General features: G+C 60.9%; 3 protein-coding genes across 4 annotated transcripts; all 3 read left to right on the top strand.

The window, feature by feature from the left end:
* Nucleotides 1–13394: 13394 nt before the first annotated feature.
* Nucleotides 13395–46321, top strand: SLC6A3 (solute carrier family 6 member 3). Its single transcript, XM_052659175.1, has 14 exons — nucleotides 13395–13778; nucleotides 15011–15142; nucleotides 18823–19048; nucleotides 22837–22975; nucleotides 23572–23706; nucleotides 27338–27441; nucleotides 28788–28912; nucleotides 31397–31509; nucleotides 32584–32712; nucleotides 33763–33862; nucleotides 36360–36460; nucleotides 37568–37735; nucleotides 39144–39215; nucleotides 45926–46321. Exons 1-14 carry the CDS (start codon nucleotides 13493–13495, stop codon nucleotides 45947–45949), a joined length of 1854 nt encoding a protein of 617 aa, XP_052515135.1. The 5' UTR covers nucleotides 13395–13492; the 3' UTR covers nucleotides 45950–46321.
* Nucleotides 46322–65375: 19054 nt separating this feature from the next.
* On the top strand, nucleotides 65376–77881 carry CLPTM1L (CLPTM1 like). Of its 2 annotated transcripts, none has more exons than XM_052659055.1 (17): nucleotides 65376–65582; nucleotides 65908–66008; nucleotides 66965–67154; nucleotides 68360–68508; nucleotides 69748–69826; nucleotides 70652–70769; nucleotides 70960–71054; nucleotides 71518–71602; nucleotides 72511–72614; nucleotides 73412–73477; nucleotides 74279–74329; nucleotides 75002–75084; nucleotides 75562–75596; nucleotides 76042–76097; nucleotides 76176–76220; nucleotides 76880–76995; nucleotides 77398–77881. In XM_052659055.1, exons 1-17 carry the CDS (start codon nucleotides 65421–65423, stop codon nucleotides 77480–77482), a joined length of 1620 nt encoding a protein of 539 aa, XP_052515015.1. In that variant the 5' UTR covers nucleotides 65376–65420; the 3' UTR covers nucleotides 77483–77881. The 2 variants fall into 2 exon arrangements, with proteins under 2 accessions (XP_052515015.1, XP_052515016.1); XM_052659056.1 differs by having other exon boundaries at nucleotides 65377–65582; nucleotides 68363–68508.
* A 19495-nt stretch (nucleotides 77882–97376) lies between these two features.
* Nucleotides 97377–113822, top strand: TERT (telomerase reverse transcriptase). The gene is made up of 16 exons (XM_052659291.1): nucleotides 97377–97595; nucleotides 97700–99026; nucleotides 101067–101262; nucleotides 102319–102499; nucleotides 103968–104147; nucleotides 104715–104870; nucleotides 107439–107534; nucleotides 107920–108005; nucleotides 108709–108822; nucleotides 109356–109427; nucleotides 109834–110022; nucleotides 111113–111239; nucleotides 111859–111920; nucleotides 112405–112529; nucleotides 113202–113339; nucleotides 113719–113822. Exons 1-16 carry the CDS (start codon nucleotides 97377–97379, stop codon nucleotides 113820–113822), a joined length of 3372 nt encoding a protein of 1123 aa, XP_052515251.1.
* The last annotated feature ends 3355 nt before the right edge of the window (nucleotides 113823–117177 follow it).

Genomic DNA, 117177 nt, shown 5'->3' on the forward strand with positions numbered 1-117177 from the left:
TAAAGGCAGCCAGATAAAAAGAAAAAACTGCTGTGGAGAAAGGTAAGAGCGAGATGCACATGGGAACCCGACTGCAGAAAAGTGTTGTTATCTGAAGGGAGACTGAAAACTTAAAAATGTATGGTAAGCCTCCAGAGAAAACAAAAACACAGAGGTAGCGGTTCCCTGGTGGCCCAGTGATTAGGAACCGTCTGCCATTGCAGGGGACATGGGATAAACCCCTGATCGGGGAAGCTCCCACGAGCTGTGGGCAACTACGCCCGCGCACCAGGAATACTGACGCCCGCACCCTAGAGCAGGCTCTGCAACGAGAGAAGCCACTTTAGTAAGAAGCCTGCACACCCCGACCCGAGGGCCGACCCGCTCACCCCGACCCGAGGGCCGACCCGCTCGCCCCGACCCGAGAAAAGCCCGTGTAGCAAGAAGAGACCTAGCACAGCCAAAACTAAATAAACAACAAAAAAATGAATTTTCTAAAACCTAGAGGCCTAACTAACAAGCCTATAGCAGCAATAAAATGGAATGTTTTCTGATAATAATTTCATCCAAACTAAGCAGGACAGCAAAGAAGAGAACAGGGAACAGAGAATACAAATAGAAGACAAACTGCAAATGTGAAATTAAATCCAACCATACTAGCAATTACATCAAACACAGACCCAGAACTCCTAAAGGACAGTTGCTAGGCCAAACGAAAAAACAAACAAAAAATTCTAACTATATGCTGTTTAAACACATACTGAAAGTTAAAAAACAGGAAATATATGTAATATGCAAACATAACTCTGAGACAGTTGATACGGCAGGATTAATACCGCACTAAGTGACCTTTAAGACCAGGAGGATTACGGTGGCAAGGCAAACACTGCAGCTGATACAGGGTTCAGCTCCCTCGAAGGACCCGTCATCCTAAAGGCGTGCGCCCCCAGCAACGAAGCTCGGAATGTGCTAAGCAAACACTGACAGAATGAACAGGGGAAACAAATCAGCAAAGAGAGTTGGAGATTTTTCACACAATTCTCTCAGTAATCGATAGACCCACCAAGGGAAGAAGCGTAATTATGCAGAAAATGTGAGCAACCTTTTTTACCAAAACTGACTTAATTGCCGTTAAAAATGCACACAAAGCAGCTGATGAAACAGACTCGTTCCTGGCTCAGCGTCCCGGCTCCGGGTCCCAGCTCAGGGGTCCCGGCTCCGGGTCCCAGCTCGGGGTCCCGGCTCGGGGTCCCAGCTCGGGGTCCCGGCTCGGGGTCCCGGCTCAGGGCGACTCTCAATAAACCGCCCAACGGTGTCTGTCCTCTCACAGAGCTCACAAGCAAGGCCTGAAAGAATGGCCAAACTCTTTGCAAGGAGCTCACCTGCAGCCCAAAGTTCCAGAATATTCAGAGGGATATACAACTACCCAGCACCCAAAGGGTCAAGTTCACAACGTTCTGCCTCCCATCAGAGGTCATGTAGGTGCAAAACTCCAGGAAAGATGACCACTCATCCACAGAAACAGACCCAGAAGTGACTCGGGTGATGGAATTAGCAGATGAGAGCACTGGCGATCACTATGCAGAATCGCTGGACTCCGTGTTCGAACGCCGGCTGGAAGCAAGGCTGGCCATGAATGGTGGAGATGCAAACGGTGTCTTTTAAAAGACACATGCCTGGACTTCCTGGCAGCTCAGTGGTGAAGACTCCACCTGCCAGTGAGGAAGATACGGGTTCCGTCCCTGGTCCGGGAAGATCCCGGAGGCCACGGAGCGACTGAGCGTCTGCACAGCTATAGAGCCAGCGCTCTAGAGCCCAGGAGCTGCAAGCACCGAAGCCGGAGCCCGCGCTCCAGAACAACAGACGCTCCACGGAGAGAAGCCCGAGCTCCGCGAAGGGGAAAACCCGCGCAGCAACAGGGCCGGCACAGCCCAACATGCGCACAGAAACAAAACCTAAAAAGACGCACGTCTGAACGCTGCAGAGATGAGCCACAGCGCCTGCGGTGCAAGACGCCCCGGCTGGGGTGCAGGGAGACCAACACTACAGAGGAGACGGCGAGGAGCCCGCAGGGCAGCAGCAGGAACCACCCCAGACAACACAGAGACGCGAGGCCAGCGGCTGAGGGCGGGCCTTCACGTCGCCGAGAGACCTGCCGCTGGAGCCCCGGCGGGAGGAGGGCGCACCGAGGAATGTGCGAGGAGGTGCTCTCCCAAGCTGGACACAGACCACGGACCCCCGGGTCCAGGAAGCGCAAGGATTCCAAGCAGGAGTGCCATGAGGAGACACACCAGGAGCAATCAGACGCTTAGACCAGACGAGGGACAGAGGCAGCACAGCAAAGGACGCAGGCCGGCAGGGCGGGCAGAGGGGCCCACGGGGCAGAGGGCAGGGCGGGCAGAGGGGCCCACGGGACAGAGGGCAGGGCGGGCAGAGGGGCCCACGGGGCAGAGGGCAGGGCGGGCAGAGGGGCCCACGGGGCAGAGGGCAGGGCGGGCAGAGGGGCCCACGGGGCAGAGGGCAGGGCGGGCAGAGGGGCCCACGGGGCAGAGGGCAGGGCGGGCAGAGGGGCCCACGGGGCAGAGGGCAGGGTGGGCAGAGGGCAGAGCTGCGCCCCGCGGGGCCCACGGGGCAGAGGGCAGGGCGGGCAGAGGGGCCCACGGGACAGAGGGCAGGGCGGGCAGAGGGGCCCACGGGGCAGAGGGCAGGGCGGGCAGAGGGCAGAGCTGCGCCCCGCGGGGCCCACGGGACAGAGGGCAGGGCGGGCAGAGGGGCCCACGGGGCAGAGGGCAGGGCGGGCAGAGGGCAGAGCTGCGCCCCGCGGGGCCCACGGGACAGAGGGCGCTGCACGCAGCAAAAACACCGCTTTTGCAGCGTGTATTTTCTTTCAATTTTAATTTTTTTTAACACCAAATTAAAAAAAAAAAGAAAACCAAAGAGAAACAAAAGTGTTTCTAAACTCAGAAGCTGAAAGAATTCATCACCAGCCGGCCGGCACACCTCACGGCATGGTGAGAATGCAGGTCCTTCAGCCTGAAGGGGACTCCGCTCTGGACTCGGGCCTGCAGGGGCTCAGCCGGAACCACGTGGGGGAACAGAAACACTGCTCCTCGTTACTCGGATCTCCGATCATCTGAGGCAAAAGCGACGAGGCAGCCTGGGATTCGTGACACACTGGTGACGGCGGTGGCCGGGAGGGGCGACGAGCGGCGGCCCCGGGCCAGTGCAGAGGCGGCGTGCAGCGGTGCGCATCTTGCCGAGGGGACGCCAGAAGAGCACAGCAGAGAGACACGGCCCAGAGTCCAGCAGAGGCGGGTGTGGACTCAGAAACAAGCCCCCCGGCCTACAGGTCAGCAGAAACGCCGCTAAGGGGCGTGGAGGGCACGGCGCGGTGCCTGGGGGACTGAACCCAGGCGTTTCAGCACCACACTGAACGGCCAGCAGAAACCACCAGACAGGACGTAAAAGTGAGACCTGACCACGCGATGCTAGCAAGCACACCAAACACGGATGCCAGCGGGCCAAGGGAGAGGGCGCCAACTCCATCAAGAGAAGGTGGGGAGGACGCCAGTCTCAGAGCCCAGCTGGTCGGCGGGTCTAAGCGAGGTCATGCACGACGGGGATGTTGCTCCCAGGAGGACATGGTGACCCTAAGGCGTGCGGCTGACCAGAGGGCTTCCCCGTGAACGACACATGTTGGCAGGACCACAGGGACACAGGGGCCAGCCCACACGGCTGTGCCCCAGGTTCTCAGCACGTCTCTGCTTGACTCCCAGGACAAGAGAACGAAACCGACCTGCACTTCACACCACGGGAGTATAAAGCGAGTCCTGCACACGAGGCTGCAACCTGAAGCTTAGAACTCGTAGGGAAACTCAGGAGAAAAATGTTTGCGGTCTTGCACGAAGTGAAAGTTTCTGAGACACCGCACTAAAAGCAGGATCCCCTTGAAAAGCGGGTAAGCTGGGCTTCATCAGAAGCGATAGCTTCCGTTCTTCAGAAGACTCAGCCAAGAGGATGAAAACACAACCCTAGATCGCAAAAGACATTGGCAAGTCGTCTATCTGATGAAGGACCTGTATCCAGAACATATGAAGAACTCCCCAAACTCAACAATTGTGTAAGAATCTGACATAATAAGTGGGCGTCCCTGGTGGCTCAGACGGTAAAGAATCTGTCTGCAATGCGGGAGACCGAGGTTCGATCCCTGAGTTGGGAAGATTCCCCCTGGAGAAAGGAATGGCTATCCACTCCAGTATTCCTGTCTGGAGAATCCCATGGACTCAGGAGGAGCCTGGCTGGGTACAGTCCATGAGTCACAAAGAGTCAGACATGACTGAGCAACTAACACTTTCACATAACAAACAACCTGAATGTGCAGAAGATTTAAAGAGCCACTTGACAAGAAGTGATGAGGACGCAACCACACACAGGACTGCAGAACAGTTCAGCCCCTAGAGAAATGCCAATTTAATCCGTCACGAGAATCTACTGCACACTTACCGCAATGGCTAAAACGCAAACGTTTAAACCAAGTGGCCATTCTAAGTGCTGACAAGGACACAGAGCGAGAGAAACGCGCATGCACACTGCCCATGGAAATGCCGAACGGCATCACCGCTTTGCACAACAATCAGGTTTAAAAACCAGTTAAACACACATCAACACAAATGGCCCAGCCACCCCACAGCCAAGCTGTTACTCGAGAGATGGACGCGCGTGTCCACGGAGACTTGTGTGCAAGTGTTGACAGGGGTTTTATTTGTAAGATCCAAACGTCCATCAGCCAGTGAAGGGGTGAACAGGTGATGCTCCATCTATAATGACGGGAACACTAGTCAGCAATGAAAAGGAAGTCACCGACTCGTGCAACAGCACAGATTCACGGCAAATATGCCGGTGGAAGGAAGGGACCCAAAACACAGGCCTATGGTGTGATGCCATTAATGGAAACTTCTAGAAGAAGGCGTCTACAGCTGGCAGACAGTGGCTGCCTGAGTGGGGCGGGTAGAGAGGGATCTGCAGGGGCATGAGGAGGGTCTGAACACAAGGAATGTTATCCTCACGGTGCGCGCGCTCTGTGACCACAGAAACCGCCTAAACTGTGCTCTTCACATCCGTGCAGTTTACGGTTCATCGATTAAACACCAATAAAGCTGTTCGTAAAGCAAGGACACAGATGGCAAGATAATGACAGAAAAGAAGATCAGCTTTACGCGGGTGGTGGGGCTACCAAACGTCCTGCAGTCTCGTTTTTTCCAGGAGTGTTTTGGCTCTCCTGGGTCCCTACACATTTAGGAACCGACTGCTTGAGGTCTTCAAAGAAGCCAGTTAGAATTTCGGTTTGAGAAGAATCGGCGTCTTCATGACACTAAGACTTAAGATCACGGATGAGGTCTCTCCACTTCCTTCAGCCTTTTAGTTCTCCAGCAGTGTTTTCAACATCTGTGTCTTGCACACACGGCAGTTTGTTCTGGGTCCTATTCTAAATGCAATCACTATGAGTTTATTTTGCGGTAGCTTGCTGCTGGCACACAGAAACACAGCTGGCGTCTGCATGTCCAGCGGCCTTCTCACTTCCCCGGTCAATTCCAGCATCTGTCTTGCAGATTCACTCAAGACTGTCTGCATAGGTGATTATGTCATCTGTGGATAAAGCTCTTATCATCAATTCTCAAGTTTCTGTGACATCTGCACGATACACTAGCCAAGTGCAAGAATCACCGAGGCTCAGGGCGCCCTGCGGGGGCGTCGAGGCCCGCACCGCTGACTCTCCCCGCTCCTCAGCTCAGGGTGCCCTGCTGGGGCGTCTGCCCCCAAGAAGATTCCCCTCCCTCTGAGCATAGCTGCCTCGATGGCAGGGCCGGTGCACCGCGGGATCCGCATGCTTCTGCGGTCATATGGTTGTGGGACGTGCCCGTGATGCCCAGGAATGGGCTAAGGGAGTGCCACGGTTGGGGGCGGGGGGCGCGTGCTCCTCAGCTCACAGAGAGTCTCTGTAGGAGCTGGACAGGTGGGCGAACATTGTAACTGACGGGGCTCGGCTCCCCGGGCGACCGGGCTGTGGCTTGGAGCATACTCACCCCAAATGAGAACAAGGGTTTTCTGAAGAATGTTCAGTTATTCTCCAAAACCCCCCAAGGTCTGCACTGAGTCCCTGAAGGGGCTGCCAGAGGCTCCACGCAGCACCCCTGTCTTCCAGAACCTTCCACACCCCATGGGCCCAGCCAGGTCCCTGCTTCTCGGAGTGTGGTCCAGGGACCAGCCGAAGCTCAGCCCCCGGGAAGTTGTTAGGAAGGCAGGCTGCCCCCCAGGCCTCCCCAGTCCTCCCCAGCCCAGCTGAAGGGCTGATGGGTTCTCAGGGTGAGCCCCGGTTCTGCGCTCTAGGTGCGGCTGGGGTTCACGCAGCCCCCTTGGGGCTGCGGGGGTACCGCTCTAGGCCTTGGTGCCCTCTGGGAGAGCCACTGGCTCCGGGCTCCCCTCAACATTCAACCTTGGGAACAACTCGGGCATGCACCTGCCTACCTGCCTCCTGCGCGGTCTCTGCCGCTGCCCGCACGCACTCGGCCAGCTCTCCACTGCAGACTCCGAGCCGGGCCTCCTCGAGCCCTCGGGAAGCGTGGTCCTGAGCTTCCAGCCTCTTGCCGGGGTCGCCCGGGGTGTGGCCGGAGGGGTGCTCCCAAGGATGCGTGTGGGGTGGGGGGGCGCCCGGGGATGTGAGGCGGGGATGGGGACAGGCACCCAGCCATGTGGCAGGAGGGGGGCTCCCGGGGGTGGGGGGGCTCCCGGGAGTGGGGGGGCGCCTGGGGCGGGGCGCCGGTCCTAAGAAACCCGGGGGGGTGGGGGTGGGGGACCCGGCAGCGACTTCTCACTCCGGCAGACCCACGCAGGGCCCCCGGGCTGCGGGGTGGCTCTTCCTTCTTTGCTCACGGCCCTCCGTCCCCACACGAGGGGCAGGCGGGCCAGGGCGTTCAAGAGCCTCCGAGGGCAGAAGGCTGCTGAGCAGAGAACCCTGCGGCACCCTGAGGGTCTGTGCCTGAAGCCGTGGCTCTTTGGGTCCTCTTTGCACCGTGTGAGGGTGGTCGGTGAGCAGGGGGGTGGACAGAGGCCAGGACACTTCATGAAGGCAGTGCGACCCCGTGAACCTGGGGTCGGGCCTCAGGCGGGCACCCCGAGTCCTGCCAGCCCCACGGGCACCGACTCTCAGGGCAAAGGGTCAGGAGGGGGGGGGAGCCGCGCACAGATGACCCAAGGGCTCCGGGCCGCAAGGAAGTGCGGCCACAGGGCCGCTGGCCCCTCACTTCTAAAGCGCGGCTGGAGGGAAGGAGGCCTGAGCCAGGGCCCTCGGGTCCTGCCAGTGCCTTGGGAGGGGGCATCCTCTTCTGCCCTCCACCGGCAGCGCCCCCGAGAGTCCCTTCTTCCCTGAAGACATCGGCTCACCAGAGGCCAGCCCTCTTGCACCGGCTCTGGCTGCCTCCAAGTCTGTATGCCCTGGCCTGAGCTGTGGAACCACACGTGTGTGCACGTGTGTGTGCGTGTGCATGTGTGTGCGCGTGTGTGCATGTGTGTGCGTGTGTGCACGCGCGAGTGCGTGTGCGAGTGTGCTGCATATGTGTGTGTGCATGTGACTGCATGTGTGTGCGTGTGTGTGTGCGTGTGTGAGCATGTGTGTGCCTGTGTGTATGTGCGTGTGAGTGTGCGTGTGTATGAGTGTGTGTGTGTGAGTGCATTGTGTGTGCGTGCGTGTGTGCACGTGCGTGTGTGTGTGCGGGTGCATGCTTAGTCACTCAGTCAAGTCCGATCTTTCCCCGTGTGTGTGTGCGCGTCATAAGTGTGTGTGTGAGTGTGCGTGCGTGATGTGTGCGTGTGTGTGCGTGTGTGTGAGTGCATGTGTGTATGTGTGTGTGTGCCTGTGTATGTGTGTGTGAGTGTGCGTGTGTATGAGTGTGTGTGTGTGAGTGCATGTGTGTGTGTGCGTGCGTGTGTGTGCGTGCATGTGTGTGTGTGCGGGCGCATGCTTAGTCGCTCAGTCAGGTCTGATCTTTCCCCGTGTGACTGTGTGTGCGCGTCAGTGTGCGCGCGCGTGTGTGTACATGTGTGTGCGTGAGTGTGAGTGTGCATGTGCGTGTGCACGTGCGGATGCTTAGTCGCTCAGCCAAGTCCGGTCTTTGCAGCCCCATGGGCCGTCGGAGGCTCTGGCCAGCTCTGAGCTGCTCGCCTGGAGAACGGGCTTGTTGCTGCTGTTCAGTCGCCAAGTCCTGCCTGACTCTTTGCCCCTCCATGGGCGCAGCACGCCAGGGCCTGTTAAGGTTCCCATTTGTTGTGGGTTGAACTGTGCCCCCAAATTCAGATGTCAAAATTCTAAGCCCCAAGACTTCAGAATGTGGCCTTAATTGGAGATGAGTTCTTTACAGGGGTTGCCAAGGTAAAAGGAGGCATTGGGGCAGCCCTGATCCAACATCACACACACACACACACACACACACACACACACACACGAGCACACAGATATATGAACACCCACACAGACACACACACACACACACACACACATTATATCTGTGAGCACACAAGCGGAGAAGGGGTGGTGCTTCTTCAAGCCCGGGATACCAGCAAACCCTCAGGAGCTGCAGGTCTGGACCAGAAACCCCTCAACTCTCAGAAGGACGCAGCCCCTCCGGGACCTTGATCTCAGACTTCTGGCTCCACAGTCAGCCCTGGAGGCCAGAGCTACCCTGCGTGGTGAGTCCTGAGCATTCCAGCTCTTCTACTGAGCTTGAGGACGCACGTGTCCCTCCAGCCAGGCACCTGCTGGCCTGTGTGGATTGGGGACGGACCAGCACATCCCACACTGCTGACCTGCTCTGCTCCATCCCACCCCACTCCGCCTTCCTTCCCTCCAGGCGGCCTTCTGATGTTTAGATAGAATCCTGCATTCACCCACCAGGGCTCCAGCCTCTCGGGAACCTCAAAGGCATGACCCTGATGTCAGCGCGTGGCCTTCATCCTCTTGTGAGTGGGGCGGGGTGCTGAGACAGGGCCACACCCGGCAGCGACCTTCAGTGGGGCAGAGCCGCAGTGGGGACAGCGGCCTGGCCACAGGCTCCCCCGGCCCCCCGCCCCGGGCCCTGCAGCTGCAGCTGGTCCACAGCAGACGCTGAGCGACTGCTTGAGGTTAGCAGGACGGGACTCAGTCACCGTCACCTGTGGAAGCCTCCAAGCCAACAGCAGCCACTCTGAAGATAAACCCTGGGCCGAGTTCCAACCCCGTGAAGCCTGGCTGTTTGATCAGCTCTGAACCCCACAGGTCCTACCTGCACAGGTGCGGGCTGGGGGCCGGGGGGAGCCCCGCTCAGGACGACGCAGGCGCAGCAGGCATCAGGCAGCCAGGCTTCCCAGGCCTCTGCAGCCCGGCCGCGGGCCCAGCTCCCACGGTCACTGCCCTCCAGCACCCCTGGGCCCCTCATCCTGAGACCGGGCAGGCGGCAGCACCCCTGCATGCCCACAACACCCTTCTCCTCGCGCAGGTTAGCGACGCCGCGACAGGCCGCTCCTGTCTGGGTCTGTCTGGCACGGAGGCGGCAGCCCCGTCGGGGTGGGCTTGTGCCACACTGGCCCCCGCGGGGACCGCCCGCCTTCCCAGGCCTAGTGTGTGTGCTTGCAGACACACACGTCTGAGCTGGCTGGTTCCACCCCGTGTTCCTATGACCCTGTCCATCAAGCCCCAACCTAGGATGCCTCTTCTTTCTCGAAACTCAGGACGTGGAGTGTCTGTGGGCAGACAGCCTGCTGGGGTGGCCACTGGTCCTCACGGGTTCGAGGCAGTGCGTCACCATCTCGTGCAATCCCTGTCACCTCCCTGCGTGCACGTTCTCAAATCCATGCTGACGCCCTCACCCCTCCCCTCCACCCCGGGATGGTCCTGGAGGGTGGGTCTGGCAGGTCATGAGGCCCAGGCAGGGGCTGAGCCCTCAGGAATGGGGCCGGTGCTCTTTTAAAGGCGGCTCCGGAGTGATTCTGGGCCCTTCTGTCTTGTGGGCACTCGACTTTGTAAGCCCCCCAGCTGGAGACATCTTTGTTACAGCAGCAGAGAGGCTGGGACATTGAGTGCTGGGCTCTTCCCTGGACCCCAGTCCTGCCTGGGAGGGTGGTTCCCGCCAGACGCCAGGTACCCGCCGCTGGAGGGGAGGCTACAGGAGAGGCAGGGAGACGTGGTCTCTGGAACGAGGCTGGAGCCCTGAGCGCGGTGGCATTGAGGAGCCAGGGTGGGCTGCAGGCCCTGGCAGAGGGACACGGCCAAGCCTGTGGCTCAGAGCGGAGAGAGCGGTGTGTGCGCCCCCCTGCAGGGGACGCAAGGTGGGAAAACCGAAGCTTACACGGAGGGGGAGGGGGAGGGTTGCGATCCGGGACTCGGTCCCGCGGGCTCCTTGTGCGGAGCCAGGGTGCCACCTACCTGTACGCCGTCCTGCACCTGAGGGTCCTGGGCCTGCTTGGTGGCTTGGGAACTGCATTCCTCTGCGTTCCGAATGTACAGTCTTGCGGGGGGTCATCTCTGCAAAGATCCCAGTCCGCCGGGTCAGGGAGCGGGTATTGACCGCTGAGGTTTCCGGCCATCCGGGGAAATCGTTTTCCAATGCGAGTGTGATTCAAGCCCTTTGGTTCCAATCGATTCGCGCTCCAGGTCGGCAAAGCGCCGGGACGCTTCGCTCCTTGCCCGACGCGCGGACCCTGGATCCTGCGCAGGCGTCTCTCGGGCCACAGAAAGACGCGCGTCTCTGCAGCCCGAACCCAGACGAGGATCGGGTACCTCGCTGTCCGGGCGCACAGCCGGAGGAGAGAGGGCGGAGACCGGGCGGGGTCTGAGACTGCCCACCAGGGCGAAGCCGGGGTCGCAGCAGGACCCCCGCTCCCAAGCCGGGGACGACTGGTCAGGGAGATGTCCCCAGAGGGCCAGACAGACCTCGGGAGGGGCGGCTGCCGGGGGAGGAGGCGACGGAACCGACAAGAAAGTTCCAGACTACTGGTCTGGGGAGCGGGGTGGGTACAGCGTCAGGGTGGAGGTCGGTGCAGCGGCGGCGTGGAGGAGAGGAAGCGGAGGGAGGCAAGACCCGCCTCGATCCCCGCCCGCCGCCCACCTCCTTCCCCGTTGCGACTGCCCTTCCCGGGCTTCACTGGGGCGGAGCAGTGGGTGGGCCGAGGGAGCCCCAAGCTCCAAGCAGATGCCGGTGAGCGGGGCAGCTCTGGGGTGCAAGCTGGGGTGGGAAGGCCACGGAAAAGAGCCCTTCCTGGAGAAGGAAATGGCCACCCAGTTCAGTATTTTGGCCTGGAGAATTCCAAGGACTGTATAGTCCGTGGGGTCGCAAAGAGTCGGACACACTGAGCGACTTTCACACTTGGTCTTGCGAGGCCTGGGACCAGAGGCGTCCCGGGTCCCACGCGCCCCAGGCCCCAGGACGCGCCAGGCCGCGGGCACAACGCGCTGCGGGCGGGGGACCGGCGCCGCGGTCCCGACAGGGCGGTGGGTTCCCGGGGCGGGGTGCGGGGGCGCGGGGCGCGGCCACGCTCACCCTCCGCCCACCCGGGGCGGCACCGAGGCGGAGCCAGGGCGGGCGGACGCCCCCGTCGGCCGGCGGGGCGGGTCCCGGCGACAAGATAAGAGCCGTGAGCGCCGCGGGCCCGGAGCTGGAGCTTTCTCGGACGCCGGCTGGCGGGTCTCCAGCGGCGCAGAGGCCGGGCGCGCAGGTGAGTCCGGGCCACCCCCGTGGGCCGCGCCGCGCACTGTCGTCCCCTGAAGTCTGAGGCCGAGGGCGCGGGGCCCGGGCGGGAACCGTCGGGGCGGGGTGCGGGGCAGGCCACAGGTAAAAGTAGCCGACAGTTGGGATGCACAGAGCGCTGCAACAGGGCAACTGGCCATCTGAAAGTGAGGTGGCCGAGAGGTGTGAGCCCGAGAAGGGCGCGGGGCTTTTGTGTGTGCCCCCCCGCCCCCCGCCGTGTCCCCTGCCCCTGCCCCGCCCCAGGCTAGGAGCGGGCACTGGGCAGGGGGCGGCTGGCCCTGGCTTCCCTGCCCGGCTGGCCCTGTGAGGCTGGGGCTGCTTGCTCCCTGTTGAACTAGACCTGGGCCTGGTGGGGGCCGCCCCCAGATCCAACCCCAGGCAACTTTCAGCGTGGCTTCTCCTCGCAGGGCTTAGCCTTTGCAGTCTAAGATGGGGCAGGGATGCCCAGGAAGGTGGGGGTGTGTGCAGGCTCTGGGCATCCAGGCTGGCTGTAGGGGCAGACTGCAGCTCTGCTTCTGTCCTGGGCTCAGAACCACGCTGCCCAAGCAGCACGTTTTGCTTTCTGTACCCAAAGCTGGCCTGTGAGGCTGTGGCTTCAGGCATGAGGAGGGCTCACCCCACATGCCGAGCCGGGGAGTCCCCAGCAGGTGATCTCTGGCTCGACTGTGAGGGCCGCTGTCAGAGCAGTCCGCTGGGGTCTGCTCGAGCCCTGCCTGCTCCCCTGGACCCTGCCGAGGCCAGTTCCTCTGCTCCTCCCCCCAGGTCCCTTCTGTGCCTTTTCATTCGTCTCAGGAATGTGCTGTGATGAGTTGTGTTGTGAGTTTCTGTTCAAACTCGGATGCACAGGAAAGTCACCCCGTTTCCGCTGCCTCCTGCTGCCTTCTTCTTCAGTGTGTGTGTGTGTGTGTGTGTGTGTGCGCGTGCTCGTGCGCACACACACCTGCAAGCGTGTGCAGTTGAAACATCCAGACGCCAGAAGAAGTCATGTTTGAAGCTGCCCACGACCTTGAGGGCCCACCTTGCTCTCCGGCATGACTATGTGACTTCTTCCATCCCCCCTGATTGCGCTACCCAGACAGTCGTGAAGGTGACTGGGAGGTGATTTCCCAAATGAAGCCACTCCATGTAGGAACTAGTCCCGTGAGCTCCCATCCCTGCCTGGGCCGTCCCGGGGCCGCGGTGGATGTGGACATGCAGCCGTTCCTTGATGGAGACTTTTGTAATCGCTACTTTGAAACTTTGACTTCCTGTGGGTGACCCTGGTTTTAAAATTTTGCTTCTGACTTTGATTGCTGAGTGTAAAGACTGTGTGTGCACTGTTGTGAAGAGTGACTATGGAAAACCATTTGAAGATCATCACCTTACGGGGGGAGTGGAGGGAGCGTGGAGGTAGCCTCTTGCGTTATCACTGAAACCACATTAGAGGTGCCGTCACCCTGCCCGTCATGGAATGGGCTGGGGGAGGGGAACGGGGCAGGGGTCTGAGGTCCCCATGGCCTGGCTCCCAGCCCCACGAGGAGTGGAGGTCATCTGCTCATCTCAGCTCTGTCTCCTTAGGTGCTGGGACAGCTTGCGTTCTGCCCCTGAAGAGGCGTCTGGAGCACCACCCCTCCCTGCTCACGCTGCCCGGTGCACCACACTTCGGGCTGCTAAGCCCGTGCATCCCTGTGTGTGTTTCTCTTTCACGCTGGCTGAAGACCGAGAGGGCAGCAGCACAGGGTCCCGGAGTCCAGGAGGCCATGAGTGAGGGCAGGTGCTCCGTGGCCCTGATGTCTTCCGCGTCGGCTCCGGCCAAGGAGGCCAACGCCACGGGCCCAAAGGCGATGGAGCTCGTCCTGGTCAAGGAGCAAAACGGGGTGCAGCTCACGAACTCCACCCTCCTCAACCCCCCGCAGAGCCCCACGGAGGCCCAGGATCGGGAGACCTGGAGCAAGAAGGCCGACTTCCTCCTCTCGGTGATCGGCTTCGCCGTGGACCTGGCCAACGTCTGGCGGTTCCCATACCTGTGCTACAAAAACGGCGGGGGTGAGTCTGTCCACCTGCCTCCTGCCCTCCTGCCTCGGGCCCCGAGGGCGCTGGAGGCCGGGCTCCGGGGGGACGTGGCGGAGTGGGGCGCATGGACCTTGCACGGTAGCGCTCAGAACGGTCTCATCCCCTACCGGTTCTGTCCGTTCGAGGACGCTGAGGCCAGGAAAGCAGGGGCGTGGCTGGCGGCACTGTGACTCTGCCTCCTGTTTCCCAAAGTGGCCTTCACTTTGGAAAAGAAAATTCTCCAAGGCCTGGAGAACGGCCTCTTTGACCGACCCGCCCAGTGCTCACAAAGTGTGCGGCAGCCCTTGAGCTTGGAGCTCCAGGATGCCCAGGGAATGTGTCTCCTCCTCTCCCCGGCCCCACCTCCCCTGCACACCCAGCCCTCGAACTGCTCCATCTGCGTTCAAGGCAGAAAACTAAGAAATGGGCCCGGGTCACCCTCAGAGTCCAAGCTGAGAAGCCGGTTAGATCAGTGCTTATTTCCCGTGAGTCTCCTAGACGCTGCCACCCCATCGGGGTCACTCCACGCCTCGCACTCGGGACTTCAGGAAACTTCCTTGGGGAGGGCCTGCCAGGGCACCCATGAGCAGCTGGGCATTTCTGAGCAGGCACAGAAGTCGACCCGAGACAGGCAGCCCTGTGGGGTCTCCCTGCCTCCCCCGCCCCTCCCCGGAAGAGCTGTGGCAGAACCACTCTCCCGTGGGCAGAGCGAGTCGGCTGAAGACGGCTGAGCCGGTTGGGCCCCAATCTCTGTGCTCAGAGCGCCGTCTCCCAGAGAGACCCCAGCTGGGGGCGGCTCCTGCCAACAGAGAGCGCTGCCACAGCCCCGACTGAGGCAGGCTGGTGTCCTGGGGGCCAGGCTGCGTTGGACCCCAAGGGTCCACGGCTCACGAGGACAGACATCCCCACTGAGGAGAGAGAGGGGACCCAGGGCCGGGCAGGTGGAGAGCGGAGAGCAGTGAGGAGCAGAGCTGCCCCGGGCCTGGCTGGCCCGCTCTGCTCTCGGTTGCTGCGCGTGCCTGGGGGCGGCGGTCCCCAGAGGGATGTGTCAGGGTGCGGTGACAGCGGCAGCCAGGCACAGACGCAGGAGGCCCAGCCTGCAGGGAGCTTCGAAGAAGGCTGACAGCGGTCGTGCCCGGGACGCGCGTGGACGGCGGCGCGCTTGCTGGGGTGACACCGGGCTGGCGCGTCCTCGGTCCAGGCTGAGTGCGCTGTCGCGTCCCCAGGTGCCTTCCTGGTGCCCTACCTGTTCTTCATGGTCGTCGCCGGCGTGCCGCTGTTCTACATGGAGCTGGCCCTCGGGCAGTTCAACAGAGAGGGGGCGGCAGGCGTCTGGAAGATCTGCCCCATCCTGAGAGGTAAGGGCGGAGTGTGGGCCAGGGTGCGCGGTGGGCTGGCGTGCGCCGGGGGCGGGGGGCGGGGGCGTGGGCGTGGGCGTGGGCGTGGGCGGGGCGGGGCGGGGCGGGGCGGGATATGGGGTAGGGGCGTGGCTGGGGGCACGGCGGGGACGCCCCACGTGCCTGGCAGAGTGTGGGCCAGGGTGCGCGGTGGGCTGGCGTGGGCCGGGGGCGGGGTGGGGGGGAGGGGCGGGATATGGGGCAGGGGCGTGGTGTGGGCGTGGCAGGGCGTGGCTGGGGCGCGGCCGGGGCGTGGCTGGGGTGATCGCATAGCGGGTCAGCCACAGCTGTGTGTATTCTGTGCTGCTTTGCTGGGTGTCTAGGCACTTGGACACATCCTTTTAATGACCGAGGGTTTGCGAGCGTGTGTCCTTGCTCCCAGGCGAAGCCAGCCTGCAGTTCCTGGGTGGTGGTGTTTTGTCAAAGTGCTAACACAGTAGAAAAGATAACACAGCCTCCTGTCTGTAGTTCTGTGATCTACTGTCTGTCATCTGTGCTGGTTTGCTGGGGCTGCCATACAGACTGCCACAAACCAAGTGGCTTAAATAACAGACGTTTGTTGTGTCGAAGTTGCAAGGCCTGAACGCAAGGGTGCTGGTTGGTTCCTTCTGCGGCTGGGGAGAGGGGGCCGGGCCTGCTCCCAGCCTCGCTCCTGCGGTCGTGGGGGCCGTCTTCTCCCTGCGTCTTCACGGGTGTCTCTTCGCCCAGGCTTCCCTGTTAATGGGGACATCATTCGCAGTGAACTAGGGCCCACCCTGACTTGATTTTCCTCTGTGAAGACCCTGCCTTCAGTAAGATCACATTCTGAAGTACTGGGGGTTACAAAACTCTTCCACGTTGGAGGCCACAGTCCAACCCGCAGCGCTCTCTGCCTCCCACCTGTGCGCCCGGCCATCACTCTCCGTGGGTCTGCCTCGTCCATCTGTCACGTATCAGCTGTCTATCATCCGCCCGCTTACCTGACTTAGCGTGTCTATCGATCCATCTTCTGTTTCCATATCTGCTGCCCTTCTGCCTCCGGGCAGCTGTGCTGCTGCTGAGGGGCAAAGCGCATGTCCCCGGGGAGCCGCGTCAGCCCCAGGTGCCCTCGTCACTCTGCTGTGACCGTGAGCAACCTGGCCGTCCCAGGGGTTGGCTGTGCACGCAGCCCTGGGGCAGAAGGACCAGAGGCTCAGGCCACTCTCCCTGGGACACGGGGCTGGATCTGCTCTGGCATTTGGTCAAAGGCGGCTCCGAGTCCCCCAGGCCACAAGCGGAGGGTTTGGTGAACAGAGTCGTCACCTTCTGGAGATTTTCAGCAGCCACCGACAGCCAGCTCACGGCCAGGAAGCTTCTGAGAGGCGCTCGGAAGCCGTGTGGCTTCCTGACTCTGCGGCTGCTGGGCGAGTCCACTGTGAGCCAGCTTCTCCCGGGGAGCACAGGGGACAGAAGTGCAGTGAGAAGTTATTCCCCAAGGACGGGGTCCACCCCAGAGGAGGCCTTTGATAGGGACAGCATAGATCTTGTCATCGCTGCTACTGAGCATGTCTCCCGAGAGGGGCCGTGCACCAGGGCCTGTCTGTGCTGTGTGCAAGTCACTCCAGTCGTGTCTGACTCCCTGTGACCCCATGGACTGTATATAGCCCGCCAGGCTCCCCTGTCCGTGGGACTTGCCACTCAAGAGCACCGGAGTGGGCCTCCGTTTCCTTCTCCAGGGCTCTTCCTGAGCCAGGGTCTGAACCCAGCTCTCCTGTTGCTCCTGCACTGCAGGCAGATCCTTCACCGCTGAGCCGCCAGGGGGATCACTCCTGGCACTGGATCTGTTTAATGTCTGCGCATAAGCAAACTGGAGGCACTCTCTTCCTGCTTTCAGGGTAGGAAGAGAGTTTTAATGAAGTGTCCTGAGCAGGAATCTAGCTTCTCCTAAGGGTCAGAAAACCTATGACAAACCAAGACAGCGTATTGAAAAGCAAAGACATCACTTTGCCGAAGAAGTCCCTATAGTCAAAGCTACGGCTTTTCTAGTATTCACGTACGGATGTGAGAATGGGACCATAAAGAAGGCTGAGCACCAAAGAATTGATGCTTGAGAGTCCCTTGGACAGGAAGGAGATCAAACCAGTCCATCCTAAAGGAAATCCGTCCTGAGTATTCATTGGAAGGATTGATGCTAAAGCTGAAGCTCCGGTACTTTGGCCACCTGATGTGAAGAGTGTACTCATTGGAAAAGACCCTGATGCTGGGAAAGATTGAAGGCAGGAGGAGAAAGGTGCAGCAGAGATGGTTGGATGGCATCACCGACTCAGCGGACATGAACCTGAGCAAACTCTGGGAGATGGTGAAGGACAGAGAAGCCTGGCGTGCTCAACCGTGGGGTCTCAGAGAGTCAGACATGACTTAATAATTGAACAACAACAAACAAGGAGGGTTAGACCCACAAGAAACAAGCCAACGTGCTCCCTGCAAAAGTCACTGTGAAGATAATCTCCTCCTGGCCACAGGCAGGCAGGACCGGGCCGTGCCCACGAGGTTCCAGGATACTGATGCCCAAGCCAGTCCCAGCAGCAAAGCCGGGAAAGAATGTGGAAATGAGAGAAGTCTGTGTGGAGCTGGGTAAACTGAACCACAGTAGCGGGACACAGCAGTGCTTGTCCAGCACCGAACAGGACAGAGGTCTTACCGCAGACCAGCTGTCCACCACGGTCAGGATGACATGGCTCCAAAGACTGCTCACCCTTCCATTCTGCTCCAGTGGTCAGGAGCCCCTCAGCGACTCTCCCAAATTCCAGGTCTTGTGACCCTGCGCAGGGCACTCTGACAGGCCCAGGGGGCTCTGCGTGGTCAAGCACGACCCAGGGAGATTCTGGGTGGTCATGCATGGACTTGGGTGATGTTGGGTGGACCCAGATGCCTTTGTCTGCCCTGACTGGCCTGGGGGAGGGATGGTTAGTGAGGTGGCTATGAGTGGCCTTAGGTGGCTGTAGGCAGCCCAGCTGGGTGGGGCTTGTCTTGGAGGCCTGGCTGGTCCTGGATGAGCCCGGGAGGCTGGGGGCAGCCGTGGAGACCCTGGCCATCCTTTCGTGACTGTTAGTGGTCTTGTTTGGCTCTGGGAGACACGGGGTATTCCTGGGCGACCCTGGGGCAGCCTTCAGGGCCCTGTTGGCAGGGTGGCCTGGGATGTCCCTGGGGGACCCTGAGTGGCTTGGGGTGGCCTTCGTGGACTTGGTGTTCTGTATCCTTGGGTCTTCCTCGATGGCCCTGGGTAGCGGTGGATTTTTCTGATGGTTTTATTTGGCTGGTGGCCTTGGATACCCCAGGGTCAGATTGCCCTGGTGACCCAGGGTGGCCCTAGGTGACTTGAGCCTGGGCAACCCTGACTGGCTGTGAGTGGTGGTGGGCAGCCAAGGCGGCCCTTGGCTCCTCCGTGTGTCTGCAGGCGACCTGGCTGTACCGGGGTGTCCCCTTCTGGCCATGCAGGTCTGGTAGGCCTCGGATGGTGCTGGGAGGAGGTGGCCCCTCCTCCGTGCCGACAGCGGGACCCACCCTGGGCCTCGTCTCCCGGCGTGCTTCGAGGCGCCGCCTGGTTTCAGGAAGCCCCCGGGCAGCTGCGTCCCGGGGGTGGGGGTGGGGGCAGGGCGGCGCTGACGGGCCGCTCTCCCCAGGCGTGGGCTACGCGGTCATCCTCATCTCGCTGTACATCGGCTTCTTCTACAACGTCATCATCGCCTGGGCGCTGCACTATCTCTTCTCCTCCTTCACCACCGAGCTGCCCTGGACGCACTGCAACCACACCTGGAACAGCCCGCGCTGCTCGGACGCCCGCGCCCCCAACGCCAGCTCAGGCGCCAACAGCACCTTGAGGACCACGCCCGCTGCCGAGTACTTCGAGTGAGTGGGGTCTCCTCGGGGCCAACGTCCCTGGGAGGGGAGGGCGCCGGCCCGGGGTCACCCGCCGGCCTGTGCTGCCCCCGGGCTCTGGGGAGGCGCCTCCCTGGCCTGTGTCTCGTTCCGCTCCCCGGGGCTCTCGAGGGGCTTCTTTCTGACCCCACCTCCAGCAGCTCAGCTCCGCTCCTGGGGGAAGACCTCGCAGGAAGGGGCACCGGACAGGCTCCCCCCAACCCGGGCCAGCTGCCCTTCCCCACGTCCTGACAGAGGCCACTTCTCCTGAGAAGCACATTTGCAGGGCCTGCCGCAGACTCCTGAAGCTCCTGGTGGCTGCGGTCTTCCTTTGGGACTGAAATCCCGGTTGGGCACAGTCTGCTCGTGTTTCTAGGTGGGAATGAGTCCACAAACAATTCAGAAAAATGAACCTCAGCCCAAAATATAATTCTGGTCTTAATCGCAGGTGGGCACAATTTCAAACCTTGCTTTGAAGTAGGAAACCATGAGCGTAAACACGAGGGCCATCTCACTGTGAAAGTTACAAACTCCGTCCTGGAGGAGGTGATCATACGCCTGGGGGTGTGAGCAGAGCCGCTGCCTGGCCCCGGCTGGCAGAGGGGCTTCAGAGGACCCCTTTAATCAGCAGCCGGCGGCCCGGGGTGGTCCGTGAGGGGCAGGCTCTGTCCCACAGGGCCAGCGGAGCTGGGCGAGACCCCAGGTGTGCAGGGCGGGACCAAGCCCTCGGGAGCCGGGAGTATCTGTCGTGTGGGTGTCAGAACGACCCCGCCCAGGGGACAAGTGAGTCCACAGAACCTGCGGACGTCTAGAGTCTGAGGTTGTGTGTCCAGATAGTCGGAGTCTCGTCCTCAGCTCTGGGGGCCCCACGTGGGGAAGGTATCTCTAGGACCAGCTGCTGCAGAAGGCCACAGTGATGGGCAGGGACACAGTGCCAAGGGTTTGGGTGGGGGGCACTGGGGGGCTGCCAGAGGGGACCAGGGCCTTCCTCAGGAGTTGCCAGGAACAGCGTGGCTAGCACGCAGGTGGTGTGCGGTGAGACCTGTTTAAGTTTTTCGAAAGAGACTGCTTTTGGTGGTTTGGGATTAGAGTGTGGAGGCATCTGGAAGGAGGGGAGGGGTGTCCCTGATGGGGAGGTCAAAGGGCCACTGAACGCCCGCCTGCTTGGAGGAGGGGGCTCCAAAGGTGAGGGCCTGGTCTTGGGAGCTCTCAGCAGCAGCCAGTGGGTTTCAGAGCAGGGCTGGAAATGGGGGTCCACTTGGGGTCAGCCGCATCGGGTCCACCTGAGAGATGCCGGGGCGGGCATCCCCGTGGGAAACGCAGACCCAGTACCCTGTCACCTGAGTGTGGTCAGGACTCAGAGCGACAAGCAAGCAAGAGGCGGTAGATTCATCCAGGAAAGGATGCAGTCGCTCCGCCCTTGAGGAGCTTGCCCCCCCCCGCCGGCTCATTGCCGCGGGTCCCAGACTTAGGAGCTTCCCATCCACAGGGCAAGGCCTGGGCTCCTGTGTGCTCCCCCGCCGTCCCGCTGAGCCCGGACCTGGCCCAGCCTTGACCTCAGTGTTAGCCTGTGATGGGAGAGAAGGGGCCAGAAGGAGAGAGGGAGGGGGCTCTGCGCCAGAAGCGGGAGAGCAGACGTAGCTAAGGGCAAGTGCCTGGGGATGGCCCCGCCCCCCACCCCATCCCACCACTCACAGATGTCTAGAGGGCGCTCTCACTAGAGCTGGGTTTGTCATTTCACCAACGAAACCGCAGCAAAGCTTCCAAGCTGGGTTGTTTTCTACAGTTCTAAGATGGATTTTGGTGCCGTTCAGAACGTTCAGGAAGCTGTCAGAGGTGTGAAATGTGCCAGGTGAGGCCATCTGGGGACACTTAGGAGAAGGGCATGGCTACCCACTCTAGTATTCTTGCTGGAGAACTCTGTGGACAGAGGAGCCCAGCGGGCTGTAGTCCATGGTGTTGCAAAGAGTCGGACACGACTGAGTGACTGACACTTTCTTCACTTTCACGTTTTGTTTGGGAGGTCTGGAAAAAGTTGGTTTATGTAAGTGATTTTCAGATAAGAAAAATAGAGGGGGAAAAAACTGACTAGTCAGTGATTTATTATTAAGAATGCCAAAAGGAAAGAATATATGTGATAAATGGATTTTTTTTAAAAAAGAGCTGACTAGGGCAGTCTGCTTGGAACTCCCGTCTGGAAGAGAAGGGTTGAGATGGAAAGCTGCCCGCCCCTTCCTGGGGAGGGCTGTCAGCAGGAGCAGATGTCCAACCGTAGCTGGAGGTGACCCCGGGACAAAGGTGCGGCCTTTGAAGGTTTACAACGCAGTCAAAGATCGGTAACGACACAATCGATTATTAAACTGCGCCAGGAACACCCCCAGGTGATTCCACTAGCAGTGAAGACTGGGTTTCCCTGAGATAAACTCCAGTGACTGTCAGGTCCGGAAAGGTTTTCTGGAATTTAAACTCACTGTATAAAGCCTGGTGGGCCACCATAGAGGCCAAGATAGCTATTAATACAGTCACAAAGTTGTAAAGCTGCGAGTCCTACAAAGTACAAGCTGACTCCAGAAACCCCAAGGTAACCGCATGTGACTCCAGCTCCATAAACACTTCAATGTAAAACCGCCTTCGCCTGCTTTCCAATATGCACTTGTCGCAGCTCGGCCACTCAGTCATGTCCAGCTCTTTGCAGCCCCATGGACTGCAGCACGCCAGGCCTCCCTGTCCATCACCAGCTCCCAGAGCTGGCTCAAACTCACGTCAGTTGAGTCGGGGATGCCATCCAAACGTCTCATCCTCTGTTGTCCCCTTCTCCTTCTGCCTTCCGTCTTTCCCAGCTTCAGGGTCTTTTCCAGCGAGTCAGCTCTTCACATCAGGTGGCCAAATTATTGGAGCTTCAGCTTCAGCATCGGTCCTTCCTGTGAATATTCAGGACTGATTTCCTTTAGGGTTGACTGGTTGCAAAGCTATATATTTAAAGCTTCAAACTAGCCTCTAAGAGACCACTTTAACTGCCTCCCTCATGTTTGACACTTTATGTTTTCATTTTCACTCGTTTAAAGTATCCCCTTGTCTGCCTTGTGACCTCTTCTTTGACTCATAGGAGATGCTTGGAAGTTTGCTCTTCGATTTTGAAATATTGGGAGGTTTTCTAGATATATTTCTGTTATTGACATCTAACTTAATTCTGACTTGCTGAACTAGTATATTTTAAAGCTTCATTCTTTCTAAATATCCTGAGGTTTGTCTCATTGCCCAGTATATGGTTTATCCCTGTGTGTGCCACGTGCACGTAAAAGGAATGTGTATCCTGCCGTTGATGGGTTGGAGAAGGAAATGGCAACCCACTCCAAGACTCTTGCCTAGAGAATCCCATGGACAGAGGAGCCTAGTGGGCTGCTGTCCATGGGGTCACACAGAGTCGGACATGACTGAAGCAACTTAGCATGCATGCGTGCATGCCGTTGATGAGTGGGCGTGTCAACTAGGTCCTGCCTGCTCCCACGCCCTTACCCTCGCCTTGTTCTGCCCGCCACTGTGGAAGGCGTGCTGAACTCTGAACTGTAGCTGTGGATTTTCCTGTTTCCCTTCACAGAGAGGGTAGGCCTGTGTCTCCACTAGGGCTGGGGCCTGGCCTTTCTGGAGTGGGGGACAGGGGTCCCCAGGCTGTGAGGCCAGGTCCTTGCTGCCGTGCCTAGCGGGGGCAGCAGTCCTCTGGGCCAGCCGGCTCCTGGGTGGAGAGGCAGCCCCCGGGACCGCAGCCCCTCCCTCTGCAGGCGCGGTGTGCTGCACCTCCATGAGAGCCACGGCCTCGACGACCTGGGCCCCCCCCGCTGGCAGCTCACCTCCTGCCTGGTGCTGGTCGTCGCCCTGCTCTACTTCAGCCTGTGGAAGGGGGTGAAGACTTCCGGGAAGGTGAGGGGCGGGGCTCGCCAGCTGGGGAGTGGGCGGGGGGCTGGGGTTGAGGAATGGTTTCAGCACAAGGGGAGTCACAACAAAAGATTTGTGCCGATGAAGATAGTTCAGTCACTGTCTGGGTGCCCAAAGCAACGATGGCCCAAACGCAGCCATCGCCTGGGCCGGCACTCACAGTCATGATCCAGCCCCTGGAAGCCTGCCAGTGGCGCTACCCTCTGCCTCGCCCGTGACCCGGGGTCCATCTTTCACACATGACCCAGGTACACATTTGCACAATCAGCGAGATGCAAATCACTCGAATTTTACGTGTCGGAAATCCCGCCACTCGTGCCTACAGCCGTGGCCCAGATGCAGACAGGAGGCCCCTTCCCTGCCAGGCTGTCTTGTTTCAATCCCTGGGAGAGACAGACAGGAAAGGGGGTACTGGGCAGGCCTGCTCCAGGGGGCATTTGCCGAGCTGGCATCCTGGGACTGTTCGAGACACTGGGCTTACCAATCCAAGGCCCTCTGTCTGAGCACAAGCCAGCAGGGTGCCCTGGGCCCAGCTCTGCCCACAGTGGCTGGTGTGGTTGGACAGCGTGTGCTCTCCCCAGGTCGTGTGGATCACGGCCACCATGCCGTACGTGGTCCTCTTTGCGCTGCTCCTGCGAGGCATCACTCTCCCAGGGGCCGTGGACGGCATCAGAGCGTACCTGAGCGTGGACTTCCATCGGCTCTGCGAGGCCTCGGTGAGTTCACCCTCCGCTCACGGCCCATCCTCCGGGGCTGGCAGGTCGGGCCATTGTTCTCTCTGCGTCTTGGGCAGGAAACGCTTCACGTGGGGTGACCTGCCCTGCCCAGCAGAGTTCACTGTCCAGGTGCGCAGGGACCATGTGGGCACAGCATGGGGCTGAAGGGACCAGGGTAAGAGGATTAGGAGAAGGGGTCACCCCGGCCTCTGCAGGGAGAAGCCAGGGCAGCTGCCTCTTGACCTCCTCACTTGGGCTGTCCACTCCCTGGAGAAGCCCTCCTGGGTCCTCAGACAAGCACCTGGGCGTGGGGGCGCCAGTCTGTGCCCAAGGGTGTGGGCGCCTAGCTGGGCCGAAGCCCGAGCTCTGGCCACAGCATATGCTCAGAGATGGGCTGAGATGCTGGCTTGCATGAACCAGGCCCACCTCGGGGCGCCAGACTTTGTGGTCAGACACCCTGGTGCCCACACAAGGTGGTGATGTGACCATCTCGTGGACAAACGAAGTCCGCTGTCCGGCTGCAGGTTTCCTCAGCAAAGGACGACGTCGTCTGGGTTTAAATACCAGGACTTGGCAGGGCAGCGGAGGAGGGGTGGGCGGGGAGGGAGGGAGGAAGGAGAAGGTGGCAGGGCAGGGGTGGGTGGTCACTGGCGGGAGTAGGGGCCACTGGAAATCCAGGTGGACCATGCTGGAGCAGCTCTCTACACCTGGGGCCCCAACAGCCGCCCGGGGAGGCTGGGTCACTGGGTGGAGCAGTCTTGGCCGGGTGTGGGGGCCCCGACGCTGCCAGCTTGTGAGTCGGGGGCAGCGCTTATGGGGCAGGAGGAGGTCCCACAGTGGGGAGAGGGTGGGCATTGGGAGCAGAAGAAGGGGAAGTTGGCAAGGCTCCGAGCCCCCAGGGGCCCCGGGGGAGGGGGAGTTGCCGAGCAGACACTGAGCAGCAGAGAGAGGAAGGCGCCATGGCCATGGGCCCACAAGCTCACAGGGGAGGGCAGCCGTAGAGCCCGCCAGGCAGCTCACGGAGGACCCGTGAGACTGCGAAAGCCACACACGTGTCTCCACGGAGCCAAGGGAGACGGACACGGACGGCTAGGGGAGCGTGAGGTCAGTGGGGATCCCGGGGCCCCACCACACGGCTGGGCCCCGGGTGCCGGTGGGTCAGCGGAGTGTCATCCTCAGGAAAGCCTGCGGTGGGTGAGGTGTGCTGGTGGGAGGAGGTGGCCGTGGCATCAAAGGCCAGGTGGGGCATGACCCGGAAATCAGAGAAGAGTCAGGCGTCGGGCGGAAGACCGTGCAGAACAGCTATCAGCCGTGTGAACAGCTGCGTCTGTGAAGCAGAAGGGAGTGGAGACCAGAGGTTGGCACAGGTGAGGTTGCTAGGCAGATGGATGAGACAGACAGACAGCAGAGTTCAGGTGGATGGATGACAGGCGGCAGACAGGCAGACAGTGGGCGGTGGATGACAGACATCGGTGGCAGGCAGTGAGGGGTGGGGCTGCCCTGTGTCCCCTCCTCTAACGTCCCATCAGCTTGCGCAGGAAGGGACAAAGTCAGGACAGAGCATGCGCAACCGCTGGGTTCCTGGGAGCCCCTGGGCCCAGAGGCCGGGCCCCTGCATCCCCAGCTCAGAGGGCAGAGCCGTTCCTGTCCCCCCTACAGGGTCCTGGCTGACCTTCGCACCATCACCTCCAGGACAAGGCAGGAGCTGGACTCACCAGCTTGGTGGCCATCCTGGGCTGTCCCCTGAGCACCTCTCCCCAGGCTCAGGGTAGCCTCCCTCAGAGGCTGAGTGGCCCTGGCATCTTCCTGGGGGCTGGGAAGTGTGAGGGTAGGTCCCATTAACTCCCCTGGGATGTGGTTAGGGGCTGGCTCAGATTGGGGTGCAGGCCCCCAGCACCTTCCCAGGCTGTCTGTCCCCTGGGGGTTCACAGGTGGCAGCTCAGTCCAGGGGAGGCCACAGCAGAGAGTCCTTTCTGGACTTTCAGCGTCCTTTCTGGCCCAGACCAGTGGGATTGGAGGTTCCACTGGGGGCCTGCCCAGCAAGCAGTCAGGACAGAAGGACCATCAGCTCTGTCCTTCCTCATGTCCCTGGCACCACAGACCCTGGGCTGCTCTGACGTAGAGACGGACCTCCATCTCCTGGGGGCCATTTGTAGGTCTTCACGGGGACGAGGGGACCCCCTTTGGGGTCAGCATCCCTGCCCTCGGTGGTGTCCAGGCTCTTGGCCATTCATCTGCAGCTCTTGAGCCACCCTGCCGGGCAGGTGAGGTCCGGGCTGGGACAGACACTGTGCTGTCCTGGGATGGGGGCGGGGGGGGGGGGGGTGGCCTCCATCCTAGCAGCGGGGAATGAGGCCAGGAAGTAAAGGGCCAGTCTGGGTCAGCCCCAAGAAGCTGCCCAGTGGGTCCCAGGGTGGGCTGTGGGCAGGACCCAGGCTGGGGCCTGGGGCAGTGGTGAGCAGAGGCCTGGCCAGATGGCCAGGAGGTGCCTCTGGGTGGGTGGGCCACATGTGCAAAGGCTCTGGAGTGACCACTGGCCACTGAGAGGACCTGAGACTGCAAGGGGGCAGGAGCTCCCCCCACCCCTGCGCCCCCAGCCCCTGCCTGCAGAAGCCTGCCCGCCCAGCCACTCCAGGCCTCAGGAAAGCCTGGTCGTGTTGTCCTCGGTGCTGGGCTGACCCAAGGCTCTGGAAGTGCTGCCCAAAGGACTGAGCCCAACAGGGCCTGGTGTAGGGGCTCCGTGTCCAGCCCCCTCACTGGGTCGTGCTCAGGTCAGCCACCTTGTGCCCCCAGCTGGGGGCTCTGGAGTCACAGCTGGGGAACCGGCCCACAGGCCTCATCTCAGGCTGAGGGACTTTGGGAACAGCCCCCAAGACCCTCCCGTCCCCACCTTTCAGGCAGCGGGCCTGGCTGCTCTCCCAGGGCGGGTGTCCTCTGTTCTCCTCATCGCCTCCCTAAGCTGTGCGGGGCCCAGGGGCGCCCACGTCATCATCACCGGCTCGTAGGGTGGTCTCTGCACCACCCTGACCCGAGCAGGTTGTGTCCGACGTCTGAAATAGCGCTTTGGTCCAGTATCGGCCACACGGCCTCATTCGTCACGTGTGCCAGGCGCCCAGGATGTCACCTGTGCCACCTCCAGCGAGTGCAGAGCTTGGAGCCACCGCTGGCTCCGCGGGCCTTTCTGCGCGCGCCGTAGCAGGCCCCCGTGCGTCCTCCGTGTGCTGCTGCAGGAAGGGTGGGAGGCGAGTGCGGACGGAGGTGCCAGCGTCACACTGCTCCGTCAGGAATCCCTGCTCTTCCTGGGGCGTGGACCCAATAAGTAACCCCAGGTCCCGCACCAGGACACAGCCCCCTTCTCCTCAGGCCCTCTCAGGGTTATTCCCTGAGGTGACATTTGCTCACCAACAGTGATGCCAAGTTTAAGTGTGACTCTGTTCCTCAGAGCCTGTGGCACTGAGGGCCCAATCCATGACCCTGCCTCTCCCCAGGCTGGCCGTGCCCCCACAGGGGCCTCTCCCCACGGGGCCGCTCACCCCGCTCTGTCTCCCCACGGGGCCGCTCACCCCACTCTGTCTCCCCTCGGGGACCTCTCCTGGTGGGGGCCACTCACTCTGTCTCTCCGCTCCTGCAGGTCTGGATAGATGCAGCCATCCAGATATGCTTCTCGCTGGGCGTGGGCCTTGGGGTGCTCATCGCCTTCTCCAGTTACAATAAGTTCACCAACAATTGCTACCGGTGAGTCCCACCCCGAGAGAGGCCTGTGGCGTCAGGCGGGCAGGTATGCCCCTGGGTGAGGGGAGGGGACAGGAGCCGTGCTTACAGCCCCTTAACCGCACGTGGAAATGAGATGGGGAAGCCACAGGCCAACACTGATTCCTGCTTAAGGGAGGCTTTGAAGCAGGAAGATGCTGCCCCCTCCCTGGGAGGAGGCCTCTCAGGCACCCCCAGGCCCCTGCTCTGCCCGGCTGGGCCACCCCATCCTCCCAGCATCCGGGGTCAGGCTCCTCACCCCTGTCTCCCATGAGGAAGGGCCTGTGCGTGTCCCCACCTGGCCTTCGCTGAGGGAGCGGGGGCCCCAGGTGCGCCCCAGACCCCGCGGAGCACCCCCCAGACTCAGCACCAGGACAGGCAGGAGCGTGGCCGTGCCACGTGCCCAGAGCCCCAGCAGCCCGCCAGCCGGTGCTGCCCGGCCCAGAAGGACCTGAGCGACCTGCAGCCACCTGCCGGCCCGAACCCGTTCTAAAGACAGAGAAAGGGCTTCCTCCGGGACTGCTTTCCTTGACCTTTGAGCCAGTGTTTGTTTTCTTTCATATCATGAGGATAAAAATGCGGTTAAAAATACAAAGGCGGTGTGTGCAGCAGAAAGGCCAGACTGACCATTACCCAGAGGTCCACACAGGGGTGGCATCTGGATGGCAGGCCAGACAGTGGTTCCCGAGCCCACCCTGTGCCCACCTGAGTCTGTGAGGGTCCTTGCACTCGGGCACTCGGGAGGGCTGGCCCCGCAGCCCCTCCTCCCTGCTCTGAATTCTCGGCCCTCAGAGTGGGGTCCCTGGGCCAGCAGCCCTGACCCCCAGGCACGTAGGGGAAACACAGCATCTGGGCCCCACCAGACCCACCCCGTCAGCACCTGCATCTTAACAAGGTTTCCAGGAGGCATCTCCAAGCCCTGCCTGGCAGCCCTGTGGGTCAAGGTGGGGACCCCGTGGTCACCTGGGCTGCCCACCGGAGCCCAGCTTTGCCTGTGGGATCATCTTGCCATCAGCGCTGAGTCAAGAGTCCCAGGAGCCCCTTGGTCCCCAGGCAAGCGCAGATGGCTGGTCACTGGAGGCCTGACCTGGCCAGGGTGTGGCCAGCGCCCAGAGCTGCTCAGCAGGGGGTGCAGGTGGGCAGCTCACCACTGTCAGGGGGTCCCAGCCTCCCTCCCTCAGGGCAGCCCAGGACAGGGTCACAGGAGGGGCCGGCCTGCCCATCTGGGGAGCGCCCCCAGCCGCCAGCACCAGACACAGCCAATTACGAATAATGACGGGAAATTGCAGAGGCGCCCGGCCGGGCTGGCACAGCGTGTCTTGTTCCTGCAGAGACGCGATCATCACCACCTCCGTCAACTCGCTGACGAGCTTCTCCTCCGGCTTCGTGGTCTTCTCCTTCCTGGGGTACATGGCCCAGAAGCACAGTGTCCCCATCGGGGACGTGGCCAAGGATGGTGAGTGGTGAGATCCCCACTTGCCCGCTCCCAGGCTGCCCAGTTCTCAAAGTGTTACCCTGCAAGCTGAGAGGGAAGCGCACGGGCACCCAGGGCCCCTCCCAGGAGCAGCTGACACGGCGGAGAGCAGGGTACCTGGGCACACTGCGCCCACCACCTCCATGCACTCCCAGCTCCTGCCCCCTCGGGCCCTCCTGCTGGACGCCAAGGCCGGGTCGAGGTTGGCCCTCAGCCCAGGGCTCCTCACGGAAGCCACTCGGGCTGCAGGACGAGGGTCCGGTTCCCCTCACCTGGTGGGGGACATGCAGCTGAGGGCTCAGAGTCGTTCCAAGTGGCACAGATGGCCGGACCTCGGTGTGGTCAGCCAGAAAGAGGCTGGGCTGGCTTGGACGCCAGCAGTTACTCTATTCCGAAGCTTTTCCTCCAGCCCTCCAGGGGCCATGGCACATACACGTGGGAGTGGGGTAATAGCGGAGAAACCCCCGGGGTCTCTGGCACACAGTGGCAACAGAGACCCACGCTCCCAACCTGCTCACCCAGCCGACGCGGACAGGAATGTCTGCAGACAAGGGCTCAGCGGAGGGGAGCGGGCAGCAGAGGAGTGGGCACTGGTGACGTAGGGAAGCAGCCTGGGCCAGCAGGAGAGGACTGGGATTCCCGGCCCAGAGCAGGGTGCTGGGGGGCCCTGATTGCTGCGCCCCTGGGCATTCCGTGCGGGGGGAAGGTCTGCTGGTGCTAGATCCTGGGTGGAAGGCGTGGCTGAGGCAGTCTGGAGCTGGGTCAGTCCAGGACCTGGGCCCCAAATCGCTGCTGGCCCCGCCGGCCTGAGGGTTGTCCTGCGCCTGCACCTGGAGGAGCCCCTTCCTCTGAGACCATCCCGCTTCCCCCCTACAAGCTCCTCTCCTGGGTCTTCTTACTCTTGAGCAGGAGGGTTACCGAGGAGAGCAGAGGGCGGACCCCACCGGCGCCCTGAGCTCTCTGCGGGTCAGCCCGTCCGTCTATCCGTCGAGTGCTGGGAGCCCCACTTGGGAAGCAGGGAACAGAGTCTGGAGCCGGGCAGACGACCCCCTCCACGTCTGGCAGGAAAGCTGGGGACCCAGATGAATCTCCACGTGCTTCCAGTCCACTCTTTCCTCCTGGAAAAAAAATCCAATAAGGGCAGGAAAGGGAACCTGATGCAAATAAGGTCTGAGCAGTGGAATTTACTCACCTTTGCATTTTGCATTTTCACTGGGTTTTGCCCTTTATTATGATAAATAGCAGTAGTTTGCAAGAATCCCCATTAACCCCTGAAAGTTAGCTGACCGTCTTCATGCATTTCCCAGAAAAGCAAAGTAAATGTCATTTATAGCTCTAATTCTCAAGAAAACGGGGAAATAGTAACCCAGGAGCAAAAATGGAAAGTGAGGATACTGGCTTTAGTTCAACCAAGCTGATGGGCATCTTCCAGGCTCCTGGCGCTTAGACTTTAGGGCTTTTCAAACCATCTGCCCCTCCTGCCCACATCAGAAACCGTGCTCCTTCCCGGGGTGTTGGGAGTCCCAGAGCCCAGGTCAACACCAGGGCCCCTGACAGATCTTGGAGGTGGAGCCTGGCTCTGGCCTTTGGCTCTCGAGAAGCATCAGTAAGTGCCCCGTTCCTGTTCCCGTCGGCTGGTGCCTGACCCAGGCCCCGCCGAGGACTGGGAACCAGGAAAGCGGTAAGCTGTACGTCCACGAGCAAGCTCTCGGAGGCTCTTGTGAAACTAACGCTGACAGCGATCAACTGGCAGCTTCCTGTGGGGGTCGTCTTTACTTTGGGGTCACTTGCAGTCAAGTGCCTGAGTCCTGACCACTCCCACCCCTCCCCACCTCCACCCAGATTCCACCTACTGGGGGTGAGGGAGCTGGCGTGGCCCCCTGTGTCCCCACTCCCAGGAGTGTGTCTCGGAGACAGTCAGAGGGGACAGAAACACACCGCGTTGCAGGGAGCACGTGGAGAAGGCGTGCTAAGTTGTGGCGTCTCTGTAACAGCACATGGCTTTTAAAGATCACACTTAAGCTGGCACAGAAAAGCATCTACCGTGTAGGCTGCCTGAAAGCAGCAGCGAGCGTGAGTGTGTGAGTGTGAGTGTGTGTGAGTGTGTGAGCAGCAGGCACAGGAAACCAACCAGGAGGCCCCCAGGGTCTGGAGGGAGGAAGCACAGGGTGCCCCCCCCCGGAAGCCCGTCCCACCCTCTCCGTGCTGGTGTGCCCCCTCCTTTCCTGGGCCCCCTCCTCTGGGGGCACGGGGTGTGGGAACGGTCGAGGGCTGGGGTACGGAGCAGAGCCCTCGCTCCAGAACCTGGCTTCCCTTCTCCCAAGTCCTGGGCCCCGAACTCAAGGAGGGAGGCCTTTGCAAGGAGAGCAGTTTTCGCACTGCCTTAGGGCCGGCTTCGGGGGCGGGGGAGGGCGGGGGAGGGGCCCGGGAAGGTCCGCCCTGGGTGACCGGAGGGCCTGCTTTCAGGGCCGGGGCTGATCTTCATCATCTACCCCGAGGCGCTGGCCACGCTCCCGCTGTCGTCTGTCTGGGCCGTGGTCTTCTTTGTCATGCTGCTGACCCTGGGCATCGACAGCGCCGTGAGTGATCTCTGTGTGCCCTGGGGCCCCACCAGGGACAGCCGGCTCACCTGGTGCCCTCAGGGGCTGGCCAGCCTGGAGAGCCCCAGGGCCTGCACATACCTGTGTCTGTGCAGAGCCCCCGAGTGGGAGGGCAACGGGGCCCCACAGTTCCTGGGGAGGGCTCTTCAGACCAGCTCTGCCCTGCTGCCCCTGGGGGCGTGGCGAGTCCTGGGTGGGCGACGGGGAGTAGCGTACTGCAGGAAATGGGGGCCACACAGCACCCAGCAAGGCTGGGCCTGACTCCAGCTTTCCCCACCCCGCGGCCTTCTGGTGGGAGCGGGTGCCATTTTGGGGGCGGGGGGGGCAAAGGTTCCCGCCTGGCCCACTGGACATCCATCCTGTGGTGGCCCTGTGGGCCCCTGGGGAGGCAGACTTCCTCATGCTCCTCCTCCACGCGGCCTGCTGGGGACCAGCACCTGAGATCTCAGGTCCCGTGTCTGCACCCCCTGAGCCTCCTGGGAGAGGGAGGAGCCCCCAATCCCTCCCCTGTGAAAGCTGGCCACTCCACCTGCTTCTCCCAGTCAGCCTTCCCACCCACCCCCCGGGTGGACCGCACCCGGGTGGATGAGTCCCTCCAGCAGCACTTCCCAGAGGAGATGGTCCCAACTGAGCAGGGCAGAGGCTGCTTGGAGGCCAGGCTTCCTGGGCACACCCCCTCTGGATAGTGCTGAGAGTCAGGAAGGCCACGTCACTGGGGACACGGCCAGTGGCCAGGCCAGGCCTCCTGGGACCAGAGCTCAGCTGTGCAGTGGGGCAGACACTTGCTTAGAGAAGCCGGGCGGAGCTGAGCCTTTGTGGCGCCACATGGGGCAGCGTGACCCTGGCCACACAGCTCCCCAACAGAGGGCAGGACACGCACCCTGGTCCTCCATCTCCAGTGGCTGTGCCGGGGAGCAGCCCTTGCTGGGGGTGCCCTCTGCCCCCCGGGACCCCGTGTGGCTCCCGACTTAGCGTGTGGGTGGAGACGCCACACGTGGGTCCCCGGGGGGGCGCAGAGGGCACCCCGCAGCGCCCCTTCTGTCCCGGCTGCAGATGGGTGGCATGGAGTCCGTGATCACCGGGCTCGCGGACGAGTTCCAGCTGCTGCACCGGCACCGGGAGCTCTTCACGCTGCTCGTCGTCCTGGCCACCTTCCTCCTGTCCCTCTTCTGCGTCACCAACGTGAGTGCCTGCGCTGCCCCGGACGCTGTCTCATGGCAGACGGAGCAGGGGCGCTCCCCCCCAAGCCACCCGTGACCTGTAATGATACACGGGCATCCGTGCTCACACACACGGTGGCCTTGAGTCAGCCAGGGCAGCACCAACCGTCACTCAGCGTCCCCGCAGTCACACGCGGTCCCCGGGCGTCGGAGGGTTTGATCTCCAGCGTTTCAGCACCTGGATAGCTCCCTGTGAGGCGCCTCTGGGTTTCTGGGGCAAGAGGGTTGGGGGGCTTCCCTGGTTGCTCAGCTGGTAAAGAATCCACCTGCAATGCAGGAGACCCCGGTTCGATTCCTGAGTCTGGAAGATCTGCTGGAGAAGGGATAGGCTGCCCACTCCAGTATTCTTGGGCTTCCCTTGGGGCTCAGCTGGTGAAGAATCTGCCTGCAATGCAGGAAACCCCGGTTCAATTCCTGAGTCAGGAAGATACCCTGGAGAAGGGCAAGGCTGCCCACTCTGGTATTCTTGGGCTTCCCCGGGGTCTCAGACAGTAAAATATCCACCTCCAATGTGGGAGACCTGGGTTTGACCCCTGGTTGGGAAGATCCCCTGGAGAAGGGAACATCTACCTATTCCAGTATTCTGGCCTGGAGAATCCATGGACTGTATAGTCCCTGGGGTCGCAAAGAGTCAGACACAACTGAGCGACTCACTTTCACTCAGGTTTGTGGGAGGTCTGTCCGGGGTGGGGGTGGGGGGTACAGGGCTCAGGGCCCCGCCTCACAGAGGTTCTGCCATTATTGGCATCTCCTGGCTTTCATCCCTAACTGTACCAGGAGCCCTGGAAAGGCGGGGAGAGGTTGGTTTTTTGGTAATAGCCAGGTTCCCAAGTGGCTGCTCGTGGACTGAACTTTAGTTTCTTTCCTGAGTGACACTCCATGGAGAGTAAAATAGAAGCTGTCTGTAAGCTGACGCCTCAGGCCAGGCTGATGTTGGGAAGAGCAGTTCCATGGGCAGGCGTGAGAGCCGGACACCCTGAGCTCAGTGGGTGCACCCCTCCTTCCCCCCCAGGGCGGCATCTACGTCTTCACACTGCTGGACCACTTCGCAGCCGGCACGTCCATCCTCTTCGGGGTGCTCATGGAGGTCATCGGGGTGGCCTGGTTCTACGGTAAGAACGAGTCCTCCTTGGGATGGCACGCTCCTACCGGCAGGACAGAGCTGCTGTGTGGCGTCGTGACCGGTCAGCTAGCGTCTGTGGGGCTGGTCACTGAGGCACCCAGTGGCCCTGCGTTGTGGGTACTGTGGCACCACAGAGCGAGGCTTGGCCGCTGCGGCTTGTTTGGATCCATGCAGGCAGTTAGCCTGGACGGCACCCTGAAGTCGCCCCTGTGGTCAGGGCACTCGGTGTGGCCACATGATCCTGGGCTGGGCCTGGAGGAGGAGGGTGGGCTGGCTCTGGGTGCCGCCCTCTGGTGGAGGCGGTCTCTGCGTCCCGCTGAGCAGAGTCCCGGCACCAGGGAGGCAGGGGAGCAGGCCGAGGGGGGCCTCGCTGGGGCCTCAGCTGATGGGAGGGAAGAGACAGGAATGCTCAGTGAGTCTCAGGCCAGAGCTCCCGCCTCCGCACGACGGCCCCACCAGACTCCTGACCCCTCCCGCGGGGCCAGCACTTGGGCGCTAGGACTGGGAGCCCCTCAGCGTGGGGGGCCCGCTGGTCGGCAGGTGGTGTGCCCAGCCTGCAGCCGTGTGCCCCCGCCCCTCCTGCGTGTCCACTGTGTTTCCCGGGATGTCCTGATGCAGGACTGACAGCAACAGAAAGCCGCCCTGCAGAATTCTGCTGTGTCCTTCCCGCCGCCGTACCCACCCATGCTAGCTCTCCGTTTCTCTCCTGGGGCTTAGGTCCTGGTGCTGCTTGGCTCACCTGACCAGGCGTCCTTGACGATGTTCGCTGTAAAGGCCCAAGATAACAGGCACACTTCTTGCACGTGTGTGTGCAAGACCTCCAGCCAAAGCCAGAGGTCTGTGCCGATCGAGAACTGCAATCTCGAGCCAGCCCTGGTGCCACGTGAGGGGTCATGGCCTCTGCTTCAGCCCTGAAGTTATAACCTGAAAAGCACTCTAGCTTTGAGAGGCTTAACCGACAAAGAGCTCGTATTCCAAAAACACTTTTCCAGTTACATTTCCTTTTCTACAGAAAAGGGAAATATCAGCCTCTCTGTACTTTAATTGGCACCTGGAATCAATACCTAGTCTACAGTTTTAGATTGTAATCTCCCCAAATCAACCCTGAATATTCATTGGAAGGACTGATGCTGAAGCTGAAGCTCCAATACTTTGGCCATCTGAAGCAAGGAGCTGACTCACTGGAAAAGACCCTGATGCTGGGAAAGATTGAGGGCAGGAGGAGAAGGGGATGACAGAGGATGAGATGGTTGGATGGCATCACTGACTCAATGGACCTGAGTCTGAGCAAGCTCTGGGAGATGGTGAAGGACAGGGAGCCCTGACGTGCTGCAGACCACGGGGTCACAAAGAGTCAGACACGACTGAGCGACTGAACAACAACATCTGAAAATAAAACCTCAGAGAAAGAGAGAAAGTGCCTCAAGTGTGTCCAGCAGCCAAGAACATTCCAGAGCTGGTGGAGGCCCAGGGGAGCTGGCCTTGCGGCGACCACACGCTCCCCAAAGAGAGACCGCAGAGACCGCGCTTCCTGCAGACAGCAGTTCTCACCAGAGCACGGCCTCTCAGTGCCCTGAGGTCCCTGTGGTCTCCGGATGGGCCAGCGTGGGAGGGGCTGCTTGCCCTGGAGCTGCCCGAGGGGCCCCAGGGGACACCCCGTCTCTGCAGGCCTTTAGGTTCAGCCTCCACCCTGCTTCCTCAGTCCCCCTCCGATCCGAGGTCTGCTGAGAGGGCTGAGTGTGAAGAGGGAATCCTGCGTGGAGTTGTCTCTCTGATGTCCCTGCATGTGACGTAAGACTCAGGAGGCCAGCCGCCACCTGGCCTCGGGGCGGGAGAAATCAGCGCGAGACCTGGAGAAACTGGCTCATCCAGCTTCTAGCAGGAGCTTTCCCTACAATATAACGACTGTATGCGTGTCTCAAAGTGGGACACTCGGACACCTGCTCCCGCCTGAGCCGGAGGACGCTGTGCTCGGGGACACGAGCCAGGCACGGGCAGACAGATCCCGCGGGAGTCCCTCAGGTTCCTGGACGGCAGGGTCACAGAGGCCGCAAGCAGGATGGGGAGGGCCGGGGCCTCCTTTGGGAAGGCGAGGAAGGCCTGGGGAAGATGGCCGGCGCGGCTGCACAGCAGTGCCACTGTGCTTCAAGCCGCCGGCCGTGTGCTCACAGTGGTGAAAATGGAAAGCTTCACGTACTGTGTACTTTACCATGATTTTTGTAAAGGAAAATAATGTTCCTTACAGAGGGGAGGCAGGGGTGGCCGTGGGCCTCGCGGAGGAGGGTGGGAGCCCCACAGGCCCTCCCTTGCAGTCAGTGACGCCAGGGTCACCCTGGGGACATGCACGGGCCTGGTCAGCATGACCCACCCCCGGCGGCCTGGGCAGCACCGTGCGCCCTGGGCTCCAGGGGAGCTGGGGGACCGGGGGTTGGGGGCCGCGTCTCCAGGCGGGCCGCGCTGACACCCTGCCTGGCCCCCTGCTGCAGGTGTCTGGCAGTTCAGCGACGACATCAAGCAGATGACCGGGCGGCGGCCCAGCCTCTACTGGCGGCTGTGCTGGAAGTTCGTCAGCCCCTGCTTCCTCCTGGTGAAGCCTCCGCCCCCCGCCCCGGCCGCCGCGCCCTCCTCCCCTCCCTCCTGCCCCGTCCTTCCCGCTGCCCCCAACTCTGCCCACCATCCCGCCCCGCCCATCCCCCCCGCCCATCCGCCCCGCCCATCCGCCCCGCCCCGCCCCGCCCATCCGCCCTGGGGCCAGAGTGGGGCTCCCGTGCCTGATGCTGGGGGAGAGGCGGGAGTCAGCAGGTCACGGGCTCAGCCGGGATGGCAGGCTGGCCCCCCAAATCCTCGGGTCTCCTGGAAGCATGGCCCCCACTCTGGGCCCACTGAGACAGCCACGTGGGCGGCAGGGTGGTCCTTATCCGACAGCGCCTCTGCCCGGAGGTCGGAGGTCGTCAGCCGCCCTCTGCCTGGAGGCCACGGAGGGAAGTCAGCCTCGGGGTCAGCGGGTGCTCCGCCCGAGGCGGGACGGAAATGGACGAGGTTCACCCGCAGCGCGGGCCGGGGCTCCCCGGCACGTCCAGTGGCTGCTCGTGGTCTGGGCTGGGCTGGGCAAGCTCGGGCCAGTGGGCAAGTACACCTGTGGCCTGTTGCGTTGGAACCCGGCCGTGCGTCCACTCCACAGCTGCAGGGCCGGATGGCCATGCCCGAGTCCCAGTGGCTCAGGACCCCTGACTGTCCCCCCCTACCCAGCGGCCCCGGCTGGCTGTTTGGGGCCATCCAGCTCCGAGTGCAGAGGCCGGGCAGATGCGCCCCAGGAGACCTCAGCACCCGTCCCCGCCCAGCCAGCCCAGCCCCCCGGGTGCGAGTGCGCGCGGGCAGCCCCGACCCACCCACGAGGGGCAGCGGGAGAGGAAGTGGAGCGGGGGTGAGGCTCCCGGCCTAAGCCTGCGCAGGGGCTTCTGGTCGCCCCTCCTGCCTCCGGTCAGCGAGGGGTCCTGCTTCTCCCCACGTAGTAACCCCGGGGGTTTACGGAGGCCAGTGAGAGAGCCCCTCCCATCAGCCCCGAGCCTCGGGGGCATGTGCCCCCACCGCCGGGGCCCGCAGCCTCAGGCAGTCAGGTGGGGGCCCCGCCCCCAGAGTCGCCGCTCGGGAGCCCCTGGCCCCAGCTGCCGCTGACCCTGCCGCTCGGTTCCAGTTTGTAGTCGTGGTCAGCATCGCGACCTTCCGGCCCCCGCACTACGGCGCCTACGTCTTCCCCGAGTGGGCCAACGCGCTGGGCTGGGCCATCGCTGCGTCCTCCATGTCTGTGGTCCCCATCTACGCCGCCTACAAGCTCTGCAGCCTGCCCGGCTCCTCGCGGGAGGTGCGTGCCTGCACGGGGCCCCCCTCCTGCCCTTCTGCCCGATGCGAGGCCACCGCTGGTCTCTCCTCGCAGGAGGTGCGTGCCTGCACAGGGCCCCCTCTCCTGCCCTTCTGCCCGATGCGAGGCCACCAGCGAGGTCAGGTGGGGGTCCCAGGCCTGCTCCCAGCGGCTCCTCTCGGACCAGCAGGAGAGTCTGGAGTGGGCGGTGACTGTGCTGGGGGGCGGGGGAGGCGCTGTGCCTGTGTGCGTGTCTACACGTGTGTCTGGGTGTGTGGTGTGTGTGAGCCTGTGTGTCCTCACGTGGGCACGCACACGCGTGTGCTCGCCAGCAGGGATCTCTGGGTGTGAGCACGCCCGCTCTGCATCACGCGGACAGCCCTGGGCTGAGAGTGGGGGTAGACTCGGGACCAAGCCCCCCCCCCACCCCGCCCCGCCCCCCCCCCCCCCCCCGGGGCTGAGCAGGGGCAGCGGGGCTTCCAGGCAGGACCCCCGTGAGGGCGGAGGTGGCTCCAGGCCTCCGAGTCAGGCCCACTGCTGTGTCCACTGTGAAGCGGGGGGTGGGGAGGGGTGCCCCCGCCTCCCATCGCGGTGCTGGGATTCCTGGAAGAAGAGATGGAGGCCGTAGCCCTCCACGCTCTCCCCGAGCCCTCAGACACTGCTCGATGCCCGATTCCAGTCTCTCGAGAGTGAAGCCCCTGGCTGTACCCCAGCAGGTCCAAGCGTTCCCTGAGGACCACGCGGCATCTCTCTGGCTTGGACGCAAAGGCGGGGGCCCCTCGCAGTCTGGCCCCCAGCCCATCCCTCAGCGTCAAGCAGGGCCAGCCCAGGCCAGGCCCCTGCGGCCCCGGCAGAGCCAGAGGAGGCGCCACTCACTGCCCCCTCGCTGGCCCCTGGCGAGCAGCCCTGCAGACAGCAGGCGACCGCTGGCCCTGGGAGAGACCCCTCTGTGTGGGCTGGGGAAGGGTGTCTGCAGGCCAGTGGGCTGGACCTCCCGCCCCCCAGACTCACTCCCTAGAATCTCAGCAGTGAAATGGGACAGTGACACCCAGGGGGGGACGTCTGGCCCCAGACAGTCCAAGGGCCAGCTGCTGAGAGGTCCAGGGCGGGGAGTTGTCGGGGCGGGGGGGGGAGGCAGTGGGAGGGAACCAGCCTCCCTTCTGGCTGTAAGACATCGGGGCCTCCCGGACCCCTACCCTGCGGGAGCCGCAAGCACTGCAGGAGCATGCAGGCTCCCCTGCCTGCGGGGCCTGCCACCGGGACTCCACACCCAATCCTGCTCCCTCTGGTCGGCCTGGACTTTCTCCAGGGTCTAAGGAGACCTGGCCGTCAGCCCCCGCCCTGCGTGGCGGTCACCCTGGGCCCACCCACCACGCTGGGCGGGCGCCCACGGCGGCCCCTTCTCTTCTAGAAACTGGCCTACGCCATCACGCCGGAGACGGAGCACGAACGGGTGGACAGCGGGGAGGTGCGCCAGTTCACGGTGAGTGCCGTGGGGGGCTCCTCGCGCCAGCAGGGGGACACTGACTCAGACACGAGGCTGCAGGACACGCTGTTGGAGCTTTGCCTCTGTCTCCTTCCTTCCAGCCCTGATGTCTTTATTTTTTCTACTTTCATTGGTTTGCTCTGTCACACCTTAACTACCTTCTTAATTTAGACCCTGGATCGTTAATTAACCCTTTTTTTCTCACATAAGCATTCAAGGCTAAGAATTTCCCACAAAACACCCTGGTGGCTGCATTCCATAGCTTTTAACACAGCTTTTGCTTTTTGTTTATTATTTAGTTTTAAATGTGTTTTAATTTTCGTTGTGACTTCTTCCAGCCACGAGTTGCTTGAAACTCTGTCTGAAATCCCGAAATGCATGAGGATGTTCTATTTTTTGTTATCCGTTTCTAAATTAATGGTATTGTGTTCAGACCCCTTGCTACCCATTCTTTGAAGTCTGTTGACGCTCCTTTGTGGCCAAGAGCCTACCCAGCTTTTATAAGTGTCTCTTGTGTCTTTAGATGAGATGTCTTCTCTAACTGTTGATACACAGTTCTCCTTCTGTCCGTAAGATCACGCTGATAACTATGTTGTTCAAATCTTCTACGACTTTGCCTATTTCAGCTCTGTTCAGCCATCAGTAATACGGAGACATGTACGGAATATGACAAATATGAAAGCATATTTGTCCGTTTTCCCCTGTAGTTGTACTGGATTCCATTTTATCTGACCTGCGCCAGTTTTCTGGGACTGGTACGGGCTCCGGGTGATCAGTCTTCCTCGAAACCCAGCCTGTCTTCTTGCCCTTGAGATGCGTTTGCTCTTAAAGTCCTTTTCGTCTAGAGGACTATAGCTGCACGAGGTTTCTGTAGAGTTTACCCGAAACATCTGTTCTAATCTTTTAACTTCCCACTTTGCAGTCATCCTAAAATTTAGGTGTCTCTTGCAAACCTCGAGTACACTGAAATGTTTTAGTCTGGCAGTTGGGCAGGTCAATCTGTTTTACCTTCGTCGGCATTACTGGTATAGCTGGGCTTGATTCTGCTATCTCTTTAACTCTGTTCCATTTTTTGATGTTCATTTTTCCCTGTCTGTTGTCTTTTATGATTGATTTTGGAGGATTTGTTTTCTTATTCTACTCTTTCTATTTTTTTGGAACTTACGTGCTTTATTGACTTTATATTTGTTTTTAAAATTGTACTGTGTGTATTTCTTTTTTTTTGATGTGGACCATTTTTAAGCATTTTTAAGTTGTTAAATATGTACTTGTCTGTGCGTGGCCTTTAGTTGCTGACACGGCTTCGTCAGTAGTTGTGGCCCCCAGGTCAGTTGCTCCACAGCCTGTGGGATCTTAGTTCCCTGACCAGGGATTGAACCCACGTCCCTTGCTTTACAAGGCAGATTGTTAACCACTGGGTCTCCAGGGAAGTCCCTGTACCAAGCATACAGGGACTTCAAGTATAAAGTTAAGCATTATATGAACCCCCATCCTGAATATCCCAAGGACTTAACTTTTCCTGCTATTGGTTAATGACACTAATAATGATTGTGGTGTTCAGTCGCTCAGTCGTGTCTGACTCTCTGTGGCCCCATGGACTGCAGCACACCAGGCTCCCCTGTCCTTCACCCTCTCCTGGAGCTTGCTCAAACGCAGGTCCATTGAGTCAGTGATGCCATCCAGCCATCTCATCCTCTGCTGCCCTCTTCTCTTTTTGCCTTCAACCTTTCCCAGCACCAGGGTCTTTTCCAGTGAGTCAGCTCTTAAATAATAATGAGCTATTATTAGCCAATGTTGCATTTATGTCTTTTCTAAGCCACAAGTTAGGCACTGTTATTATTGTTGCTCTGGCTGTTTTCTCCAGAAACTCCCCTGGACGAGTGTGCGTGTCCAGTGTCGGTTCCCTGTACTTCTCTCATCTACATCTTTCCTTGAAAGATCACTTTCTTGCCTCTCAAAAAGTATCCCCCAGACATTCCTCTAAGGGGGTGTTTTTTTAATCTGTTTATTTTTAACTGAAGCATAATTGCTTTACAGTATCGTGTTGGTTTCTACCAATGTCGTGTATCTGTGCGTATCTTTACTTTGCCCTCATTTATGACAGTTTCTGCAGGCACGCCGTTCTGGATTGAGTCACCGTCTCTCGGCATTTTGAGGACAGGGCTTCTCCACCTGCCGCCCCACAGTCCTGTTGGGACGGGAGGTCCTGTGGGGCAGGGTCTCCTGCGGGCAGGGTCTCCGCGTCCCCCGGGCAGGGTCTCTGCGTCCCGCGGGGCGGGGTCTCCATGTCCCGTGGGGCGGGGTCTCCTGCGGGCAGGCAGGTCCTGTGGGGCGGGGTCTCCGCCTCACGTGGGGCGGGGTCTCCTGCGGGCGGGGTTTCCGCGTCCCGTGGGGCGGGGTCTTCTGCGGGGCGGGGTCTCCTGGGGGCAGGCAGGTCCTGTGGGGCGGGGTCTCCTGTGGGGCGGGGTCTCCTGCGGGACCGGGTCTCCTGCGGGCAGGCTGGTCCTGCGGGGCGGGGTCTCCTGTGGGGCGGGGTCTCCTGCGGGGCGGGGTCCCTGTGTCCCCGGGCCCATCCAGCTTCCTTTACCTTTGGGGCTGGCTGCAGTCTCCCTGTGATGTGTCTGAGCACAGACTTCTGTCGTTTTATTATGAAACTGTCATAAGTGGTTTTACTTACTTATCTCTCCCAGAATATTTTGTGTGTCCAGGGTCTGTAAATTCTTGTTTTTGGTGAGTTCTGGGAGTTTTGCAGCTGAGCGTTAAACCTCGCCCTTCGCCTCTGCGTGGCCGTCCTGGGCTCTGTGTGTGACCGTCTCCCTGGCCCCTCGGGGTCTCCTCCTCTGTCAGGGGTCTTTTTAGACTCCGTGTCCGGGTTCTCCACTGTGCATTGGCCCACGCGTGGCTGTTTCTCATCTGTCTAACCACATGGCGAAATACAGCCTTGTGAACAACCAGACACGTTCCGCCTTGACAGCAGTTCACCTGCGCCTGCCCGTCCACTTCCCTCCTGCCCCCAGAGTCAGCACCGCCTCGATCTGGCCGGTCGTCTCCTGGGCCTTTTCTGCTGCACAGCTTTGTGGCATCTATGCCGCTGATGCTGCTGCTGAGTCGCGTCAGTCGTGTCCAACCCCATAGATGGCAGCCCACCCTGGGATTCTCCAGGCAAGAACACTGGAGTGGGTTGCCATTTCCTTCTCCAATGCATGAAAATGAAAGGGAAGTCGCTCAGTCGTGTCCAACTCTTAGCCATAGGCTGCAGCCCACCAGCTCCTCCGTCCATGGGATTTCCTAGGCAAGAACACTGGAGTGGGGTGCCATTGCCTTCTCCTGTGGCATCTACCAGTTCAGTTCAGTCACTCAATCGTGTCCGACTCTTTGCGACCCCATGAATCGCAGCACGCCAGGCCTCCCTGTCCATCACCAGCTCCCGGAGTTCACTCAGACTCACGTCCAAGGAGTCAGTGATGTGTGGCATCTATAGGTACCGCTAAATTCCTGAGAAGCGGACTGTTCGGTTTCCGTCGTTTTGAACTTTATGGAAAGGGCTTCACGCTGAGTCCTTGAGCTCGTCTCTCCACTGTGTGTGGTAATGCACCAGGATTCATGCTTCTTATACCCACAGTCCCCTGAGCCTCTTGAAGCTGTGAGTTTACAGTTCAGTTCCCAGTGTGTTTGGAAATGTCTGCCGTCATCCCTCCCGCTTTTTCTGCCTCCTCGCCTTCAGGGGCTCTGGGCACACGGTCCGGGCTCTCTGGGCCCCTCCCCTCTGTGTGTTTCATCCCATGTGCTTTCTGTTGCTTTGCTTAGCCATTAGTTTTTCACCTCGGCAAAGCCTAATCTGCCGACGAGCCCACCCAGCGGACCTGTCCTTGCACACACTGTCGTGTTCACCTCTAGAAGTCCACGCTGGACATTTTATGTCGGTCACACCTCAGCTTACCTGTCTGGTCGTGCGGTGCAGTTACGATCACTGTGCCAGGCCCTCGTCTGCCAGTGTTAACATCTGTGTCTGTTCTGGGTCAGCGTCAGTTGACTTTTTTCATAAGATGTTGGATTTTGCTGATGCCTTGCATGTCTAGTCATTTTTAACTGAATTCTAGGTGGTGTGAGTTTTGCCATGTTAAAGCCTAGATATATTTGTGCTACTTTAAATACTCTGGGGGCTTCCCTTGTGGCTCAGTGGGTAAAGAATCTGCCCGCAATGCAGGAGACTTGGGTTCAATCCCCAGGTCGGGAAGATCCCCTGGAAAAAGAAATGGCAACTCACTCCATTATTCCTGCCTGGAGAATCCCATGGACAGAGGAGCCTGGCGGGCTGCAGTCCACGGGGTCACAAGAGTCAGACACGACTCAGTGACTAAACCACCACCAGATACTCTGGGGCTCTATTCTGGGTCATCATCGAATTACTTGGAGACAGTTTGATCTCTGGGGGACTTGCTTGTGAAGACTTGTTAAGTGGGACCACAGCAGCGTTGGGCGTGGGGCTCCCCGCTCTCCTGATGCTGGAACAAGACCTTGAGGAACACTCTAGTCAGCTCCCGAAACCCAAAAGGTGCTCCTGCCCGGCTGTGGGGCAGCTCCCGAAACCCAAGAGGTGCTCCTGCCCGGCTGTGGGGCAGCTCCCGAGACCCAAGAGGTGCTCCTGCCTGGCTGTGGGGCAGCTCCCGAGACCCAAGAGGTGCTCCTGCCTGGCTGCGGGGCAGCTCCCGAGACCCAAGAGGTGCTCCTGCCTGGCTGTGGGGCAGCCCCCCAAGACCCAAGAGGTGCTCCTGCCTGGCTGTGGGGCAGCTCCCGAGACCCAAGAGGTGCTCCTGCCTGGCTGTGGGGCAGCCTCAGCTCCCAGTGTCTAGGTTTGGGGAATGTTCCTTGAATCCTGCTGGGAGGGTCTTTCTGGACTCGAGTGCCTGGCCGCTCAGCTGGACCCTGGGTCCCCATGTACATGCTCAGAGCTCTGGGTGCTGTGACCCCCTCTGGAACTCCGTCCTGTGAGTTGCCGCGCCCTGGGGCTCTCCCACGCTCACCCCATCTCGTCAGCCCCGGGGTTCACCACCTGCCCTGGGCTCCGTGCCCCGCTGCTGCTGGAAAGTCCCTGGAGGCTGCGAGTGGGGCAGCTGGAGGCCTCATCCTCCTGGTCTCTCTCAGGGTCTCTGTTCTTTGTTGTCCATCGCCTGCTGTCTGAAAATGCGTTGTTATGTACATGTTGTTCATTCTAAGTGGCTTTGCATGGTAGAGCCTCTTAGGTTCCCGTTACTCCATCTGGACCAGAAGTATCATTGTTTTTCTTGCTTTTGGCTGCACTGTGCAGCTTTCAGGATCTTACTTCCCCAACCAGGGATTGAACCCAGGCTCTCAGCAGTGAAAGCCCGGAGTCCTAACCACTGGACCGCCGGGGAGTCCCTGGCCCAGAAATCTCTTTGTCTGTCTCTCTGGCACTGCCCTGCCCATCCCCCCGTACCCCCCCATTATGAAAGCTCCATCACCCACCCCCTTTCTGTGCCCTCTTCACTGACAGGGACCTTGTCCGCTACTTCTCAGGAAGCAGCCTTTGACCTTTGAACTGTGCAGCTCTGTGCCGTGTCCCCTTCTCAGCCAGTTCTTACACAGCTGCCCAGTAACCTGAAGGTCTCCACCCTCTGGCCCAGGGGCCTGGACTGGAGTTTCAGGTTCCTGCTGATCACTGCTGTTTCTGGTTTCCTGGTCGCCGGCTCACGGCTTGAGCTTCCCTTGTGGGACCTCTGAGAGGCCTCTTCTTCCTCCCAAGAAGGTTGCCTTGGGCTCGTCCGTGGCTGGGACAGAGGGCCGCTTCAACCCTGGGCTGGGTCCCAGCTGGGGTCCCCAGTGTGCCCCCCGCCCCAGCCTCAGCACTGGCCTGAAGTCACCACGCAGCCACCACCCCAGCCTCCGGCCCCTGCTGCTCCGTCCCCGCCAGGCCCTGCCCTCCGGCTGCCCTTGGGGGCCGAGGAGTGTGTCCTAGGCAGGTCCCCGGAGGGCGAGGAAGAGCCCTGCGAGGGGACCGCCTTCCCCCGCACCCCCCAACCCCAGGACGGCCATATCAGAAACAAGCCCTGCACGTCTTGGTTTGGAAATGTTTACAAACCCTCGGTTCTTGCCATTTAGTGCGATCGAATGGCTTGTGCTCAGAAACAGGCTGAGCTAACAGCCGGGTAATCACAGGCGATGGCATCTGTGGACAGCTAAATAGGGGCCTGTCCACCTCGCCCGCCCCCCGAGCCGGGAATGGGCTGCACCCGCACCTGCGGGGTCGCACAAAGCAGCCGGCACCACGGGGGCGCGGGGCTGCCCCGGGACGGGATTGGAGGCCCCAGGAGTGAGGCCGCGGGGCTGCCCCGAGACAGGTTCGGAGGCCCCAGGAGTGAGGCCGCCAGGGGCTGGGGGCACCGCGGGTTGCGAGTGGGCTGGCGGCGTGCACTCTGGGACCCTCCCAGGCCTGTGGCGTCCAGTGTCTGCCCAGAGCGGAGGCCACTGGGCCGCATTCTGGCCCCTTGAGGCCGCCGTGCTCTGACTTTGTGAAGCGATGACTTGCCTCCAGGAAGCGACTGGGGCGTCAGGTCTGTGGTGCCCAGGAGCCGCACTGGTCCCCGCCCCCGCCTCCTCCCGGCTACGGCAGGGCCCCCAGCCTGGGAGCTGCCTGTATCCAAGGGGCACCTCACTTCTTGTCTCAGCAAACCCTGTCTCCTCTGCAGCTCCGCCACTGGCTCTTGGTGTAGGCAGATGGAGGAGGAGGAAGAGCTGCTGGCTGCCATCGGTGAAGACCAGGGCGAGGAGGGCACCCCACCCCCGGCCCTGCGCCTCGCCGGACACACACGCGTCTTTCCCTGGACAGGCGTGCCCTCTGTGCCCCGGGAGCCGACCCCACCGTCCATGTGTCGCTGTGTACCTCCCCTAGTCTGTGCTCGTTCCGCAGGTAGAATCGACTGAGCTGTGTTCCGTGCGTTACAGCCGCCGCCTGCCCTCCACCCCCGCCGGCCCACCAGGGCCCCCTGGAGCTCGGGCCGCGCCACTGGTGCGCATGTGGAGGAGAAATAACGATAATTATAGTTCACCGTTCTCTGCCGAGAGCCCCGGCGCCCGCAGTAGCTTCCTACACCCTTTGCTTTGCTCCTATTAAAAAGCCGAGTGTCATGTTTGCCCTTCTTGTGCAGCCGTGAAATGGGAGAAGCCGCACAAAAGGTGAAAAAGCATCCCCATGTCAAGTGGGTCCAGTCCGAGCCCCGAAGGGCCGGGGGCCTGGGTGGGAGACAGAAGTGCTGTTTATCTCCTTGTAGCTGAGGGAAAACTCAGTAAAATCTGTGTGACTGCCACTGGTCTCGCCCGACGCGGCTCCCTGTGAGCTCACGGTCACCTCACCACGGACCCCCAGCCACAGAGAAGGCGAGCTTGCCAGGAGCAGGGGTGCCCCTGCGGCTTAGCCTGGACTCCCCAACCTTAGGAGAATCTCAGTTCTCGGAGGCGCCTAGCTCAGCAGCCGCAGCTCTGCTTTCCTTAGGGAATGGCTTTCAAAGCCGTGTTGACCCGGGAGTCAAACCCGTGCTTAGAAGGCGGGGCCGGTTTCTGAAGCCCGTTGGCCAACGTTGCCAAGGTTGCTAGAGAGGATGTTAGCCTCTGGCGCTGCCATCCGCAGGGCTCGTGGCCATGGTCCGGGGACGCCCTGCTGGCCACGTGCCCAGGGCCACCGGAGGCTGCCGGACAGGCCCGCGGAGCCCTCGCTGGGAGCGGCCCTCAGCCCAGGCCCGCGGAACCGGCTGCTCAGGGGAGCCACGGGTGGACTGGCGCTCGGGAGCGGGTGTGGCCGAGGGGAGTCGGGCCCCCCCCCATCCTTTCCAGGAGCGCTGAGCACTCCTGAAGAATGCCAGTGGTGTCCGCGTCCATCTGTGTTCACAGTGGCCTCTCGTGTGCTTGTCCCCAACAATAAAGAGACCCGCGGGGAGACAGCCAGGGCTGTATGGCCACATTCCTGCCTGACAGCGTCTCGTCCAGGTGGCGCCTTGGGCACCCAGACCCCTTCCTTGAGAACCCCCTTCACTCACCTCCGCCTGCCACGAGCATGCGCAGCTCCGCCTTCCCAGGTCTGCCAGGCTCAGCCTGACCCACCCGTGGCCCCGCGGGTGTACCCCCAAGTCCTCCAGTCTGTCTTTCCTCTCTCTCAAGCCCTCCTCTGCCCAGCCAGCTCCCCTGCAGGCTCCCCGGGGGTCCGGACCCCGGCCAGGCGGGCTGAGCTGACCGCGGCTCCTGCCCAATGCGAGCACCTCTTCTGGAGACACAACAACAGAGTCCTGAGCGGCTCCCTGCCTTTGGTCCCTAAGGATCTCCGGTCCGCTCTGGAGAAAGAGGTCCTTCTAGACGCCCGTCAGCTCTGGCCACAGCCCAGAGAAGAGCCCTGCGCTTTGTCCTTCTGGTTGGATGCCACCTCTGGGAGTCTGCTCTGACCTCTGCTTCTGGGTTCCACCCCTGATCAGTGCTCAGGAACCCCCACTCTCCCCAGCAGGTTCCCATGGAAGGGAGAGTGCCCACTGTCTCCCCAGTTTGAGCAGGAGCTCCCCCGCGAGCAGGGGCTGAGCTCATCTCGTGCATTTCTGCCAGTGTCTTGGAGCTGGTACACAGTGGGCAGTGGCACTCAAGGCACATTTACAGACGAGGGAGCGAACAGGGAGGGGCACTGGTGGGTGAATGGAGGAAGAGGCGAGAAAGACGAAGGGAGAGAGGAAATGAAAGGGTGGGTGGAGGGGTGGGTGGATGGGTGGGTGGGTGGATGGATGGAAGGATGGAAGGATGATGGATGGATGGATGGGTGGATGGGTGAGTGAGTGGATGGGTGGATGGGTGAGTGGATGGACAGGTGGGTGGATGGTGGGCAGGTAATCTGTGTGCACGTGAATGGGTGGACAGGTGGGTGGAGGGGTGGATGGGTAATCGGTGTGCACGTGGGTGGGTGGACAGGTGGGTGGACGGGTGGAAACAGGTAGTGGAAGTTCTCATGTCACGTCTAAAGGCCGTCCTTCTGGTCCAGCCTCACACACCCAAGTGGGGCTAGCCACCTGAATGCTGTGTTTGATGTCTGTTCTCCAAGGGGAGGTTACGCTCTTTAATACAAGTGAATCATGTCAATTTTGAAACACCTGAGTACGTGTTTTCTTCCTGCCCTGACTGGAAACCAGCTCCGGGGGGGGAAGAGGCCGCCTGCGCCCCAGCTCTGTCGATGGGGGCCTCGGAGCCTCCATCCACACTGCGCTTTGCCGTCGGACAGATGCTCTTTGCCCAATGACCTTTAGAAACAGTCTAGGTGTTACAGCCCAGAAAAGCCATGTGATTTTTCCTTTGAGAGGAGCATTTTAATAAAGGCTTGGCAACAGTGAAACAGGTGATTTAAAGAGTAAACGAATTCCTCCGTGTCTGGCTTTCCTTCGTTTTGCTCCACAATGCTCGCTTAATCTCTGTAGACGCGCCTGAGCAGCATCTTTACCCGTCTCCTGGTCACGGACAGCAGGAAAGGTCACCTTTTCTGAGACAGTTAATTAGCAAGCCCCATGCTCCATGGTCCTCCCTGGAAGACACTGCCATGTCCTGACCTTGGGAGACCTGCCTGCTTCCCACCTCCCCCTGTCCCTGAGGACGCCCAGGGCCCCAATACCACCAGCAGAGCCTGAGGCACCGGAACCTCCCTCCTCCATCTCTCCCTGATGCTCCGGGGTCCTGCAAACCAGCCCCTCACTGCGCACGGGTACCAGCTGGCCGCACTGAGGTCCATTCACATCTGGGAAAATGAGCTGACAGTCATTCTGGCCACCGCTCCCCCCTCTGACCTTAGGTGACAGAGAGGGCCAGGCAACTGGGCTGCCCCTGCACAGGGCCGCGGCCATTCCACAGGAAGGGAAAACATCGAACCACTCCAATTTAGTGGGTCTGGCTTGACTGTTTTTTGTTTTTTTTTTTTTCATTTTAACAAAATAGAAAATATCAGAGTCAGTGCCCCTGAGGGGCAAGTCCTGCTTTGTGAAGTGTGTCTCAGGCATGCACTTTATCTCCCTGATGGAGCATCAGAGAGAGATGGGACGCCAGAGACAGAGCTGATGGGACGGGGAGAGAGGTCAGAGCCCAAAGTCGGGGCCCCGCCCTGGGCAGGGGTAGCGAGCCCCGCCGTCACCTGCCCCTCCAGGAGGGCCCTGTGTGCAACCCCCTGGGGCCCCCCTGTGTCCCTCCTCGAGGGCTGGCGGGCAGCTTCCATGTACACAACAGAGCTTAAGAACTGAGTCTGTGTCGACTGGACGCTGAACACTTATCTAGAATTAGAGTAGTTTTACTTATCCCCGGAGCTAAGTTCCTCTTGTATGTGCTAAGGCATTGCAGTCATGCCTAACTCTTTGTGACCCCACAGACTGCAGCCCTCCGGGCTCCGCTGTCCATGGGATTCTCCAGGCAAGAATACTGGATTGGGTTGCCATGCCCTCCTCCAGGGGACCTTCCCGACCCAGGGACCAAACTCCTGCCTCATTGTATCCTGCTTTGGCAGGCGGTTCTTAACCACTAGTGCCACCTGGGAAGCCCAAGTTCCTCTTTGCCTCGAGTCATTTGTTGTGTAGGCGAGAGTTCCATCAGAGCGGACACTTCTCTGGGTTAAAAGACACCTGCTTCTGTATTTACACAGCAGTGCACACGACAGGCTTGATTCTCCTGGATCAAAGGCTAACATCTGGAGCAGTCTTTCAAGAAGCATATTCAGAGATGGTATTACGATTCATCAACTATTAAATGCTCTGATATCCTTTGTTCACAGAGAGACTAAATGTAAAGTTCTAAACCGTTCTATTACTCCAGAGAAACCTCTGAGACGGAGGCCTCCTGCAGGTCCAGCTCCCGCAGAGCCAGCGAAACCCCCAGGAGGGTGACCCTGTTGGCCTGGGTGCTCCAGGCTCCAGCTCCAGGGATGGGGCCAGGGAGCTCACCCTTCACCTCCCAGGCAGGGACCATGGCTGTGTGAGGAGGAAGCTGGAGACGAAGGTGAGGGCAGGGCTGCCCCGGTGAGGCCCTGGCCTCCTAGGCCTCGGTCTGCCGACTTGCTGCAGGGGCTGCCCCTGCCTGGCTGGGCGGCCGCCGAAAGGATTAACGTGGTAGGATAAGGGAGGTGCTGAGAAGCTCGGCCTGAGCCTGGCGGGTGGGCAGCGTTGTTTCCGGCGGCGAGGCAACGCTTTCTGGCTGCTCCCTGGCTGTGGCGGGCAGAGAGAAAGGTGTTTTCCATCCAGTCAGTAGTTCGCTGTTATGGCTGTGTCTGATGTCAGAAATTCTAATGGATCCAGCCCGTATCTGCCGGTTCCCCCCTCTCTTAGCGCCGCATCGCTCCCTGTGGGCGCGTGGGGACGCTGGGCACTCTGGCGGCATCCATGGTGCCCACGTGGATGCAAGGGCTGGGGCCTTGGGGGCAAGGGCATGGCCTCGGCCAGGAGGGCCCTGCCCGTGCGTGGAGCATGCCCAGTGGCTTCCAGGACTGAGGAGGAGGAAGCGGGCAAGGCCAGGCGCTCGCGGGTCCAAGGCACGGCCCCGACTGCCCTGCGCTGAGAACGCGGACACTCAGCGGATCGACCACTCACCGCCTCGCCTCCAAGAGCCCGCCCCTCACCCCGCGACCGGCACTGGGAAAGGCCCAGAGGTGATGCCCGGGGCAGGACGCAGCGAGCCCAGCCCGGGTCTCCAGCCCCAAGGCACCCTGCAGTGCCTCTGGGCCCAGGTCTGAAGTTGGGTTTAAACACCCGCTCTCTGTGCTGAGACTCTTCAGCTGGGAAAAACCTGAGACTTCCTGGTCCTCCGATGAAAGAAAACGTCCCTGTGTCTGAACTCAAGTCAGGAAACCCTTGTTTTAGCAAAACAAGAGACTTTTACGGGGCGGGGGGGGGGTGGGGGGGGTGGGGGGGGAAGGCTTTCAAATTAAAACTGCAGAAAATGAGACTCTTGTGAGAGCACAGCTAGGGAGTCCCAGGGGGCGCTGGGCGGGAGACAAGCTTTACGTTGGAGCCTCGGACGAGACCCCCAGCCCGCACAGACCTCCCACCCAGGCCCAGGAGCACACAGGGTGGGGGGGCCGGAGCTCGGGAACCCCCACCTCCAGAAAGGCCCTGGTTGTCTCCAAGCTGCCGACCACCGTCCAGCCCCTGGGGTCCCTGCATGGCTCCTCCTCACGTCACCAGACCCGACGTGCACCTACCTGGCCTGCCAGGGGCCTCTTCACCGTCCCCCCAGGAAGGCGTGGCTCCCACCGCACCCCCCCACCACCCAGGCTGCCCCACCAAGCCCCCACCCCAGCCCTGCAGAGGTCTTCACCCTCCTAGGCCAGGCGGGCCAGGCCCGGCCCTCCCCACACCGCAGGCCTACTCTGTTCCCAGGGGTCCCGCCACCCCAGGGGGATCCACAGACTTTGACGGTCTGGCTTGTGGAGACGTCCCACCACACAGACGCCCCAGCCAGAGCCGTCCCAGGCAGGGCGGGCGATGGGGACCGCAAGGCCCATGGGCGGGACCCAAACACTGACCCAGCGCTCAGGAGCCTCTCCCAGACAACCCCCAGAGGCAGGGCTGCCCGCCCACCCTCTACCCCGTGGGGTCAGCCGCCCCCAGGTGCTGCCCGACCCCAGGACGGGGGACACATCCCCCACCCACTGGGACCAGCGGGCTGCCCCGGGCTCAAGGTTGAAGGCCAAAGGTCACAATGTGACGTGCTCCCTGCAAGATGCCCACACCTCACCTCCCAGAGTTCATGCCCTTGGGTGACCCCTCTACCCACTGCCCCCATAAAATTGGATGTTGTTTGTTTAGTCGCCAAGTCGTGTCTGACTCTTTTGGGACCCCACGGACTGTAGCCCGCCAGGCTCCTCTGCCCGTGGGATTCTCCAGGCAAGAAGACTTAGTGGGCTGCCATCTCCTCCTCCAGGGGGTCTTCCTGACCCAGGGTTCGAACCCGTGTCTCCTGCATTGGCAGGACACAGCAAAAATGAAGGGACAGACCACTGAGGCCACAATGCCCGTTTTCCTGGAATCTCCTCCACGGTGAGGATGGAGCTGGCCCAGGGTCACAGGCTGTCAGGCAGCCAGCAGCCAGCAACCAGCGAACCGAGTCCTGAGCCCCCTGCTCCGAGGGCAGCCAGGGACTTAGACACGGTCCTTCCGCAGCAGTCCTCTGCCTGAGGCCCTCTCCTGCCCCAGCCCTCAGCCCTCCTGAACAGCAGCGGGCAAGCCACAGACCAGCGGCTGAGCAGGCAGGAGCATGAGGCCCCCGGGCTCTGGGGAGGCCAGCTGGCATGCCCAAGTCCAGCAGGGGAAGGACTCCAGGGCAGGAGGGTCATGCCTTTGCAGGGACCCAAAGGAGGGGCCCGAGATCCTTCCTGCACTTGGGCTCTGGGGCAGGCTGGGTCCTGAGAGCGCGTGAGCTCCCGGCCTGAGGACTCAGCGCGCAGTGGGGTGTATGGAGCTGGGGCTGAAGAAAGACAAGGGGCCTCGTGGAGAGGTGGGGCCTGGACACTGGCTTCCCGGGATTTCCAAGACCCCACCCCCACCTCTAGTCCTCCCGCTGGGGCTGCGCTTGTTCCCCTAAACTCGTCTTGAAGACCGAACCCCCAGCACCCAGGCGTGTGGCTGTTTGGAAACGGGGCGTCTGTGGCTGGACCTGGTGAAGCTGAGGCTGCCCTGCAGGGGCTGGGCCCCCGTCCAGTAGGATGGTGTCCTGTGAAGCCAGACGGCTGGAGACACACTCACAGGGAGATGCCACAGGGAGGGGCTCAGAGAGGGTGACGCTTCCCTGAGTCCAGGCGCCAGCCAACGCCGGCCAAGCTGAGAAGCTGGAGGGGGCCAGGCTGGAGTCCCCCTCAGCCGCAGAAGGAAGCCGCCGCACCAACACTGTGGCCTCGGACTTGCAGCCACTGGGACAGGACAACCACACCCCTCATCCTTCTCTCTAGGGAACATACATGGCCTCCTGCCAGGCGCCGGGCACCCGGGAGGGGCTGCAGAGACGACGGGACCGCGGACAGGCCTGGCCAGGCACCAGGGGCTCAGCAGGAAGACCCTCAGCCCAACAGTCATGGCACGCACTCACGCTGCCGTACAAAGAGGACGGCGGCCTTGGGGGTGGCAGGGGGGTCCAAGGACAGTGGGCGGGCCCAGGACGGGATGCTGGAGTGACCCGCTGAACTGAGAGGCACACCGGGGTGTGGAGGACGCGCGGGCGCCAACGCAGGGCGGGTGTGGCCGGCACAGCCCCTCCTGCCCACCCTGGGAGCCCCGCCGGGAACGCGCAGGCTATGAAGCAGGGGTGGAGGGCCGAGTGTCCCGGCCTGCGGGTATGCCTGTCAGCGGGTGCAGGAACCAACAGGAGGGCAGCGACTCTTTCTTCAGTAAATTAGAAAGAGCCACGTGCGCTCGTGCACGAGGTAAGGTCGTTTCAGGAGACTTCGTCCAGTTACCCACACGCGGGTCCTGTGTGCACCAGGCTGAGAACTAACCTGCTTCCTGGCAGGCGCCGCCAGGCCCTGGCCCTGCCAGGAACGAGGTCAACGTGCCTCAGGCACACATCCGTCCTTCCTGGGACGGAGGCTGCGCCTGGGCCCCAAGACGGTCCCAAAGCCTTCCACAACTGGTGGGGCCAGAGCTCTGGGGCCACACAGCCATCTTCCTCCTGAGCAATGGCGCAGGGCTGGCCTCAGTGTGCAGGGTGTGTGTACACGTATGTGGATGTGTGCTCTCATGTGAGTGAGGGTGCACACATGAGCATGTGCAGGTGTGCAAGGCGTGTGCCTGCACCGCTGTGGTGCTGACTAGGAGTGGGAGGTGCTGGACCTCCTCCCCGTGGACCCCGGAACAGCAGCCAGAGAGGGGCCATGAGGCTGCACAGCAGTCACTGGGCGTGAACTCTGGGGGAAGCAGGGCCGGCCCCTGAGGTCTCAGCACACGGGGCTCCTGGGTGCAGGGTGGGTGCGTGCAGGGGGCCACGTCTGAAGCTCCAAAGTGCTGTCCTCCATTCCCACGCCGTCTCCACAGGGGCCAGACCCAGAAAGTCCTACGACCGCCCGGTGCTCACCCAAGGCCGTGTCTGGACTGTGCTCTCGGCTCCCCTCTCTGCCGCCCCCCAGGGGCTCCCCTCCATGCCCTGCGCCCCATGGGGAACCCCAGGTTCAGTCGCACATCCATGTGCCCCCCAACAAGGAGCATGCAGGCGGCGCGGACCACCCAGGCCTGAGTCTGCACAGGGTGTGCCCACGAGGAGGGAGGACCCGAAGCTTCCACAGATCCCGTCCGTGGCACCGGGCCGGGTGCATGGCCACACGGGCCACAGGGGCCTCCACAGAGCCGCCCAGTGGGGCATCCAGGCGGTCACCTCTGAGCCCAACCAGGCTGCCGGCTGCTCGTCCGGTGTGGGAGGGGCCACGCTGCCATCTGCCCTCAGTCCACTGAGCCGCTGCCACTCGGTGAGGTCAGTTCAGTTAAAGCTGAACGGCCTGGCTGACTGGGTGCAGGCCACCCGGAGCCCAGCACCTGCTCCCGCCCCAGCAGATGGGGGCCAGCACCCCCCAACCCCAGCCTGAGCCCCCCCAGCACCCCTCCTTGCAGGGCCGGCTGACCATCCACTAGGCTGAGGGCATGTCGGGCAGCCCACAAGGGTGGGTGGGGGGATGGACACCGGACCCTGGCCAGCCCGGGTCTCTGCAAGACGGTGTTTTGACCAAGAACCAGAAGACGTAGAACTGCGCCCTAGTTAGGCTGTTTGTTTTGCACAGAGATGAGTTAGCAACCCTGAAATTGCCCGGCATTTATTCTAGACTTGGGCGAGCAGGGGTAATCAGAATGGCTGCATAATTTGCAGGTTCTGTACAAAATGAGAACATGGGGCCCGTGTTCAAAACTCGTTAAGAATTTCAGGATGTTATCAACAGAGCTGTGAACAGGCCCCTCCGAGCACGGCCCTGGATAATCCCTGGATAATCCCTGGATAATGAGAGTGGGGATGGGGCCACAAGTCAGGCACGGAAAGGCATGGGGACGGGCTGCTGCCCCGCCTGGGGTTCCCACGTGCCCCGGGTTGTAACACAGACACATGTGTCCACACACGCGTAGGCGGGACAGACCTGGCCCCTGTGTGTGGGGGAAGCATGTCTGAGCTCTGGTCTGAAAGGCTTGGCACCCGGTTGGGCCCTGAGCCCTCCCAGAGCTCAGACCGCAGATCCAAAGGTCCCTGTCCTGTGAGAGGCCTCAGGGCTCCCTGGAGAGACTGCTGGTTCCGGAGCCCAGATGCAGGAGGCGTCAGCGGGTGGGAGTGTCTCGTGCGGCTGCAAAGGGGAGGCGGGCTGGGGCAGGGACAGAGCCCCCCAGAGGGCTCGCGAAGGCCGGACATGGGGCAGATGACCGAAGAACCACAGTAATGACCGTGGGAATGATGACCCTCTGACTCATCCCAGGCTGCCCCAGCAGGCCTGCCCAGGCCCGTGTCCCCTACAGCCCCCGGGGGTCAGAGCCTCACCCCACAGGGTCAGGACTCACACCCGCGTCCGGGGTCAGGACTCACACCCGCGTCCGGGGTCAGGGCTCACCCCACGGGTGCGGGGCTCACAGACACCAGCTGGGAAAACATGCCAGACAAGAGAGAGAAGCCCAGCCCACATCCCGTCGGCAGAACTGTTGCTCACAGAGAAGGGCCAAGGGACGCAGAGCAACCGCTTGGCAAACACCACAGCAATTGCCTGGGGGAAAATGACACTGAAAAGTGAGATGGGCGCAGGCCTGACGAGACAATCAACGGGGAGGGAGGAGCTTTGACGGGAGGGAGGGGCTTCGACGGGAGGGAGGGGCTTCAAGGGGAGGGAGCGGCTTCAAGTGGGGATGGGCTACAAAGGGAGGGAGGGGCTTCGAGGGAGGGAGGGGCTTCGAGGGAGGGAGGGGCTTCGACGGGAGGGAGGGGCTTCAAGTGGGGATGGGCTACAAAGGGAGGGAGGGGCTTCGAGGGAGGGAGGGGCTTCGAGGGAGGGAGGGGCTTCGACGGGAGGGAGGGGCTTCAAGTGGGGATGGGCTACAAAGGGAGGGAGGGGCTTCGAGGGAGGGAGGGGCTTCGAGGGAGGGAGGGGCTTCGACGGGAGGGAGGGGCTTCAAGTGGGGGCGAGGCTTCACGGGGAGGGAGCGGCTTCAATGGAGGCGTGCTGAGAGGGGAGGGAGGGGCTTCGAGGGAGGGAGGGGCTTCGAGGGGGGCTTCGAGGGGAAGAAGGGGCTTCGAGGGAGGGAGGGGCTCCGATGGGGGAGGGGCTTCAATGGAGACGTGCTTAGGAGGGAGGGAGGGACTTTGAGGGGAGGGAGGGGCTTCGAGGGGAGCAGAGCAACCTGGAGAACAGCCCGCGCCCCCCTACCCCCTCCGTGCACGCGCAGAAGGGAGGTCCAGGAAGGGCCTGCAGCACCCGCGGGTTCCTGCGTGACGGGCGCATCCTCAGTGTGGCTGCGGGGCGGCAGCGACGAGCCCGGGCTGAGAGGCTCGGCGTCCCCGAGACCTGCCGAGAATGAGGAGCCGTCCCCCGAGAGGGGGGCCCGGGAGACGGAGAGCTGAGCACCGCCGGTGTCCCGCAGCGGGCCCTGCTCCGGGAAAGTCCATCAGACGCGGCCGCGTCGCACGGCGCCCCTGTGTTCCCGGGGCCAAGTCGTCCTCCCTGGGACGCGCCGCCGGCCCCAGGACTCGCCAGCACCCGTCTCCTGCTGCTTCAGGGGTGAGAACACACCCTCCTGTCATCAGCAGCCGGGAGGACACAACCCTTGCCAGGGCCATGTCCCCCTCCGAGGGACAGAGAGGGCCTCCCCAGGGACCCCCGAGGCCGCCCCCTCCCTCTCAACACCGCTCCCTGCAACGGAGCCCTGAGCTGTGGGGCCTCCGATGGCCACCAACCCGGCCCTCAGCTGCCCAGCCCGGCCCCTGGGTCATGTGACACCCTCCCTGTGGGGAGGGGGGAGCCGGCCTGGCCCCAGGCACCTGGGGGACAGGGGTGCCAGTGACGCCCTGCAGCTGTTGGCTCTGAGGCATGAGGGTTCCAGCACCACTCAGGTCCAGTATCTCAGGGGCTCAGCTCAGCAAAGCTGGCCTGTGACAACTCGCAGTGCAGGGGAGACAGACCCAGGGCCCGAGACCAGGAGGAGTCCTGCACGGGGACGACATGCCTGGGCGCCCAGGCCGAGCCCCGGACACCAGGGTTTGCTCTCATCAGGGGGACATTCCAGGCCTTGGAGTCAGAGGCAGAGGGCCAGACCTCACCAGGGCCAGACAGGCTGTGCCGCGGACGCCAGCTGACTGCCTTAGTGTCCACTTCATGCTAGAGCAAGAGATGCTGCCCCACAGAGACTGCAGCGTGGACAGTACTGTCAGATTCTCCGTTAATTCAAGTGGGGGCAAGGGACTGGCCCCTGGGGCTTCTGATCTTCTGGAGGAAAGACAGCAAAATCTGAGACGTTTGGCTCCACACAAGGAGGGGCCTTGAGTCAGCTTCCAGGGAAGCAAAACTTGAGGTCAGATTAAGAGAGAGGTGAAAACGGGGGGCCGCCAGGGAAGAACTGCACAAGCCTCAGCTCTCAACTCCGCCTGGAAAGAGAGGCTTAGAGAAAGCTCACCATTCAGAGTGAGATGACCGGGTGGCTAGCGGAGGGCACTAGAGATGCCTGGGTCGAGGGGTGGGGAGCATCTGGCTACGAGTAGCTGCACAGAGTGGCCTCAAAAGTCCAGCAGGAGGGGCGTGGCTGCAGACAGCAGGAAGGCTGCCTGGAGGAGGCGGTGAGAGGCTCCCCAGGTCGCCGGGTCTCTCTTTGTTTGCAGGCCCAACACGGAACAAGGTGCTTCTGGAGGCCCGGGCCCACCTGAGGTTGTGTGGTTGAGCAACAGCTCGGATGGAGGTGTGACTGGGCGACATGTCTGGGGACAGTGCCACACAGATGCAGTTTATTCAGAGAGAATTTTTTATTTCATGAGCAGACTGTCTCTGGCTCCAAGTTCTGAATGTTGTATGAAAGGGTCGAAGGAAATTATGTCTTGTCCCCTGCACACACTCACACATGTGCACTCACGCACACACACACGTGAACTCCGACGTCCCTGGAGACTCAAAGTCCATCGAGCGAGGGCTGCATCCTCTCTGTAATAAGATGTGGACGTGGACCTGACCTGACTGGCCTGGGGGAGAGCCCTGCTCACGGCTCTAACGGGCACAGCATGAGCTGGCCTGGCCTGGGGCAACGGAGAGGCCAGGCAGGGATATGTGCAGGACCACGCCCATCCCGCTCCAGGAGCCCTGCCCCAGCTGCCAGGCGGGCCTCGCTGTGCCCGCCCCCATCCTCTGCTGGCATGCCCCTGCCCCCAACCCCACACAGCCCCCTCCTCCGTCGGGGGTCTCACACGCAGGGATGCCACTGGCCCAACCGTGCTCGCTGGGGCCGCTCCCCTCCACTGACGCCCCGTGTGCAGGGCCTCCTGCGCCCAGGGACCTGGGACCTGTTGTTTCCACCCCTGGGGCACGGCGCGTGCAGCCCCTCCTGTGCCCTGCAGGGCTGTGGGCAGACGGGAGACCCGCAGGCCCGTGGCCTGCGCCTGCCAGCTCTGAGGGGCCCAGCGCCCCAGCAAGTCCTCAGATGCCTCCTCCCACCTTCGCCTTCCTCGCAGGCCTGCCTGGCATCTTCTGTCCAGCCCTTCACACACCAGGCGGCTCAGGGTGGGCGGCTCAGGGTGGGCAGGCGCTCGGCCTGCCGCCCCAGGAACTTCCGGCTTCCATTTCCTGGTCAGCACATTGCTTCTGTCTGGGGCAGTTGTGGGTGTTGAGCTCGTTTATGTACACCCACGTCCCGGGGACAGCGTCGCGGGACACACTTAGGCCATTTCAGCCCGGGCTGCGCCTGTCTGGGCTCCTGCCTCTCTGCACTCGAGCCCGGCTCTCCGCGCACTGGGCTGGTATCATCTACCCCTGCAGCCCGCTGCGGGGCTGCCCTGGCCTCTCCCGGGCGGGCTCTGCACCCTCTGGCAGACCTTCCCCAAGGAAGGTCGGGGCTGCGATGTCGGCCTCGGTCCGTCAGGGAGGTGATCAAACAGCAACCAGGCGCAGGCCTGGAGCTCGGGCAGAACGCCGGAACTCGGGGAGGCAGGCAGGGCACCAGACGCGCCACCTCCAAGCGGCCTCTTCCTGCTTCCCTCTCAAACTTCTCAGCCTTCAAAAGCCGCTGGGCTCCCCTTGCGTTCCAGGGAAGAGAATCTATTATTTGTTCAAAAATAGGTTTGAAATGTGAGCCGCTCACCGGGGGGGCTCACCTGGCTTTTTGTGCGATAATAACAGAGCTGAGTGCACGAGGCTGAAGTCTGTCATCCCATCGATTTTCCTCCTGGGAAGCTGGTGCCTCGATGAGGGTTCAGCCAGAGTGGACTGCCAGCCAGCACCTCCCTGGGGGCAGAGGGGTCAACCAGCCCACCCCGCGAGCCCCTCAGGACATGCACTGCCCTCCCCAGCTCCCCGCCTGGCCAGGACGCTCCCTGCTGCCGGCGGGTGGGGACAGCCCCCCAGGGCCAGGGCCAAGGCAGCAGTCAGAGGAAGAGATGGAGACAGAGGCCGGCCCGCTGGTCCACACCCTTCCTTGACCCCAGGCCCCTCGCCGCTGGCTGCTCTAAGCCCCAAAGCAGCAGAGTTTGGCCGAGGATGCACAATGGAGTTGGAGGAGGGCTGTGCAGGATGAAATGCTTCCTTCCACACTCCCATGTGGATGCCCTAGCCCCCAGGACTCAGGATGGTTTTTGAGAAGGTGATCAAGCTGAACAGGTCATCAGGGAGGGCCCTAATCCAGCCTGTGTGCTGTCACCATAAGGGGAGGGGGGCAGGACACCACCAGGGACAAAGGCCGGGCGGGCGGGCTAACAGTGAGAGACGGCCCTCGGGGCCCTCAGCCTCCAGGACTCAGCCCAGAAGCGTCTGATGTCGGAGCCGCCACAGGGACTCAGGGCCCTCCTGACGCCCCCTCCAGGCCGGCCACCATTCCCCGGGCAGCCGTCCAACAAACTGTGGTCCAACACCCGCTCTCCCTGACAGCTCCCCAGGCAGGTAAATGACCCCGATCCTACCAAGGGCACCACGAGGAGGGGTCCCACATCTCCCCTGATGCCCAGCTTCCAGGACTGACTGGCACGGCTTCCCACTGACCCTGCTCGCTGCACCAGCTGTCTCGGTGTATCTCACCGTGCTCACTGTCCACTGCACCCAGGCAGGCAAGGCGCGCTTGGGGAAGCTGGAAGAAACTGCGAGGAGCTGTGGGAACCAGACACGTTCATTCTCTCCAGGCTGGCACGTCAGCCCAGCAGACACGCCATATTCTCTCCTCTCGAGGTTGACCAAGCAGACACAGCTGTAACAGCCTCAACGCCACAATGCAGCCACGAGGTAGCCGCAAGGGCTTTTTCAGGTGGAGCTTACACATGCTCCCAGAACAAAGGTAGCCCATGGCCGAGCGAGTACCTTGTGACCTGCATGCACAGTGCTCCAAGAGATCTGGTTACATAACTGTGTGTTTACAGAACATGGGGCCAGAGCGAGAGGGCCCAGGGAAAGAGAGCCTGGCCACCGCCATCTTGGCTAATCTGCTCTCTCCCGACAACGGCCAGCCTCACCCCCTGGGGCCGCCGCGCCCAGGAACAGGAGCCGACCTGCTGCCAGGGCAGGAGGAGCCCAGAGGCCGTCGCCGCCCTGTCACCCAGAACCGTGCCTGCTGCTCCCGCGTTTGCCCATGGCGGCGCCTCAACCGCGCTCCTGGGAGTCTCCATTTTCCCTGCAGGGGCCTTGCACACTCATCTCTGAGTCGCCGAGCTGAGTGGGTACAGGGCAGGGCATTCCCTGAGCTCAGGAAACACCGAAGGTCAGCACAGAACGGGGCTCAAAACAGCCACAGCTCTGCTCCAGCGAGCCCGTCATCCCTCCCCTTCAGAGAAACAGCCACAAAAACTCCCATCGCACGACCACACCTCGCCCATCCCACGGGGACACTGGACCCTGAAGGCGGCACTCCAGAAGAGCAGGCAGGCTCACCCAGGTGCTGCAGGTCCGGGCAGGGAGCCGCCAGGAGGGGACGAGGCTGCGCCCGGTGAGAACACCGAGCATTTAGCACACCGTGGCACGTCCATGCCACCAGCTCCTACAACCCACCTCAGACACAGTCAGGAAACATAAGAAAATGTGTGCTCAAGGGTACATGTTACAGCCCTTGTTTCAATAACAGGGCTGGAGACAGCCCAACTGTCTATCAACATGTGGAGACCGTTGGGTAAACTGTGGTGAATTCAAAACCACAGAACGGAGATGTGTGTAGCAGTGAACAGATAGAAGGGCTATCACTATCCGCTGCAGGGCGTCTTCTCCAGACGCAGGAAAAGTGAACTCGCTGGCGTGGGATGGGGAGGGGGATTCAAGAGGGAGAGGACATGCGTGTCCCTCTGGTTGGTTCGTGTCGATGCATGGCAGAAACCAACACAGCACTGTGACACAGCTGTCTTTCAATTTAAAATAAAGTTTAAAACTCAGTGGGACCTCTAGAGATGAAAAATATCACATCTAAAATGAAAATTCACAACATAACCTTAACAGTGGTTTGGAAACTTCAGAAGCTTATCAAGAAGCTTAAACACATAGCTTTCAGTTCAGCTCAGTTGCTCAGTCATGTCTGACTCTTTGCGACCCCATGGACTGCAGCACGCCAGGCCTCCCTGCCCATCACCAACTTCCGGAGTTCACTCAGACTCATGTCCATCAAGTCGGTGATGCCATCCAACCGTCTCATCCTCTGTCGTCTCCTTCTCCTCCTGCCTTCAGTCTTTCCCAGCATCAAGGTCTTTTCCAGTGAGTCAGTTCTGCGCATCAGGATTGGAGCTTCAGCACCAATCCTTCCAGTGAGTATCCCTCATTGGACTGATTGCTTAGGATTGACTGGTTTGATCTCCTTGCAGTCCAATGGACTATCAAGAGTCTTCTCCAATACCACAGTTCAAAAGCATCAATTCTTCACCACTCAGCTTTCTTTATGGTCCAACTCTCATATCCATACATGCCTACTGGAAAAAAACGTAGCTTTGATTAGATGAACCTTTGTCGACAAAGTAATGTCTCTGCTTTTTAATATGCTGTCTAGGTTGGTCATAGCTTTTCTTCTAAGAAGCAAGCATCTTTTAATTTCATGGCTGCAGTCAACATCTGCAGTGATTTTGGAGCCCAGGAAAACAAAGTCTATCACTGTTTCCATTGTTTCCCCATCTATTTGCCATGAAGTGATTCCAATCCCGAAGAAAGACAATGCCAAAGAATGCTCAAACTACCACACAATTGCACTCATCTCACATGCTAGTAAAGTAATGCTCAAAATTCTCCAAGCCAGGCATCAGCAATACATGAACCGTGAACTTCCTGATGTTCAATCTGGTTTTAGAAAAGGCAGAGGACCAGAGATCAAATTGCCAACATCCGCTGGATCATGGAAAAAGCAAGAGAGTTCCAGAAAAACATCTATTTCTGCTTTATTGACTATGCCAAAGCCTTTGACTGTGTGGATCACAATCAACTGTGGAAAATCCTGAAAGAGATGGAATACCAGACCACCTGACCTGCCTCTTGAGAAACCTATATACAGGTCAGGAAGCAACAGTTAGAACTGGACATGGAACAACAGACTGGTTCCAAATAGAAAAAGGAGTATGTCAAGGCTGTATATTGTCACCCTACTTATTTAACTTATATGCAGAGTACATCATGAGAAACGCTAGGCTGGAAGAAACACAAGCTGGAATCAAGATTGCCGGGAGAAATATCAATCACCTCAGATATGCAGATGGCACCACCCTTATGGCAGAAAGTGAAGAGGAACTAAAAAGCCTCTTGATAAATGTGAAAGAGGAGAGTGAAAAAGTCGGCTTAAAGCTCAACATTCGGAAAACGAAGATCATGGCATCCGGTCCCATCAATTCATGGCAAATAGATGGGGAAACAGTGGAAACAGTGGCTGACTTTATTTTTTAGGGCTCCAAAATCACTGCAGGTGGTGACTGTAGCCATGAAATTAAAAGACGCTTACTCCTTGGAAGGAAAGTTATGACCAACCTAGACAGCATATTAAAAAGCAGAGATATTACTTTGCCAACAAAGGTCTGTCTAGTCAAGGCTATGGTTTTTCCAGTAGTCATGTATGGATGTGAGAGTTGGACTGTGAAGAAACCTGAGTGCCAAAGAATTGATGCTTTTGAACTGTGGTGTTGGAGAAGACTCTTGAGAGTCCCTTGGACTGCAAGGAGATCCAACCAGTCCATCCTAAAGGAGACCAGTCCTGGGTGTTCATTGGAGGGACTGATGCTAAAGCTGAAACTCCAATACTTTGGCCACCTTGTGTGAAGAGTTGACTCATTGGAAAAGACCCTGATGCTGGGAGGGACTGGGGGCAGGAGGAGAAGGGGACGACAGAGGATGAGGTTGCTGGAAGGCATCACCGACTCGATGGACATGAGTTTAAGTAAACTCCTGGAGTTGGTGATGGACAGGGAGGCCTGGCGTGCTGCGATTCATGGGGTTGCAAAGAGTCAGACACAACTGAGCGCCTGAACTGAACTGAACCACTTCTGTAAATGCTTAGCAACGTTTTTGATTGTCTGAGACAGATGGAAAAGAGAGAGTAGGTGTGAACAGGAACGCAGATGGTACGCTCTCTGTCACAGGGAGCTGGGCATGGGCAGCTCCAGCGAACCAAGGGTCCTGACTCCATAGGCTCTCGGATGGAAACAGGAAGAACACATGCCCTTCCAGAGGCCGTCACGGCAGCTCTCAACAGGAAAACGTGAGCACCATCAAGCCTGGACCGCCGGACAAGTTCCCTCCCTCCCTGAAGCCCCGGCTAGACTGTCCCTCCGGCAGGCGGTGGGTTCTAATGGGAGCTCTTGAGGATCAGGTTCAGCCCTTGGTGACGGCGGCTCCCAGTACTCCCTGGACAATTATGTTAATTTCTTCAATGCTCACATATTGAGATATAAAGAGGTCACTCTGGCTTATACATCAATTCACTTGCATTTGTTCCTAAATAAAATGACCTATTTATGGTCTACGAAACATACATTGTACACCTGCTTTAACTGTGAGAGAGAAGGACACACTGGCCAGAAGTAAGGGAGGCCCATGTTAAAAGGTAAGATTAAAAGCCGCTCTTCCTGGGACCCCGATGCGGGACCTTCTGTGGTAAGACTCCCTTCCCAGATGCCAGGCCGGGTTGACGCCGTCTGCGTGCTAGTCTGTTTTTGTTTGTTTAAACCTTAAAGAAATGTACCCTTGCCTTGTTTCACATTCTTTGCTTTGACAAAGTATAAAACTGCTGAAAACCACGCTCCTCCGCGGCGGTTTCTCAGAGAAACCTGGCAAGTGGGGCTCCGGCCCGGTTCTCGGCTTGGCTCAAATCAAGCCGCTTTCCGATTACAGACTGGTTGCTGTTCGCCGTGACGGCGGCGCCCGCTTCTTCTAGAAAGGCTGCGTTCTTCCTCACACGCGGCCCATCTGGGGGCTCCTGTCGAACGACAGCGGGAAGCACGAACGGTCGCCGCCTTTCGCGCGCCTACTTTCCGCCTCCACCTCTCACGTCGTCGACCCAACTCCAGACTCAGGCTGAGGGGCCGCGCGCTCCCTCGCGTCCCCACGCCGCTCGGCGCCAGCCCTGGGCCAGGCGTCTCGCCCGCTCCTCGGGAGCAGGCGGCGCACTGCCCGCCCCCCGCCCCGGGGCCGGCCCTCCCCGCGAGACACCCCTCGACCCGCCGGCACCGCGGGGCACGCCGGGAGGGCGGCGCGAAGGGTGACGTCACACCGCGCCCCCGACGCAGGCGCGTGCGCGAGGCCGGTGGGACTACGCTTCCCAGGGGGCCACGCGGCGCGCCCACTTCCGGCGGCCGGTGCGAGGCCCGGAAGCGGCGCGGCGGCGAATCCAGCGGCTCCAGGGCGGCGGCGGCGGCGGCGGCGAGCATGCGGGGCAGCCGGCGGCCCGCGGCGCGCGGCGCGTTCGTTCCCCGGCGGTGGCGGCGGCGCGCGGCGGCTCTCGCGTGAGCGGCGGCGGCCGGAGCGTCCGGCAGGGCGCCCGACGGGCGGAGTGCCCGCGTCTGAGAGGCGGCCCGGCCGGGCCCGGCGGCGGCGGCGCCATGTGGAGCGGCCGGAGCTCCTTCACCAGCCTGGTCGTGGGCGTGTTCGTGGTGTACGTGGTGCACACCTGCTGGGTCATGTACGGCATCGTCTACACCCGCCCATGCTCCGGCCACGGCCGCTGCATCCAGCCCTACCTGGCGCAGAGGCCCAAGCTGCAGGTGAGCGCGGGCCCCCAGCCCGACCTCCGCCCTCGGGCGGGCGGGCCGAGCGGGCGCCAGACTCCCCGCCGCGAGCCCCGACGCCCCTCGGCCCGCAGCCGGCCCCTGTACCCCCGCCCCGTCCGGCGGCCGGCCTCAGTCTTCAGCAGGCGTCCCTCCGCGGCAGGCCGGCCCCTCACAGCCATCGTGTCACCGCCGAGTTCTGTCCCCTGAGGAACGGCAGGCACCTTCCCTGCAGCGGCCGCTCAGGTCTTCCTCTGTCGGCGCCCTGCGCTCTCTGCCAGGGCCCTCGCAGGCTTGATTTTCTTGACGGTCCTTTTTCCAGCTCAGTGTGTATACCACCACGCGCTCTAACCTGGGCGCTGAGAACAACGTGGATCTGGTCTTGAACGTGGAGGATTTTGACGTGGAGTCCAAATTTGAAAGGTACGGATGTGGGCAAGGTGACAGGCAAGCCCCGTGAACACTGAGATTGTTGAAGAGTCAGTGTGTGTGAGAGAGAGTGAGTGTGAGAGAAGTGTGCCTCCGAGAAGTGGCGTTACCGACCCTCTCGTGCTCGGCAGAGCGTTTCAGCTGCAAACATCTGTGAAACGCAGGCAGCAAACTTCGTTTCACTTGAAAGTGACAGCTGAGCAGTGTGTCGCTTCGGAAGTAGCTTACCCGACTTCTAACAGCTGTGGGTTGCAGCTTGGCCCTGGGGAGTTTCCGGAGGGGTGGGGATGGGTGCAGACGACGTGGAGAACAGAGCTTACACAGTTCCGACAGCAAAACTTGTGTTTTCCCAACAGAAGTGGTTCAGTTCTGTTATGTAGAAGGAAAAAGAGAAGGATGGAGGGAAGATTTTAGCAGAAAATCAAAATTAAGTGAAGTGTATCTTTATAGAAAAGAGCAAGCACTGTAGATATGGAAGTATGCACGGTAACTTTTTAAAGCTGCATGTTACCGATGGTTCTAGTTTTTTAAGTTTCAAAAAACTTGATTTTAAGAGCGATGTGCTCGTCGCGAGTCCTCCTCTCCGGTCTTTGTTGTCTGGGAGGCGGCAAGACGAGTACTGGGGTGCGTGATGTCGTGCAGAGCCCGAGTCCCGTGGGAGAGCTGCTGTGGGTACGGGGTGGGTCGCGCGTGCCTGGGGTCGGCCCGCAACCTCAGCCTCGGGAATGCAGGCTTTGCGGCAGCCGCCCATGCTTTCAGGGTACGTTGCGTAAACGTACATTTAGGACTTCAGTAACATCTAGGCGGGTGGGTTTTACTCTTAGTACTTCTCAGCCGACAGTAATCGGTTTGGGTTCAAAACGGCATTTTCTATAGACTCACGTGCATGGCCTCTGCTTCCACAGAACAAAACATGCACGGCGTCATTGTCTTCGTCTGTGTCGTTTCAGGACAGTCAACGTCTCTGTTCCCAAGAAAACGAGGAACAACGGCACGCTGTACGCCTACGTCTTCCTCCACCACGCCGGCATCCTGCCCTGGAACGATGGGAAGCAGGTGCACCTGGTGAGCCCACTAACCACCTACATGGTCCCCAAGCCAGAGGAGGTCAACCTGCTCACCGGGGGACCCGCAGCGCAGGTGAGCGGTGCCGGCGGAAGGAGGCCTGCTGGCCCCTTGCAGGCCACACCTGTCTGCACGTGCGGTCATCTATGTTGAGTTAGTGACGTGCAGTCTGCGTGTTCGGTGACCTTCTTTACCTGGACTCCTGCTTGGGTCACGGGGCCTCTGAGCCCTGGAAGTGTGTGTGCAGGGCAGAGAGTCGGTGCGGGGCGGAGGGTCGGTGCAGGGTGGCCCGCCTCAGCTACGGTCAGCCTTGGAGCTGGCAACGCTGTGCTGGGGCAGGAAGGGCAGCGCCGGGGTGTTGATTCTAAGGATGTGACCTAAGTTAGGAGAAAGGCAGGAGTACAAAGTGTGTCTCGTACACCTAGAAAACCACACGCGCAGGGAAGGCTGGCGGGCACGCACTTGGCCGTGACCGTGGCGGGGACGGAACAGAGGTAGCCTGGTGTTCGGGGCCATGTGCCCTGGAAGGAGAGTCCTTCACGGCCAGGGGTGGCGGCTCGCCGGCAGGTGTCCGCACCGTCTCCTCTGTGTCCCTGGAAAGGCCCCCGGTTCCCTTCCCGTGCAGACTGCCTCAGGGCCTTCTTAGGAGGCCTGTGGAGGGCGGAGGGCGGCTCTGGATCGGGCGGGTGCTGAGTCAGTATCAGCTCTTGCTGCTTCTGGGAAGACGGTTCTGGTGTCACCACTAGAGCTGAACTGGAGCTGGAGAACGGAGATAAATAGAGCGTCACTGTTCGTGGGGCTGCTCAGGTCTACCGTTAAGGTCTCCCCACCGGGAAGGGTTTGTTCTGAATTTAGTGGGTTTAGGCATGTTGCCCAGGTGCGGACACGCCCCCTTCCAGAAGGCTGGGCAGAGCTGCTTCAGAAGCGTCTTGGTTCAGGCTCCTTGCAGGCTGCAGGGCTCTCATCTCCAGACTGCCCGCGCCTCCTGTGACTGTTCAGGGCTCCGCCTTCTTGGGACCCCCACTCGGGCTGCAGGCCCGGGATAGAAGTCCGTGAGACCCAGGATCACGTGCTCTGGAACAGCAGGCCTTCGGCTTCTGCTGTGAGCAGGCTGTGGGGAGTGAGGGTCTGGGCGAGGGCCGCCGGGGTCCCCCTCGGGCCTGCTCGGGGCTGCACTCTCTGCTCACAGGCTCCCAGGTGAGGGTTCCACACCCCGCCCCCCAGACCCGCTGGGCCCGCCCCTCCTGGCCTTTCCCTGCTGAGTCAGCGCTCATGTTCAGCAGCAGATCGAGGCCGAGAAGAGGCCGACGAGTGCCCTGGATGAGCCCGTTTCTCACTGGAGGCCCAGACTGACCCTGAACGTGATGGTGGACGACTTCGTCTTTGACGGAGCCTCCCTGCCTGCAGACGTGCAGCGCTACATGAAAATGTAGGTGCCACTGAGGCCCCGGGGCAGGCCCGCTGCGGGTCCCGCACCCAGCCTGACGTGCACAGCCCGCTGCAGGTCTGGCGCCCAGGGAGTTGCGCGCAGCCCAGTGTGGGTCCTGTGCCCAGCCTGACGTGCACAGCCCGCTGTGGGTCCCGTGCCCAGGGAGTCGTGGGCAGCCCACTGCAGGTCCTGTGCCCAGGGAGTCGCGCGCAGCCCGCTGCGGGTCCCGCGCCCAGCCTGACGTGCACAGCCCACTGTGGGTCCTGCGCTCAGCTTGAGCATCACTCGTGCACCCCCTGAGCCGACAGCAGGGGGGGATCCTGTGGGTGGGGGAGCCCCTGGGATCATGGTCGGCCACAGTCGAGGAGCAGATGGGCCGCACCTGCACCCCTGAGCCCTCTGCACTGGGGAGCCGGGGGCTGCCTGGAGTGCCCCCGGCCGTCCTGCCTCGCTGATCAGACCTGCCACCATGACCGGGAGGGAAGAAGGGAACAGCAGGTGTTTGTCTCAGGGACAGTGGGGAACCTGATTCGGCCGAGTCACCCTGCACCCTCGAAGGTCTCCCCTCTCTGCATCCCGTGACCTTGCACTCCACTCCCTCAGCTTAAATATTGATCGTTAGGTCATCCTCTTAACTGTCACTTGCTATCAGAAGGATAACCATAGAAACCGGCTTAGGTCACCCTGCATCTCTGCGCTGCAGGGAGCCCCCTGACGCCAGGTCCGGCCCCAGGTTGACACGTGGCTCCCGGAAACGCGCTGAGAACCGTTGCCCCACATACTCTCAGCGGCTCCTCTGGGGTGGTCACGACGCCTCGCCTTTTGTAAAGTTCTCATTTTTAATCGCTGGGTGCGTTCGTAGTTGAGAGTGTGTGGGCCACTGGGCGTGAGGCCCCTGCCTGCCCCCTCCCAAGCCTGTGGCTCTCACGTCTCGCCGCACCCCGGACCCCCGTGTGGGCGCACGCACGGCCCTTCGTTCTTCTCTGCGTCCTGAATGGCGTCCCACTGAGCGCCCGGTGCCCAGCCTCACCGCGTTCTCCAGTGGCAGCTCTGAGGGGGAGCGTGGCGCACGGGCCCCTCCACTCCCCTTGGGAACGCGAGTCCTGGGCCTGCCAGTGACCAGAAGCCGCTGGAGTCGTGGCTGGGGGAGCGGTCTGTGAGGTAGACCCAGCGTCCTGGGGCTTCGGTCCTCACGGATGCAGGAGCCCCCTGGTGACCTGGAGACGGCTCTGCCCCCAGGATCCAACTGGGGAAGACAGTGCAGTACCTGCCCATCCTGTTCATCGACCAGCTGAGCAACCGCGTCAAGGACCTCATGGTGAGTCAGCCGCTGCCCCCAACCCCAGCACAGCGCGCACACCGCCGGCGGCGGATCCCACCCGTGACAAGCACGGAGCCCTGGGAGGGCTGCTTATCCCTCAAGTGGCTGTGGCTGTGGCTCCATGGGAGCCCGGGTTTCTGGTGTGGCGGTATCTGGAGCAGAGCCTGCCTCCTCCAGGCTGGCACCCGGTCACCTGCACCCCCAGGGTGGGCTGGGCTGGCAGCAGCACTAACAGCTGACACCTGGGGCTGCTAACCGCTGTGGGCACCGTGCTGGACGCCTCGCAGCACCCTAACAGTCGTGTCTCCCACCCGCAGGGACTCAGGTAGGTCAGGGAGGTGGCCTGTCTGCGGAGGCCTGCTGCTTAGCGTCTGCTGGGCAGAGCTCAGCTGTGCGGAGTCAGGTGTTACGGGACACCTCCCCTCCACACACACTCACACGTCAATTCCAAGTATCCTCGAGGGCCCCATTGAGGGGCCACGCCTCCCTGCAGCCCCTGCTGCCCCCATGAGTGTGGCCGCCCCCCCCCCCCCCCCCCCCCCGCTGTGTTCTCCTCAGGGCAGCCTTGGCATCTGGTCCCTGGTCAGGGGCGCAGGCTCCGTGGGCCTCTGCTCGACTCAGCTGCCCACGTGGGTCCCCGTGCCTGCCCAGAAGGCGCCGGGGCTGTAGTCAGGAGAGACCACAGGGTCTGAGTGATGGACAGGAGCTTGGGGAGTGAGGGCTTCCTGCAGGAGGCTCCTGCAGGTCTCCCGAGGAGGGTGTGGTGCCAGGCCCACGGGGCCAGTCTGGCGCAGGGCCAGACCACCGCCGCTCCCCCACCAGGTCATCAACCGCTCCAGCACCGAGCTGCCACTCACCGTGTCCTACGACAAGATCTCGCTGGGGCGGCTGCGCTTCTGGATCCACATGCAGGACGCCGTCTACTCGCTGCAACAGTTCGGTGAGGCCGCCGGGGGCGCCCCGGGAGCGGGGAGTCGGGGAGCCCAGAACTCGGCTCCTGTCCGCCTGTGAGGCCCATCCCCCTTGGGCCCTGTGGGGTCCGAGGAGTTCCTCTGCAGACGAGGTGACCCCTCGGGGCCCTGTAGCGCAGGTCCACGTCGCCCCTCACTCAGGGCCTCGGTCCCCTGCAGGGTTCTCAGAGAAAGACGCTGACGAAGTGAAGGGGATCTTTGTCGACACCAACTTGTATTTCTTGGCACTGACCTTCTTTGTGGCTGCGTTCCACGTGAGTGCTCCTGGTTTTCCAGTGCAGCCTCCCCTCTCCCTGCCCCCCAGGAGAGGGGTCTACACTCAGGCTCGACCAGCTGTAGGGCTAGGTTTCGTCTGTCTGGAGCCGTTTTGAAAACAAATCAAAATCAATGAGATTAGCAAAGTAGGTGTTTCCTTGTTTGAGGTCTGGTGATTCCAAGAGTTACGGTAGCGTTCTGCGGGGAGGGTCCCTGGTAGACGCAGTGGCTGGCGACGCCGGGAAGGCCCACCTGGGGCTGTGCTCGGGGCAGAGGGCTGGGGAGAGGCCCGGCTCCTGGCTGTAACAGCGGGTCCCCAGGCCGGGGGACCGGCTGCCAGGGAAGCTGGAGCTTGTCAGGGCCGCGCTGTGGCTGAGGTCTCCCTGAGCGGACAGTGTCTCTGATCAAGCCCGTGCTCACCCACACGGCGTGGGGGCTCATCGCTGTCCTGTCGTCTTCCAGCTGCTTTTTGATTTCCTGGCGTTTAAAAACGACATCAGCTTCTGGAAGAAGAAGAAGAGCATGATCGGCATGTCCACGAAAGCAGGTACCGGTTCGGGACTCGCACGTGTCCTCCGAGCTGCCCCTCAGGGCCATGCGGGCGGGTCACAAGCTTACTCTGACGCCCACAGGGGTCTTTGCCCGGGACCCCCGCAGCTCTTGCTTGGGACGGGCTTTTAGGTCCCCGAGGGAGCAGCCTGGGAGGGTGAGGGCAGCCTCCTGGCCGTGGTGAGCACCCCGTACGCCTGGGGCAGGGGGCGCGGGGGCCGGTTCTCGACGCTTGTTTGCATGGGCTCATGGTCCCGCGGGCCGCCAGGCTGGCCTCCCAGCAGGAGGTGGCTCTTCAGCTCCTGTGGAGTCACTGAGGGAGGGGCCTGGGGTGCTCGGGTGGCCCCTCGTCTCGGGGTCTTCTGTCCTCCATCTCTGGCTTCCTTGGGGGGAGGGGTCTTCTGTCCTCACCTTTGGCTTCCTTGGGGGGAGGGCCGCACTGAGCCCCCGGCCTTCCGCTGGCCTTTGCCACGGTGGCGTGAGCAGGGTCTGTGAGGCCCGGGGCCCGCGTTGTCGGCGGGCAGTGCCCTGCAGGGGGCATCCCCACAGCCGTGGTGGCTCCTGAGCCTTCGCTGGGAAGACAGGCATGGGCTCCGGCGCAGGGTCCCCGTCGGGAGCTGTGTTCCCCGCATCCCGTCCACGCGTCGTGTCAGTGAGTGTGGCTCACACACGTCCTGGCTGAGGCGGCTTTCTGTTGGGTCCCAGCCCTTCATGGTCGTTGCACGGTGCGCGCTTTCCATGGCTCCCTTTCCGTGGACAGAGGAGAGACGCCCTTGAAGGTGCTGGTGTTGGGGCCGAGTGCCTGTGTGCACGTATGTGCCTGTTAGGTGTGTGCACCTGTGGGTGTGCGTGTGGGTGCCGCCAGCTGGCCCCGCCCCGCGCTCAGCCGTGCCCGCCTGCCCCCAGTGCTCTGGCGCTGCTTCAGCACCGTGGTCATCTTCCTGTTCCTGCTGGACGAGCAGACGAGCCTCCTGGTGCTGGTGCCCGCGGGCATCGGAGCTGCCATCGAGGTGAGTGGCCCGCCTGGGCGCTGGTCTGCGTGCTGCCTCGAAGCCCCTGGGGCCCAGGTGCTCAGCGCGAGTCGGGACTGGCATCTGCCTGGGGACTGGCCTGCCTGGCTAGGGCGAGGGCGCCGCTGCCTGGCTCCTCCAGCGGAGCTCCACACAGCCCCGTGTGTCTCCACCCCTCGTCCTCTCCGCCTTCGGGACGTGGTAACTCGGTGGGTGGACCCTGTGGTTGTCGCTGAACTGATGCCGTGTGGAGCAGGATGTGTAATGGGCGGTGTGGGGGTGATGGGTCAGGACACCCCCTCTTTGGAGTCCAGGGCCCCTTGGGCCTCTGGCACCACCCTCACCAGGACCCTCAGCGTGGCTTTGTCCAGGCCTTTGCCTGTGGGTACTCCTCGGGAAGTGCTGGCCAGGCCCTCCTGCAGCCACAAGTCTTGTGGAGACCGACTTCACTGTTGTGCTGACCCCACCTCGGGGGCGGCCACCGGGAGACACCCAGCCGTGGCAGGACACGGGACTCTGGGCTGCCTGCGGGGCTGGAAGAAGGTGCCGGGGCGAGTCTGGAGGTGATGGGGCTGGCCAGGCACAGGTGGATTAGGTGGGGACTTGTTGGTCCCCAAGGGTGGACAGGCTGGGTCTGCACTGGAGACAGGCATTGGTCAGGGGCCCACCAAGTGGTCAGGCTGAGCTGGGGTGCAGCGGGGCATGAGCGGCCCGTGTCCTGATCGGTCACCATCCCAGGAGCAGGCCGTGGCTCCTTCTGGGTCCTGGAACCTCAGGTGTGGGTTTTCCCTTCTCAGCTGTGGAAAGTGAAAAAGGCCTTGAAGATGACCATCACCTGGAGAGGCCTGTGGCCCACGTTTCAGGTAGGGGACCGCCCCCCCCCGCCATGTCTTCTCAGGGACCCATCACCATCCCGCTGCAGCCCGCCCTTGGTGCAGGTGGACCGCTGCGGGCATCCCTTGGCTGTGTCCCCACAGCGTACAGTCCTGAAGGCAGGTAACCGTCTTGTGGTCAGTTGTAGGCCCTCGGGGAGACGCAGGGGTGTCTTGGTGTGGGCGGGGCAGCTCTGCCCTCAAGCCCCCTGGCCTCTGACTCCCCTGGGGTCCCCCATCCCCAGCCGTAGAAGCAGCAACCCCCTACCCCACGACCAGGCAGGATGCCAGTTAGCCCATCTCAAGTGGAGCCTCCCTTGGGGGTGGGGTCCCGCCCTGACCACACCTTGAGGGGCTCTCCAGTGTCAAGCTTCCTGGGGCGGCAGTGGGAGGTTACGGCCAGGCGGCTGCTCTGCTTTGTGTGGTGGGCCTCACGTGAAGACCCAGGGACAGTGAGGGTCCAGGTGTGGAGTCCAGGGCGGGTCACACGGCGGTGGGGTGCAGCCTGTCGTGGCCCACGTCACCTCGGTGCGTCTGCCCTGGCTGAGGTGGAGCAGGGCGTTTGCTGAGAGCCTAGCAGGATTGGGGCAGGAAGCGGCCGTGCTGCGTGACGTCCAGGTCGATGGGCCTGCTGTGGCCCCGCGTCCCGGGCGGTGCGTTCACAGCTGCCATGCCTGGCTGGGGGCTCCTCCCGCTCAGCCTGCAGCCTGGTCCCCTCTTGGGCACAGCCAGGCTGAGCCCAGGCGCCAGCCTGGCCCCTGGGGTGACGTGCTTGTGTGGACTCTTTTGCAGTTTGGCGCTTGCAGCGAGTCTGAGCGGAGGACAGAGGAGTACGACGCCCAGGTGAGCGGCGGTGCGGGGTGCTTGCCCGCAGGCGCAGGCCTGGCTGTGGCCGCCCGGGAGGAGGCCCGTCCTGGGTGTGGGACCTGCCCACCTTAGCCGTGACCCCGGGAAGCTGCCTGCTTCTGACCCGGGAGGGGCGCTGGGGGCTCCCGGGTCCCAGTCCTGTGGGCGCCTGTGCCACGTCCTGTCCTGTTGGGAGGCGTCTTCCTCCCCGTGGGTACCCGTGGGGCTGTGAGCCGGGCCTGTTCCGCGATGCGGGGTTCCCCCTCCCGCACGGTTTTCGGGTTGGTTCACACGTCCCTTCTGCGGGGATTTTGTGTTCTGGTTTCACGGGCGTCGGCCACATCCCAGTCTTCGTCGGGTTTTGGTAAAGCCCGGATTGCCTTAATGGGCAGGTGGCCCCACCAGGGAGCCTGGAGCCTTTCTTCAGAGTCCTTTGCTGGACGTCTGGTCCCCTATCTGCCCGCGGTTAGGCTGTGAGTCTGGCTGCCAGGGGCCGGTGTGGACCCGCCACACGCCTGTGGTGGACGTCCTGTGGGTGGATGCTCACCAGCCTGTATACTCCACGCAGCCCGGCTTCGCTGCCCTGGACGTCCCGCCGCTGTGCCCTCTGGCCTGTGGGTCTAGGCGGCTGGGAGGGCGGGCCCTGACCGGGCGCCTTCTGTCCCCCAGGCCACGAAGTACTTGTCTTATCTGCTCTACCCTCTCTGCGTTGGGGGCGCCGTCTACTCGCTGCTCAACGTCAAATACAAGAGGTGAGGGCGCCCCGCTGACAGCCGTGGGTCCAGCGCAGCTTCGCCCCTGGCCGGGGTCCTGGCTGCCCGTTGCTGGCCCCGCGCGGACATCTGGTCCCGGTGGGCTGGGGAGCGCTCGTGGGAGCAGACTCGTTGCTGGCCACAGCCCACATCCAGAGAGGCCGGGGCCCTTGCACTGTCCTGGCCCCACCCTCCCAGCACGGGCGACCCCCGACGGCACCGGCGCTCAGGCCGGGCTCAGGGCCGCCCGCGGGCTCCGTGGTTCCGTCCCACTGGAGGTCGTCGCAGGCAGCATGTCAGTGCCCGGTCTCCGCCGTCTCCTCGGTGGGGGCTCCGGGAAGCCCGCCGTCCATGCAGGTGGCCCGGGCTAGCCCGCCGAGAGCAGCCCCTGCCGCAGCCCCAGCACCGGAGGGGCTGGGGGGGCTCGGTCACGACAGAGGCCGAGCGGCGCCCCCGACACCTGCCCTTGCTTTCCAGCTGGTATTCCTGGCTGATCAACAGCTTCGTCAATGGTGAGCCTCCCGTCTCCATGGCGGCATCTGTGGCGGGCCGCGTTGCGCGGCTGCCGCCTAGCCTGGCGCAGCGAGAGGTGCCGTCCAGCCCTGCCTGCCGTGCCCCTCACTGGCCTGTGGGATTGGCTGTGGGTGTCGTGTTCTTATAGGGTAGTTGGTGCAGGCAGCAAATGCTGCTGCCGTGGGCACCGCAGCCCCCGGCCCCGTGTCCCGGGGCAGCACGGCCCGCTCGGCTTGTCCAGACCGTGAGCTGCCGCTCGCAGGCCGCCGGACCCGGCTCAGCGCGTTCGCTGGGTGTGGGAGGGGCCTGTCTCGGTCCTGGGCGGGAGGCGGTGGGTGACGGCAGGCAGAGCTCCCGGGCGGGCGTCCAGAGTTGGCAGCCCCAATGCCCGGGGTGGGGGCGGGCAGCATCCCGCCCCGTGCCTCCACGCCCGTGTCTCCCCAGGGGTCTACGCGTTCGGCTTCCTGTTCATGCTGCCCCAGCTCTTTGTGAACTACAAGGTAAGAGGCGTACCCTCACCCGTGGGCCCCGCGCCCCTGGGCCGCCACGCCCTGATGCGCCCGTCTCCTTGTCCCCAGATGAAGTCAGTGGCCCACCTGCCCTGGAAGGCCTTCACCTACAAGGTCAGTGCGTCGCCTGCACGAGGCCCTTGGGGACTGTCCCTCGTGGCCCGGTCGTGTCGGCTGTGCTCCTGTGCAGGGGCGGTGGGGGTCGGGGAGAGGGGTTCTCGCTCAAGCGCAGAGCCCCGCGGTGGCCCTGGAAGCCCGGGGTCCCTGCCCCAGCCCTACAGTCTCCCGAGTGACAGCCACACTGCTTCCTGCCACCACGCATCCTGCGGCTGGTAGACGCTCCTGACCCACTGGCTGGCGCCGGGTGCTGGGTTCTTGTCCACCAGACGGCGGCTCCGGTGGTCCCAGGCCCGCACTGCCAAGGGCTGTCTGGGCATGTCGTGGCCCGGGCACGTGCAGAGGCTGGCACCACATGACCCTCCAGTGGCCGTGAACTAGAGCGTGCCGGGTCGGGGTGGGGACAGTCAGAGCTGCCTTCCGCTTTGGACCTGCGCAGGGATTCCGTGCGGGCGGCTCCGTGACCCCGGGCTCCCGGCGGCGCTTCTCCGTCCTGTTTCCGGGGGGCGGGTGGGATGCCCAACCGTGGGGTCTGTGCCAGCATCACCCTGGGCCCAGGACCCCTGCTGCTGCCCGCTGTGGTGGCTCTCGAGTCATGGGCGGCGAGTGCCCGCGTGCCCGGGCGGCTCTGGTCTCACGGCCCCGCCCACCCGCAGGCCTTCAACACCTTCATCGACGACGTGTTCGCCTTTATCATCACCATGCCCACCTCCCACCGGCTGGCCTGCTTCAGGGACGATGTGGTGTTTCTCGTGTACCTGTACCAGCGGTGGTGAGTGTGGCCCCAGTCCCGCTCCCGGGGGGGGGGCGCGTTGGCAGGTGGGCCCTCGGGGCGCGGCGCCCCCTGCAGGAGCACTGCTGTCTGTCTGACCGCCCCGCGAGCACGTTGCTCCCCTGCTCAGCAGAGCGTGAGGCTGGTCATGGCCCTGCTCTGAGCGCACGTCAGGAGCCCGGGCTCTGGCCCCCGCCTCGGCGTGGGTGCAGCTGTCGGCGGCGGCCTCGGGAGCAGAGGTCTGGCCTGACCATTCCAAGAACGTCAGGAGGGCACAAGGCAAACCCACGCCGGTCTCTCCCACGGGGCCTGACCCTCCGAGTCCTGGCTGCCCTGCTCCCAGGACACGCGTGATCCCCCTTGCACGCCAGCCAGCCTGACGCCCACATGGTCTCGTTGCAGGCTTTATCCCGTGGATAAGAGTAGAGTGAACGAGTTTGGGGAGTCCTACGAGGAGACCCCCCAGCGGAAACCCCACACAGACTGAGCCGGGCAGGGCGCCACTGCAGAGGGCCGGTGGCTCGGGTGGGCCTCCCGCCGTCACAGCCTCTACGTTGCCAAACCCCCGAGTGTCCCTCATGGCCTCGGGTGCCTCCATGCCGTGTCCGTGGTGCCAACGGCGCTGACGCCGCCGCTGGCACGGACGTCCACCTGGTCACTGGGTCCGGGAGCGTCTGGTGCCCACGGGTGCTGGGCCGCTCCTGCGGGGTCCCCACCCCGGATGCCGTCCCCTGTGGCCTGTGGGCACTCCTCACGGGGATTTCACATGTCTCCTTGAATCCATTCCGTATAGACTCTGGGATCGAATGGCTTTTTCCTTTTCGTTTAAATTTGACTATTTTACAGCTTAATGTATGTATGTTTCTATTTTAAAATAAATTTCTCTGGCTGTACACTCTTCGTGGCCTGACATGACGTAGGTTTCAGATAGTGGCGTTTATCCCGTTCCCAGAAATGAACATACGATGGGGTTTGTGTACGTGTTTGTCAACAGGAGATTTCAGGAATCTCGGACCACAAGTCTCGTTACGCGTCTGCGTCTGGTTTTGAAGCTGAGTCATCGCCGTGTCCTGGGGGCCAGTAGACGAGTTTTGTTAGAGAAACACCCTAGGGCTCTCCCTCACAGAGGGAGAAGCAGGGCAGGGAGGTGTCTGCAGCCAGGGAAGATGAGGGTGAGAGCTGGTGGTGGCGCGGTCAGTCGTGTTCCCTGAGACTCATTCTTGGAGCCTGTTGGCATGGTGTGGGCACGCGAGCACGTCAGCATCTCAGCCCCTGAGGCTGGCTCTGAGCCCAGACCTCATCAGTGGGATCTCCTTGGCGATGTCTACACTGGCAGGCTGTGGCCTCCAGCGGTGTCTCCAGGAGGGCATCCAGGGCCCCTCCGTGGCCAGAACATGGGGCCAGGTGTGGGCTGGCGTCGAGGCAATTCTCAGGGTCAGATCTGTGTGTCCCTCCCCAAGTCCTCGAGGCCAGACGGAACCACACCCAGGAGTCAGCTGCAGCACGTGCCCCTGTTAGGGGAGAGAAGCTGCTGACTTAGCAGGCTTCCCCACCCCTGAAAGTGTATCAATACATTGCACCGTGAAGGGCTTCACAGACAGGCAGAAGCAGGAGGAACTCCTCCCAGCAAATCTGCTCTTTGAGAAGCCTCACAGGGAGGCCTTCCAGCAGGGGAGAGGGCAGCGGGAGCGTCTGATCTGGGGAAGCCCCGGAGGCAGCAGCCACGCGGTGAGTCTCGACTCACTTGCTCATTTACGGTATCTAAAAAAACCCCACTTGCAGCTCCAGTAGCAGTGGGGCGCTGCGGGGTTCCACAGAGCCACACACGGTGTGAAGACACGATGGACTCCAGGGGAACCGCCATGGGTTGCAGACGAGACCTCCGCAGTTCATCAGCCAATGGGCGAAGCAGCGCTCGGCGCAAGAGCAAATGGGGCAATGCGGGGAGAGAGAGAGGACGGGGCAAGCCGACACGCAGCTCAGCCCCGCACGGTAACGGCCACACGGAATGCCCATGATTCAGACACCCCGCCGCAAGGCAGAGGTCACCGGGCCAAAGGAAAAGCGGGCCCCAGGGACACAGACATCCACCACGTTAACATCAGGAAAGTATATTTCAGAGAAGCATCCATAACGTTACCAAGAAATAAAGTGTTGTTATAAAAATGAAGGTATTAAAAAGACATAATAGCGTCTTCTTGGGCACATGAACATGTTGAAAGGTTGAACATATTGAAAATGAAAGTGAAAGTCTCTCAGTTGTGTCCAACTCTGCGACCACATGGACTACTGAGTCCGTGGAATTTTCTAGGCCAGAACACTGGTAGTGGGTAGCTATTCCCTTCTCCAGGGGAATCTTCCCAGCCCAGGGATCGAATCCGGGTCTCCCGCGTTGCAGGCGGATTCTTTGCCAGCTGAGCCCCCAGGGAAGCTCAGGAATGCTGGAGAGGGAGCCTAGCCCTTCTCCAGCAGATCTTCCCGACCCAGGAATCGAACCCGGGCCTCCTCAATTCAACTGCAGGCGGATTCTTCACCAGCTGAGCCCCCAGGGAAGCTCTCCAGTGATGGGACAGGTGGAGACGGATGGGATGCAGGGAGAAGGGCACGGCAGCGCTCCCCTGATGTTACTTTGCTGCCAAAGAATCAAAATCTAATCAAGAGGAAGCCTTGGATGAACCCAAACAGGAGCATTCTACAAAATGAGTGACCGCCTAAAATCTTCAAAATTGTCAAGATTATGAAAGTCCAGGAAAGACTGAGGAGCTTCCTCAACGCCATGGAACTAAATGCAGCATGAAACTCTGGACGGGACCCTTCTTCTTTCAAAGAAGTTATTGCAGCAATTTGTAAAACGCCAGTGGGGCCTGGGGATTTATTGTTAGTAATGAATGCATCAGTGTTAACTTCCTTACTTTGATGGTTCATTTTGACTATGTATGTGAGAATGACCTTACTTGAGAAAATCCCCAATAACGTATTGGGGATTATCAGACATCATATCAGCAGCTAACTGTTGAATTAGTTCAGAAAAATAAAAGTTTGGGGGACTTCCCAGGGTGCTCTGTGATTCCACCACAGGGGGCATGAGTTCATCCCAGGTTGAGGAGCTAAGATCTCACATGTTGAGGGGTACAGCAAAAATAGATTAATTTAAAAAAGAAAAGATTTTATACAATTCTGCCATTTTTCTATAAATTTCAGGTTGTTTAAAAATTATTAATAAAATAAATATACTCAAAAAAAAATGCAAGGCGAACTAGTCCACGGGGCAATTTCAGTGTTGAGTCAGAAGCTGACAGAAGTGTAAGCAGATCTCCCTGGGAACAGAGGGGACTTGAACACTTTGACTCTGCACGAGCTGTCTCAGACACTCCTCCCAAATTCAGGAGTGCACACACGTCAAGAGCACGCAGACCACTTACCAAGAATATCCTGCACAATAAATCCAGCCTAAACAACATGAACTGCTTTAAGAACACACAAATCACAGTCTTCAGCCCCAGTGGGACTGAGCTGAAAATCAATAGCAGATCTGGGAAAATCTCCAAATATTTAGAAATTAAACATCACCACTTTGAAATAAACCATGGATCAAAGAAGAAGCCAAAAGAGAAATGAGAAAGTATCTTGAACTGAATGAAAATTAAAACACAGACTGCTCACGTTCACGGTCCTTGATGGGGACACGGAGGCACTAACGACCTCCGGCAGGGACAGGCTCGCGTGTCCTCAGCGCTCGCCTTCGGAAACCAGGAGAGCAGACGAGACCACGGGGAAGGGGCGCAGCCCGAGTGAGAGCCGGAGTCCGGGACGCGGAGGAGAGTGCAGAATGTTAACAGGAGCGCTTGTGCTTCGAGATGATCGCTAGAAGCAGTGCACCTCCAGCCAGACTGAGGAGGAGGAGGAGAGAAGACGCAGTCACAGCCTCAGCTAAGAGGGAGGAGACAGCGCCAGATGGCACACGTGTGTGAGGAGCAGCAGGAGAACCTCAGGGCGGCTGGTGCCCACACAGCCAACCGTGTGGAGAGACAGACAGATCCCTAGAGAGACAAAGCACCCATGCCCACGGGGAAGCCCAGGGCCAGACGGCTTCCAGCAGCTTCGCTTGGCATTTCAGGAACAGGGGGTACCAGCACGCAGGCGCCATTCCCAGGAAAGCGAGCAGGAGGCCCGCCCAGGCCCTGCACGCCCAGGTCAGACGGGCGCTGCGCTCTGCCCCTACCCCAGAGCGGCCCGCAGGCTCCCGTCTGTTTCTGCCCGAGCTCTCACCCACGGCTTCCACTGCCCAGCCCACGTTTCTGAGGCCAGCCCTGCCCGCCTGCAGCGCGTCCTTTAGAAACCGGCTGCTTCCGGGTGTCTGCCTGCACGAGTGCCCTTACTTACCCTCGTCCTAGAGACACAGCCTGCGGCCTTCTGGGCTGCCTCCGTCTGAGGCCTGGGTGCTCTCCGCCGAGCGTGGTGGCCCGTCTGTCCCCCTCTCCACGCGAGGCGCTGACCCCAGCAGCAGTGGGGGCCCCGGGCCCATCTCTCAGAAGCGCCTCCTCCACGCGATGCTCCTCTGCAGTGACCTGTTCTCCCCTTTCCTCCTGTTCTCAGCCTCCGGGTCCCTGTGCTGAACTCGGGGGCATCCCAGAGAGAGAGCTGTGTCCACGGCACCCATGTTCTCTGCTTGGTACTTAGTTCATGTGTTGAACTTTCCAGTATTCATAATACGGTTCCAGACGTCCTCTTTGATTTTGATTGTTTCTGGCAAGCCTCCTGGTCTGTCTGAACACCCTTCTCCTCTGCCTGCCTCCATGTTTGCACAGAGGACAGGGCAGCACCAGGCTCAGCGTCCTTCGGCGGCTGCAGCAGCTTGCAGGCCCGACCCTGCTGCCTTGCATATTGGGGTCCGTCTGCTCTCGCTCACGGGACTGTCTCCCTCCTTCTGTGTCCTGGAGGGTTTTTGTTGTGTGTTCATACTCAGTATGGATCTCGGGGAGGGGATCCCCTGATGGTTCAGTGGTTAAGCATCTGCCCGCCAGTGCAGGGGACGTGGGTTTCATCCCTGGTCCAGGAAGATCCCACATGCCACGGGGCAACTAAGCCCTTGGGCCTAGAGCCTGTGCCCCACAACAAGAGCAGCCCCCCACCAGCCGTGAGAAGCCCACGCACTGCAACTAGAGAAAGACCGCACAGAAACGAAGGCCCAGTGCAGCCAAAAACAAAATGAGTAAATAAAAACTAAAAAGAAAGCTCATCTGAGGCCAGCATTTTGGTGACTCCTTCCAGGGAGGATCAGAGCCGGGCCTGTGGGCAGAAATGCCTGGAGACCCTCCAGGGTGACATAGATGATGTCAATGTGTATAGTTGAACCCCATGAACAGTACGAAAATGCAAAAAGATATGACACTGAAAGATGAACTCCCCAGATCGGTAGGTGCCCAATGTGCTGTTGGAGAAGAGGGGAGAAGTAACTCCAGAAAGAACGAAGAGACGCAGCCAGAGCAAAACCATCACCCAGCTGTGGAGGCGCCTGGTGATGGAAGTCAGGTCTGATGCTGCAAAGAACAATACTGCACGGGAACCTGGAATGCAGAGCGAAGAATCCAGGTAGATTGGCGGCGGCCACAGGAGACGGCGAGAGTGACCATCGGCACTTGGGAAATCAGCTCAGCTCAGCTCAGCTCAGCTCAGTCGTGTCCGACTCTTTGCGACCCCATGAGTTGCAGCACGCCAGGCCTCCCTGTCCATCACCAACTCCCGGAGTTCACTCAGACTCATCTCCATCGAGTCCATGATGCCATCCAGCCATCTCATCCTCTGTCGTCCCCTTCTCCTCCTGCCCCCAATCCCTCCCAGCATCAGAGGCTTTTCCAATGACTCAACTCTTCTCATGAGGTGGCCAAGTACTGGAGCTTCAGCTTTAGCATCATTGCTTCCAAAGATATCCCGGGGCTGATCTTCAGAATGGACTGGTTGGATCTCCTTGCAGTCCAAGGGACTCTCAAGAGTCTTCTCCAACACCACAGGTCAAAAGCATCAATTCTTCGGCGCTCAGCCTTCTTCACAGTCCGACTCTCACATCCATACATGACCACAGGAAAAACCATAGTCTTGACTAGACGGACCTTAGTCGGCAAAGTAATGTCCCTGCTTTTGAATATGCTATCTAGGTTGGTCATAACTTTCCTTCCAAGGAGTAAGCGTCTTTTAATTTCATGGCTGCAGTCACCATCTGCGGTGATTTTGGAGCCGAAAAAAATAAAGTCTGACACTGTTTCCCCTGTTTCCCCGTCTATTTCCCATGAAGTGATGGGACCAGATGCCATGATCTTTGTTTTCTGAATGTTGAGCTTTAAGCCAACTTTTTCACTCTCCTCTTTCACTTTCATCAAGAGGCTTTTTAGCTCCTCTTCACTTTCTGCCATAAGGCTGGTGTCATCTGCATATCTGAGGTTATTGATATTTCTCCCAGCAATCTTGATTCCAGGTTGTGTTTCTTCCAGTCCAGCGTTTCTCATGATGTACTCTGCATAGAAGTTAAATAAGCAGGGTGACAATATACAGACTTGACGTACTCCTTTTCCTATTTGGAACCAGTCTGTTGTTCCATGTCCAGTTCTAACTGTTGCTTCCTGACCTGCATACAGATTTCTCAAGAGGCAGGTCAGGTGGTCTTGTATTCCCATCTCTTGAAGAATTTTCCACAGTTTATTGTGATCCACACAGTCAAAGGCTTTGGCATAGTCAATAAAGCAGAAATAGATGTTTTTCTGGAACTCTCTTGCTTTTTCCATGATCCAGCAGATGTTGGCAATTTGATCTCTGGTCCTCTGCCTTTTCTAAAACCAGCTTGAACATCAGGGAGTTCACGGTTCAAGTATTGCTGAAGCCTGGCTTGGAGAATTTTGAGCATTACTTTACTAGCATGTGAGATGAGTGCAATTGTGCGTTAGTTTGAGCATTCTTTGGCATTGCCTTTCTTTGGGATTGGAATGAAAACGGACCTTTTCCAGTCCGGTGGCCACTGCTGAGTTTTCCAAATTTGCTGGCATATTGAGTGCAGCACTTTCACAGCATCATCTTTCAGGATTTGAAATAGCTCAACTGGAATTCCATCACCTCCACTAGCTTTGTTCGTAGTGATGCTTTCTAAGGCCCACTTGACTTCACATTCCAGGATGTCTGGCTCTAGGTGAGTGATCATACCATCGTGATTATCTGGGTCATGAAGATCTTTTTTGTACAGTTCTTCTGTGTATTCTTGCCACCTCTTCCTAATATCTTCTGCTTCTGTTAGGTCCATACCATTTCTGTCCTTTATCGAGCCCATCTTTGCATGAAATGTTCCCTTGGTATCTCTAATTTTTCTGAAGAGATCTCTAGTCTTTCCCATTCTGTTGTTTTCCTCGATTTCTTTCCATTGATCGCTGAAGAAGGCTTTCTTATCTCTTCTTGCTATTCTTTGGAACTCTGCATTCAGATGCTTATATCTTTCCTTTTCTCCTTTGCTTTTTGCCTCTCTCCTTTTCACAGCTATTTGTAAGGCCTCCCCAGATAGCCATTTTGCTTTTTTGCATTTCTTTTCCATGGGGATGGTCTTGATCCGGGTCTCCTGTACAATGTCACGAACCTCAGTCCATAGTTCATCAGGCACTCTATCTATCAGATCTAGGCCCTTAAATCTATTTCTCACTTCCACTGTATAATCATAAGGGATTTGATTTAGGTCATACCTGAATGGTCTAGCGGTTTTCCCTACTTTCTTCAATTTGAGTCTGAATTTGGTAATAAGGAGTTCATGATCTGAGCCACAGTCAGCTCCTGGTCTTGTTTTTGTTGACTGTATAGAGCTTCTCCATCTTTGGCTGCAAAGAATATAATCAATCTGATTTCGGTGTTGACCATCTGGTGATGTCCATGTGTAGAGTCTTCTCTTGTGTTGTTGGCAGAGGGTGTTTGCTGTGACCAGTGCGTTTTCTTGGCAAAACTCTATTAGTCTTTCCCCTGCTTCGTTCCGCATCCCAAGGCCAAATTTGCCTGTTACTCCAAGTGTTTCTTGACTTCCTACTTTTGCATTCCAGTCCCCTATAATGAAAAGGACATCTTTTTTGGGTGTTAGTTCTAAAAGGTCTTGTAGGTCTTCATAAAACCGTTCAGCTCTAGAAATCAGTGAACTAAAATGGGCTGGAATGGGAAAATTTAACTCAGATGACCATTGTATCTACCACTGTGGGCAGGAATCCCTTAGAAAAAATGGAGTAGCCCTCATAGCCAACTAAAGAGTCTGAAATGCAGTACTTGGGTGCAATCTCAAAAATGACAGAATGATGTCTGTTCATTTCCAAGGCAAACCCTTCACTATCACAGTAATCCAAGTCTGTGCCCCGACCAGTAAAGCTGAGGAAGCTGAAGTTGAACGGTTCTATGAAGACCTTCTAGAACTAACATCCAAAAAAGATGTCCTTTTCATTATAAGGGACTGGAATGCAAAAGTAGGAAGTCAAGAAATACCTGGAATAACAGACAAATTTGGCCTTGGAGTACAAAATGAAGCAAGGCAGAGGCTAACAGAGTTTTGCCAAGAGAATGCACTGGTCATAGGAAACACCCTCTTCCAACAACACAAGAGACAACTCTACACATGGACATCACCAGATGGTCAACACTGAAATCAGAGTGATTATATTCTTTGCAGCCAAAGATGGAGAAGCCCTATACAGTCAGCAAAACAAGACCAGGAGCTGACTGTGGCTCAGATCATGAACTCCTTATTGCAAAATTCAGACTTAAATTGAAGAAAGTAGGGAAAACCACTAGACCATTCAGGGATGACCTAAATCAAACCCCTTATGGTTACACAGTGGAAGTCACACATGCATTCAAGGGCCTAGATCTGATCGACAGAGTCCCTGAAGAACTATGGACGGAGGTTCGTGACATTGTACAGGAGGCGGAGATCAAGACCATCTTCAAGAAAAAGAAATGCAAAAAAGCAAAATGGCTGTCTGAGGAGGCCTTACAAATAGCTGAGAAAAGAAGAGAAGCGAAAGGCAAAGGAGGAAAGGAAAGATACACCCATCTGAGTGCAGGGTTCCAAAGGATAGCAAGGAGAGATGAGAAAGTCTTCCTCAGTGACCAGTGCAAAGAAATAGAGGAAAACAACAGAATGGGAAAGACTAGAGATCTCTTCAAGAAAATTAGAGATAGCCAGGGAACATTTCATGCAAAGATGGGCAAAATAAAGGACAGAAATGGTACGGACCTAACAGAAGCAGAAGATATTAAGAAGAGGTGGCAAGAATACACAGAAGAACTGTACAAAAAAGATCTTCATGACCCAGATAATCACGATGGTGTGATCACTCACCTAGAGCCAGACATCCTGGAATGTGAAGTCAAGTGAGCCTTAGGATGCATGCATATAAGCAAAGCTAGTGGAAGTGATGGAATCCCAGTTGAGCTGTTTCAAATCCTGAAAGATGATGCTGTGAAAGTGCTGCACTCAACATGCCAGCAAATTTGGAAAACTCAGCAGTGGCCACAGGACTGGAAAAGGTCAGTTTTCATTCCAATCCCAAAGAAAGGCAATGCCAAAGAATGTTCAAACTACCGCAAAATTGTACTCATTTCACACACTAGCAAGGTAATGCTCAAAATTCTCCAACCCAGGCTTCAACAGTACGTGAACTGAGAACTTCCAGATGTTCAAGCTGGATTTAGCAAAGGCAGAGGAACCAGAGATCAAATTACCAACATCTGTTGGATCATCAAGAAAGCAAGAAAGTTCCAGAAAAACATCTACTTCTGCTTTATTGAGGATGCCAAAGCCTTTGTCTGTGTGGATCACAACAAACTGGAAAATTCTTAAAGAGATGGGAATACCAGACCACCTTATTTAACTTATATGCAGAATACATCATGCAAAATGCTGTGCTGTATGAAGCCCAAGCTGGAGTCAAGATTGCCGGGAGAAATATCAATAACGTCAGATACGCAGATGACACCACCCTTATGGGAGTTAGTGAAGAGGAACTAAAGAGCCTCTTAATGAAAGTGAGAGAGGAGAGTGAAAAAGTTGGCCTAAAACTCAACATTCAGAAAACTAAGATCATGGCATCCAGTCCCATCACTTCAAGGCAAATAGATGGGGAAACAGTGGAAACAGTGACAGACTTTATTTTCCTGGGCTACCAAATCACTGCAGATGGTGACTGCAGCCATGAAATTAAAAGATGCTCCTTTGAAGAAAAGCTATGACCAGTCTAGACAGCATATTAAAAAGCAGAGACATTACTTTGGCAAGAAAGGTCCCTATAGTCAAGGCTGTGGTTTTCCCAGGGGTCATGTATGGATGTGAGAGTTGCACTATAAAGAAAGCTGAGCCCAGAGAACTGATGCTTGTGAGCTGTGGTGTTGGAGAAGACTCTTGAGAGCCCCTCGGACTGCAAGGAGCTCAAACAAGTCCATCCTGAGGAAATCAATCCTGAATATTCATTGGAAGGACTGATGCTGAAGCTGAAACTCCAATATTTTGGCCACCTGATGAGAACTGACTCATTTGGGAAAGACCCTGATGCTGGGAAAGATTGAAGGCAGGAGGAGAAGGGGATGACAGAGGATGAGAGGGTTGGATGGCATCACCGACTCAATGGACATGAATTTGAGCAAGCTCTGGGAGTTGGTGATGGACAGGGAGGCCTGGCAGGCTGCAGTCCATGGGGTCGCAAAGAGTCGGACACGACTGAGCGGCTGAACTGAGCTGAATGTGTATAGATGGTGGATGTGATAAAAGGCCTGTGGAAGCTTCCCGATGGGAGGGACTGGTTGTGGGGGAATCTGGGTCTTGCTCTGATGTGCTGGGCCATGCTCAGTAAATCTTTAATCCAATTTTCTGTTGATGGGTGGGGCTGTGTTCCCTCCCAGGAGTTTGGCCTGAGGCCAGAGCACGGTAGAGGGAAAGGCAGTAACGCCAACCTCCCACAGAATGACTTAGGCCAGCACTGCTGGACTGCGCCCTGACCCCGCAGGGGACACTGTCGCCCCACGCCTCTGCCCGAGGCTCCTGGACACTCCCGGGCAGGTCTGCCTCAGGCTCTGTGGGGTCGCTGCTGCTCCCTCCTGGGTCCTGTGCACAAGCTGTTGCCTGTGCCCCCAAAGTCTGTCTCCCCAGTGCTGGGGAAGTTGTGTACTCAGATCCCACTGGCCTCCAAAGTCGAATTCCCTGGGGGTTCTCAGTCCCCTTGCCGGATCCCCAGGTTGGCAAATCTGTTGTGTGCCCTGGAACGTTTGTAACAGTGTGAGAACTTCTTTGGTATAATTGTTCTGCAGTTTGTGGGTTGTCTGCCCAGTCACTCAGTGATGGAGATAGTGGCAATCTCCTCCACGAGGGCCTAGGCCACACGCCGCGCCTCCCAGGTCTGCTGCAGGCAGAGCCCCCATGCCCACGGCGGCCACTGCCGTCCCCCCGTCTCTGCAGGAGACGCTCAGACACTCACAGGAGGTCTAGCTCAGCCTCCGTGGGGTCCCGGGATCCTGTGCGCACAAGGTTTTGTTTGAGACCTCCCAGCATTTCTGGTGGGTATGGGGTTTCATTCTAATTGCAAGTTCGCCCCTCCTATCAACTTGTTGTGGCTTCTCCTTTGCCCTCGGACAGGCGTAGATTTCGGTGGATCCAACATTCTCCTGCTGATGGTTGTTCAGTGGTTAGTTGCAATTTTGGAGTTCTTGCAGGAGAAGATGAGTACATGTCCTTCCACTCCACCATTAAGATTCAGCTCTCAATGTGCCAGCAAATTTGGAAAACTCAGCAGTGGCCACAGGACTGGAAAAGGTCAGTTTTCACTCCAATCCCAAAGAAAGGCAATGCCAAAGAATGCTCAAACTACCGCACAATTGCACTCATCTCACACACTAGCAAAGTAATGCTCTAAATTCTCCAAGCCAGGCTTCAGCAATACGTGAACCGTGAACTTCCAGATGTTCAAGCTAGATTTAGACAAGGCAGAGGAAACAGATCAAATTACCAACATCCATTGGATCATCGAAAAAGCAAGAGAGTTCCAGAAAAACATCCACTTCTGCTTCATGGACTATGCTAAAGCCTTCGACTGTGTGGATCACGACGAACTGTGAAAAGGAAAACCAGACCCCCTGACCTGCCTCTTGAGAAATCTGTATGCAGGTCAGGAAGCAGCAGTGAGAACTGGACATGGAACAACAGACTGGTTCCAAATAGGGAAAGGAATATGTCAAGGCTGTATATTGTCACCCTGCTTTTTTAACTTATATGCAGAAGACATCATGCAAAATGCCGGACTGGATAAAGCGCAAGCTGGAACCAAGATTGCTGAGAGAAATATCAGAAATGCAGACCTCAGATATGCAGATGACACCACCCTTATGGCAGAAAGTGAAGAGGAACTAAACAGCCCCTTGATGAAAGTGAAAGAGGAGAGTGAAAAAGTTGGCTTAAAGCTCAACATTCAGAAAACTAAGATCATGGAATCCGGTCCCATCACTTCATGGCAAATAGATGGCGAAACAATGGAAACAATGACAGACCTTATTTTCTTGGGCTCCAAAATCACTGCAGATGGTGACTGCAGCCATGAAATTAAAAGATGCTTGCTCCTTGCAAGAAAAGCTATGACCAACCAAGACAGCATATTAAAAAGCAGAGACATTACTTTGGCAAGAAAGGTCCCTATAGTCAGAGCTATGGTTTTTCCAGTGGTCGTGTATGGATGTGAGAGTTGGACTATAAAAAAAGCTGAGCACCAGAGAATTGACGCTTCTGAGCTGTGTTGCTGGAGAAGACTCTTGAGAGTCCCTTGGACTGCAAGGAGATGCAACCAGTCAATCCTAAAAGAAATCAGTCCTGAATATTCATTGGAGGGACTGATGCTGAAGCTGAAGCTCCAATACTCTGGCCACCTGATGCAAAGGGCTGACTTATTGGAAAAGACCCTGATGCTGGGAAAAATTGAAGGCAGGAGGAGAAGGGGATGACAGGATGAGATGGTTGGATGGCATCACTGATTCATGGACATGAGTTTGGGTAAACTCCAGGAGTTGGTGATGGACAGGGAGGCCGGGTGCGCTGCAGTCCATGGGGTTGCAAAGAGTCGGACACAACTGAGCGACTGAACTGAACTGAAGTGGGTGCTGCAGCTGGACTTCGTTCTAGGCACAGAAGGCTCTGGGGGTGACAGGGTTGCACTTGGGCTGCTCTGAGCACAGCTGGGGCCCGAAGGGGCTGCAGCGTCATGTGTCCCCCCAGGACCGAGCGTGTCCGTGGGGACGACCTGTTTCACGCCTCCTCTCGGGGGAGCCAGACCCGGCCTCTCCGGCCCCTCCCCCTCCGCTCCTGTCTCTGGACAGAGCGGCCCCCAAGCTCAGAACTTGCCTGGCCTGGCTTCTTGGTGATGCTGGGGAGGACTGGTCCTCTGAAGGGCTTCCCACAGCTCCCCTGCCCCACCCTGGGCCATGCCCACCAGGGAGCTGGGTCATGGCTGGGCCGGGAGCGATTCAAACGCTTAATTCTGTAAGTAAATTCCACAGCTCAGCACCAGAGTAGGTAATTTTATCTTAGCGCCTTCTTAAATTTCATCAAATAACTTTCAAGGGTGTGGAAAGCCAGAGGTGTGTGCACAGCAGAAGCCAAGCCATGTCTGCCAAAGTGCAGGGACGTGGTGCCCTGTTCAGAGGGATTTTCAGTCTTAAGCACTTTTTATTGGTTTTCATCAGGCAGTTTAAGGTCCAAGAGAAAGTACATGAAGGCGCGGAAGTGGGGAGCTGGCTGGCCTGCTGCCTCGGCGGGCAGATCAAAGGCCTCATGCTCTGAGGAACCTGGAGGAGATGCGGGTTCTCCCTGGAGCTGCCCCTCTGACCCCGCTCCCCACCAAAGTGAGGTGAAGTGCGTGCTCAGTCATGTCCGACGCTTCGTGACCCAGTGGCCTGCAGCCCGCCTGGCTGCTCTGTCCCTGGGATTCTCCAGTACTGGAGCCGTTGCCCTCTCCTCCAGGGGATCTTCCCGACCGAGGGATTGAACCCGCATCTTTTATCTCCTGCCTGGGCAGGTGGGTTCTTTACCGGCTGGGCCCCGAGAAAGCCCATCTGCTCCCCTGACTCGCTGCCTTTTCTCCTGGCGTCTCCCAGCGCCAGGCTCTGCCCTGAGTTATCCGGATTTTTCAGGAAGCCAGCACCCCTGTGTCTGCAAGGCAGAACGATGACCTGCCCACCTCCTCTGGGGCTGCCCGGAGCCACCGTGCGGGAGTGCCATATGAATCATGAAGCCCCGTGTAAACAGATCATTTTTCCTGTAACCTATCTTCCCTTCTGAGAATTAAAAAACCTTCTCAGTAAACCCAAGACAGGACAAACCCCCACAAAACAGGGGTGTGAAACACCCTCAGCTCCCACAGAGCTGCCAGGCCCCTGATCCAAGAACCCGGGTGAGGGGATGCTGAAAAGGCCGCTCCGAGTCCCCTGGCCTCAGGGAGCCTGGGTGCCGCCCCGAAGTGGAGCCCCCGAGGCAGCCTCCTCCTGGGGGTCCCTGCGCTAGGACTGGCCCCTGGCTATCCCTCCATGCAGAGAGGAGGTCCGGCCCCTCCGCCCTCTGCTGCTCCGGGAACCAGGTCCTGAACCCCTTCCCCGAAGCGCTCCCCCGAGCCGCACGCAGGGCAGTGCTCTGGGCATTGCGTGCCTCTGTTCTCCACCCAGATGCAGCCCTGCGGTCGCACCGGCACCCCTTCCCAGGCATCTCCAGGCCCCCGGGGACCAATCTATCCTGTCTACACCCGCCTGAGCCCCTGCAGTGAAGACCAGCAACCCCCCCGAGTGCGGGCGAGGACCCTGCCACACGCCGCTGGTCGAGATGCAAGACAGGGGGCTGCGACCAGCCCCCTGTGCGTCCGTCCTGAGCAGTGAGAAGTCATGTGATTATACACCCAACGTCCAGCGACGCAGCCCTCCACAGCAGCTGTGCTGGTATCGGCTCCAGAGTGGGGGAAACCCCAACACCCACCGCAGGGCCCGGGGTCGGGTCGGCTGCCCAGCCTGGCCCAGCACGCCGCTCCGAGATCTCAGGACGGACGCACGGGAGGTGCTGGGACAGTTCGGTGTCCCAGGGCGGGGCTGGTCACGCGAGTCCACACGGGGGACAGGATGACGTCGCCCTCCAGCCACACACTCCACCAGGCAGGGCCCCGGTCCCGGCCTGTGTCACGTGGACACTGACCCAGGGCAGAGCAGCACGCTCTCTGCTGCGCTGAGTCTCACGGGCAGAGGCTGCCCCTTCCGGGGCCTGTGACCTGAGGCAGGGGGATGACCCTGGACAGGGCGGGCCCTGAGTGAATTAGAGGGTCCTCGTCAGGGTCCGGGAGGGAAATGGGGCCTCGGAGGCAGAGGCTGGACTCAGGGAGCTTGAGGGCGAGGGCAGGGCCCGAGGGCCATCTCGCCCTCTCTCTCCACTGAGACCCACTTGGGTCCTGGCCGCAGCCTTGGCCGTCCCACACCGTGGCCACAGATCTGAGGGTGCCTGGGCCGGGGGGCAGGTACCATGCACCAGGTGTGCCGTCCAGTGGGCACAGGCCGGTGCCGGGCACGCCACTGTGGGCCGTCCAGGGCTGCCCTCCAGAGCTGGCCGCCCGTGCCCTCGGGGCCGCGGCGCCTCCAAGGCCAGCGGCAGTGCTCACAGGATGGAACCTGCTGCTCGTGAAGGACAGCCTGCTCATCGTCTGAACCCCCGGCCAGGCCCCCGGCCAGGCTCCTGGGGGGGTCGGAGTCTCTGGGATCCCCTTTCCTCCCTCCGCCCAGCTCCACCCTCTGCACCACTGTGGGAACTCCTCACAGACTAGGGGTGATGGTCCATCGCCGGCCCTGCAGACACCCTGCCAGCTCCCCACGGGGTCCGCAGTGTCCAGCCATGCACATGCTTTCGTAAGCTTCACAGTTGGGTTTATGTGTAATTGGGAGTTGGGGGGGGGTCTCCGCTCGCCCCTTCGGTGACAAATGACACAGCAGGATTTGTCTCCCAGCATAGAATCCACAGAGGAGCCAGAGATCAAGCCGCCAACAGCCATTAGATCCTGAAGAAAGCAAGGGAGCTCCAGAAAAGCATCTGCTTCACTGACTGCATTAAAACAAACTGGAAAATTCTTAAAGAGATGAGAATACCAGACTGCCGGGGGCCAGCGTGAGGAACTCCGCCCATGGCAAAGGTCATGAGGAAGGAGGCTTGGCATACGCAAACGCGTGATCAAGCCTCAGGAAACCTCCTGTTCCCGAGCATCTACCCCAAAACCAGAGTCTGTTTTGTGCTCTCTCCTACACCTCTGACTTTACGGGGGGCTCTCCCCCATAACCGTTTTTCTTGGAGAAGGAGTAAACGTGCAGCTCCAAGGCAATAAAAATTCCTGGGCGTGACAAGAGTGTTTCAGCTTACGGACTCCTCTGAAGGTTATCTAGCCCACCTGTATAGGTTCGTCCGGCCACGTGATTGTTTACAGCCTCCAAATCTGAGAGGCATGAGATGTTTTAGACTTACTAAAGGCAAATTCTTTTGGGGAGTTAGAAATTATTAGTATAGTAGGTTGGTTAGGAATTATATTGGTGAAGGGTTTTTCATTTTTTGTGTCAATAATTGCTGCTAATTCCCTGCTCTGGGTGGGACAAGGATGTCTCAGGTCAGACCTCTCTGCTGACAGACTAGCTTGTGTGACAGGATTATCCGTACTCCTGCCACATGATTGTTTACTACCTCTCAACCATAAACAGCACAGAGAGCTTTGGAGTATTTTGAGTCTTAATTAGCATAGGGCTTTTTCTTCTTGTTGAGTCAATGATTGCCGCCAGGCCTCCATATCCTTAGGCACCTGGGAATATATTAATCAATGTATTTGGAATATAGCAAAGGAAATACAGTAGTTTTTTATGTCAGCAATACTAGATTTTTTGAGTTAATGGACTTTCTCTTTTATAATAGATCACTGTGCTTTGTTATAAATCACTGTGTCCTTGTTATGTAAAAATGTAACTTTATCATATCTTAAGACTAAATAGATCTTAAGGGGAGCATTGGTGAAAGGATTTTCATTTGTTGGGCTGATGTTTGCTGCTAAATCTCCATGTTCCCTGCCCTTATAATGAATACAACTAGCATATAGGAGAAATAAGTATTAACATTTAAGACTAATCATGTTAACCTTGGGTTAAATAAATTCCTTTCTTGATTGTAACTCACTACACCCTCGCCCTATAGGAATGTAACTTTATTTGGAGGGTGGTGCCCGGTTTAAGAAAAAACACCCTTGGAAGAAATAACTTTTTTGGTTATCAGAAAGAAAGGATCATAAAATGTCAGCAGGTCTCACTCATGGCCAGAAGATGATGTACCTTTTTTTATACATTTATGTGAAGCACCTGATTTCTATAGAGGTCAGGACTGCTGACTCCCACGTGACTCTATTCATCCCTATGTGTAACAAAAGGTATATAAGCAAACCCAAAAATAAAGAAATCGGATCAGTTTCCGGAAAGACTGATTCCCCCATGTTGCCTCTTTCTTGCTCCCGTTTTTCTGGCTGAATTCCCATCTGGAGCATGGATGCTATTCCACGTAATCCAAGTTATTCAGCCTCTTTTTCTCCACTGATCTTCCTACTATCTCTCTATATCTGTGATTAAATATGTATTTTTCCAAAGACGCCGACTCCGTCCCCACCTTCGAATCACCCTGGATCCACCGGGGCTGGACCCCGGCACCAGACCACCTGACCTGTCTCCTGAGAAACCAGTAAGCAGGCCAAGAAGCAACAGTTAGAAGCAGACACGGAACAACAGACTGGTTCCAAATTGGGAAAGGAGTATGACAAGGCTGTATATTGTCATTCTGTTTACTTAACTTCTCTGCAGAGTACATCATGTGAAATGCCGGACTGGATGAATCACAACCTGGAATCAAGATTGCCGGGAGAAATATCAACCACCTCAGACTGCAGATGACACCACTCTAACGGCAGAAAGCGAACAGGGACTAACAAGCCTCTTGATGAAGGTGAAAGAGGAGGGTGAAAAGGCCGATCTGAAACTCAGTAATAAGTTAAGATCATGGCATCCGGTCCCGTCACTTTATGGCAAATAGAAAGGGAAAAAGTGGAAGCAGTGACAGATTTTATTATCTTGGGCTCCAAACTCACTGTGAACGGTGACTGCAGCCATGAAGTTAAAAGACACTTACTCCTTGGAAGGAAAGCTATGACCAACTTAGACAGCATATTAAAAAGCAGAGACATCACTTTGCCAACAAACTATGATTTTTTCCAGTTGTCATGTATGGATGTGAGAGTTGGACCATAAAAATGGCTGACTGCTGAAGAATCGACGCTTTTGAACTGTGGTGTTGGAGAAAACTCTTGAGAGTGCCCTGGCCTGCAAGGAGATCAACCAGCCCATCCTTACGGAAATATTTGCTGAAAAGACTGGTGCTGAAGCTCCAGTACTGGCCCCCTGACGCCAAGAGCGAGCTCGCTGCAAAAGACCGGCGGGCAGGAGGAAAAAAGGGCGGCAGAGAACGCGACGGCTGGATGGCTCCTCCCATTCAATGGAGATGAGTTTGAGCAAAGTCCGGAGGTGGTGAAGAACAAGGAAGCCTGGTGTGCTGGAGTCCATGGAGTCGCAAACAGTCGGACACGACTTAGTGACTGAACCACAGAATTCCTTGTTTAGAAACGTCCCGGTGTGAAGTGTGACACCCATCCACCGCCTTCTGGAAGTTCTGGAATCGGATTTTGTATTTTGTCATAAGCCAACAATATGAAATGTTTCTGAGAACACCTTCGTGGTTTACGACGCAGACACTAACACCACCGTCAGCTTTCCGGAGACAGAGCAGTGTCCCTGTGGCAGTGCAGACCGTGTTCGGGAGACGAACGGTTTCCATTCATGCTAGGAAAGTCTCCCTACCTCGGGCTTCCCCTGCGGCTCAGCCAGCATGGTACTCATCACACAGCCTGCTTCTTCTCCTCCTTTTAAAACTGTTTTCCATGTTGGTTTCTAGTCGCTGAGAACACACTTCCCAAGGCTACGCCCAGTCCCCCACTGGCAGAAACAAGCCAGCTTGAAACCTCGCAGTGCTCACAGGGTGAACTTCCAGGAGAGCCACCCACGGTCCCAAGGGTTACCAGCGGGGCAGACCAGAGCAAGCAGGATGGACACGAAACTCCGCCGGTGACGGAGGGAGAGCGGAGGCCTCTTTAAATGCTATGGCCACGAAGAAAAGTAATTTCTGACCAAGTTTTGTAAAGTTATGAAATATTAACCATTTGTTCAGCCATTCAGTGTTTGGGGAACTCAGGTGTATCATTTGTGCAAGCCTCCCAAGACCCAGAAGCTTCCTCTTTCTACTCGAACATCCTGTGTCTGGGTTCGGGTGAGACGTCATTAGGGTCACTGCTTTGAACCGTGCCCCTGGACCTGGGTCTCTGTGGCTGGGCCGGAAGGTGAGGCCCCTGCTCCTCCTGGGGTTGTGAGCCTCTGGGCAGGCCCTCTGACCGGTCTTCGTGGCGCTTGTAGAGGGCAGGGCGGCTCTGGGTGTAAAGAGAGTCACGAATGTGTGCCAGGAGCCTGCAGGTGGTGGCCCAGGGAACCCGCGGCTCCGTTTCTCCCCTTCCTTTGCCCTACCCATGGGATGGGTGATTAACAGAGAGCTGGTCTGGGGATTTCTGTTTATGGTGAGGACCATGGAAGATCCCGCAAAGACAAAGTACAGCCTGGAGCCAAGGAAACCAAGCCCGCAAGGCACGTGCTGCTGCTGCCCACCGCCCGCCGCCCGCTGCCCACCGCCCGCCGCCCGCGCCGGGGAAGGCTCCAGGAACTCCCCTGCGGAATGGTCGAGGATGCATCTGCGCCCCCTCGGTTTCCCCAGGCCCGCCAGGCAGGGGCGGTGGTCCATTCTCTCCTTCGCACAAAGTTACGCATTCGCTGCCATGAGCCCCTTCTGGACCCCAGAGCATCCCTCGCTGCACGGTCACGGCCCGCGTGTTAAAGCAACCAACCCGAAGGACCTGCTCCCCGGGGACGCCGAACACACCAGGGCCCCCCACCCAGGGACCCTGCCTTCTGGTCCCCTCCCTCGGTACCACAGAGCCTTTCCACTGTGCGACCGCTCGCGCGACCCCTGCGCCCTGAGAGGGCGGGCGGCGCGGGGCTGCGGAGACCGCCCGGGGGCGGCCGCGCGGAGGGGCCCAGGCCCTCGTCGTACCTGGGCGCGAACACAGGGGCCACGTCCGCGGGCCCGAGGGCGCGCAGGGGGGCGGGGCTGCGGGCCTCCGCGGCCCCGCCCCTTCCTCCGCGCGGCCCCGCCCCTTCCTCCGCCCGGACCCCTGCTCCTCCGCGCGATGCCGCGCGCGCCCAGGTGCCGGGCGGTGCGCGCCCTTCTGCGGGCCAGCTACCGGCAGGTGCTGCCCCTGGCCGCCTTCGTACGGCGCCTGCGGCCCCAGGGCCGCCGGCTGGTGCGGCGCGGGGACCCGGCGGCCTTCCGCGCGCTCGTGGCTCAGTGCTTGGTGTGCGTGCCCTGGGACGCGCAGCCACCCCCTGCCGCCCCGTCCTTCCGCCAGGTGGGCCGTCCCCGGGGAGCCTGGGCGGGCCCGGCGGGGTGATGGCGGGGGCGGTGGGAGGGGACGTCCCCGTGTCCCCCGCGACGCACGGGTTGTCCCCGCAGGTGTCCTGCCTGAAGGAGCTGGTGGCCAGAGTCGTGCAGAGGCTCTGCGAGCGCGGCGCGAGGAACGTGCTGGCCTTCGGCTTCACGCTGCTGGCCGGGGCCCGCGGCGGGCCGCCCGTGGCCTTCACGACCAGCGTGCGCAGCTACCTGCCCAACACGGTCACCGACGCGCTGCGCGGCAGCGGCGCCTGGGGGCTGCTGCTGCGCCGCGTGGGCGACGACGTGCTCACCCACCTGCTCGCGCGCTGCGCGCTCTACCTGCTGGTGCCCCCTACCTGCGCCTACCAGGTGTGCGGGCCGCCGCTCTACGACCTCCGCGCCGCCGCCGCTCCTCGGCCCACGCGGCAAGTGGGCGGGACCCGGGCGGGCTTCGGACTCCCGCGCCCGGCCTCGTCGAACGGCGGCCGCGGGGAGGCCGGGGCACTCCTGGAGGCGCGGGCCCAGGGCGCGAGGCGGCGTCGGGGCAGCGCGCGAGGACGACTGCCTCCAGCCAAGAGGCCCAGGCGCGGCCTGGAGCCCGGGCGGGATCTCGAAGGGCAGGCGGCCCGCGGCCCGCCCCGCGTGGTGACACCTACCCGAGACGCTGTGGAAGCCGAGTCTCGGGAGGGCAACGTGCCCGGGCCCTGCCGCCCCTTTCTGGGCGGCGAGCGGGGTGTCAGCTCCGCGTCCTGGCGGCTGTTACCCCCAGAGGGCGAGCCGGGTGCCGGAGCGTGCGCTGAGACCAAGCGGTTCCTCTACTGCTCCGGAGGCGGCGAACAGCTGCGCCGCTCCTTCCTGCTCTGCTCCCTGCCTCCGAGCCTGGCCGGGGCGCGGACACTCGTGGAAACCATCTTTCTGGACTCGAAGCCCGGGCAGCCAGGGGCTCCCCGCCGGCCGCGCCGCCTGCCCGCGCGCTACTGGCAGATGCGGCCCCTGTTCCGGAAGCTGCTTGGGAACCACGCGCGGTGCCCCTATGGCGCGCTGCTCAGGGCGCACTGCCCGCTGCCGGCCTCTGCGCCCCCGGCGGGGCCAGGCCATCAGAAGCGCCCTGACGCGGGCGGCTGCCCCTCGGAGAGGCCGGCGGCTGCTCCCGAGGGCGAGGCGAGCTCGGGGCGCCTGGTCCAGCTGCTCCGCCAGCACAGCAGCCCCTGGCAGGTGTACGGCCTCCTGCGGGCCTGTCTTCGCCGCCTGGTGCCCGCCGGCCTCTGGGGCTCCCGGCACAACGAGCGGCGCTTCCTGCGGAACGTGAAGAAGCTCCTCTCCCTGGGGAAGCACGGCAAGCTCTCGCAGCAGGAGCTCACGTGGAAGATGAAGGTGCAGGACTGCGCGTGGCTGCGCGCGAGCCCAGGTGAAGCTTCTGGTGGGGGGGTGCTTCTCGATAGCTCCCCATCTCCGCTCTCGGCCTCTGACCCTCTCTCCCACCCAACTTGCGTGGATACCGGACTTCATGGAGGTTCTGGGCCTGGGAAGGGGCAGTGGAGGGGGGGACTCGTGGAGGGCAGGGCCGCACCTGCAGGTGGGGCACCTGGAGCCCCCGGTGGGCGTGGCTTCGGTGGTTCATCTTCTGTTTCTGACCTCAAGGTTAACTGCCTTGAACGATGCCCCCTGATAGGAGTGGGAGCTGGGCTGAAAACCCTCGTGGGTGGGGCTGGGAGGTAAGGCTCGGGGTTCCCCAGCCGGCGCTGGTCAGCCGTCTGCAGACCCAGTGAGTTCTCCTGTGTGTCCACCAGGCCAGGGCCACTGGCGGCCGGTGCGGGAGGACTGTGTCCTTGACTGAGGCCCCGGGCTGGGCGGGCACAGAGGGGAGAGCCGGCTGCCGGCCGGGTCCCAGGACAGTGGGCAGCTGCTGGGGTGCAATGGGACTTTCTGTGAAGCTGGGCCTTTGGGGCCCCTCCCTGTGTGGTGGTCTGGGTGTGATGTGGGGCTCCTCCCATGCAGCCACCGCCCAGCATGTGTGCAGTGCAGAGCCAGGAGCAGCAGGGCCAGCCCCTTCTGTGCGCTCCCCGGTCTCACCCCTAAAGTCCTGAGAGCTTGACACCCAGAGCTGGAGCCAGGTTTGGCCCCCTCGTTGACTCATGAGTCAGCTTTGCTCATGAGTGTCTGCTGCTGCTGCTGCTAAGTCACTTCTGTCGTGTCCGACTCTGTGCAGCCCCAGAGACGGCAGCCCACCAGGCTCCCGCGTCCCTGGGATTCTCCAGGCAGGAACACTGGAGTGGGTTGCCACCATGAGTGTCTAGCGACTCTCTTTACCTTAAAGTCTGTTTCCCTGCCTCCCCACTTGCCAGTGTTTACTGCTCGTGCTGTTTGCCCTTATCTGGGTTTTACCTTCAGCCTCTCCTGTCCTGTGAGCACGGGTAGCGTAGGTGCCGTATCGCGGCCCTGAGCCAACCTTCTACGCGTCTGTCCGATCCCGTCTGACCGTCTGTGCGGCTTCCCTGGCCTTACACTTCTCTGTGCTGACCCGGTCTGGGCGCGTCTTTCTCATCTTCCCAATTTGCCGCTCTTCCTGCGTCCTTATTCCATTTCCCGGTGTGCACTTTTTCACGTGTGGGTGTCTCGTCTGGAACTAGCTTCGTGTTCTCCGTTGCCCTCGGGGTGGCTTCCTTCCAGCCGTAGCCTCGCGTGTTGGGATCGGATCACAGCTGAACTGCCTCCGGCTCAGCCAGCCCTGCTCTCACTGGCCCCTCGCAGTCGGTGTGGGCGTGGCTTCACCCCCTCCTCTTTCCTTCGCTGGCTACTCACCGTCCTGCCCCAGACCGCCTCCGGGCCCCCTTCCTTGTCCTCTGACCCGGTTTCTGCCGGTGAGGCCCTGGCTCTGTCGGCGCTGAGGCCCCTGTGGCACAGCGTAAACCACAGAGGCCCCTGGGGCGTGTGTCCGGAGCCGGCAGCATTGGGCATTCCTCAGCACGCGGGGCCGCCTCTACGTGCCCCTCGTGTTCAGCCTGCAAACCCCCGGGCATTTCCAGCCCCTGCGGCCCAGTGGTGATGCCTGAAACTGCAGCGCGGGGCCCCCCCCATCCCCCCGCGCCCCGCCCCCCCCGGCGCGGACAGCAGCCCCGGCTCCCCTAGTCTGCGTGCGCAGTGACAGGTGCTGGGGCTCTGGGTCCACGCTGTCCGGCAGGAACATACGTGAGCGCCATGACTCATTCAGAATTTTCCAGTAGCCACAAGAGGAAAAAGAAAGGGGAACCTCATTTAAAAACATTTTCTATCAAAGCGCAGCGATCCGGTAGCATCGCTTTAGCCCGTGATCTGGGGAGGCTCCTTGCCTAGTTACCCGCCTTCTCTGGCCCCTGCTCCTAGTCGCTGTGGACTCGGAGGCCGTGGGCAACCATCCCAGCCTGCGGGGGGCAGCGTGGAGGGCGAGCACCGGCTTCTCTCCTCCCAGGGGCTTGCCGCGTGCCCGCCGCAGAGCACCGCCGGCGCGAGGCCGTCCTGGGCCGCTTCCTGCGCTGGCTGATGGGCGCCTACGTGGTGGAGCTGCTCAGGGGCTTCTTCTACGTCACGGAGACCACATTCCAGAAGAACCGGCTCTTCTTCTTCCGGAAGCGCGTCTGGAGCCAGCTGCAGCGCCTGGGCGTCAGGTACGCGGGGGGACACCCGCGCCCGCACGCACGGACCCGCCTGTCTGCGCCGGCCGCCTGGGGCACCGGGGGCACCGTGAAGCAGGCCGCCCAGGGGCTGAGTGCCCGCGTGGCAGCCACGAGCTCTGTCCCCTCCTGCCGTCTGTGTCCTCTGTGAAGGCCTGGGTGGCTGTCAGTGGACAGGGACCCAGCCGGGATGGGTTGAGGAGCCGCCTGAGACAAGAGCTGGGCCTTTCCAGGGTTCCGCGAGAGATCTTGGCTGAGCGTCTGGGCGAGGGAGGTGCTCTGGGTCAGGGGCAGAGCCAAGGTCCCCGAGTCAGGAGCTAAGTGGGGGTCCCCAAGCATGTGGGCCGGGGTCCCTGAGTCAGGAGCAGATCAGGGGTCCCTGAGTACATAGGCTTGGGTCCCTGAGTCAGGAGTGGATCAGGGGTCCCTGAGCACGTGGGCCAGGGCCCGTGTCCTCTGGCATCTGGGGAGCCTCTTGAGGCCCTTACCGTGGGTCTGAATGAAGGCACCCCATTCAAGCATTTCCTGGCATGTAAACTGAAGTGGGCAGCCCGGCTCTTCTTGTGGGGCCCCTGTGGCCTGTCCCCCGCCTGGTGGACGCTCGAGTCCCGCCACGGGCTTCCTTCGGGGCCACCAGCCCAGGAAGCATACTCCCTGCAATGGCCAAGAGGTGGGAGGACCCCTGCCCATCCCTGTGGATGGTTTTGGGGTGAAGGCTGAAGCTTACGGATGACCAAGAGCCGGCTGGTCCGTGGGGAGACGATTCTGCTCCTCCCAGGGGTTCCACCAAGCACCCCTGGCCTGTTCCAGGAGGAGAACATGGGGTCCCTGCCCACCAGCCTCCTTCAGACCCCAGAAGTACCTGATGGCCAAGCTGCCCACACCCACTCCAGACCCCAGGGTCTCCCCAGCGAGCCATCTTGTCCAGTCCTGGTCTGAGCTCTGTCCACCAGGAACCGGGCATACCGGTCATGAGCTTTGCCCACTGCATGGGCACGGGCACCCACCAGGCTGACCTGCCCTGGCTGCCTGCGGGCACCTCTGTTTCAGACAACACTTAGAGCGTGTGCGGCTTCGAGAACTGTCAGACGCAGAGGTCAGGCAGCACCAGGAGGCCAGGCCGGCCCTGCTGACGTCCAGGCTCCGTTTCGTCCCCAAGCCCGGCGGGCTGCGGCCCATCGTGAACATGGGCTGTGTCGAGGGCGCCCCAGCGCCGCCCAGGGACAAGAAGGTCGCTGCTCACGTTGTTCTGGGCCGAGCGCGTAGAAACCCAGGCCCAGTGGCTGTGCCCAGAGTCCCGGGGCGTCTGGGGGCCGCGGTGAGGTCCTGGGGAGCCAGGGGCCATGGCTGGAGGACTCCTGGGTCCAGAGAAGGAGCTCCCAGTGAGGCCTGTCCTGCAGGGTGCCAGCCGGGCTCTGAGAGCCCTCTGTGCCCCCCTGTCTCCTGGAATCCCCCAGGGGGCCATTGTGCTCTCGGGATGCCGGGCAGAGGGGTATGTGGCGTCTGTTACCAGCCTGCCGGGGTCCCCAGGACCTCACCCCTGTGCTTGGCCCCTGTGACTGTCCCCCAACACCGCCCCCCCCACCACCCCTGCATCACCAGCAGCTCCTGCCCCTTCCAGAGCCCCCTGGAGTGATTGGGGGTGATTCTACCATTAGTGACAAAGAGAAGCCGTCACTGTTGGTGGGGGCTTGTCCATGAGCAGTGACACATGGCTCACCCGCTGTGGGGGTGTTGTCCCCCAGGAGGCAGCGTCCCTTTTGCTGGGTGGGAGGACCAGGCGAGGGGAGGGACCCAGGGTTTGGCTGCTTGCCTTTTCCACAAGTGGTGTCCGTGATCCCAGGATGGGTCCCTGGGGAGACCCGGGGTCTGAAGTGGGTGTGGACAGCTTGGCCATATGGTCTTTCTGGGGTCTGAGGGGGGCTGGTGGGCAGGGGGCAGCAGAGAGCAGGGACCTGTCCCTTGTCCCTGGGGGCTGTCTGACCCCGAGTCCCCTTGGGGATGGCCCCTGGGGGCTGTCTGACCCTTGGTGTCCCCTTGGGGATGGCCCCTGGGGCTGTCTGACCCTTGGTGTCCCCTTGGGGACGGCCCCTGGGGCTGTCTGACCCTTGGTGTCCCCTTGGGGACGGCCCCTGGGGACTGTCTGACCCTTGGTGTTCCCTTGGGGACGGGCCCTGGGACTGTCTGACCCTTGGTGTCCCCTTGGGGACGGCCCCTGGGGCTGTCTGACCCTTGGTGTCCCCTTGGGGACGGCCCCTGGGGCTGTCTGACCCTTGGTGTCCCCTTGGGGATGGTCCCTGGGGCTGTCTGACCCTTGGTGTCCCCTTGGGGATGGTCCCTGGGGCTGTCTGACCCTTGGTGTCCCCTTGGGGACGGTCCCTGGGGCTGTCCAACCCCGAGTCCCCTTGGGGACGGCGCCTGGGGGCTGTCTGACCCTTGGTGTCCCCTTGGGGATGGCCCCTGGGGCTGTTTGACCCTTGGTGTCCCCTTGGGGACGGCGCCTGGGGGCTGTCTGACCCTTGGTGTCCCCTTGGGGATGGTCCCTGGGGCTGTCTGACCCTTGGTGTCCCCTTGGGGAGGGCCCCTGGGGCTGTCTGACCCTTGGTGTCCCCTTGGGGATGGCCCCTGGGGCTGTCTGACCCCGAGTCCCCTTGGCCATAGTTGCTCTGGCGACACTCCCATCTGGGCTGGGCCCGCAGGTGCAGCATCTCAGCTCGCGGGTCAAGACGCTGTTCGCGGTGCTGAACTACGAGCGAGCTCGGCGTCCCGGCCTCCTGGGGGCCTCGGTGCTGGGCATGGACGATATCCACAGGGCCTGGCGGGCCTTCGTGCTGCCCCTGAGGGCCCGAGGCCCAGCCCCTCCACTCTACTTCGTCAAGGTGGGTGCCCATTCCCACCCCTATGGAGAGAACCAGGGCTGCAGGAGACCCTGTGGGTCTGGCCCAGCTGATGTGGGAAGTGACCGCCTCCTACAGCCCCGTGTGTGCCAGAATGGGTCACCCCTGGTGGAGTCACGTCCATGTTAAACGTGACTCTCAGCTTCTCCTGTGAGCTGCAAGACAGGGGCCCAGCTCCCGGGGCAGAGGCTCTGTGCCTCTGGAGTACTCTGGGAGTGCACCCCATTTCCCTGGGGCTCCTGCCCTCCCTTCAGGGAAGGAGACACCTGCTCGGACCCTGGGCGGGGTGCCCTGTGTTGTGCCCTGGTCGTCCAGGATGCCAGCCTGCAGCTCAGAGAGGGCATGCAGGCCAGTCCGAGGGGTGCTCAGAGTCCAGGGGTGTGGGGAGTCTCAGAGAGAGCCCCCGGGGGGCAGGGATGGGGGTACAGGCTCTCCCCATCCCTCATGTTCGATTCACCCCAGTACTGGCTGATGGCAGGTCAGGACGAGCCGGACCCAAAACTCGGGGTTAGGGGTGAACGTGTCCTCAGGCCCCCTGTTCCCACATAGGCGGACGTGGTGGGGGCCTACGATGCCCTCCCCCAGGACAGGCTGGCAGAGGTGATTGCCAACGTGCTGCAGCCGCAGGAGAATATGTACTGCGTGCGCCACTGCGCCGTGGTCCGCACTGCGCGCGGGCGCATGTGGAAATCTTTCAAGAGACACGTAAGACCCACGGGGCCTGTGCAGTGCCGGGGCGTGGCCTGCGGGGGCGGGGGGCGCACGCTCAGCACTGGAGCCGCGAGGACCGCTCTTGCTGCCACTCCCGTCCGGTCCGCCCCTGCCCTAGGCCTGACTGCACGTGAGCGGGGGACCCTGGCGGCAGCAGAGCCACACGGGTGTCCCGAGGTGTCCCCACGGCCACAGAGCAGCACCGTGTGTGCCCCGGGGCGGGGGTGGGGGCGGGGCGGGGGGGCGTCCTTCAGCAACTCCGAGGCTGCGCCGCCTTCTGCACGCGCGTGCGTCATGGGGTGGGCGGCGGGGCCGCTTCTCCCCCCAGGGATGGGGGCCTCAGGCCAGGAAGGGCTGGAAGAGGACGCGGGCGCTGGGTGGACCCCGAGGCCGTGGGGGCTTCTAGCGCTTGTCTCCTGCCCAGAGCAGCGTGTGTACCCGGAGACAGACGTGGGTGGACTCCCGGGAAGCGCTGGGGAGGGCGCACAGGAAACCTGGGCCCAGGCACCGCTGAGCGTGTTTGTGAGTCCAGGGAGTGTGATGCAGGGAGCTTGGGGGGATCTTGGATGTGTGGCACGGGTGGGGCAGCACCCAGAGGACGCCCCCCGGCCCCCCCAGGCCTCCTCCTCCGACAGGCAGCAGGCTCACCTGTCTCTAACCTTGTGATGTGAAGCAAGCATGCTCTCCCTCCGGTCCGGTTTCGGGGGTCTGGGGCCCAGTGTGGCGGCCTCCGATGCTACCGGCTGAGGCCCAGCCTTCCGCCGGGTGGGCGTCTGCTGGTTCATGCCTGGATGTGGATCCAGGCGGTTGCCAGCAGCCCTGTGATGCGCTGTTTGTGGAGACAAACCCTCGTCCCAAATCCTGTGGGGCGGATTCCAGGCTTGTGTCATTTTAGGAGACATCACCCGAGAGGTGCCAGGTGTGGTCCCGCGGGCCTCAGAGGGTCCAGCGGGCGGTGTTGGGGGCCCGGAAGGGCAGGGCTGCAGCCTGCGGCCAGGCCGCAAGGTGGGACCACACAGGCCCGTCTCTGGGACCAGGTCCAGGGGACCGGGCTCTGGGCACCTCGTGTGTCAGCTGCCCGGCTGGCACGTCCTCTGGGGGCATTGGGGGGCGCCCGTCCAGTCTCCCCACGTGGGACCGTCTGCCTCCTTTGTTGTCTGAGGGGATACGCCCACGTTCTGGGGACAAGCCTCTGGGCAGTCCTGGGTGCTGTCTCAGCCTACCCTGCCTTTGCCGTTGCAAGTGGAGGCTCCGTGAACAGATGCTTTTCACTTTGACGGACCCAGCTTCTCTGCCTGAAACCGTGTTGTGCTTGCGCGGCCCGCCTGCTGTCCGCCTGACCCCTGCTCTGTCAGGATGTTTGTTATCCCAGCTGCCGCATTCAGGCGGGGCCGGTTTATTTTAATTAATTAATTAGGCTGCCCCAGATCTTAGTTCCAGCGTGGGGAATGAGTCCCTGGCCAGGGACCGAACACGGGCCGCTGCTTTGGGAGCTTGGCGTCCTAGCCACTGGGCCGCAGGGAAGTCCCTGGGGCCTGTTTTGAACCAGCTTGTGCGCCGATGCTGTGATGTGCCCGTCTCTCCTCCAGTCTGGACTCCGCAGGCCTGTCTTCTGGTTCACGCGTCTGCCCTTCTCTGTCTCTAGTTTTAAACGCATCTAACCAGCCCTTAAGCTGGGCAGCCTGTTTTTCAGGTTTGGAAATCCATGTTGGTTTTTCTCACAGGTTCCCGGTCTCTGGTTGACTGCCTCAGCTTTGCCTGTTGTGTGAGCAGTGTTATCTTGACTGATTTTAAAAATTCCAGAAACTGGCGCCTCCCGGGCCCACAGGCAGTCTCCTCCTGTGTCTGTCTGTCGTGTGAGAGGTTTTGGTCACACCTGGGCCTGTTTTTCCACAAAGCGCAGACTTTGAACGGGAGCCGTAATGGGTGGGCTTGTGAGTCCTCCTCGGCGGGTGGTGTCTCCCCGACAGTGCCGCTGTGACCTGAGTCCTGCAAGGGTTTCTTGCGGACAGCGTGGCGTCTGGCCTGCCCTACTCCCCCTTCCCCGGTGTCTGCTGCAAGGGGCCCCCAGGCCCAGCCCCCTGGCTGCTAGGACCGCGTGCTCAGCTCAGCGTGGCTCCTGGGGTGCCTGAGTGAGGGTCCTTGCTCTGCAAGCCCCCCTGAGACGCCGTCAGTCCTGGCTGCTTCAGTTCAGTCCAGTCTCTCAGTCGTGTCCGACTCTTTGCGACCCCATGGACGGCAGCACGCCAGGCCTCCCTGTCCATCACCAACTCCCGGAGTTCACCCAAACTCGTCCTTGCTGCTTAGTGGCCCTGAACCCCACAGTCTTTCTGCTCAGTGGATCCCAGCCTCGGGGAGAGGTCAGGGGGGAGGTGGGATGCACCCTGAAAACCAAGACCCCAGCCCGTCTGTGTCCACACCTCCCCGGCGCCCCCGGCGGCCTGGCATTTTCTGCCCGGTCACAGTGGCCGTGGCCAGCCCCCCAGACTCTGACCGCTGTCCTGAACACCATGCTGTCGGGGGCGGGGTGTCCACCCACCTCACCCTGTCCTCGGCCGGCAGGTGTCCACCTTCTCGGACTTTCAGCCGTACCTGAGGCAGCTCGTGGAGCATCTGCAGGTGACAGGCTCGCTGAGGGACGCCGTGGTCATCGAGCAGGTGGGTGCGGGCGCCCACAGCCCGTGGGCTGGCCGGTCCAGACGTGCCCCTGCCTTAGGGCACCTCCTCCCGCACCCCCGCCGTCCGTGGCCCCTCTGCACTTTGCTGCCCGTCTTCTCCCTCTGTTTTGGCCTTGAGGCCACAAGAAGGCGCATCCACCTCCTCCAGGAGGGCAGAGGGCTTGCCCCGAAGACCTGCCCCTGCCTGAGCCCTGTGGGGACGCACTTCCTGTGTGAGCGGGTTCCCCAGCGGGGCCTGGGCCCTCAGGGCTCCCTGCCGCACGTGGGGCTCCCTGCCGCCTCCCTGGGTGCGGGCCCATTCCCCCAGGCCACTTGCCGGCCCAGAGTGGCGTCCACTCCAGCCCAGTGCCCGCCTGCCTCTGCAGAGCTGCTCCCTGAACGAGCCTGGCAGCAGCCTCTTCAACCTCTTCCTGCACCTGGTCCGCAGCCACGTCATCAAGATCGGGGGCAGGTAGGTCTGGGCCCCGCCTGCCCGCTCAGCGCCCGCTCAGCACCCCAGCCCCATGGCCAGGGCGGCAGCACACGGCCCTCCACTTATGGGACGTGCTTGGGGTCAGAGGGCAGCTGGGGGTTCTCTTAACGTGTGTGAAAGCACATCTGCTCTGGTGGCGCCTGTGTGAGACCCCTCTGGGTCCAGGGGGCTTCGGGCTCGTGGCCTCGGCTGTTAGAGGTCAGTCTAGACCCTGGGGCCTTCTCAGGGGTCATGAATGTGCTCCAGGCTCAGGGGACTTTCTGCTTAAAGGATGTGCCTTCGTTATCATTACGTTCCGAGTAACTACAATGCTCCCGGCAAGGCAGTTCCGGTAAAATATAAAATAGCACAGACTCCTGGGGAGGCGCGGTGCCTGCTGCGCAGCAGGGGCGAGTTCGCACGCGAGCACAGGTCTGCACACGCGTGGAAATGGCACCAGGCGGAGGAGATCCTTCTCTGCGGGACAGGCCTGGAGCCTGACTCCTCCCCAGGGCCACCACCCCTCGTGGAGTGGGGTCGTGCTGCGTGTGGCAGGGCTTCGTGGGGGTGTGACAAGCGTGTTGATTTGCGTCCCCAGGTGGGAGCGGTGCGCGCACACCTGTGTGTCTGCGCGTGTGTGTGTAGATGTGAACGTGAGGCTCGCCGTGGCCAGCCCACCTGCTGACCGCGTCCTGCCCCCCAGGTCCTACATCCAGTGTCAGGGGATTCCCCAGGGCTCCATCCTGTCCACCCTGCTCTGCAGCTTCTGCTACGGGGACATGGAGAACAAGCTCTTCCCCGGAGTCCAGCAGGACGGGTACGGCCCCCGGGCCGGCGGGCGCGGCCCCCGTGGCAAAGGGCGTGGCGCCGTGGCGGTGGGCGTGCCCCTGTGTTGGTGGGCGTGGCCCCCATGGCGGAGGGTACACCCCTGTGCGGGCAGGCGCGGGCCCCGTGGCGGCGGGCGCGGCCTTGTTGGGGCCCCTCTGTTTCCGGTCTTGGGTGCAGAGGGTGCTGCGTGCGGCTGGGAGGCGGTGCTCAGCAGGCCTCGAGCAGGGAGTGAGCGTGGCTTGCCCCGTGGCCAGGGCGTGTGGGCGGCACCGAACCCGTCTGCTCCCAGCCCGACTGCTGGGACTGCTGGGCCCTGCTCGTCCCGGCCGGAGCCGAATCCCACGGACACTGGTCTGTGGTTGGCTCTCTGGAGAAGGTCACTTTATTCGCGTCCGGCTGAACTCAGACATTACACCTGGCACCGTTCACCGGCCCCAGGAGGACGCCGGGGGCGCATGGCGTGTGTGGGCGTGCGGCGGTGTGTCAGGGTCTGCCCTCACCGTGGGCTCTCTCCATGCCCAGGGTGCTTCTGCGCCTGGTGGACGACTTCCTGCTGGTCACCCCTCACCTAACGCGGGCCACAGACTTCCTCAGGTGAGGTCCCCCGTGTGTGCGTCTCTGCACGCGCCTCCCAGCTCGTGTCCTGCAGGCGTGTGAACAAGGTCCTCCTGTGCGTCCCCGCACCTCTGGGGAGCGTCCTGCGGCGCGGTCTCAGGGCTCCAAGAGCCTGGCGTATGGTCCCAGCGTCCACTCACGTTTCAGGGCTGGCCTTGGGGCGCCCCTGCTCCCCTCCTCTGCCACCGGCCACCCCGGGCCCTGATCACAAGCAGCAGGTCGCTCCACAGAGCCGGGCCGTGTCCAGCCTTCCGTGGGGGCCCGAGGTCCCAGCCCACCCTCCGTGGCCCGCCTGCCTCTCTGGGTGCTGGGTACGCCGCCCAGCGCCCCCGAGACACCCAGTGTGGCCCTGTCCGTCCGGCGCTCACACGGCGCCCGGCCACAGGACCCTGGTGCGTGGCGTGCCCGAGTACGGCTGCCAGGTGAACCTGCGGAAGACGGTGGTGAACTTCCCCGTGGAGCCTGGGGCCCTGGGCGGCGCGGCGCCCCTGCAGCTGCCGGCCCACTGCCTGTTCCCCTGGTGTGGCCTGCTGCTGGACACTCGCACCCTGGAGGTGCATGGCGACCACTCCAGGTGAGTGACGGGCCCGGGGCCCTGGGGGGTCAGAAGCCACACGGTGGGCGGCGGGGACTGGCTCTCCGAGTCAGCGGTTTTCCGAGTGTTTTTCATGAAAGGGAACCATGTAGCGGACTCGGGCGCAAGCGTGTTCCGGGGGAGGCGTGTGGCCGTGACCCGGAGAGGCAGGACCTGCCGGACACGAGCCCCAGGTCTCACTGGGCTCTGGGGTTCATGGTCTCCTCTGGTCCATCAGGGATGCGGCTTCAGGGCACGTGTTCGGCTCTGTTGGTCCCTCGCCGGCCGATCCCTCCTGTGGCCTCTCCGGGCCGTGTGGACGCGTCTGCGCCCCTAGCACCACGTGGTCACCCTCTGTGTTCAGCGTCTCTTCCTGGGCCCCCGTCCCCGTGGGTTAGGGACCTTGTGCTGAGCGTCTCCTCCTGGGCCCCTGAACCTGTGGGTTAGGGCCCGTGTGCTCAGCGTCTCTGCGTCTCTTCCTGGGCCCCTGAACCCGTGGGTTAGGGCCCCCCTTATGCGCTCATTTGACCCTAGTCGTCTTCTCAAAGGCCTTGTCCCCGAACGGCTGCGGGGGCGGGGCTCACCCTGTGAATTTGAGGATGCAGTTGAGCCCCTGGCGGCCCTCTCCCCCCGCCTCACCCTGGGATGGTGCAGCGAGCCCCAGGCTTTGCACAGACGTGGAGGGCTGAGGAGCAGTGTGGCTGCAAGCGTGTCCTCTGCTCTGTGAGGAACGAGCAGTCTCGGGGCGCTGCTGGATGGGGCTACCCTGTCCTGCACTGCTGGCCCAGTCCTGCTGGGGGGCTGGGGGCTGCCCCCAGGCGCTCCCTGGGAAGACGCGGGGCGGACGCTTGCCGTCCGCGGTTCCGTGTGTCCACCTGCTGCTCCCGACACCCCCTGCGTGTCCACGCACCGACTGCGCCGGCGAGTCGTGACCCGCCCTCTGTCGTGTCTGGGTGCTGGTGAAGCTGTGACCGTGAGGGGGACAGGTAGCCTTCCTGGCCAATCAGTGTAGCCGAGGGGCGGGACATCTAGGTGTGGGTCAGTGTTGGGTGGACACACTTGCTTCCCCGGACCCCACCCTGTCTCACAGTTACGCCCGGACGTCCATCAGAGCGAGTCTGACCTTCACCCAGGGCTTCAAGCCCGGGAGGAACATGCGTCGCAAGCTGTTGGCGGTCTTGCAGCTCAAGTGCCACGGGCTCTTCTTGGACCTGCAGGTGGGGGGCAGGGCCGCGGAGCATGGGGGCAGCTGGCCCCCCATGTGTTGTATTTCCTGGGGGAGTGGGTGGGCAGGTGCACACTTGTGTGTGAAAGGACATTGGTCATCACATACATGTACGTGTGACCGGGCGTGTGGGTGTGCATGTGTGCCTGTGTGTGAAAGGACATTGGTCATCACATACATGTACGTGTGACCGGGCGTGTGGGTGTGCACGTGTGCCTGTGTGTGAAAGGGCATCAGTCATCACACACGTGTATGCATGACCGAGCGTGTGGGTGTGGATGTTTGTGCAGCTGTGTGCATGCCTGTGCCCACAGTGCTCACCCCACCATCCTCGCCTGGTCCCTGCTCGTCCCCTTGGGCCGGGCCTTTGTGGCCCTTGCTTGTCCCCGTGGGGCCTGAACCGTCGTCCTGCCAGGCTCCCGCCCTCTCCCTTCCCACAGGCCTGGCCGCCTCTGAGGGCCCCTGGGGACCTGGTGGGTTTCCCCAGAGAGGCCACCGGGTTCTTACCAGGGCGACCCTTTTTCCTTCTCCGTTTGATGAGGCCATAAAGCAAACTCAGGAATGCAAAGCGAGAGGCGCCGCCAGCGTGTTCTTCTCTTTTCTTTCTGAAGGTGAACAGTCTCCAGACGGTTTTCACAAACGTGTACAAGATATTCCTGCTGCAGGCCTACAGGTGCGTCTGGTGGGGGATGGGGCCTCAGCCGCAGTGCCACGCTCGCCCGGGACCTGGGGGGGGCACGCTGTCCCCAGTGTGATAGGCAGCCCCTGTGTCCTTGGTGTCCTTGTCCACCCTGGGAACGCTGCTCTGTCCCCAGTGAGTACTCAGGGGTCTCGTCAACAGCGGGAGGGCTGCAGGGCGGGGCAGGGCAGGTCAGGGAGCAGAGATCAGTGTCTGCAGTGGCCCCCAGCCCTCAGGTGCCTCCAGGAGGGGCAGCGGGAAGCCACACCAATCGGCACAGACCAGCTTCCGGAACATTCCCCGCCCTGGGGCCATGCCACCCGCCAGGTGCTGAGCCGGGGCGCAGGCAGCTGACTGTGGAGTCCGGGGCTCGTCCACCCCTATCCAGGACCCCGAGCCAGGCTCAGCCTGCGTGGTCTCCGTGGAGCCCCTCGCGGGCAGCGTGGGGGGCGTGTCCTGACGGGGCCGCCGCCCCCAGGTTCCACGCCTGCGTGCTGCAGCTGCCCTTCAGCCAGCCGGTCGGGAGCAGCCCCGAGTTCTTTCTCCAGGTCATCACGGACACTGCGTCCCGCGGCTACACCCTCCTGAAAGCCAGAAACGCAGGTGCTTGGGCGCCCGGGGCTGAGGGCCTTCGGGGGCGGGGACTTGGGCTGCAAGTCACCCACACCTGCGGGCAGAAGACGGGGCCAGGGGGCCTCTACCTTGCTGGCGGCTCAGGCCCTCCACTGGCCTGTCGTCCGCTGCCAGCCTGGAGTGACCGGGCACCTAGGCACCGGCTGGGGATCCTCCCCTGCGTGCCCCACCTGCTCGCGGGCAGCCCTCCTGTCTCGGTGCCCTGGGCATTGGGTCAGCCAGGCCAGCGGGCAGCAGGAGGCCCTGGGCCGCCCTTGCCCACAGTGGGGAGGAGCCTGCTGAGGGGCCCCCATGTGCTTTGGGGTCACCAGCCCTCAGCTCGGCCTTCCTGGGGCATCCCTGTGCCTGCCCCCACGGCCTCGGCCAGGGCCCTGAGGACCCGTCCGAGGTCCCAGCTGTGCGGCCTGTGAGGCTTGTGCAGACTTACCGTCACTGTCCTTGTTCATGGAGGTTTCTTGGAGAAGTTGAAGGAAACATCTGTTGTCAGAATTGCCTGGGCTCCTATCGGGGTGGCGCCTGGGATGAAAGCGCTGGTTTTCCGCCCCTAACATTGTCCCACAAGCGCCCTGAGGGCTTTCCACCTGGAGGCCCCGGTCTCCCCAGCACGGTGTCGGGCAGGGCCTCAGTCATGCATGTCCCCAGGGGCATCGCTGGGGGCCAGGGGCGCCTCCGGCCTGTTCCCGTCTGAAGCGGCACACTGGCTGTGTCTCCACGCCTTCCTGCACAAGCTGGCTCGCCACCGCGCCACCTACAACCGCCTGCTGGGGGCTCTCCGGACAGGTGGGTGTGGGTGGACACAAGGCGGCCCCTTCGGGCAGGTGGGTGGGCCCAGGAGTTTCCACGAGCCGGGGTCACAGCCCCGCCCCGCCCAGGGCACACCCAGCCGGGTCACGCCGCCTCTCACTGCTCTTCTTGGGGCCTCCTCCCCAAGGCGTCTGCCCACCAGCCCCCTACCTGCGTCCCCTCGGGCGCTGTCCAGCTGCCCCCGTGGCTCCGGGCGTGATGGGTTGTCTCCCCTTGCTGAGGCTCGCACCCCTCAGCCCGCCGGCACACAGCCGGCCCAGCGTGGGTGCCCGCGTGGCCTCAGTGGTGTGCCTGGTGAGCAGCGGTCTCTGGCGCCCCCCGCAAGGGGCTCTGAGTGCATCCCCCCGCTCCACAGCCCAAGCGCGGCTGCACCGGCAGCTCCCAGGGCCCACACGTGCCGCCCTGGAGGCGGCGGCCAACCCCGCCCTGACCGCGGACTTCAAGACCATCTTGGACTGACCGTCAGCCCTGCCCACAGCCGGGGGTGGGCTCTGGAGCCCATGGGAGGGGCCCGCTCCACGGCGAAGCCTGGGCCCCCCCGAGAGCCCTGGGGAGGGGCCCCCGCTACCCTGTGCCCCTCCAGAGACCATGCATCTCCAGTAGCTGACCCCCAGGCCCGGCAAGACGTGCGGGAGAGCCTGGCAGGGTGGTCGGGCATTGGAACAGGGAGTTGGGGGGGGTTGTCACCCCTCTCCCCTGCACTGGAGTGAGGACACACGTCTGTCCAGTGGCTCAGGGGGGCCTCGGGAGCTGAGTGGGCCCTGCCCGCTGCTGACAGTGCGCCTGCGCCCCGCCCGGCCCTCGGTCCACGCCTTCCCCCCCACCCGCTGAGCTCGAAGTCCAGCCTGCTGGGCCTTCCCCGCAGTCAGCTGCTGGGGGCCCCGCCCTCACCCCGGCCCCACCGTCCCCCACGCCTGCCTGCTCCTCCACCTCCGTGGGCACCTGGTCCACGCCTTCCCCCTCCACCCGCTGAGCTCGAAGTCCAGCCTGCTGGGTCTTCCCCGCAGTCAGCTGCTGGGGTCCCCGCCCTCACCCCTGGCCCCGCCGTCCCCCCACGCCTGCCTGCCCCCCCCCCGCCTCCATGGGTACCTGGTCCCCGCTCAGCACTGGGCCGGGGTCATTTGCTCCTCTTCCTACCCTGCACCCCCCTATCACCGCAGCAGAGGAGGCCAGCGAGCCTCCGCCTGCCGTCTCCACAGCTTGTTGCCGTTTTTCTCTGGATGGTTGTATTAAAAGGCGTGTCCGTCAGTACCAGGTTCTGTGGTTATAAACACGCACACCCCCGGGGTGTCAGATGCTCCCGGGTCCCTGGCCTGGCAGGAGTTAGAGGGGGGTATCCTGGGGGCAGGGTGTGGCGGGAGGGGCCAGGGGGCCAGAGAGGACGCCCCTGTGGGCTGGCCCAGCACCCACCCTTCCTGCAGCGGCTTGGCCGTGCCCTATGCACACTCGGGAGACGGTGGACACGAAGATTCTAAGGTCTAGGATCCCCGATCTTGCCCGTCCCTTCACAGCAGGCCCTGGACTCTTTGTCTTTCCGGAGGGCCCGTGGAGTGGACAGCGCGGGCTGGGAACATGGGGTCCAGGCATGGGCCCAGCCCTCCCCCAGGGTGCTTGTCCCCCCACCTGTCCCCACGAGCTGGACCTGGGCAGGCGGACGGGCTTGGGTGGCAGTGCCGTGCGTCCACATGGGCTGCCCCTGACCCCCGGGTGACCCCGTCTCCTTGTGACTGCGGGGGCTCCGTTGCTCGCGCGCCGTTCTGTCCACTGAGCTGGACTCGGGTGGAGAAGCAGCGAGGCCTGGGCCGGGGAGTGCAGAGAAGGGCGCTGCTCGGGTCCCCGAGGGGGAGACTTCTGGGGGCCACACGGGGCTCGAGGCCAAGGGTTGTGCTTTGGGGGCCACATGGAGGGCCTGGGCAGACAGGTGGCCCTGAGGTCGTGGAGAGGTGCGGCGAGCGCCTAACCTGGTGGTGGCTAGCTGTCCCAGAGAGCTTGTCCCAGGAGGGCTGGGGCTCAGAGGTGAGGGGCAGCTTTCAACCTGAGCCCTCTGATGGGGGGCAGGGTGTGTACCACACAGCTGCTGGGTCCCTGGTCCCCTGGTGGGGGGTGAGCCACATAGCTGCTGGGTCCCTGGTCCCCTGGTTGGGGGTGGACCACACAGCTGCTGGGTCCCTGGTCTGGTGGGGGGTGGACCACACAGCTGCTGGGTCCGTGGTCTGGGGGGTGGACCACACTGGCTCAGCAGGTCTGGGCCTGTGAATCTTAAGTCCCGCATGCTGCTGAGGCTGCTCTGAGGGGTGGGGAGGTTGGAGGCTGCCCTGGGGACCGTCCCCCTTGCAGTGGCCCTGGGGCAGAGCCTTCAGTGGCCGTGGGGCCAGGGTCAGGGTCAGGGTGCTGGAGGTGGGTCAGGGAGAGGTCGTGGGCATGCGGCTCAGCCAGCAGGAAGAGGGGTGAGAGGTTATGGAGGGGCCTGTGAGAGCAGGGGTCCTCTCCTCAGCGCCCTGTCGGAGGCCTCTACGTCCCCCTGGGCCCAGGTCTGTGGGGCACCCTCCACCCCGGAGAATCCATCGTCGGGAGCTGCCGGTGTTCATCAGGACAGCGGGCCTGGCCTGCCCTGCTCTGTACTTGCCCTTAGACCCCTGCGGGCATGAGAGCAGGAGGGGCAGCTCAGTGTGCCACCTGGGGCAGCTGGCCACCTTGCGCCCTGTGCCTGGCACAAGCTCACCCTGATGACAGTGGCCGAGTCCCGAGGCTCCCTTCCGGGGTGTCGCTGGCGGGGCCGCGCACTGAGGCAGGGGTGGGCAAGTCGACCTTGGTCGGGGTTGCCGTGGGAGCGGCCCACTGCCGCTGAGCGCGGTGCCCGGCGCCGGCCGGCTGCTGCAGGCTGTGTCCAAGTGACCGGGTTGGTGCGTGCGTTTATGATGGACCCGAGTCCAGACGCACATCAGAAACAGCAAGGGACTGGCCCCACCCGCCCGCCTGGCGGGGCCCCCTCTGGGGAGGACTTACCGCTGCTCAGGGTGCCAGGTGCTTCGGGCAGGGGAAGGTGACCAGGACCCCACAGCTGTGTCCTGCTGACCCCCAGCAGCCCCTGCAGGCTCCCTGCGCCCCGGATGTCTTTCTGGCCTTTCCATAAAGGCCAGTCATCACTCAGCTTTCCAGTGTCCCCATGCCTCTAAAACTGTCTACTAAGTGCATTTTATCTCGATTTTACTCACAATCACTTGTATTTTTCCTGAAGTGTAGATCTTGGAAAGGGCATGTGTTTTCGTCAGGCTCAACTAAGACCTCATTCTGATTTATCATTTTTAAAACCACCACGCAGTTTCTCAGAGTGAAACATGAAAATGATGGAATTCTGAGAAACGAAAGAAGTCTAGTTTTCCAGGCTTCCCTAGATCTAAAGGGCTTCCCTGGTGGCCCAGAGGGTAAAGAACCTGCCTGCGATGTGGGAGACCTGGGTTCAGTCCCTGGGTTGGAAGGTCTCCTGGAGAAGGGGATGGCTTCCCACTCCAGTATGCTTGTCTGGAGAATGCCATGGACAGAGGGGCCTGACAGGCTACAGTTCACGGTGCCGGAAAGAGTTGCACACCACGGATCAACTTTCACTTCACCAGCTCTAAACTGCACGTGAAGTAGATACTCACATGCCCCCAGGTCTGTGTGCCGCCGGGAGTCACGGTGAGAAGCGAGTGCGGAGGGGGCAGGAGAGAGAGCAGGGGACAGGCCCCACCCGGGGCCCCCGGCCCCACATGCCTGCCCCCGCTCACCGCCATAACCCTGCCGCGTGCTGGTGCCTGGCCCTGGCATGCTCACT

This window comes from Budorcas taxicolor, chromosome 20 (genome assembly GCF_023091745.1).
Source record: "Budorcas taxicolor isolate Tak-1 chromosome 20, Takin1.1, whole genome shotgun sequence".
Lineage (NCBI taxonomy): Eukaryota > Metazoa > Chordata > Mammalia > Artiodactyla > Bovidae > Budorcas > Budorcas taxicolor.

Bases quoted from the DNA above. Each gene is read 5' to 3' on its own strand.
- SLC6A3 (XM_052659175.1), top strand. From the start codon at position 13,493: ATGAGTGAGGGCAGGTGCTCCGTGGCCCTGATGTCTTCCGCGTCGGCT. The intron at 19,049-22,836 runs GTGAGTGGGGTC...CTCCCTCTGCAG, and splicing joins CCCGCTGCCGAGTACTTCGA to GCGCGGTGTGCTGCACCTCC. The intron at 33,863-36,359 runs GTAAGAACGAGT...CCCCTGCTGCAG, and splicing joins CGGGGTGGCCTGGTTCTACG to GTGTCTGGCAGTTCAGCGAC.
- CLPTM1L (XM_052659055.1), top strand. From the start codon at position 65,421: ATGTGGAGCGGCCGGAGCTCCTTCACCAGCCTGGTCGTGGGCGTGTTC. The intron at 68,509-69,747 runs GTAGGTGCCACT...CTCTGCCCCCAG, and splicing joins GTGCAGCGCTACATGAAAAT to GATCCAACTGGGGAAGACAG. The intron at 73,478-74,278 runs GTAGGGGACCGC...ACTCTTTTGCAG, and splicing joins GCCTGTGGCCCACGTTTCAG to TTTGGCGCTTGCAGCGAGTC.
- TERT (XM_052659291.1), top strand. From the start codon at position 97,377: ATGCCGCGCGCGCCCAGGTGCCGGGCGGTGCGCGCCCTTCTGCGGGCC. The intron at 107,535-107,919 runs GTGGGTGCGGGC...CTGCCTCTGCAG, and splicing joins ACGCCGTGGTCATCGAGCAG to AGCTGCTCCCTGAACGAGCC. The intron at 111,921-112,404 runs GTGCGTCTGGTG...CGCCGCCCCCAG, and splicing joins TTCCTGCTGCAGGCCTACAG to GTTCCACGCCTGCGTGCTGC.